At 35.5% G+C, this 139,025-nt stretch overlaps 1 protein-coding gene across 7 annotated transcripts; it reads left to right on the forward strand.

Annotated features, from left to right (window-relative positions):
• Positions 1–17,894: 17,894 nt before the first annotated feature.
• Positions 17,895–98,253, forward strand: LOC129238831 (insulin-like growth factor 2 mRNA-binding protein 1). Of its 7 annotated transcripts, none has more exons than XM_054874026.1 (7): positions 17,896–18,518; positions 27,127–27,567; positions 89,150–89,323; positions 93,303–93,677; positions 95,719–96,427; positions 96,495–96,650; positions 97,811–98,253. In XM_054874026.1, the coding sequence occupies exons 2-7, from the start codon at positions 27,455–27,457 to the stop codon at positions 98,084–98,086; spliced, it is 1,803 nt and encodes a 600-aa protein (XP_054730001.1). In that variant the 5' UTR covers positions 17,896–18,518; positions 27,127–27,454; the 3' UTR covers positions 98,087–98,253. The 7 variants fall into 7 exon arrangements, with proteins under 7 accessions (XP_054730005.1, XP_054730001.1, XP_054730000.1 ...); XM_054874025.1 differs by having other exon boundaries at positions 17,896–18,512; XM_054874029.1 differs by lacking the exons at positions 17,896–18,518; positions 27,127–27,567 and adding exons at positions 87,768–88,092; positions 88,159–88,327.
• Positions 98,254–139,025: the final 40,772 nt, after the last annotated feature.

Here is a 139,025-nt window from a genome sequence, read left to right on the forward strand (position 1 = left end):
TGTACTAGGCCTGCTAGAAAGGATAGCAAACTGTCGTAGGTATACTGGCAGGCCACAATTTGTTAGCGGCACACGCATAGAAGATGGGAATTGCAAAACAATGATAGCTGCAGATTTTGCAATGAACTTGAACACCTTCTATGTTCTTGCCCTGCATTTGTAGAACCCGAATGAATGTTTAGAAGCTCCACAATATGAGAAGTTAGAATGTCTCTCGGGGCGAGAGCTTCAGAGCTTACTTAAATTCGCAAAAGACGCTGGCTTATTACAAGAAACCTACTACAAGGAAACGTAAAGGTCTAGCTCCATCTGCTCACACTAAGGCCCAATAGGTCTATGTGATGGCTCTCAGTCAAAATTTAATTAAATATATTAATACAAAAAAAAATAAGTAAAACGAAGAAAAATAAAACAAAATATATTAATATATTGTAAGATATTATAAAACAATATTTAAATATACTAAAAATCAACTAAAATTAATAAAAGTATAATAAAAATTTTTTAAATAAAATGCCATACGATGAAACAAAGTTGAATAAAATGAGTTAAGTAAAGTGGAGAAATAAGAGCAAAATATCATTGAATTATTTGTATAAAATTAAAAGCCCCTAGAGTGGAATCCGCAAGGCTCTCGCCGAAGAGGACGGCCGAAAGGAATATGGAGATGAAGCCTGTATGACGAATTCACGACATCTCACTTGGCCGCAGATAAAGTAGAAAGAGATTTGTATAATCGACCACAATGGAATTTATTTGTATCGGGATTTGCACCCCCAGTTGGCGTGATAGCAAATAATAATAAATGATAATAAAACAACAAAATTAAATAAAAAAAGGTCAAGTAAAATACAAAAACGAGATATAAAATTTAAAAAAAAAAAATTGTAAAATAAAATAAAATATGAACAAATAAAATAAAATTTAAAATTAAATTAAATATAAAAAAATTAAAAGTAAAATAAGACAGAATAATATGTAAGTAAAAGAAATCAAAATAAAATTACATTGAATAATATCAAATGAAATAAATTAGAATAAAACAAAATAAAATTAAATTAAATTTTATTATCTTAAATTAAATTAGTAAATTGGTAATTGGTAAAAATTGAAAAAACAAAAAAAAATAGGGAAATAAAATAAGACAAACAAAAATAAAAATAAACTAAATAAAGGAAATAAAAAAAATTAAATTAAATTAAATCAAACTAAATATAATGGAAAATTGTTTATATTTTATTAAAATAGTAAAATAGGGAAAACGAAAAAAGATAATAAAAATAAACTAAAATAGCGGTCGCCACTCGGCAGGCAATGGCAAACCTCCGAGTGTATCTCTGCCATGAAAAAGCTCCTCATAAAAATATTTGCCCTTCGGAGTCGGCTTGAAACTGTAGGTCCCTCCATTTGTGGAACAACATCAAAACGCACACCACAAATAGGAGGAGGAGCTTGTCCAAACACCCAAAACGGGTGTACGCGCCAATTATATATATACATATATATAAATAAAAGAGAAAAAATAAAATTAAATTACTAATTAATTTTCTAATTCACTAATTAAATTACTAATTAAATTAAATTACAAACTAAATAGTGGTAGCGGCAGGCTCATCACCTACCCTGCCAGAAATCAAAAATATATTAACGAAATCAACGCAAGACTGAGTCTTGTCGAGGCCCTATGCTTCCGAGTGAACAAGGAAAAAAAATCAAACTAAATACAATGAAAAATAGTTTATATTTTATTAAATTAGTAAAATAGGAAAAAACGGAAAAAGGTAATAAAAATACGATAAAACAAGAATAAAATAGGTAAAGAATAATAAATGAAATAAAATAAAATAAAGTAAAATAAACTAATGAGCTATCAACTCATTGCAATACCTGTAATTTCGTATAGTTTTGGCATCGTAAAATGGTCAACAACTGAACTGAATAACTTGGAATGCATGATGCGGACAATAATGACTAAACATAAATGCCTTCATCCTTAAAAGCTCTGTGTTGAGATTTGCATTGCCTAGGAAAGAAGGAGGTGGAGGTGCAATAGACGTTGGAGCACTGCTCGACAAGCTGATCCAGAAACTTAGAAATTACTTCTATGGAAAAGCCGGAAACTCTGCCCTTCACCATGCCGTCAGGGCAGCTGTTGACAAATTTACACCTCTCAGAATGATGCATGAGTTTAATAGCAGGAACACTACAACAAAAATGAACAAAGTTGAACAATGGTCACGAATGTCCATACATGGCGTATATTACAACGAATTGAAAAGCCCGCGACGCGAAACTGTCGCACTTATGGATAATCAATAAAGGAATTTTCGCGGAAAAAGAAGAGCTATATTTGCTATGCAAGATGGAATAGTACCCACGCGAAATTATGTAAAGTAAGTCATCAGAGAGCCCAATACTCCGGAACACATATATCGTGGATGTGGCCACGGCGAAACTAGTTGGGTGTACTTTATTAAATTAGTAACTCTTTCTACCTTAAACGGCACAACGATGTTGCAAAAATTATGCACCTACGACTTGCTCAAATGTACGATTTTCACCGTGAGAAGACACCCTATCACAGATATGTTCCAGAACCAGTGCATGAAGATAAAGACATGCTTCTCTATTATGACAGAGCAATCCTTACGAATACCACAAGAACTCATAATAGACCTGACATATTTGTGGTAAATAAAAATGACAACACTGCGTTTGTCATAGACATTGGCGTCCCATTGAACAAAAATATTCATAAAACGTACACAGAGAAAATCAGCAAATACTCCGATTTGGGGATTGACATCAAGCGGCAGTGGAAACTCAGAAAGGTCTTTATATTGCCACTGATCATATCGGCCCACGGTCTCGTTCACGCAAATCTGACGGAAAACCTTAAGAAGCTCAAATTGGAGAAGCACCTGATCTATGACCTTCAAAAAGCGGCTCTGCTGAATTCTTGTCACATCATAACAAATTTCCTTCAATAAATTTGTAATACATATTTATTGTTACAATATTCACACCTGTAGCTATTAGTTCTAGTAGTTAGAGCACGATTGTTCAAAACTTATTAAAACAGTGTAAATATCTGACTTGCAGCTAAGCTGCCATCAAGTTGTGTAAGTGCCTACCAAAGAATGGGATGGTTGAAAAAAAAATTAAATCAAAAGAAAATAAAATAAATACATCTGATTAGAGGCCAGCTTGATGAAACCGACGAAAACTACGCAGTAGATCAAAATATTATTACAACTTGCATGACTGCGAATCGTGAAAATTTTATCCGGGATGTGTAATCTCCGGCAATAGCCGAGATGAATTAAACTCTAATAAAATAAAATAAAATAAAATTAAATTAAATTAAATTAAATTAAACAAAACAAAACAAAATATAACCATATTAAATCAAATATATAAGAAAATTAAATAAAATCCTATTATGTATCATAAAAATATACAGAAATCTATAATTTTTTATTAAATTCGTAAAAAAGGAAAAATAGAAAATAGAATAAAATAAATTTAAATAAAAGCAAAATTTAACAAATTAAATATAAATTTATTTTATTATACGAGTATATGTATTAAATTAAATTAGTAAGGTGGAAACAAAGAGAATGAAATAAAACAAAAATAAGAAAATATAATAAAAATATATAAGAAACTAGAAATAAAAATAAATTAAAAAATAGAATTAAAACAACTACAAATAATTAAAAAAATAGTAGAAAATGATAACTCGATAATTTGGTGCGGTAGAACAAGGCATATATTTCATACCAGTAATGCAGTTTTAACCTTAATTCCTCAAAATATTTACCACATTTCACCGTAACGGGCTTTTTGAGATTCTTAGTAAATGCAGTTTCACCACTTATTTCGACTATATACTATTATTATACATGAAAACCATTGGACATTCATAAAAAAATTTCAGGCATCTTACTGAATATACGACAGGGCTGTGACATCTAACCTAGTATACTTAATATGCTTGACCTTCGTCCTATGTATGTACTTGTATGCGATTGTTTTCGAAAAATTTTAACCTTTACACCATATTTCGGCGTCACAGAGAATGTATTCCAGTGTTTCTTCATCTAACCTGCAGAAGTTATGCACACTAACATATTTGTATCTCGATTTACATGGTTTCCTGAAATATTAGCAGATCCATAAGTGTTCACTGGGCATAAAACCTAATATATCCTCTTTTTTAATACATTATAAAATTTTTCTACTTACTAATGACCTCTTTGCTCTTGACATTACATCCAGTGCCTGTTAAACTTTTTCTGTATGTACGCTGTTACTAATGGCATTCATTGTACGTTCTTTGTTAAGGCTAATTAGAAGTCTGTGTCGTTAAATACCAATAGGACGCCACATTTTGTTGGGTGTTCCGCCTTTTAGTTACCATCTGCAAGCCATTTAAATAGGATTATGTCCAAATTAAAATTTCGCGTACATCTGTGAGTATGCAAAGCTCGTAGGCCTCACTAACTATTCGACATAAAGAACTAGCATAGCTTCACGTGCCCTAACCTTAGCTCTTCGCTTCTAAACTCTTCCTTGATGATATACTGTCCCAAGGCAAGGAAGGGTTCGGGCCGTTATTGCCCGTATATATATGTATATACAAGTCGTTCTGGTAACTTAGAATCGACTATCAGAGCATCGACTGCCACTTGGTATCGATTGGCGCCTATTTTTTTTTTGTTTTTAATTTTAGCCTGGCTACATTTGTATTCAGGAACTCCAAATTGGGTTTATAAAATGGATTTCTTGTCTCCCAACCGCAAATAAGTATCTCAAATTTTTCTCAAATATTGAATTTTGAAGCTATCAGCTCATGCATTTGCACATTTGTAAGTACTGTCATCGGGGCCGTCATATTTCCTATTTTTAAATTAACATAATGCATTATATTAAGCATCCTTCCACGTACGTAAGACTGCCTTTTCTATTAACATAAGGATATGAGTTACACATACATACATCAGCAAAGTTTTACCAACACAGTACAGTGTTAGAAAAAAGTAATAAAAACTGCGAAGAAAAACTACTTCACAAACAGCAAATTGATCCTTTATGCAGAAAAAAAATTAAGAAATTCGGAAGATACAAATAATAAAAAAACGAAGAAAAAATGCCTAAAAATTGTACAACGAAGTGCCAAGCGACAGGAAGCGGCACAAATACAACAGCAAAAACAACAAAGGCAATACAAGCATTCTCATACACAAGCCGGTATATGTAAAAAGGAATGTGTATATGTATGTATGTGTATAACTAACTGCACATGAAAACCTTCCAAGAAGGATACAAAACCAATGTTCCAAGCAGCGGCAAAGTGAAGGAGCGAGGGCAACTCAGCACACAATGCTAAGCAAAATTCAAGTCCAAGGCGAAGGCGAAGGCAAAGCCGAAGACGCCGACGACGACATGGTAAGCACCGAAAAACCGAAGTCGAAGACATGCGCAGGCGAAGGCCAAGGGTTTGAAAAATTTCGGCAAACACACAGAACGCGCTCCGTGCCGCATCGCATCGCATCGCATCAAAGCGCCCCCGTCCCCCTCCTCATTGTGCGATAGTGGTTGCTTAGCTGCTCGCTCCGCTGTTGTTTGCGCTCACACAAGGCATACTCGTATGTACGTACGCATGTGTATACACTTCCTTTACAACTATTACTTGCTTTGTTGTTGCTATAATTATATTCGCAGCTCCTTTGTTTCATTTCCTCTCAGCACTGGCCGACAGCATTTTTGGCAACGCCAGCGTCGACGTCATCGTCAACGAACACATACACTCAAAGAATTTTGCCATACACTAGTTTCCAGAAGATTGCGTGTGTGTGTGTGTGTATACATATGATAAATATTAATCGCTCTCTTGCACACATACAAGCTCAAAACAAACGTGTGCAATAAGCTTTTCACTCAAAATTGCAAAAAATGCGCTCAATGTGTTCATGATTTTGCTCAAGTCCTTTCACTCCTTTCAACCCTTCAACCTTTTATACTTAAGTAGCTCGTCATCGTTTATACGCCTTTTTCTCCTTAGTGGCCTCCTCTATGCATTCCTAGATTCATAGATAGTTATTTTGTCTTAAAATATGTAAATTTTGGCAGGCAATATCCTTTAGATGCTATCTACCGTTAGGCATTTGTCATAAGTTGCTCGTTCAGCAGGGATGTATTTCATATGTAGGTATGCACCACTTAAGGGTGGTTCTCAACTGATCAACACTTGAGTTTGAACGCTTAAAAGCTTATTAGCAGACAATTGAATGATTTCGGTAAAAAGATAAGTATCGAAATGAGGTTTTTTTTTGGTATGAATACAGGATTGCAGCGATCGTTGATTGATCGTCGAATGTGTGTTTGAATTGAGATCATCAAGTTAAGGATCTAAGCTTGCACGTAGTTTTGGGAAGGAAAATTTTCATTTATTCGAAATTCACACTTACATCTACCGATCTCTTGCATTCACCAAATCATTCGTCAAGCGAACACCCAATTCTAAAGCGTGAATTGAACTCACAACTCCAAATATATCAGATCTAATGAGCTTAGGATTGAAAAAAATCGAATTACATATACAAAAATTAATTAATAAACAGCCGTCAGAAGGCATTGACTTATTTCATCATCCAGCTGTGCATTGATGTCAATTTAGAAATTTTAACAGAACAACCGCCAACCAGCACCACGAAACTCAGATCAGAGCTTTCAACAGAACCAGCTAGAATACCAAAACACCACTGGCCCGAGCTTCGACAGGGCTTGAAGCCTACAAGACACCTGAGTCACCTATACTCGAAGAGCAGAAAAACGAAAGAAGGGTTTGCAACTAAAATTTACTGCACAGAACTGGGGCTCAGTTAGTATTTCAAGTTGCTAGCTCATTGAGGTATCTGATATGGCAGTATTGCTCAAGAACTTCTGTATACTATGTGGAAGCCGAAGGCTGGCGGAAACATATTTATATTCTGTTTCTGGACATAAAGGCACGCAAGTTAGCTAAAAGTTCGATAACTTAGCTTCAGAAGACCCTTAGTAGAAATAACATAAACCGATTGGGTAGAATCGACCTAAGATTTCCTAGGATACAGGTTACCTCATCGATGATAATCCACTGTGTTCGCTTCAGCGCTGAATGGATTTAATTACTGAAGCATAATGCCGATTATGCTCGGAGGATGATGCGAATGTACATATTTAGATTATTAAGGTACCTATAGATCCCATGAATGTTAGAAATGTAGCTATCAAGAACCTCTTAGCGTGCATTATGGAGTCTGAAGGTGCCCTGGGGCGTGATATTGGCATTTAAAAGAACTTTTATGGCGTAGTGACGCTCCATTGTCATGTGAGCCATTTACTTTTCTATTTTTCGACCCATCGATAGACAGATAGATCGTCAGGCAAGGCGTGGAAGCACATCTGTGGGATATCTGAAATCCTGTATCCTTAATGAAAGTAATCTAGGCTTCCGCACTGTAGCACTGTTATTGGCCTCACATCGCTTATTGGCAGTGCATTACTCTAAATTTGGACTCATAATTAGCAAAATGTGCGGAAAATTCTGATCTCGAGATAGAACCATGGTGCAGGCTATACGAGTATGTATGAATCTAACATTAGACAGATTACAATTTTCAGCATCATCATCATCATAAATTCCTAGAGTTCCAATGTAGAGCATAGCGCTACTAGATTACGACTTTGGCTGCTGAAAAAAGAAAAATCCCATGGCTGGTAGTCGGCCAACGACAAAGCACAAAAGCGACGAACTGCACTCCAGCAAGGAGAAGAGAGAAAAGAAGTCACCAATAATGAGACACGCATTCTGCGTGTTTCAGCTCCACTCAAGCTCAAGTGACGTGTGACTTAGAGGAACTCAAGTGACGCCAAAATAAACATGAATCCGCAGCCAAAGGAAGTGAGTTTGCCACATTCTACGTACAACAGACTGCAGTGGCGCAAAAAAGCTCATGTAACAGAATCCATTAACTATGAGTTGATCGCAATTTTCACGAAGAAATTTTTAAACACTGATGCAGGTTATATTAGGTTGAAATGAAGACGCTTACTTGGAAGTATTATACCTCATTGTGCTCACTCTCGGTAAGTAGGAGACGCATTCCTCAACTGTGCAGTAAGTCAAGGCGATGTCTTGTCAAATCAATTATTAAGCCAAAAGTTCCAGTGTCTCGGTCAGTCGGTTAGTTTAGTTGAGAAACGTTCAGATCGCTTCGCCTGCAGTCCTGGATGTTGAAATGAAAAGTGATTGATCATTTATAGCCCTTCTTGGAAAATTCTGTAAAGGGAAACTCTGATTCCGGTTAAAGGTTAATTTTTAAAATTCGCAGCATTTAGATCGCGGAGCTCTTCCTCACTTTATTAAGCATTATAGGAAACCCCGAAAATAGAGGAATAAATCTCATAACATTTCGGTGGAGCTTCAAGTTATCTTATTTCTTGAGACACTGCCGATTTGGACATTTGGTAAGCTACAATTTATTTTCCTAGGCCTTCAGATCTCAGATCGTCTTGAAGTCATTGGGGTTGAATAAAAGTTAAGACTCTCACGATTTTTCTAATAGCGAACGCCTCTCGGCAAGTAGTCTTAAATCATCGAGTGAACTTCTGCCAAGAAACGGCTTTTCATGAAAAGAAACAAGCATTTCTTCTTCTTCTTGATTGGCGCGATAAGCCCTTACACGATTTTTGAGTTCAACACAGTTCGCCAGCCGTTTCTTTCTTATGCTAATCGGCGCCGGTTGGAAACACCAAGTGAAACCAAGTCCTTCGAACACAGAGGAGGCCTTCCTCTTTCTCTGCTACCACCAACCGGTACTGTATCGAATACTTTCCGAGCCGAAGTATTTGTATCCATTTAGGAGACATGACCCAGCCAACGAAGCTGACCAACTAGCATTTATAGGTGGCTTAATTCGGTATGTCAACACATTTGTGGAAGGAGCTCGGAGCTATTCGACTTGAGGAGGTATTCATTTTCTTTATATAAACCCAAAAATCATTTTTTTGTGCTTTCCCCCACCAAGGACTTTTCGGCGTATTCATCCATATTGGAAAATGAGATCATGAGGCACGTTTACTAAGCGAAAGCTTTCAAAAAAAGTTTAACAAAGTTTCTGTTTTTTTTTTTGGTTTTAAAAAAAAAAGTGGGAGAGCAAAAATTTGCTAAACTCATACCCAATAAGGCAATGAAAACTTATTGATGATTAGCTGAGTCAATGCCAAAAGGCAAATGGCTGGCAAATTAATGCGCCACAATGCATACGCGTGCACAAACACACACACACACATACTTGCACATTAAATAGCGCTTGTAGGTGATACGAGGAGCGCCACTACACTCGTATTGGCACAATGCGGCAAGTTAGTGAAAAGATGACAGCGCTACAGTGGCACAAAAACATATTATAAACAAGAACAAAATAAACAAAAATTAAAACAACAATTAAGGCAATAAATAGATAAAGAATTCTAATTTGAAGGGAGAGAGTAGGAGTAGGAGGAGGAGGCCATATTAATGAGTTGTCAAAACTTGCGGGCGTTCAAACCGCGAAATTGCTCAGCAAAAACAAAAACGTGCACGGAGCTTAGGGAGAGGCGCGCGACCGTAAGCAAATGAGTGCCAGCTGTGATGAGTGTTTGAAAAGCAAAGCCTTCGCAAAGTAAACGCCAAGAGAGCGCTCATACGCCATTACATGTGTATTAGTGCTTGTGTGTTTGGAGCGCAGCGCTGTTGGGGCGTTTGGAGTGTGTGAGTGCGAGAGTGAGAGGCAACAAAAACCGTAACAAAAACAACAAACAATAATAGACAAAGCGAATATGTTTAGTTGGGGCATATGAAACGGAAACGGATATGGCGTCAATGTGTGCAACTATTGAGATGCATTTTTTGACTTTTTTGTGTACTTTCAATGAAGGTGAAAGTAAAATGTACTTTTAGCTTTATTTTATTTTTATTGACTGCGCAAAGCTTTGACGTGCTAGGGCATGCATGGTATGTAAGGTGAAGAACCGCTATTGCTGTACTCATACGCGTACATGCACACACACATAAGCGCCAATTCGTATACATGCATATGTATGTATAAGCACATGCAGGCATACAAATTCACACGTGTATGTACACAAATTGGCAAAGTGTGCATCTAAACAAAATTAGCCGCAAAGTTTTCTCAATTTTTTTTCTTCGCTTCGTCGCTCCCTATAAAAACTTTTTGTTGAGAATTTGATTTATCCGTGGCACATGTGCGCGTGTAGTTGTGTGTTCGTGCTCAATACGCCATCTACACACATTATGTGTATTGAAGCGTAAAAGCATTTTCTTACATCTTTCTTTGCTATTTATTTTAGTATGGAAGCAAGCAAGCAAAAAAAGCCGGTTATAACTATAGATATGTAGTATATGTATATGCTTAGCGGATATGAGCCGATTTGGACAGCGCTATTATAATATTTTGATTATTTCAACAAAGACGGGCTCCATACGGCCACTGCGAGACTATTTGTCAGCTAATAAAAGCCAAAAATGTAATATTAGCGCACTAAATAAAATTAGGCAGAAGAGTTACAGGTGGTTTTTTTCTACCTAACCTCCTTGGGGCTTAAAATTGTCATAATCAATTAAGCAATCGGGTGGCTGTTTAACAGTAGGACTACTTTAAGGACTCAAGCTATTACGCTGATAGCCGAAAGGTAATTACAATCTTAGTTTCGCGCTAGAAAATATTCACAAATTCCTCAGCCGTGGCCTAGTGGGTTAGTGCGTGACTAATATTCAGTTGATCCTGGACTCGAAACCTACTGTGGGCATGCGGTGAAGTGAAAATTTTCTCAAGTTTTTTTCAATGATAAACTTAACATACTTATAGTTAATCTCATGCAAATAGTACCAAACAGTTTTTTACCAATATTCAATTCATGAGCAATGGAATAAGTGCTCATAAGTGCTTCCAACTGACGATATCCATGATTTAAAAAAAAAAAGTACACAATCGCTGGAGCCACTATTTTGTTAGTGTATTCGGTATTATATTGGGTTCATAAAGAGCATAACGTTTTGATCGCTTGACACTGACTGTAACTAGCTAGACTTGGCACCTCCTCGTAAGGAGGAGATCAAATTTCTTGGGCGCGCACGTATCATTTCTCTGATCTGGGTTTCAGGGCATAGGAGCATAGAGGGAAATGAAATTGCTGATAAGCTTGCCAAGAAGAGGACTGAATTGGCCTCAGATACCTTTTACGCGATCATCGGCATCCCCCTGACAGTTGTTAAAGGGGAATTGCACAAATGATTTTTCAGGAAAGCGCAGAAAAGATGGAGCTCCATTTCTTCATGTGCTATTTCGAAAACCCTTTGGCCCCAGTACAATATACGGAGAACTGAGAAAGTCCTGGAGACAACACGCCACTCAATTTCCAAACGCGTAGCCTTTGGACGAACGGCACACACGCGGAAAAGCTAGGGTTGCCATTTAACCCACATTGCAGAGACTGTGGGACCTTTCGGAGAAGGAGACTGTAAATGTCGGGGTTTCGCAGCTAGACGATTAAGATCACTGGGTATTCCTTTCTCCGACAGCATGGGGCAGTGCGCCAACCTAAATCCCACCAATCTTCTCCATTATATCAACAGCTCTGGCTGGTTGAAGATATCTTCCTGTTGGAGTAATAATGGTATGAAAACAGCGGTTTAGTGCTCCTTGGGGAATGCGAGAGTGGTACTTTAACAATTTCACCTACCTACCTACACATCCGATTTAGGAGAGGTAAGGATAAATTCTCCACACTATATTACAATGGGATATGGTCCAGAGTGTGTCTCATAGTGGACAACCGCTTCAGCCTAACCTAACTTTGGTCACATTACTCTTCAATAATGTATCGAATACCGCTTATTTTACCTTTATTTTGGAAAACTACAACACAACCGATTTCGCGACCAAACACCAAGCTGCCAAAAACATATTTTTAAGTGTACTTTTACCGGATATGCTTAATGCGATGTAGCTCACTAAAGGCATCTAGCGGAAAGCATTCAGAACGTTCTACTTCTCATTAAATGACAAACCACCAAGTTTATATCATCATCATATCATGGAAAGCCTGGTCTGATGAGTGTCCTGCATAATTCTAATGCAGGATCTAGGCAAGGCTTGCTGTAGCCTTAAAGAGCTTAATAATCAAGTGAATTGGGGTCAGTTCAGCAATCCAGTAATCTCGGATTTCTAGCGCTGGTAAATTAAACGCGTATTCTTGAGATTGTGCTGCTTTAGACTACTTTTTAGAAGGTTACGTAAACACATCGATCTAAGCCAGCTACGTTTGATGAAACTATTCGGTGGATTAGTGACGATATAAGGCCGGTTTTGCTAGAAATCTGGGCCGAAGTTGTGAAAAGTTCACATAAAATCAATTTGAGAATCTTTAATTACGAGAAGTGTATACCAAGTAACGAGATTGCCACTGTAAAACATTTGAAACCTTGATTTCATACATAATATTATCACCTACAATCCACACCTCACCTTTATACCGAGCAAATCTTCTATTATTATTCCGTCTTACTACTTCGACTCCTTCAAAACACGTGCCACTTTCGCTTTCACAGCTCGAACGGACTCAGACCTTGTTGCTTAGAAACCCCGCGGCAGACACTGCGGAATGAGTCGGCGCATGGTCTCGATGGAGAATCCATTACCTCAGAAGGCAGAATGAGCCGCTAAAAAATTGTCAGTCGGGACAAGCAAGATTTCTAATGCAAACGAAGGGTGTGGCTTTACTGATTTATTTGCAGAAGCAACTTTCGGCAAAATGAGAAGAATTAGCTGACGGTCACTGGCATTTGGCGCATGCGTACTTCTTCTACAACAGCGTCAGTCTCGTTATTTAATAAGCAGGTTCTCGTAGACTTGTCTGCCTCAATTAGGTGCCTCGCTGCTTCTTGAGAGTTTCCTACACTTGATGGTTTAAGGAAAGTAAAAAGAAGCCAACCGTTGTTGTAGCTGGGAGAGTTTTTCTATAACTGCTTTTCGGGTGGATGGCATGCGAAGTGCAGGAAACAGCAATTGAAATTTCTTCGCTGCTGTTATTCTGCGTCAACGGGCTGGTGGCGTTCTTCCATTAAAGAGTACACCCCCAAGCAATGATCTTTCCTCTTTAGTAAGTGGTACTGGAACTCGTTCTTTGTGTGGCAATTTTTTACTTTGTACATAAATGCGGGCAGCATCTTGGAAGTTGCATAAATGATTAGGTGACGCTTTTATACGACTGAGAGCGTTTAATATGTTAGGCTCAAAAATATAAAGGAAGATCGACGGCATATCTCGTGTAAAGAAGAAATAATTTGCTACTTTCCGGGTTTTACATACAATTTTTTATGTTGTCTTTGATAAAAGGTTTAATGAAAGCCGCGACATTTCGGAGGTTGTTAGCTTTCTGAACTGAGCTTTCGATCCCACAGCAACAGTGTTATTTTCCGCTTAGGTAAAAAGGAATACCCGGTTCGTTCCGGTAACGTAGAACCGACTGTTCAAAGCCTCCTACCGGCTGGCTGGGTTCTCGCGTCCGAATGGGTACAAATACTCCAGCTCTTAGAAGAAGGACTTGGCTTCACTTGGAGCGTTCAACTGACGAAAGAAAGGACTGGAGCGCTTTGCTTAATCAGTTATCGCGCCAAACAAGAAGAAGACAATAGTTAGAATCACTTGTCAATTTTCAAGATGTACTCGTATGCTTCCCACTGAGAAGCACATCTGACATAGCTTTCAAACACTTTTGTTACACCACAGAGAGCGGAGTTTATTCCCGGCAGGCTTTCCGTTCGCGTGAAAGTGAAGTGAAAAAGTGTTTAAGAACTATGTAGTAATCCCAATAATTGTATGCAACTATTTTTAGTAATAAAACAAAACATATGAATTACAATACAAGCGCAAGCTCTAAGAATACATACGCCCAACTATTTTGTGTATTTTTACTATGTGCCTAGGCCACTATTGCTTGACCCATGCGACTATATTTTATGGGCATAACCTAATACACCATGAACTGTTCATGTAAGTTCACACTTTGCTCTAAGCAAAGCATTGTTTGAGCGGAAAATTTGCAAAACCACATCAAACTCACAAAACACAAATAGCACTCGAAAATTTTTGGCAACTTTTTGCTTTATTTTTGGTTTTTCTGAGTTTTCGCCTCTTAGTAGCAGCTGCTCAGTGCGCTCAACAATTTTGTGGTGCTTGATGGTGTGTGTGTGTGTGTGTGTGTGTGGCGCATCTGTTTGAGCGCCAACCAGTGAGCAACTATCGCGGACGTGGCTGCAGTTTGTTGGAATTTCTGCTACTGCTGCTGCCACCACCACTACTACTGCCTCACATATACCAAAAGTACCAACATGCATAGAAAACTTTGCTAAATAAAGTGAAAATGAAATATTTTGGACCTATACACACATACACACACACATACACGCACAGATATGTATGCATGCCAACGTTCATACAGACGCTTGAGTGCTTACGCATACCACTTATTACATTTAAGCTTTATGTGTTGTTGCTGCTGTTGTTGGCATATTTTCGGCAATAATTTTTTGGAAACTCTCGCTCTCGTCGATCTCGCCGCCACTGGCCAACTGACAACTAAGCGCCGACCATCCAGTCAGTGTCTGAAAACGTTCCTAACCGTAAGCAACGGAGAAGACGACGAGCCGGAGTGCGCAAGTCAGTGCAAGTACAAGACCGAGACCGAGACCAATACCAAGATCTAGGCCAAGTCCATAACTGACCGCCAGAAGACAAACGAACAGACAGTCAGTCAATCAGTCTTAGAGGTAGTAAACAGTCGATCCAAATGACCGAGAAGACAGTGACAGCTCATCTAGCTAAGACAAGCAAAAAAATTTGTCGTAAAATTTTTTATTTTTTTTTAATGTTTTTTTTTTTTTGTTTTTTTGTTTGTTTCTTAAACATACATACATATGTACCTCACTACCCACCGCCGCTGTTGAGGCACGAGTGTGTGCTTTTTTTACCGAACGCCATCGACGACAACGGCGAGCGTGTTGCCGCGCGATTCGCTATTTATAATTCGTTTGTTGTTAAAAAAAAAACCAAAAAACAAAAACAAAGACTTTCGAAAAATTGTTAAAAAATTGCTAAAGAAAAAATGCAAACACAAAAATTAAAGCAACAAAAAATTATTGCTGGAGTGGAAAATAATTTAATAAAAGACAAGTGCAAAGTGCCCCCAAAAAGTGGTTTTAGCTTTTATGGTTACTTTTTGAACACACTTTTAGCGTAACTAACACACTGTAATATTCATGAAACAAAGAAAGAACTAAGAAACTAAAAATACATATCAGTGTTTTATTTTGCATTCGACAAAGTTAATTAATTAAAAGAAAATAAATATAATTTAAATAATTATTATTATTAAGTTAGTCAGCAAGTGGGTTGCAAATGCAAAATAGAATTAAATAAAAAATCAAATATTTAACTAAACCAGATGATGCCTAATGTTATCAAAAAGCTTCATAGCAAATAAAAAATATAACCTAAAAATTAATACAAAAAATAAAAAAAACGAATAAAGGCTGAATAAAAAAATATTAGAACGAAATACGAAAATAAAAAATAAAATTCGATGTTTATTTTTTTAATATTTCAATTTATAAAAATATAAAAAATATTAGAATGAAATACGAAAATAAAAAAATAAAATTCGATGTTTATTTTTTTTTTAAATATTTCATTTTTTAAACTGAAACTTGAATGGTAATGAATCAAAATGTCAACATGAAAGTTAATTAAAATACGTAACTAAAAATCGTAAAAAAAAAATAAAAAATTAATGAAAATGTTACTAAATATTAAAAAAGTAGTTCAAAAACTTAAAAAAAAATTTTTAACCAGTTATATACAAAAACAACTAAATGAATAAGATGCATGAATGAATAAAACAAAAAGAAATTAGTAAGTAAAAAAAGCAGTGAATCAGTAACAAAAAAACTTTAAAATTAATTATTAAAATTAAATTAAAAAATGAAAAACTTAAAAAATAAGAGGGACGAATTAATGAACCAATACAAAAAATTAATAAGTAAAACTAATTGAAAAATAAAGTAAATCATCAACAATAAAATGGAAGTAGAAAATTAAAAATAAGATGAATGAAAGCATAAAAAAATTTATTAAGTAAAACTATCTAACAAATTATCAACAATAAAATCAAATTAAAAAATGAAAAATAAGATAAATGAATAAATAAAAAAATTTAGTGAGTAAGCAAATTGAAATATAAAGTAAATTATCAGGCATGAAATGCAATTAGAAATTAAAAACAAGATGAATGCATAAATAAAAAAACTAGTACGTAAAACTAACTGAAAAATTAAGAAAATTATCAACAAAAAAAATTTAAATGAAAAATAAGATGATTGAATAAATTGAAAAATTCAGTAAGTAAACAAATTGAAAAATAAGGTAAATTATTAAATTATTATTTGTTATTCAATTAAAATCTAAAAAGAAGAAAAACGAAGGAATAAACAACTTAGTAAGTAAAAAAATTTCAAAAATTAAGAAAATTATCAACAATAAAATGACTTTAAAAACTATCGTTAAAAAATAAAAATGAACGCATTAAAACTTAAAACAAGAAAACCAAAAATAAATATTTGACTATTTAGAAAAAGAAGAAAATCGCTGATTTGAGCACTCATAAAGCAACACAATTTAATTTTATGATTCTTTTCCAAGTTCACAATTAATTTAAGAAAATTTAACATCAAAGAAATAATAAAAATAGCTAACTGAGTGAAATACCCGAAATTCCATAAATTTAAACCTTTTAATTAACCATTTAAAATATAATTTTACTATTAATTTACTTATTTTTTAACTTGAAGAATTTATTATCTAAATTAGTTATTTAATATTAAAAACCTAAACTTTGCTTAAACGCAAAAGTATTTAGCGCTAGTTAAAAAAATTAAATTATCCTCAAAATTCGCATTTGAATTAACCAAAATTTCGTTCGCTTTGAGACGGAAAAAACTTCTAACAAAACCTTATTGCGCAAGCAATTTTATTTAAAATACTAAAAAATGGCTAAGAAGCTACATACAGTATTTTAAAATTTATGAATAAAATTTTGTTTAAATGTTGAAAAAAATAATAAAATATATTCAAATTGCAAAAAACTTGACTGCTTCAACAATTTTACTTAAAATCAAAAATTATATTTTAAAATTTATCAGCAAAATTTAAATGTTAAAAACTAATAATAAAAAACTAGAATATTCAACTACAACTTAAAATTTACTACTTCATTAAAAACAAAAAAAAAAAACATAAATTACATTAATTGAAAACGAAAAATAAAATTTCAGTACTACATTATAAACAAAAAATAAAATAAATTATTATTTATTATGAAAATGAAAAATTCTGCCTCAGATGTTCAACAACCAATTAAAATCTGACTACTTCACTAAAAACAAAAAAATAAATTAAATTAATATTTGTTATGAACACGAAAACTTCTCCCTGAGAATGCGCACCACCCTAAAACACTAACCGGCCAAACCAATTCAACCATTTGCCCAGCTTGCCCAGCTCACTAAGAAAAGACAAACGAAAAAATTGACGAAAAGACCAACTCAGCCGGCTGACATCATTTGCCAAAAATCAGACACGTAACAACTAAAACAAAAAATCAAAAACAGTCCACGAAAAAATCAAAAACATTTTTTATTCAAGTTTTCTTCTTTTTTTGTATAATTTTTTTGCTTTATTTTGTCTTTACATAGCCGCTTTTTTATCATCATTTTTCCCCTTGAAATTTTTTTTTGGTCTTTGGACAAAGTCAAATTCAAGCAAACGTAAATGTCAAATGTTCCAAAACGACGCAAAAATTCCAACAAAAAGTTTCCAATAATTTTTCAATTTCGCTAAAACTCAAAACACAAAACAAACAAAAAAAAATATTACAAATCCATAAATTCAAGTGACATTTTTTGTGCGCAAAAATTCTAACAAATCGTAGCAAGAAATTTACATAAAATTTTGGACAATTTTTTGCTTAAAACAAATTGTGTGAGATTGAAACAAAAATTGGTTTGCAAAAGTGCCGAAAGTGAAAAAGTTCGCAGTAAAATTTCGCAGTTTAGTTTTTTTTTATTCTGGTTCGCAAAGTGCCTACGACGGAAAGTTTCCAACTGCAGTGCAAAAAGCAAGCAAAAAGCAGCGACAACAGCAGCAACAGCAACAACAACGATTGCCACGCATAGCAAAAGTAAACGCAAAGCAAAAGCAACAGCAACAACAACTACAGCAGGCGGCAGCAAAAGCAGTAGTAGCAGTAGCCGAGCAAGAAAGCAAAAGCAAACGCAGCCTGAGACCTGAGAGCAAGCAAAAGCAAAATCAGCAAAAGCAGCAACAGCAGCAGCAGCACGGAAACGACCTGTACGTGTGTGTATCTACAACTGCCAAAAATTTGTTTGGCTTTATTGCGGTGTGCGTGTGCTTGCATTCACGAGCGCGCGCTCGTGCGTGTGTGTATGACAGCAAAGACATTTTTCTTTGCTTCACTATACACAAATTTTTTTCTTAGATTTAATTTCTTTGCCCTCCAAATTGCTTTGCATTCACTCTGTCTGTGCCAATATGCTTAGCGCCCTCCTAATCCACTCCACTACACTTCACGTGAATACGAATACTCGTGCATACGTACGGAAACACATATACGGGCTTGCAAATGCATGCTAGTGGTGTTAGTTCATCAGCCTGTCCGTCTGCCCGCCGGTCCGCCTGTTTGTCGTTCTATCCGACGATCCGTTCATTCGTCTGTTGATTTGCCCTGTTCACGACACCGCTCTAATATCTCTCGCGCTTGTTCGCTCACTCTCTCTCTCTCTCTCTCGCTTGTCACTTTTTATGTGCTTTCATGCGCTTTTACTAATGTAGAGGTGCATTTTTTGGCAACGTACATTTGCCCCTCACGAGGGTATGTGTGTTTTATGTTAGACATTTGGGTATTTAAGTGTGTTGGTTTATTCTTTGCCATGCTCAATTTACATTCCCCCCCAACATATGTTTAACTTGCTTGCCGATCTTTCCGTTATCAGCTCTACTGCATACCTTCATTCTCTGTTACATTTGTATTTCTGTTTTGTCTCATCATTTTTTAGCAATTTGTGACAATTTTTTATGGCAAAAATACCTGAGTCTATCTGCAGTGCAAACAAATTTAGAAAACGAGCATTGGTGAACGTTTGATGAAAATTATGGAGCACCTAAGGTTAGCGAACATTCGTTGAAGCTTGAAAACCGGAATCAGTCGTAGCTGCTTGGGTTGTATGTAGTTCATATCGAACAACCAGCCCTGTTGAGAATTACAGAAGGCGATCCTAAGCAGGTGCTCTACTTAGACATCTGAGACTTCCAGAAGCTCAAGCGAAATTTGTCTAAGTTCTATTGCTGGAGCAGATATTTCAAAATGTTTACATGCAAACTCTCTTTAGTGTCCGCCTGGGCTGTAAGTTAAGCTAAAACAACGCCTAAAACCCATATTATAGAGCTTTATAGAAATGGCCGACGAATTAGCCAAGCGGTCACCATACAGGGTCCAGAGCGAATAATCGGAATCAGTTCTGTAGAAACCATGAATTAAGTCAGCAATTTTGTATACAATTTACATAAAGAGCGCTGGAACAGTGTAGATCGCTGCAGAACTGCAAAGAGTTTTGTGACAAGCCCGCACAGAAAACTGTCGAACTTTCTTATAAAACTTGAATGAAAAGACGTTCGATTGATGGTTAATATTATTACATGACACAACCCATGGAATCAGCATATGACAGCCATTGGAATCATTGAAGACTCAATTTGCTTGTCTTGCTTAGAGGTGCCCGATAGCACTGAGCATTTTCTCTGTCAGTGTCCTGTCTTTGCTCCAGCAAGGCTACGAATTTTGAGTTCCGATGCCATGAGAACGAGTAATATTCATTCTCTCAAATTGGAGGATGTTTTCAGATTTGCCAAAGAATCTGGAAAACTCTCACAAGACTAACTATCTCTATTCCTGTCACTTTTCTTACCTATCACTTTCTCTGATACTCTTCTCCTTCCCTCCTTGACTATCTACCCTCTTTCCAGAGCTCTAAATATAATGTTTTAGAAGTTACGAATCTCTCGCTGCTTCTTGGCTCGCCTTTCAAATTTCAATTTCATGGAGCTTTAACTTTATATGGAGCAACTGGTAAGCGCACGCTAAGTCCATGCGCCAAATTTTCCATAACCTTATTGAGAATTTTCGATGGCGCTAATGGCGATTGAAATCGTAAGAGAATATTCCGATTATTTCTAGGAAACTTAAACCTCTAACGACTTATATCGTGTGTTAGATGCGAACTTAAAACTAAACCAAAGAATCTTTTTCCTCCAAAATGTATAAAAGATTAGTGTTGCTCTATTTACTACTTTTTCTGTTGCCTATTTAATCCCAAAATCTGCAAAAACTGCATACATAAGTCAGGCAAAAATGCAACACTAGAATAGATTAGATTAGATTCTTTATGAGGTTTGCTCTTCGACCGAATGGTCATCCGTCAGCAGTTCATAAGTTGATCAGGAGAGTTGGATAGGATATAAAATAATATTCCACTTTAGAATATCGAATGTAATTTCGTATTCTAAAACCACACTTCTTCCAGCTTCGCTGCCAAGTTTGTATCGCTTCCAAATTCTATCTACAGTTGTGTTATATTTTTATCTTTCCGAGTGAGTTGCAATCTCCGGCAACTATAAAATTGAATTGGTCGTTACATATTTCAGAAATTTCCCTGTGTCAAGTATAGAAAATCATTTCATAGTCTATGGGGAATGTTCCACATATCGGACGACTTGAATATTCCAGTTTCATCCTCTTCTGAGTTTCGCTTGCAAAATTCGGTTCGTTTAAATCTTCCTCGAGTGCGTTACAATCAGCGGCAGCTCTTGATCTGAGTTGTCTTCCAATCGATCGATAATCTTCACATTTCGCTGAATATTACAACCACCCTTTCTTTTGCTTCCGTCAGGAGATATAGCATATTTCACTTCCAAGCTTCCCTTCTACGTCTACTCAACAGTTTCTGTTTGATTTGATTTTTTAATACGAGACTATTTTTTCACCATACAGCTCGTCATCTCTGATTTATAAATACTCCAATTATTTTTCTGCCGAACATTCAAGGCGGCACTTCTCCAAATATCATCATTGACGAATTCTACAGCTCAAGTTTCCTTTTTTCTAAAATTTTCGATATGGTATTCTAAGAAATAGACTCTTAAATATTTCTAGACATCACCGTCTACTTTTTATGATGTTTTTGAACACCTTTCAGCGAAATTTTTGTTTTGCCTCATAACTTATTTAACGAATAATTCAATTCTGCGCGATCGCTACACCTGAGGGATACTTTAGAGGTTTTACATGTCAAATGATTAAAAGCAGCATGAATTCGTTTGATTTTGTCACATCAAGCGAGCGAAATAGGGATTTAATTCTAACCAAACCCTTATAATTTTCACACTCTATCTGCATATCTTTGCAACGAGAATCCACTATATGACACGCTTAATGGAATCTCCACCTTTGAAGACATGAGTAGAAGTTGAGACGAAGTGAGGATTTCGAGTGCCTGCCCGTCTACTTTGCTATACCAAAAATTATATGAATTATTTTTACATTTTACCAGTTTAATTTTAAAATAAGACCAGATGAGGTATTTTTCAAATAATAACACAGTATTCGGCTCACATTCTTCATTTGAGCAGCAGATATGCCACATTCTCAGATTGTACACCTTTTTTTGAAAGATATCTCTGACATACAGTTTTTTAATGATAATCAGCCCAAAGATTGCTTTTCTTCTGCTCAACCGCCACAAGGCATGTGCTTTTCAAAGCGCCGCGCGAAGAGTGGCGGGAGTTTGTTAAGCGTTGAAATGTCAAACTGTTGAGCTATAGATAAAAATCTTCAGAATATAGAAAAAATTCAATAAAAAGGCAGCGATTGAGAGAGTATCATTTTTTTAACATTGAAAAGCGAGTGTGATATATGAAAAGTAATGGAATGAGTGTGAAAAACCTGGCATAAGAACTGAAAGGTTTTTTTATGTTCGTAATTTTTTCGGCACAATTTTGAAAACAGTGATCTAAAGCGGCTCCGCTGGATAGGTCATGTTGTCCGAATGGATATAAGTGCACCGACTCTGAAAGTATTCGATACCGTACCAGCTGCTGGTAGCAGAGGTAGAGAAGGGCCTACTTTGCGTTGGAAATATCAGCAGGGATTGGCTTCACTTGGTCGGTCCAACTGGTTAGTACAAGAAAGAAACAACTGGCGCGCTTAGTTAAGCTTGGCCGGGATCGCTTAAGCGGTTATCGCGCCAATCGAGAAGAAGAAGTCCTAAAGTGAGTTGATGCTCATGAGTGAACATTATTCAGCTTAACTTCTGCCAGAAGAAATGGACCAGAAATTGAAGCTGTGAATGGTTTAACGATAAATAATATTCCTATAACGTCTCTAGCTTTCGACTAGCAAGAGTGGGAATATTGATGAACCTCGAATACCCCATCGAAAATCTCTTAAGACAAAAGTAGGAACTATTTGTGATCCGATTAGAGGTATCGGATTGTAAATAGAAATAAAATAACGAACACTCAAATTGATTGGGCAATCTTTATTACTTTTGTGTAGCATCATTTATCACATTTATTTTTTAAAGATAATCCCTTTCAAATGTTGGACGCAACTGCGCCATAATACGGCCATCTGAGTCGGTATCTCGTGAATAACTTTAGTAGTGTTGGCTTCCAATGCCTCACCCGAAGCTGGCTTATTCACAAAGCATTTAGACTTTACATAGCCACACAAGTAAAAGTCCAAAGGTGTGATATCACACGATCTTGTTGACCAATCCACTGGCTCGAGATGAGAGATAAATTGCTCACCGAAACGACGACGCAGTAAATCCATTGTTTCGCGAGCTGTATGGCAATTAGCGCCGTCTTTCGGGAAACAAATGTTGTGGTAACCACGAGCCTGAATTTTCGGCATCAAAAAGTCGTTTATCATGGCGTGATAGCGTCCGCCATTTACTGTTACACTGGCGCCGCCAGCCTCGTCTTTGAAAAAATATGGGCCGATAATTCCTCCAGTTTTCAATAGATGTAATGGCTGTTCTTGAATGGTTTTGGGTTGCTCTTCAGTTCAAATACGACAATTTTGTTTATTGACGTAGCCATTAAGCCTTTATGTATTTTGTTTGACAATAGTCAAGGATGATCTGTCAAAAAAAACCCTATTGGAAAGGGTACCAATTTGATCAGCATTTATATGTACTCGTTTTATATTATTTTTAGTCGCTTGGGTATTCTTTGGAGTTATCAAGTTTTGATACCCAACAGTCTAGGATTTTTATACCTACCTTTTTCCTTTTAATTTACTGTATTTTATATTCAAGGAACCCTTCCACTTATAAGGCTGACTTTATGGCTGGATAATCTTAGCGAAAGATAGTAGCCCATATCCGTAACCATGTGAGAATTAGCTGCAATGCGGCAGGACAGCGGTCAAATAGGTTCCTCCATCTTTCGCCAAAGACATTTTGCGCGATTTGCTTACACTTCTAGCTCGACTTGTCAGTCACAATTTCATAATTTTATAAACTATGAGCATCACATAAAAATCAATTCGTAATAAAAACTTTTTTAAATGCCCAGCGATTATGCTAATCACCTCATAAAATCTAAACACATTCTAGTCTCGATTGATAAGTGAATACTATTTATATTCGTGCCAAATTATCGATTGTTTATGTTTATGGCGCATGCGAGTGACTTGCTGCCACATGCGTTGTCCTGTTATGTTCGTAGGCAAGTTGTCGGATATCAGTCAGATAAATACATTTCGTACGGTATATGATGTCATTTGTGGTTAAAAAAATTTACTCTGACCAACTCAAGAAAAACTTATTTCCGATTACTTTGAAAAATATTTCAACAACCTACAATTTGTATGTATGGCATTCGCATCTGTCTTGTGCATATTTTTCTTGTTAAAAAATTTGACTTTTTGAATATTAATATACAAGTAGTAGCGCATTTTGTGGTGAGTTTTTTCACTTCTATTTGCTCCTAATTAGCATTTTTTCGATTGCATTAATTCATTCATTTTTAAATTCCAATCGTTTGCTTTGATCTTCACGCTTGTTATAAAATAACCGTTAGGAGTTGATAAAATTTGTTTGCGTCAACGCAAAGGTTGAAAGTTTCCAAGCTAAAGTGACCGCTTAGGCATAGAATAATGTAGAAATCCAATATAGCAAAATTTTCTCTGAAAAACTAGTTATGATTGAAATTTATAAGAAAACCTTGAATAAACAGAGTTGCCACGTTTACACAAAATAATTCGCTTTAATTCTATGTGGTAATAAATGTGCTGAAAAGGAGTATTATCTGAAAATTTTGTATATTGCGTTGAGTTCTTTTAGCCCATGCACTCGGAAAAGTTAGTATCGGAAAAGCTGTTAGTTTTATGAAATCGTTCTCGGATAAGCGGTTAACTGACAAGGATAAACATTTAAATGCATTCATATACCCAAAAAAAGTGCTAATATGCATACCTTATCATTTCATAGGCTAGCAAGTCGAATGGATAAAACAGTTTGTGCTGGATAATACATTTTTACGCAAACACAGTGTAGTATTAACAAACAAATAACTTCATTGTAATTAATTGCCTTTTATTTAATTCGGATAACGCAAATGAGCTTCCGAAAAGGTAAAAGGGCTAGTACGTGATGCGTAAGTAATTTTAGCGCTGTTACTTGCTTTTCATGAAATACGGATAACACAAATATAGATGAGAAGAAGTTTTAAATCTAAAAAGAAGTTTACAATGTGAGGAAGTTATTATATTGCAGTTACCTGCTTGTATGATGTTGGGATAACGCAAATGGGGTTCTAAAAACTTTAAAAGGGGTTCCAAAAACTTTTAAAGTCAGTAAAAGAGCTAGCTCTTGATGCGTTAGTCATTTTAACGCTGCTACTTGCTTTTCATGAAATACGGATAACGCAAATATAGATGAAAAGGAGTAACAAATCTAAATAGAAGTCGAATGTCTTGTAGATAAGTAATTACATTGCAGTTGCATGCCTTTATCAAGTACGGATAAGGCAAATATAGATGGAAAGGAGTTAAAAATCCAGAAACAAGGCTAGCATCTTGTGAATAAGTCATCATATTGTAATTACTCGCCTCTTTGAAATTTGGATAAAGCAAATTTGAGTAATAAACATTTTGCAAGTGAGAAAATAGTTAGTTTTTGTACATAATTAGCTTTATCACAGTTCCTTTTTCTTCTAACAACTTCGGATAGTGCCAAAAATCACGCTAATACTTGATGATTACCTCTATTTGCTTCAAATTATAAGCTTTGTTTTCCTGCCGGATAACACATCTGAAAAATATTATTTTCATTTTTACCACGTTTTTAATTGGTCAAAATATCGCGTGCCCGGATAAGTAGTACAAGACTAGACAAAGTGCTTGCGTGCACCTAATACAGTTACGGATGAATACAATGGAGAAAAACTTTTTGTAATTGATTAAAATAGTAAATATAAAGAGATTTAGAACATTAACTTATCTTCTTCTAAAACGGATAAAATAATTCAAAGTCGGATAAATGTTTATGATGCCTCGATGATTCGCGCGGAGAGTATTTACGGCTGTAAGCCAGATAAACCGTTTTAAATCAGTTTCGGTTAGGATGACTTTAGAAGTTGGCGCAGTGAATTATAATGTAATTTATGATCCAGATGAAAGAGCACGATAATTTCCTCGACAACTATTTACCACTGTAAGTCGGATAAACTGTTTTAATTCACGTGCGGCTAGTACAACTTTGCAAGTTCAGATAGTGAATTGTAATGTAATTAATCATCCGGATAAAAGAATTTGAAGTCGGATAAATGTTTATGATGCCTATATTAATGGTATCGAGAATTCGCTCGATAATGATATAAGTGGCATAAACTGTTTTAATTCAGGTGCGGCTAGTACAACTTTGTGAATTCGGATAGTGAATTGTAATGTAATTAGTCATCCAATTTTGCTTTTGAATAATTTTTTTATTTAGTAAAAATGGGTGAGGATAATCTCTATATTGAAACTTTTTTTGAGTAGATATTACTTTTTATGGATAGATATTTTTATATATGCGCGGCTGAATTAGTTCAACATAATTTTTTCGAAAATGTTAGGTATTCGGATAATTTTTGTTTAATGTCGGATAACAAACTTTTACTACAATTGAACTGTTTTATGGCTATTAGCCCTTAGAAGATTTTATTGAGTACTCGGATAAAGTATATAATCTTCTGATAAGACAGTATGTTGTCGGTTACGGTGGTGTATAGCCGGATAAGACATTTTCGTACTGGAGAGTGTATTACAAAGCATAAAATCACTTAATACAATCAGAATTAACCTCTTGTTGCCTCAATGGCCAGTGAGCATTCCCATGCTTATATTTTTTTAATCACATTCTCTTACACATACGCACACAATGCTATAGAAAATTAGGATGAACGAATTCCAAAGATTTTACAAATTTAATTATTATCTTTGTTTAGCTGTCAACCTGTTTTGATCGATAATTAATTAACGCGACAAAAAAAAGACGACACAAAGAAACTTGAATTAGCCAGCTTTCATTGTCAACGCATCGAACGAACGAACGCTGCCAGACTTCATGGCTATCAACGTGAACGTCCCACGTCGCAGCACGTCGTTAACCCCTTCACAACCAGCTACTTGTCCATACATGTCCATCTTTTGTTACTGACGCGCTTCTGCGCAATTCTTCTTTACCTTCTCTTATGGTTTTATTGAAAGAAAAAATTTAAAAAATTAAGGATAAATACAAAATGAATTTGTATTCAAGATTTTTATGTAGCTACTCGCTTTTTTATAAATTATTTTATTCCACATTTTTGTTAATTTTTTCTTTTCTTTTTTTCGTTGTAGGTTTTTGGCAAATTATTGACATTTAACATTGAATTTGAACAAAACAATTGGATACAAAACAACAAAAATTAAACCAAACAAAATTAAAACCACAAATTGGCAGTTCAAAATTAAACAAAATTTGTAAAGCTATTTTTATACATTGCATTGAAAACTTTTTGCAAAAATCTACCGCAACTTACTTAAGAAATTTTTGCATTTGTAAAACTAAAACAAAAAACTACAAGAACAAAAAACATTCCAAACATTTTCCGAAACGCACAAGAAATTTAAATTTTTTTAATATTTTTAAATTCAAAAGTAAAAAAGCAACGCAAAAATAAATAAAATGGCATCGGAATTGGATCAGTTTGCCGACTTGGAATTATCTAAGGAAGATCGTGAACAAATATTTGATCCGCCTTTGGATCGACAGCCGTTGGAAGGTGCTGGCACCTCAAGGTATTTAAAACTTTTTTGAAATAGTAAATAAAAACAAAACAAAAACTTTCATCAAAAATTGTAATTTGAAATATGTTGTTGTTACTAACCTGCGAAAAATCTGCATAACTTAAAAGTAGTTGCCACTAACCGAAATTAGTTGTTTTTTAATGCAATAATTTTGTATGAAATACAAAGTTTTGCAAGTTTTGAAAATTCTTTAAATTTTAATTATATATTAATATTCTTGCAAGTGCTTTTAGAAATATGCTTGTTCTCAAATATAAGTATCTTGCGCTTCACTGAGTATTGTAGGTTCGTGCCTCAATTGAAGTGAGAAATTTAAAAGACCGAATAATTTTTTTCTAAAATTTTCAGAAATGGATAAAAGCGAAGACAAATGAATCTTGAAATATTTTTTTTTTTCTAAAATTTTCAGAAATAGAAAAAAGTGGTGACAAATAAATTCTCGAAGATTTTTTTCTAAAATTTTCAGAAATGGAAAAAAGTGGGGACACATAAATCTTCAAATATTTTTTTCTAAAATTTTCACAAATGGAAAAAGTGGGGACAAATAAATTCTCGAATATTTTTTTCTAAAATTTTCGGAAATGGTTGGAAAGTGGGACAAATAAATCTTCAAATTTTTTTTTCTAAAATTTTCGGAAATGGGTAAAAGTGGGGACAAATAAATCTTGAAATATTTTTTTTCTATAATTTTCAGAAAAGGGTAAAAGTGAAATATTTTTTTCTAAATCTGCAAATATTTTTTTCTAAAATTTTCGGAAATGATTGAACACAAGGACAAATAAATATTGAAATATTTTTTTCTAAAATTTTCAGAAATAGGTAAAAACGGGGACAAATAAATCTTCGAATATTTTTTTCTAAAATTTTCGGAAATGAGTAAAAGCGGGAACACATAAATCTTCAAATCGCTCTATTGATTTTTTTTTTGAATTTTCAGAAATAGTTAATTGCATCAAATTTATGATTAAATAACTGGAATTCACCTTCTCAACAAATATTTAATTTAAACAAAAAAAAACAATTATCAAATTTTAAAACTTTTAAGCAATTAATATTTCGTCTACCAAGCAATCCCCCTTGATCGGAAGTTGTATTTACTAGGCAGCAACGTGAAATAACCACTGACGTTGACACACAAAAATGCAACACTACGCATTGGAGTATGTGTTGTTTTTTTTGGTTATGATTACCGAACTGAGATTCATAAACGGATGTGGTACGACAAAGAAAAAAAAATATTTGTATTTATTTTTTATTTTTTTGGTGGCTTAGATATGAGGGTTGTCAAAGGATATAATGGCAGTAAAGCACCAAAAATTTAAATATGAAAAAATGCTGTGAAGCAAGCAAGCGCGATAGGCCAATGTCTGCTAAATACCAGCTAATTTTTGCCACAAATAAATTAGGCATATCAAATACACGGAGGCAGGCCCACACATGCTTGCATGCACGCACATGCACAGGGTGATCCGGTGTAACCTTTTAATTAATTAAAATGGTATGAACGAAACGCAATTTTTGGACAACAAATAATAAGCTGGCAGTGGTATGACAGTCAAAATTTTATGCCATATAATGTGCCTCATGCCTCAATATGATACCTGTATTTGAACGACCCTGTATAGTATGAAATTTCTATGCATGCCGCTTAAAAATAGTTCTAGAATGCATAGACGCAAAATAATAGATGATCATGGGTCGGGGGAACAAAAAATGCGTCACCAAAAACAAAAAACAAACGAATAAAAAATCACCCTTCATCATAGAAAAAGGCATAACGGCATATGAAGCGTACACAGTGATGGAAATAGAAGTACAGTTAGAATAATTCGTACGCATGCTCCTTTTTTTTATTTGCATGAAATAAATTGCGCTGACAAATGTCGGATAACAACTAGAACATAGAAACTACCACTTCTCTTATTTAAATAGCCAAAACTGCTAAGATCACTTTTAATTAAGATTTAATATGTACGGATAATGCATTATATGCTTTCAGGCATGTCAATGCATTGAGATTAGCGCTATTTTTAAAGCTGAAAAGTGTTTTAGGCCGCCGGATAAATTAACCGCAGCTATAACATGTGTGCAAAAAACCTAAAAAATAGTATTTCGTTATTTTCGGAATTATCCATAGATGCGGATAAAATTTCACGTGGTCGGATAAAAAAGTTTAGATGCAGAAACTTACAGAGAAACATCATTTTTCACACAAACCAATTTTAAGTGCGTGGATAAAATGTTATCAGGCGGATAAATGGTTTCGATGCAAAAAACAATTCTATGATAACTTACAGCGCACGTGAATAAGTATCTAATTATTATAATTAACAAGCCATATAATTGATTTTGCTACAAAAAAGTAACTAAAAGGAAATTTTCCGCTGCGGATAAAATTTTAGTAACTAAATTATGCGACACCATTTCACTTCGAATACGACTCTTCACGTGTTCTAATACCGATTATACCACAAATATGGCAACTTGTATGCTAACACTACGTGCAAATTTATTCACATTTTAAATGCTTATAAAGCAAATATAAAATAAAATGGGAGTTGCTAAAAAAAATTACCAGAAAAGTATACAATTACATTTGCCTAAAGAAATACTCATATGCGCATTCGTTTTGTCCCCAAGCAGGGCCAGCACTACCTTCCAAAGCAGTCTTATCAAATGCTGACTGCTTAGAGCATCACTCGGAAAGGGTTGCGGAAGGATATTGTAATTCTGTTGGCATTCCATCAAACTGAAAAATTATGTGAAAAAATTGTATTTTTTTCTGCCACAACCACAAATGCGCGCATAATATCTAAGAAAGGGCAGGAGGAATTGCCAAAATGATTAAGGATTGAAGAAAATGTGACTGCCAAAAAAAACACCACACTTTGTCTATCTTTCCCTAGCCAGCTTGGTCTTGATTAGAAAACGCTGCACAATATTTGCTTGCGTGCATTTTTTTCGTTTTCGTTTTTTTTTTTTGAATTGTTTAATTTTCTGTATGAAATTGTTTGCCAAAAGCCAAGCAACAGCGAAGGGAAGTACATTTCTAAGACGTGCACCGCACACACGCACACACACATATATATGTATATATACATATGTAGGTATGTATGTATTTGCAGCTCTTCAATTTTTTATTTCTTTATTTTTTGACATTCTGTATGTGCATAAGTGTGCGCTTATGCGTGTTTGCCTGTGAACTAGTTTCCCATGTTATCCCTTCGCGCTGCTGTCACAAGCAAAATTTTTTTAATGCATTCACACATGCATGCATATATTATATATGTGTGTGTGCACCTTTTGAATGCCCAAAATTGTCGACTAATTTTGCTGGTGATATTTTTGCATTGTTGTTGCTACTTTTTCACTTGGCGCGCCAAACAAATGATCACATACACAAATAAATTATCACACACACACATATCACCACTGAGTCTCTCTGCTCATTTCAGCCCTTTCTATTCCCGCACACTCCATCCACCGCCTCCGCCACCATGATTTTCAGCAAATTTTTTATTCTTCATTCATTGCAGCATTTCCCTTACCCATACAGACACACTTTTGCACACAAACATTTTGTTTATTGCACAGCAATCGCCAGCATCATCTGCATTGCCATGACCATCATCTTCGAAATCTCCTTCCTGTGGCGCTTCCTGTCGTCCCACCGCACGCCTCTTCTACCTACCCTACGCCTCTGCTTCAAGCACTTCACTTCGCTTAGGCGCTCGCTTAGCTGCCTGATGATGTGTCTTTGCGTGAAAGACTTCTCAGCATAAATATTTATCCGCTTCCCTTCTTAGTTGTGCGTATATGGATATGTACGAGTATTTGCATGCTGGTTCACCGGCAATTTGTCTCTCATAGTTTGGCCAACATTAGCCATGCCAGTGGTTGTGATATCTCTTAACCCTTCGCGGCGCTACTCCTCTCTAAACACACATCACACTTCTAAATTCACTTAGAAGCGCATTCCAGCGCGTTTGCTGGCTTGTCCACGCCAAAGGCAAAACATCTACATGCAGTATTTATTTTTCACTGCTGCTGGCTTTGTGCTGTTATTCGTGTTTTTCGCTGTTTTTTGTTTTTTGCACGTGTGTTTGCGCTTGCGTAACCAGCTACGTTCAGCGCGCAGCTCATCAACTTATCCTCAGCAAAGTCCTCCTCAACCCTCAAGCGCTTCGACTGCTAAGGCCAATATAAAACAGGCTGACTGCTTCCCCTCAAATAGTTGTCTTCTTCCGCCTGCTTTTTTCGTGTTGTTTTTTTGGTACGTCTTCCTTGTTGCTGCTGTTATTTGCTCCTTTGACACTAGCCATGTTGTGCGTTTATTTTGTGCAAATGAGTTACAGTTGCGCTTCAAATGCCACATATATGGCGTGTATGTATGTATGCGCTATATGAAAATATACACTTTATATATTATATATGCGCGTATGTGCATGCCCAAATTGTTGCCATTCTGTTGTTACTTTGTATACTTTTTTACCGAAAAACCTAAACTAAAAGTTTGTTCGCATCCTTAGATCAGTATATGTTTTTTTGTATATTTTTTTGTTTGCTGCTTATTTGTTGTTTGTTGCTTAGAGGAGCCGCCTTGTTAGCAAGGGTTATTATGCCACCAAATTTTCTTTCATTCAATTTTTTTCATCATAATTTTTTTTTTTTCTTTTTTCATTTTATCTGCCAATTTTTTGGGGGAATATTTTATTTGCCTACACTCCGCTGCAAGAAGGGGATCTTGCTGAGCATAATTTGATTCCCATCGATTATGTAATGTTAAAAAATTAGCTGTATGTGTTGCACTTTTGATTGACAGTCAAATTAGTTGAAGCGCAAACACCCAAAAAGGAAAAAGTACAGCAAAAAAAAATAAAATCTACACCAAAACTAAAAAAAACACAGAACTTCCTTTCGCCGCCACTCACTTCACTTTGGCGAAAAAAAACTCACTCTTTTTCACAGCTCATCTCCACGCTGATGAGGTGCTAATAACGTTTCGCATTCATGCAACAGTTAAATGCGCACATACTTGTTGTTTTTGTAATAACTACTGGCGCCTGCATATTTCACAATTTTTTTCACGCACCTCTTATTTGCGTATAATTTGTTGTAGTTGAAACATTTTTGCCAGATCCATGCAAAAGTCAGCGCTCGGGTGCATTTGTCATTTTTTCCGCTTGAGAGTCAGTAGCCATGGCATTCGTTAATTGGTCCGGATTGCAATTATTCGATGCAATAAAATTCCCATTAAATCCAAGCACGCCAAAACGCTAGGTGTATCTGAAGTGGTTAATGGCTGGGCGCTATTTCTGTAAAGATGCAAGAAAATAGAATTCTTTAGAGCTCCAAGAAAATAAAATTCTGCAGCGTATTCGAAAAATATTGACTAAACTCACGACTGCACTTGTTGAACACTTTAGGGTCTCAACAAATATATTTTAGGCATATTTTTACTACTTTCGCCTTGCGTTTAGGCGGGTAGGCCATTGCAGCGGCGGAAAAAAAAATCTAGCATATGGAATTTGGAAATTTTTGCAACTGAACTTTTCCAGTGTATTTTCTACATATCGAAAGCAATACAAATTATTTTCATATATTTATATAAATTTTTCCCCTCAAAGTTATATAAAATAAAATGGCGGCTGCACAGCTTCTCTTCGATGAAGCGTTTCTGGTTCTTTAAGGACGCTTAGCTACACCAACCTTAGCTACTATATCCGATTTACTCGTACATTAAACAAAATCGAAATTTCGATTATACAAGGTGGCGCAAAATTAATCATCCAATTTGTATTTATTTTTTTTGCATAAATAAAAAATAAATGATATTATAATTATTTATACTTAAAGAAAAATTTATAATTAATAATATTGTTAATAAATAAATTAATAATAAATAGTACTAAATGAAAGAAATAAATTATTTTGAGTGCTAAAATTTTTTATTTTGATCTATTCACGCTCTCTTGCTTGTCTGTTTGATTACTGCAGCTATCCAGTTCACAATGTTAAATATGATTGACGTACGCCGCCATTTGGAAAAATTATAAATCTTCCGGTAGGGTGACTAATTTTGCGCCACCTTGTACATGTGAGTTCACTGCAAAGCATCGCGTTAAGAAGCTCTTTCTCCTAAGAGCTCTTGCATTACAAGAGTCCCATGACACGCACAGGTCTATAAATTTAAGATTTTCTGACCCATCTAAAAAAATGTAAATTTTTCAAAAAAAAAAAACAATTTTTTTTTCAAATTCAATAATTTTCTTGCATGTAAAATACAATTGAGTATCTAACTGGAACTTCAAATTAATCAGTCTATATTTGCTCAAATTATGAGTGATGCCGAGTGCTCGAGTTATGCAGTTTTTAGCAATTGGGCTTCGGGCTGTCATTCACAAAAAGAAAAAGCAGCTCATAAAAACCACATTTGCCCTACGGAAGCGGCATAAAATTGTAGGATCCTCCATTTGTCGAAAGCACAAAGACACGCACATCAATAATAAGAAAAGCAGCTCGGCAAAGACCCAGCGAAGGGTGTAAGTGCTAATTACTCCATTTTTAAGATATTAGGGCCTAGTTTAACAAAAACAACAAAAAACACGACTACTCACAATTTCTGAACTTCCTACAGTAGTCTAAACTCTTAAACGAAGTTTACCCAATTCAAAAATTTGCGACACTTCATTTTCTCTTTACCGCAAACTGACGCCACTTTAAAACTTCGAATGAAACAAAATTTTTATCCAACGAGCATTTCCTTCGTTTACTGGTTTCTGCTACTACTAGCAAGCAAAGTATCTAATGGCGTCAAAGCTAAAACTTTGGGCACATTCCGGCAACTAAGCATGGCAATTCCAGGTAAGCAGAGTTTTCAGTGGACTTTGTTAACGAAGAAATGTAGCTCATAATTCCATCGTCTGCGCTATTTTGCTGCAGCTTGAGTGCGTTCAGTGACTACATCAAGGCGCCCGAATGCATACAAACGCTGCGGTGCTGAATGTATTGTGGGACCATCGTCGTCATCACCGTTAGCATCATCATCACAGTCTTTGGCAGACCACCATAGCTCCCGCAGCTACATTCCTCCATTTGACGCGATTGTTAGTCACGTCTTTCCAATCGTGATACCACACATAACAAGTTGCTTCCTACGGTTATTCGAACGAATGTGCGCGATCCATGGCTATTGCCATATACAGAGTTCTACAACGCAGATCTTCTAAAAATTCTGGCGTTCTGGCGCTCCAAAGAACGAGGAATTTCTGCAGTAATTTCACTACGTTCCTGCAACTTCCACAAAAAACTTTGTAGGCGATTGTCATTGTCGAGTTATGCAACTCACATCTTCTAAAAAATCTGGCACACGAATTTCCGTTTCCTTCTCCAAAGCGCGAGTAGTTTCTTAAGATTTATTTCTAGCTGCAACATCCACAAGAATCTTCGCTTCAGCTTTTCTGAGTGTTTCCTCTCCGTGATGTGCCCTCTTAGCATACTCGAAGCTATTTCTTATACTCCTCTGTTCAGCTTGAAAAGCCACTGCAACGTTCCGTGTGCCATTTTGACAACTTAAGCTTGAATTGATTTGCAGATGTCTCAGTTTATCTATTTTGTAGCCGCTGTATTAAGAAAAATGTTTCTTCTATTGAGTTTGTAGGTGGCGAGCGCCATATCGAACCTCTTCCAGATCGACGAATATGTAACGGAAGTGCCCTCTCTGGCAAGCTCGTCCACCACCAGGCAGTCTGGTTTGCTACTGTGCCTCAAGTAACTGCTCAGCCAAGCCCTCAAACGAGCTATGGCTGTTCGCTAAAGCTTTGGACTTGCCTGTGAAGTAGTTAAGCGCTCTTCAATGCTGCTTGGCTGTCCCGAAACTGTGGATATGTTGGAATTTGTGACTGCATTTGAAAGTGATCTTAATAAGGACTCAAAACCTTCCATCCTTTTAAAATATATAGGTTTTCTGATATTTTCAGTATTGATATTTTCTGTACTCTAAAGCTAGTGCAACTTAATCCAATTTTTTTATATACATATATATTTCTTTTTTTTTTTTGGTTGTTTCAATCACTACAATCTGCTTCTTAGTGCGACCAATGATTGAAACAGCACACAATTAGCATTGTTATCAATAATAAAATACGCGATTAGCTAAGCTCCATGGAGCTGTGAAACTAACTGCAGCGCAGCATTACTGCGCAAATGCTCACTAATGCTTGAAAAGAGCCGCAACCAGGGCCTAAAATATGCAAAAACGTCAATGGAATTGTGTTGGTCACAAATAAAACCAAATCAAAAGCAAAAATAAAAGCAAAAAAAATAACAAAGCAATTTATTTTTGGCTAAGATTGAAATGCAAAAGCTTTTGAGCCGGCACAAAACGCTAAACACGTCAAGAGCGAGCGTCTATGCGGTTAGCAGTTGACGCTGCTCAAAAGCAGCAAACGACGAAACGAGTTTGTGTCTGGAGCAAAAAATAAAACATTCCACGAAATGCTAACAAAGCGAGCGTTAATTGAAGCAAGTTGCCAGCAACAACAACTAAACCTCTTCATCGTAAATGACGTTGTAAGCGCCTAAGCGATTTTGGCTGAGCTCAAAAATTTCTTTTACGCGCAAACTCATTCAAGGTTTGACTATTGCATAACGAGACGGGCGCTGTAAAATTTAATAATTTATTTTTGATTTCATGCAGACATATTTACTGGTCAGCACCATTCTCTAGCCACACAATGGACCGAGAGAATCTGGTATTGTTCAAAACAGTGCGTAAGTCCCGGTTCCTTAAGGAAACCAGTCAATTTCTCTTTGACAACTTCCACTTCCAAAAAGGCTTGAGCTTTTCCTTTTAACACAGATTGCAACTAAGGAAACAGTTACCAGTCCCAAGATCCCTCGAATAAACGAATATGCTGTATTTCGCTTCTTAGCAGCTGAATTCCTGCTTTGGCAATCAGTGTGGAAGAAGCCAGCGCATAGTTTTGATGAAGAACTCATTGCTTCTCCGACCATAATTCGGCTAGTTTTTTTCGTTATAAGCTCACGGAGCTCAACAAAAATGTGAAGCTGGTGGATGTTAACAAATGTTTTCAGGGCTTCAGCAATTTTTGTGTAGCTGCCAAAACGCGTAAGACCCTCGCTTCGGCTTCGTCGTCCCTCCATTTGTGAAACAACCTCAAGACGCCCTCACAAATAGGAGACGGAGCTCGGCCCAACACCTAACAGGCGCATACAAATTTTGTATTTAAGACGCTCGCTTTTATACATATATAAAATTTGCGCTTATATCCTTTGTTGGCTCTTTGGCCGAGCTACTACTCCAACTTCTTGTGTGTGTGCCTTACTGCTATTCCGTTAATGAAGGGACTTACAGTTTCACGCCGTCTTCGATGAGCAAATGATTTTTTCTGTGAGGCGCTTCTGCGTGGTAGAAATACATTCAGAAGTTTGCCATTGCTTGCCCAGGGGCGAGCGCTATTAGAAAAATGCGTTTTAGATAATTTTAGGGTTTTCGTGCCCACGACGAGCCTTCAAATTGGGCACAACTGAATGTTAGTCACGCGCCAACCCATTCGGCTATGACAACCGCAAACGCTAAAGCAAGAGTTTGTCTTGATCGCAAGCGAGTTACAGCTTCGTTGGCTGGGAACTTCAAAGCATCTTTTTTTCATTTCCAACATGGCGTCTGGCAAGGAGGTTCAAGACTTGCGTGCTATAGCAGTACGAGTTGAGGCTGCAATACACGTTCTTGCCACAATAAAAGATGCTACGAACTGAGAAAATGGCTGCCTAATAAAAAAAATGATATGCCTGTGAAAGTAAGTGGCATCATGCTTACCGCGAAGTAAGCGACTCACAGCATGCTTTCTACTTCTGGCGGTCTTCACGAGCAACATCTCGCTTATATCATCAACTAGGCGAGCATTCCAAGACCACCGGTTGTGCAGACGCGAGCGATTGCACATTCGAAAGATGAGGCCGCACGCTGGCGTGCTGACGATCGCTGGCGTTTGGCATATGCGTGCTTCTGCACTTCTTCTAAAACAGCGCTAATTTCTATAAAAGACGCTAATGCGCAAAAGTTTAGACATCTACGCGCGAAAGTGGGGCTCTCAAAAACTTCACTGGCCATCTCATGCGTTGTTGTTATCGTCCCAGCTTTTGTGCCATACATTAAGCGAGTCGTGATGAGGCACTTTTTGCTCTTGAGGAGGTATTTTCATCCCAGTTGCCTGCTAAGTGCCTAGTTGCCAGGACTCGTTGCCAAACGTGATTCTCTGTTCAGCAATTCAAGGCAGTCTTTGGTACCAGCGCTTACACAGTTTCTCAACTATCAACACTTAGATGTTTTGTGATTACTATTGGCAATCAGTAGAATTGCGCGAAACCGGTGATCAGTGATTTCCACTGCAGACCAAGCATGCAATGCTTTTGGCGCCTTTTTCTGATTTTCGAACTACTGCAGGTAGCGCTGGCTCAACTACTCACTACGGTGTACCATAAAATGTTTTGCGCAGGAAGCGCTGCCGTAAACACCCACTCATACGTGCCAGACAACACTTGGCATTTTAAAATTTGCGCTTGCCAATCGTTGTTTGGTACTATTTAGTTTCAGTTAGAAAGGTGCTTAGATAAATTCGTAAATTTCTTGAATTGTACACGTTATGAATTTGTATGAGCATACGGACTGTACGTGACCTTTCTCGCTTTACTAGAAATACGGCATATTTCCTATGACTTTTTTGCGAGCTTGCTCTCCCACTCCCTCTCTCTCTTCATCTCTCTCTAGATTTCCATAGCGCGCGCACGTCGAGTAAACCTTTTTGCTTGGTACGCTGTTTTCATTCATTCATCGCGCATAATCTTGTCTGCACCATGACGCTGCGTCCTGTGTTGTTCAGACCATAAACCTAATAACAACAAATATGTGTCGTTTTTTCTGTGCAGCATATACGATTATAGATGTGTTGTGTGTGTTTTTTTCGCATTTCACTTAACTCAACTTCAAATCGCATTTCATTCTACTCTCTGACTCACGCTTACCGTCCAATTCACGGATTTCTCTGCATATCCGTTGCTCCTGCTTTTTGACTACAAGCGCTACATCTGCTACCTTCACTTAGCAACACCAGTTTTGCACCACTTCAAACAACACTGCCTTGTAAAAGCAGTGGCGCTACGGCTAGTGGGGTATTCGAGAGAAAGCGGTTGTATAATCACGCTTGTAATCACGTGCAGCCTTGATTGCGAATTTGTAGTTTTCTACTGCGTGCTTTGTTAGAGGAACAACCCGGTTTGCGGCTGCTTAGATTTACTTAAATACTCTTGGTTCAGCAGCACTTTTTCCACGAACTATTAATTAATTACTCCTTACATGCTATTAGGGATTTTAGCTGTACTACTTAAAAACCAGACCTAGCCAGCTCGTTGTCGTTAAACGAGCGGATCACAAACTGAATGAATTCAATCAAGAAACATTAAACATGTACTAGAAACTCATAGCACAAATTCACTTGCTATTACTGTTATTATTTTGAGAGGTTTTAGCGCTGCGGTCTGAAAGATTTATTGCGCACCTTTCATGGATTCTAAGCATATCTCTAAGTCCAACTTCCTCTATAAATTTTAGTATTTATCACATTTTATTGAGTTTTATTTCCTCCTCCGGCAAAATATGTTTACCCATCAGTTCTAAGTTTCGTAGGTTACTCTTGCTCCCTACAGAGCCTGCAATTCTATTCGAATATATTTCCAGGTAGTAAAATAATAATCTGCAATACGCTTTTAGAATTTCTTTGAGGATACTAAAATTATTATTATACTTTTTGACCCTGGCTTTCTTTTCGAGCATTTGACAGTGAACCATGCCCTCCCAGTCCCAACAAACACATATCATGATCGCCTTTGGATGAAGATCCGGACTGACTCTCAACTTTGGCGTACCGCTGATGTATAGCACCATTTATCATCTCCCGTGATGATTCGGACCAAAAAGCGCTTTTTATGACCGCGTGTTGCTCGTTGGCGGGCGAGATGCTGAGAAGCAATTTGAAGGCGACTCTCTTTGTTTTTCTCGTTGAGTTCGTGAAACCCATTAAATGAAGTTGATTGAGAATCGTTTTATGATCGCAGTTAATTTTTTTCGCCAATTCCCTACTGGTTTGGCGGTCGTTCTACTTCAAAAGTTATTTGAGACGTTCTTCATCGAATGCAGAAGGTCTTCCGCTGTGGGATGTGGCATTGACGTCAGCTTTTTGGTATCGATGAAAAGCAAATAAGAGCAGGTGTCGAAAATGTTGATTTTTGCCTCCTAAGTATTTCATTTCTAAGCCTCAAAACTAGTAAAAAATAAATAACTCAAAAATACAATCAAAATAGTTTTGTAGAGCAGGAGGAGCTCTATCGAATGAGCCATTTGCATGCCCGATTACAGCGATCTGATTTGCTTGATGCCATTTTGAAAATGAAGTCTTAAGGCACTAAATTGCCAACACAAGAAAATGGAACAAAATCAAAAAAAAAAATTTGACAGATGTTAAAACACATTTTATTTTATTTATTCATTAATGTCTAACAAAATTCAAAGCAGTAATTTAAAATTAAACTCAAAACCAAAATACAAGTATTTTAGAATATTTAAGATTTAAAAGTGTAGTACAATTATACATATTATCAACATAAGAAACCATTAAATTGCTAAATAATCATTGAATTTGAACAAAATTAATAATTATGTAACCAAAATAACAAATATTTACGAAAGTAATTTTTGCTTGCATTTGAAACACCTGTTGTTTGTGTTGTCAGAGAACATAATGCATCAATTTACGTTCTCTGGTAGGTGTACATAGTTGTGGGGTAACTCAGGTGTGCGAAAATCGATAATTAACGGCTATGTTGTATTTGATGCATAAGAAGCTGCGCAGATTGAGGACATAGCTGGCGGATTATTGGTAATTTAGTACTGTTTTAGGTTAGTAATATTATGATGCATACTTATTTTCGATGCCACGAAACTGGGTTGTGTCCAATGTACAAAGTTTTTTTTTATTTCTTCATTTACATAAGCCACTACCCAGATTTACGTACACAGGGTTACATAACAAAAACTTAAAAATTAAAACTAAATAGATAATTTATCTCACAAATAATAAGACTCAATAAGTGACATAAACAGAGACCTTGACTTCGCAAAATCAAGATAAAGATTTCTAGGAAGCCGATTAAGCGCTTCAAGTCCTTTTCTAAGACGAGCGAAATTAGAGTAATTAGAACTGAGAATTTCAAAATACAAAGGATTATAGGAGCGAAATGCTATATTAGGAACACTGAAACTTCTTTGGCCGAGTAGATCTGAACAGACGTACCGGTATATTATATCGTTTGAACAAGGCGTCGAGTCGCAAGTGATAAAATATTGGTAAGCAACTGTAGAATGGCAAGTGACGATCAAAGTGTAAAGGTTAAAGAGCAAAACGTACAAACTTGCGTTGGACTCTTTCAATTCCAAGAAAGTGCGGGAAATACATTGGATTCCAACCGAAGGAGGCGTTTTCCAACTTCGAACGGACTAAAGCATTATATACAATTTTTCTAGTGTATGAGTCTTTAAAATCACTGGCAAAGCGTCGCAAAAAAGCTTAGTTGGCATATGCCTGCGGATTAATAGAGTCTCATATGGATAATGAACGTAAAGGACGCATCAAAAACAACACCAAGATCATGAATTTCATTGACTGTGACAAGAGTTACATTTGAAACCGAAAAAATTGAGGAAAGAGGGTGGATGGACTTGGAAAGTTAATAATTACCAACAACACTCAAGTAGCCAATTGGTTTTCTTTTCAAATATGTTTAGAATTTCAGTTTAATTGCAATTTTCCTAAAAGCAAAATCATAGTTTCCCACTTCACGCTCGTTACCTGCGCACGTTATACGAGCATATGACATATGTATGCTCGCTCCTTCTCCTAATATATCATTACCACGCCGCTGTACACGAAATGCCACAACACATATCCTCGCTACCTGAATAGCAAAATTCGGCAGCATTCGCTAACACGCCTTCATTATACTTAAAATAAATGTGTGTATGTTTGTGTGCATGTACGTATATTTATTTGTGTAAATGTATGTATTTATGTTATCCCCGCATACGCGTCTCCGCTTTCATTATTTGTGCGAGGAGGTATAGTAAATATGTTGCTATTCATGTTTGTATGTGTGTATGTATGTATGTACGCATTCACGTGGCCTTTTGTTTCTTCGTAGCTTCTATTGCCGAAAAAAACCCAAATAAAAGTACATACAGGCAGTATTACAAAGCGAAAGGTACAAAAATTTAACCTTGAATTATTTCCACTGCACTCACCGCGACGGCTAACAGCATCCATCCCAAATGCGAATGTAGTTATTTAGGTATTGCACATACATACTTACACACATATACATACATATGTATAAATATAATTTATATACAGCTAAGTACAGAGATTTGTGTAGTTGTAGGCAGCGCAATCCTTTGCCGCCAAACATTTCATTCGTACGTTGTTTTCGTTACGAATTTGAGCGCCGCCACCGTCGCACATTTGACTGCTGTTTGGACACCTTTGCTGCAACGTTGGCTCTTTGTTGTTGCTGTTGTGATTGAATTTTACTTTTAGGATACTCTTGTGCTGAATTTTAACATTTGCCGTGCATCTACCATACAAATACCCTGTAGCAAATAAATTAGGGTAGACTCGTAAAGCGTTGGTCCCCAAACCCATATGTACTAGGCTGTTCAATGAGTTTTGCGGTTCTATAAGAAAAATACAATTTTATGCTTTGAAATACACTTCATTATTCAGTATAGTCTCCCTGAACATCAATACACTTGTGTCAACGCGATTCCAATTTACGCATTCCATCGCTGAAGTGAGCCTCTGGAAGGACGACAAAATATGCTTCCACTGCTATTATGAACTCAACATTTGATGAAAAACGCTTCCATGCAAGCATTTTTTTAGGTCTAGAAACAGTTGGACCTTTCCCTAGGGGCCAAAACTGGTGCACACGATGGTTGTTCCAACAATCCGAACTGTAATTCATGGATTTTAGCCATTGTGAAAATGCTCTTGTGATACGGCGAAAAATATTTTTTCTTTTGAGAACTGGTTCTTTTTTCACGAATTTCTTTGCTTCAGCTGATCTAAAAGGTTACAATATTAAAAGGAATTTATAGTTTTACTAGTTACCAAGTAATCCACGAACAAATTTCCTTTCGCATCTCAAACAACTGACGCTAACACCTTCTTGGCCGATTTCTAGACACGAACTCATTTCGGAGTCGCAGAACCAGGTTCACACCACTCTTTAGTCTCTTGTTTTGATTCAGAATGCTGATAGGCCCAGGTCTCATCCTTAGCGACGAATCAACGCACAAAATCCACTTTATCCTCTCGAAAACGCTCCAGTTGTTGTTGAGCAAGTCGCATGCAAATGTGGCTTTATTCCATTGTTAGCGAATGCGGCCATCTTTGTGCACACAGCTTGCTGAAACTCAATACTTTACTCAAAATATTGCTTACGTTGCGCAATGAGAAGCCGAGGGAGCTTCTACTGAAGCTCTTTCAGTCACTCGACGATTTTCCAATACCTTTGCATCGCGCTTCAAAGATAACTGAAATACAAAAGTCTAACGACGCCCGATCACAACCCACGCTGGCTTACTGGAAATGCCAAGACTGCTATTTTGAGCTCAGTGCGTAAAATATCGACGCGCCCCATTCTCATTCATCATTAGGATTACAGTCTTCTGCAGACCATTCCATTCCATCTGCAACCACAGCTCTCCACTTCGAGCTACGTCTTGCCAGTTTGTGATTCACAATTTCCGCAGATCCACTATACCTCATCAAGTCAGCGTTTACTTGGCCTCCCCTGTACTCTCTATCCAATCGGTAGTCCATGGGTCGCTATACGGGCAGCTCTTTTTTTGGGCATTCTGTTACCATGCATTTCTTTGACTTTTGATCAAACGTATTGCATTTTCATGTTGTATCATTGCATTGAGCTTGTCATTATATCTGATTCGGTATACTTATTCTGTCAACCAGTCGCAAGGGACCACATATTTTTTGTAGTGCCTTTCCTTCAAATCTCAGTATTTGGGCGGTGTCTGCTGCCTTAGGTATCCATCCCGCGCTGGCGTATGTTAGTGTGGGCCTCACTAGCGCTTCATATACTTTCATCTTCATCCGCCGCCATTCTGCTAATACCAAACATTTTGCAACCTCAACAGAGACATTTTCAACGCACAAAATAGTTAGTAGTTCTCTGTTAGAGGAATGGCGCCTTCCCATGCTAGATGCTACCGCCCCAAAACGGGCATCAAAGTGAATAGCTTCGCCAAGCAACTGGAAGCACTCAGTGACCTTAGTGGACAGCTTGCACATCAACAATTTTTGTTTGTCTCAGACGCAGCTTTCTACGGCATCTCTTCGGTGGAGGAGACTTTTAAGACGTTAAGTAGAACAACTAGTTACTTGATAGGTCTCTCCTTTTCGATAGTCAATAGTTCTCTCCGCTCGAATTGAGCTGCCTAAAATTACATTTGTTTGTAAAATAGTGAGTCATAGATAAGTGAAATGGTTAAAGTGCCAATCTGGCACTCTTCAAGTAGCACTGAAGCGCCGTTTTGATACCATTATGAGACCTCCAACAGGCAGATATCTGCAACCAGCCAGAGCTGTTGATATAATGGAGAAGATTGATGGGATTTAGATTGGGGCACTGCCCCAGGCTGTCCTAGATAGGAGCACCCAGTGACATCAATCGTCTAGCTGCCTAACCCGGACATTTACAGAGAAAGTGTTCAACCAGTTTTATGAGGTTTATCCATATTCTCTAGCGGCGTATCTTCCTCGACAAATTTGCGGTTGCTTTCGGATGCAAATTTTTCGTCAAATTAATCGAGCAGAGAAGTGGCGAATAGAAAAGGTCTAATATATGGGAATCAGCTGCTACTCCGCTTTCTACTGCAATAAACTACCGGTTCTGTGTTCCCATGACAATCGGTTCTATGTTACCCGAACGACCCGGATTTATATCCGATGGACTCTCACTACATGCATGTATGGGGATTTTTTATGCTGCTACAACTACAACAACAGCAACGGGTTCTGCCTGCAGGCTGATGAGCGGTCCCATCGTATGTTTTTGTAAACGTCTTGCCTTGGACAGGCTGAGTGTACTAAAATATTTCAACACTTGCAGAGTCGAATACCAACATTCTAGAGTTCAACTATATTTCTGGTAATAACCTCCACACCAGCTGGGTCACATCACAATACCAATTGTTACTGCATAAGACAACGCCTTGAAAAAAGTAAGCAGAGTGACAAGTTAGAGCGCAAATCAGCTGTGTTCCCTAAGACCACAGTTCAGCGGTCTAATTCTCTACCAGCTCGATTCACTGCAGGGGTCGATACATTTTCGCATGTATGTATGTATGCATTTGTGTTCGTGCTAATATTATTTTTGCACTACAAATTTTCGCAAATTCTCATATTCGTTCATTTTTACGGCGCTTGGCATGCACTGATTGCTGTCGCACCGCCGCACCGCCGCAGCAGTGCTGCTTTGACGCTCTTTGCGTGCATTTGTTTGTTGTTTGTTAGTTCATTAGAAATTTCCAAGAATTCCTTATGTCCTAAATACATATACACACATACCTACATACTTGCACACAACGATCTAAATAAGTACATAACGTATTAAGTACGCGCGTGTGTGTGTGTAGGTAAACTGGTCGTGCGCATTATCCAGTCCAGCTGCTCGTTTGTTGGCCGCTCCAAACGGGACTTGATTGCATTAAGTTACTGTACTGAGTTCAGTCGGCCGGCCTGCTGCTGAATCTAGCGAGTGTACTCAAGCATGTGTGTGTGTGTGTGTGTAGATAAGCATGTATGTATGTGTGCGCATTTGCGCGATTTAGACCTTGAACAGGATTTGCTCGTTTTCTTTGTGTGTGGGATCGCATTTTTGAAGATTGTATCATAACGTGATGCTAGAAATCTGTTAGAATGTACGCTTACGCTGAGCCGACTAACCCCGCCCGCCACTCTTACAAATGCATGTGCTTTACCACGTTTCCAGCCTGATTTTAAAGTGTCCATTGACATTTGTATGCATCACCCAAGCGCAATGCTGAGAGATCACTTTTATGTCACTTAAACTCTTCAAACCAACTTCGGCGCGCATTTACTGCAGTCAAGCACAGCTCCAGCTGGCGGACTGCAATGCCAATGGAGTCGATCGCCAACAACCGACAGCCGGCAATGGCTTACCAAAGCACAAGCAAACCCTGCTGATGGACCAGCCGCCAGTTTGTATGCAATCGAATTACGGCTGAAGATGCGTTGGTAGTATGAGGCGAAGTGTGCGTACAAATTTCGTAAAAGCGGCGGGAGCTGCCAGCCGGTAGTAAAACGGTAACAGGCCAGTAGCTAAAATTGTTAAAGAAAATACGAAATAAGCTAAAAGAAAATAATATACAAACTCGTAAACAAAAATGAAAAGGAAATGCGAATGCGAATGCGAATGCGCATACAAATACAATTACGAATTGGTAGGTATGAAGAAGGCGGGGGGGAGTCGGGCATGTGTACGCGATCGGTGCGTTGGTAACCAAATGTAGTAGCCCGAGAAATAAAAGCACAACGTCCATGGCCAAATGGCAATAGCAAAAGCAACAGCAACCGAAATCGAAATCGAGTCCAAGACCGAGACCGAGAAACAGTAACAACACCGCCAACAACAACAACACGCACGGCAGCACAACATTTTAGTTCGCTTTCTGCGTATTTGCTTTCTTTACTTTTCCCATTTTTTTTTTTTTTTTTGTTGTTTTGCGGAGAAGTTCAATGGCCTCGATATAGTGGCGATTTGGCTGTTTTGATAGCATTCGCAGCGTCATCAGTGTCCGCATTGTCGGTTGCCGGTTGGCGTTTGTCGGTTGCTCGCTACACACATACACTTGTTTACATAAATAGCCACTCAGCCAATTCGTTCACATTTCGGCCAACTGCGTACGCCATTGCGCTGACCTGACCGCTTACGTTTACACAATGCCGAGCAATGAGGGCAAAAAACAAAAATTAAAATAAAAGCCGCCTGCCGCTCGACTATTTTTCACGTGTATCGCAAACCACAACAGACGTTGAATTTCCAACGTTATGTGGTGTGACTCGAAAATTGCTAACAACTAACCTAAGCTACAAATATGTATTTTGATGGCAGATGATCCACGCACCTTTACACCACACATATTTCTAACCACCAACAAAGCCTAAATATGACGCCTAACCGGTAGCCACTAACCTTCAAAAGAGGTCGCAATCAGTCGATCTGGCTTGGCTGTGGTCTCAGTTGCTACCGCACAACACAAACTGCACTTTTGTAGGTCGCCTATAATTCCATCCATTTAGATCCACATTGATGCGCTATCGTCCATTATTGCAACGCGGTCTCCTGCTGTTGCGAATTGCGCTTTTATCAGCGAAATACTTTCTCCCTCTTCCTGCTGTTGCTGTTAGCGCAGCGCTTATACACACGCGGGCCCTGTGGAGGCGTGTGCAGTCCTACTTTCTTTGCGTCGGCCAAAGCGCAGCCCTTTCTTCGATCAACGCAAAGGGTTGTTGCAACTGTCAGACCCAGTCGGCCGGCCAGCCAGCGCATGCAGTGCGCGACTCAAGTCAGTCGGAAAGTTCATTTGTGTTTTCCCATTGCTTTCTTTCCGCGCATCTGTCGTTGTTGCATTTCTTTCCCTCCATTTATTGTTTCATTCATTCAAGTTTTTTTTTTTTTTTGGCTTTTAGTTTGCGATTACAGCTTTCTTTCCGTTGCCGAATGAGATTAAGCGCTGGTGCTAACTTTTTAAGGATAATTTTTTGTATGCCTGCGCTGACTGTACTACTGCACTTCGAGAGCGCAGACTGGGCAAGACAAGAATATCTAGTCAGCGCATTCCGAGGTCTTTTGTTTGTTTTCGGGACAGACTAGCAACTACAGCAATCAGACAACATTCAGTCCATGTACTGCACTCGGGTTCCCTTTTTAATTTTCTAATTTTCTTTAAATCTACCCGATCTCCGAAGAAATCTGAGTAGATCTTGTTGTGTCAAGGAACCACAAGGTGGTCGCTTCTTAACACATCAGTGCCAAAGAACTCAAGCCGGATCGAGCGCGAAGCCCGGCAGACACACAGAAAGTGGTCCGCCATTACAGAAAGTGGCTCCTCTCCACATCCTGGGCAGAGTGCCTACCTTTTCCATGTGATGGTGCGCCATCAGTTCAACCAGCTGCCTACCTTCTGTCTCTTCTGCTTAATGACAAGAGGATCTGCCACAGTCGGTCTTACATTACAGAAAACATCAGTTTTATCCATGTGTAGCCTCTCTCAGGCCGTCAGGCGCACTTGTGGGTTAAAGTAACCCGTTTGCTAACCGTGGCTTTGATGGCTACATAATTCCGTGGTCGTAATCGGAGTTAAGAATTACTCTATGGGAACACTAAGTGGCATTTAGAAGGTGAAGATGGGCAGATGTTAAGCGACAATAGGATTTAGTGCGCTTTCGAGTGGAATTGGAATTGAAGAAGAATTACGAAAATAGTGACAAAAATAATAAAGATATGGTTTTATGGGGCACTGAAGTATGGAGCTCGAGGCTTAGCAAAATAATCGAGAAGAAAAATAAGACTTCGATACATTAAACATTCTTTTCATCTCTTTGTGTTGAACTGCCAACCTGCTTACTGAGCAAGCAACTCCCTCAAGTTGGTATAGTTTGAGGACAATTGCTCGGGTTAGACGCGGCCCATGATGAGAAGGGACCTGAGCAGGTCCCTAAACTGTTGAAGGAGGGCAAAAGAAAGATTAACGCGAGCGGGAAGATGAAGACTAAGGCAAGAAGAAGCCTAAGCTTAAGTACTGAATCGAGATGGTCCTAAGGCTTGTGATTAGAACTGGAATGGAGAGTAGGATGGCATGAGAATGAGGAAAAGAATACAAATGAAAATGAAAGGATGACATGAGAATGAGGAAGAGAATGCAAAGGAAAGTGAGAGGACAAAGAAAATGCTCACTACCGCGATGAAGACGAACTCGTGAAAAAGCAGAAGAGAGTGAAAGTAAAAAAAGAAGAAACTAAAAATGGAGAAAATTGGAAAAATGAAGAAACTAAAACGCATCAATTGATTGCTCTAGAAGCGCAATGACCAGCTTCGAGAGCCGTTCAGAGGCGGCACAAAAACTGTACGTTCTTCTAGGGGTGTTCTAAGTTGGAGTGTTTATTGAGGAAAACCCCTGAACAGCCACAAACAACACAATTGCAGAGTGAAGCGAGCGAGTCGGCGAGCGAATAACGCGGAGCTTACGAAGGCGATCCCTCACAGAGCACTTGACTATTACCTTCATGGCACTCGGAGTCACGCAAAACGATTTGTCCGCAATTGAGGGGATGTCAATGGAAGAGGCGAAATCTCGCTAACACTTCTTGCGTGAACGCAATGCGCTTTAGACCACTGCTTCACGCCACTGCACAGTCTCGTCACTCACTTCACTTCCCTACCAACACTGACCAAACTCGCCCACAACCAGAGATGGGTGGCAATCTTTGTGCTTTTCATGTGCATCACAGGGCGACGGCTGATGGATTAGTGAGTTCTTTACAGGCAACACCTCCCACAGCCTAACCCGAACGAGAATTAGCTCACAAAATAAGCAATTAATGTCAGGGTACGGAAAAATACAGATTATCTCTCAATTAAGCTACCTATTACAGTTGCTTATCTGGCCTAAACGTGCTTCCAACACTAGTCGCGCTATTGAACACTGCTCCCCCCTGCTCCTCCTATGCGCGCACTCAGCCATCGCGACTCGTAGTAAGCATCTCGCAGATAAGTACGATTGACAACATACTGAAATAAGGCAGCAGCTGAATGTGCGAGTGTGCGTGTGTGCGTGTACGTGTGCGTGTAATGTTGAGGGGACCGCCACCGTAGGCGCCACCATATTGACACAGTGGGTGGGCGGGTTAATCGTCAAATGCTGCTGATAAAACTGCAGCTCTATGCCGCTGACGTAACGCAAGCGTGAAAAGCGGAGCGGACACGTCATAAAAGTCAAGTGGGCAAAAAAGAAATGATGAAATAGAATTCACAAATTAGTTGATTTGCCGTACGTAGGTGTACGAAGAAGTTGCTGGCGAACGGTAGATGTATGCATGTATGTATGTATGTATATGTAGATAAGAAATATAAATTTTTGATTACAAAACCAAACCAAATATAAAAGAAAAGTGAGCAAATACAATTAAATCAACATTAAATAGCTTCTAATTTTCAACGCCTACCTAAAAGGCAACTGCGGAAGTTCTGTGTATGTATGTATATATGTAGTTGTAATACCGAAATTTCATCAATTACTGCCCAAAATTTGTTACAACACATTTCACAAAAGTACTCAACAAACAATAATAACAACAACAAGCACACGCTATTACTAAATGTACGTACATAGAATGTGATGTATGCGAAAAAATTTAAGCTTCAGCAGAATTTGTCATACAAACAAAAAAAATTTTAAATTAAGCAAAAAAAAAAAAAATACGAAATACGAAAAAAAATTAAAAGCTCCTCTATGGCACTCTTTTAGTTAATCTGCTTGACAGCCACTCGTATGCAGCCCAAAATACCGGCCGGCTATCTAGCTAGCAAGTCAGCCAGCCAGCCAGCTGGAAAGCTGTGTGTGAGTGAGTATTCGCAAAAGCAAAAATTGGCATTAAAAAAATTTACACAAAAAATAATGTGCAAGCAAATATGCCGTACACGTACATTTCCTCTCTTTGCAAAGAGATCTCGCCGCTACCCAGCAGGGGAAATACTGCAGGCGATCGAATAAGCTGAATAGCTGAATAGAAACTTAGGGGAAACCACTATGAGTGCTCGAACCATTTTAAGGGGAAATATGTAGCGCTGAATAAAGAGTTAGATGCTCATTTCACAAATCGTGCAATACTCTTGTGCTTAAATCAATTTATCAAGCTCTTTGACTACTACTACAAACTTCTCACACTTTAATGCAAATAGCAACAACAAGCTGCAGCAAATAATATGCCAAGTGACAAAAGATAACGAAAATTCAAAGCAACTACATACATATATACATACGTATGTAACCAGTCGGTATAATAGGTACTCATGTGGCGTAGGTGCCCTAGAGTCGTTATTGTGGTGTGTTAGAGAGAGCGCTGCTTGCATGGTGTATGTGTGTGGTGAGCAAGTGCAACAGCGACGTTTGGCGATGGCAGCGGCAGCGCCAGCGGTCGGCCTCGTAAGCAACTGTATTTACGACAGTGACGTTGACAGCGCATTGGCCGATTTGCGAATTTTTATCATCGCCGCCGTCGCGTTGTCTTTGGCGGATTGGTTACTGTGGGCTGGGGAGGAGAACGCACTGTGGTGTAGATTTGTTGGCGAAAGAAGTAAAAATAATAATATAATATAAGGACAAAAATTAAATGTAAAAACATTTTTTGAAAAATTTATTGTAACTGAAAATCGCTATTATTATTAAATAAAAGCATAGCTGCACAAACAACAGATAAATGTAAAAAAAAAGTTTTTGAAAGTTTTATTGTAACTGACAACCGCTATTATTATTACACAAAGGCATAGCTTCACAAAAAAATCTGCTCACAAATACCACGTGCCCTTCGGAAGCGGCATGAAACTGTGCCATTTGTAGAACATTGGACCGGCAGCTCAAGACACGAAGCAGAGGATGTACATTTATATAATAGTTTCAGAAAAAAATAATTTTTGTTTTTGTGTTTGCCAAATAAATTTAAAGGCTCTACAATCGGACACAGCGACCCAATTAGCATCCGTTCCCTCGATAGTTTGACCGGAGCGACCCGGATTTATGTATATCCAGCCAAGGACACTAACTTCAACAGCATTCCCCGTGTATGTATGAGGAATGCTTATGCTGCTACAACCCAATTAGTATCCATTAGTTGAGAGTTTTTATGAAATATATCTACGAAAAATGCCCACAATTTCAGACCATTTTTTTGTTTTGTTTTACTTTGATATTTAAAATTAAAATTTTTTTTTATAAAAGCGTATTTCTATTACTGCGCTCTTAATTCTGTAAATAATCTGTAAAATCTTTAAATGAGATTCAGTATTTAAAGGAGGATTTAAGGAAGTATAGTAGTATGGACTTAAAGCCACACAACTTAACATTTTAGCAATAATACAAGACACCAGCCGATAAATTGTTTTGCGGAAAGTATTAAAATTTGATGCATTGAAAGTTTATAACTGTCAGAGCAGGAATCATTCGTAAATTCCGAAACTTAAAGTAAGCAAGTCTCTTGCAATTAGAGAAGCAGCACCTGCTGGTTTTGATAAGTCACCTTTTTATTTGACGATGAAACCTTTGAGGAAGATGAGTGCATTCCCATGGCAGCTGGTTCTACCTTACCCGAATGACTAGCCCTGTCTAGTGAACCGTCATGAGCGCACTATAAAGCATAGCAAGAAAATGAAAGAGCTATCTGTGATAGAATATCAGATTTGCGAGAACTTGAAAATAATGTAAAATATAATATAATAAATAATAGATAGATACCAAGTAGAAGAAATTTCTCGCTACTTGGTTGAATTCCATACTTTTAAGGTACTTAAGCTATGAGAAATCTTAACGTTGAACTTATAGTTCATCTGGATTAGAAGCGTCGATGGGAACGTACTCGATTTCGCTAAGAAAATAATCAACATTTTTGTGTGCGATGTTAAGCTACACATTTCTAAAATGTGCAAGCACTTTTATATGCAAGTGCCAAAATGCACATTGACGATGAAGGCTTAGAAATAAGAAGTCATGAGTTATGAAATTGCCTGGGTATTTTTTTTTTCGAATTAAATGTTGTGAAGCACCTTAGAGCAAATTATTAGAAAACAAAAATTATAGTCAATACTAAACTATAACTTTTTATTGTTATTATTATTTTTTCCCCTTGTTCACTCCACTCGGGAGCATAGGCCCTCGGCAAGACTCAGTCTTGCGTTAGTTTCATTAATCTATTTTGCTTTCTGACAGGGTAGGAAATTAGCCTGCCGATGAGTTATGCCAAATAAAACGCATTGCGCTTTTTTCTAGGCAAAGTTATTCGCAAAATTTCAAATCGTTCTATGAAACAGTGATCAGTTCGCCTCAATTGAAAAGTGTGATTTTGCAAGGAATACTTTTAAAGCTTTACAAACACTTGACAGCGCCAAAACCGAGTATTGAACTTTTAAAATATTGGCTAGAATATAGGTTTCTCACACCCTAAAGCGACGCTTAAGCCAAACAAATTTCGATTTTTCTAAAAGCCCGCAGTGTAAGCACGCCTTTAAGCATTGCAGTAGGGTAACAAATGTATGAAAATATATATTTTTTAGTTGCACCGGTGCATCCATTTGTACATATGTGCATATACAAAAACAAAATATTCAATATTCCTCTAAACTTTGGTTACAAAATCTGCGGCGTCAACCTTTTAACTGCTCATTGCGCTCTGAGAAATACCACACTTTCGTAATTACTTCATTAAAAAGCAACAAAATCAAGAATTGTGTTAGAGTATACGTCACACAAATAGAACACTTGTTTCCCAGACCAATGACCTATTTTTTCTGTTATGCTTCTCACTGTTTCTGCTGTTGTTTTTAAACACTTCCCTTATACGCGCCGCTACACTGTGCCAACAACATCGCCAAGACGCTAATAACGCGAAGCCGACTGTGGGCTAACGACTCGTCGCTAACTATGGTGGTCTATCGTGGCGTTTATTTGCCGAGTGTCCGAGCAGAGCGCATGCATTAACAACTGCAAATTTGTTATTGTAATTTGTATAGAGGGCGCCGAAGGCACCAACCATAACGTCGCCGTTGCTGCTGCTACTGCCGCCGCCATTGCCGTCATCTCCACCGGCAATGTGTAAAATGCTCGTACATATATTGACGAATAGACTTGTACTTCTATACACTGTTGTTGTGGTTGTTGTTGTTGCTGCTCATACTTGTCAATGCCGCTAGCGAGCGTTATTTCTTTTGGCCTGCATGGTAAATGTGGATGTGTTAGGGTGTGCTATGTATATATGTATGCTTGTTTGTTTGTGTGCAGGTAGGCGCCGTCAACACCAACACCGCCACCGTCACCGTCACCATCACCGTCACAGAGCGAGCGTACTTTTGCCGGACAAGCGAGCGGATTTCAGTTTAGTTTAGTACGTCACATTTTGCGGTTGGTTGTCGCGGAAGCACGCAAACTTCTCAATTCGTATCAAAAAGTGCCTACATAACAACAAATATATTAGTGTTGAAAAGAAAAAGAAAAAAAAAACACAAAACAAAACGAAAGACCAAAAAGCAGGAGCAAAAAATATTGAGTATAGTCAGGGAAAAGAAAAATACCAACAACAACTACGCGTTAAATTAACACAGCAAAAACAGCTATACTATTAATACAAATATAAAAAGCATAAGAATCGAAAAAAAGTAAAAAAAAATAAATTTTAAGTAAAGCGCGAGCGTAAAAGTGCGAATTTTGCAAAACATACATACATACACTTCAACTCGCACCGCGCGCTGCAATCGGAATAGTAAATTGGGATGTGGTGTTTTTTTCTGGCAAAAAAATCCATTTGAAGAGATAATTTAAGAGCTTGCAACTGTGTAACAAATATTGCATAAAAGGTGTGTTAGAATGCGATTTTTATGGCCTAAATTTTTATTAATTCCATTTTTTTATAATATAATTTTTTTATTGTTATTTTTTTTTTATTGTTATTTTTTTAAATTAAAATAATGCATTTATTACGTGTTAAGAAATTTTTTTTTTTTTTTTTTTGTTTTGCAAATTTAATTTTTGTGTGTATGCCGCCGCTAGCGCAAATTAGCAAAGCAGAGCACGGACAAACAACGAAAGACACAATAGATAAAAGATAGTAAAATAAAAATGTTCATGCATGCTTACATACATTGACATGTGTGTATGTATGTATGCAAATACAATATTGCACATTCTACGCTAAAAACGAATAAAAAGTAGCAAGAGGAAGTGGAAGTGGTAGAAGCAAAGTGAGCAGCTAAGCCAGCAGCGATGGTCAGCGTCAAAGCAGCTCTAGCGGCAGCAGCAGTGATGGCAAAATTAAAAAAGGAAAATTGTGGTAGTTGGTTTTTTGCTGTTGGTTTTTTTCAAAAAGCAAACGGCAGCAACAAGATTAGCAATAAAAATTTACATATATTTTAAGCCGAAAAAAAATTTATTAATGAAGAATTTAGACAAGCGAGTAATGCACGCTAAATTTACTTACGTAACATAAACGTAAAAAAATGTTGTTTAAAAAACATATTAAAATAATAAATATAAAAATCAAGCCCCGAATAGGCATGCAAATGAGATAAATATTAAAAGAAAGTAACAGTAACTAAATTAACTGCAGAGAATGTGTGAACGGAGGGCCGTGTAGTGTTAAAAAAAATGAAAATAATTCGCAAATATGAAATTGAAACAAAACCAAGTTAATATTTTTTTATTAAATATAAATTAAAAAAAAAATTGCAAAGGCACACAAAAACTTAAATAATTAAAATACATGCATATAATTGGCGGCGCATACGTCCTATGTTAATTGCTTGGTCGATCTTTTGCTCCAATTTGTAGTGTGCGATTTGATCTGATACAACCGCAAATGGTTTTTATGCGAAGTTGCATGGCAGAAATGTTGTTTTTGTTGTTGTTGTAGCAGCAGCAAAAACATTTCCCATACATGTACGAGGAGTGCTGCTGGAGTGACAGTCCTTGGCCGGATACATAGTAAATCTGGGTCGTTCCGGCAACGTAGAATCGACTGTCGGGGGGAACGATGGCACAAATATCCTCTCCCGCGGCTTGCAGTCGCTTGTGATTGAAAATGCTAGTGAAAATTAATGCACAAAAAAAAAGCACTGTTGCACAGTGTTTTGTTATACAATATTCTTCAAAATTCATGCTACTAATTAAATTTCTTTTAATTTCAATGTTTTGAAAACACGGTCAGCCATTGTTCAGACGGCAACGAAGTTACATGAGTGATGCTTGCGTTGATTTTTTCGCATATCAGCAACACAATCTCAGTTTTTGCTTTTTCGTAAACAAACCGCTTTCATGACCCCAGTTACGTCAGCAAATCTGCTGTTTCCGTCAAAATCGCTGAGAGCCGGCTAAGAGTCTGATGGATAACTACTTCCGACAAAGAATCCGCCGTTATATTTGTTATACAAAATTAATATATAAACACAGCAAATCACGATAACTGGAATTTGGTGCTAAGTAAAGAAAACTAGACGATTCGCATAAACGAAATCTGCCAAAAATATTAAAATACACACACACGCACACACACACACACAATAGAGCTACCATGGAGGCAGCAGAATTCGCGTAAAATAATTAAATACAATTAAAAATAACTTTTCGGCAAAACAACTGCTTTGCCGTCGCAGCCGTAACAGCATTTCTCGTTCCGCTAAATTCAAAAGCAGCGCCCACGACGACGACGACAACGTCAGTAGTACTGCTGCAGCTGCTCGCGTCAACGCGCATACGATTAGCGCCGTCAATTGCAATTGCAAAAGCAAAGCAAAGGCTGGCTGTATAATGTAGCGAAAATACCAGCACCCTTGGTACCGTTAGTGTGCATAAGCTCTTATGCATGCGCTTTTAACTGGATGTGCATGTGTGTGTGTGTAGGTGTCGTTGCGAACGAATGGCCTTTTCCCGACTAGCACATTTGTTCGGTAGGTCGTTCGCGCTCGCTAAATTCACCAACACAAGTTATCGTGTGCGGAAACTTTTGCTTCGTTGATGCCGCAGCAGCAGCTGTCGTATATCATTGGCGCTCTCTGTCGACGTTCTTATGAGCGGCATAAGCGCGATGTAAATTTGCAAGTCTGCATGTTACTGTTTCTTGTTTTTGTTGTTGTAGATTACAATCGACTTTAAAGCACATAAATACCTGTGCGGCATCCTTATAGAAAAAACTGCTTATTTTGGCAAAGCGCATTCATATAAATAAATATTCATTTATACATCTGTATGTATTTGTTTTAAGTCTACATATGACGTCGGTTATCGTCGGCAGCTATCATGTACGCTACCATACGCCTGTCGGGCAATTGTTGTTTTTTGTATGCTTCACGTCGTTTGCTTACTGCGAGCGCTGTATGCGCAGCCCAACGTCATTGTCGACGCCGGCTTGAAGTTAACATTAACTGCGGCATCACACAGCTGCGAAACACCTATCGCCGTCCACCGCTGCTTGCATACTTCCGCCACCGCTTTGCTCCAGCACTGTCCGCTACTGTCGCAACGATGCTACCATTTCAGTTTCTAGTGAAATGAAAAAACAAAAACAAAAGAAATTTATTTTGTGCAATTTTTTTTTTGCGAAAATTGCTTATGTGTAATACTAATCAACTGAGATTTGTGTACGTGTGTTGTGTGTGCATAATAACCGCAAAATCAAAACAAGCATAAAGCGTATAGGGCAACAAGTAGAATCTGTATAAAATGTTGCTGTTTTTTATTTTTATACTGCCATTTATTTTCTTTGTTGATCAGCCGCTAGGAGCGTGTGTAGAGTTGCGCGTATCGTTCTTTTTTTGTTTTTTTTTTGTTGATTCCCCTTTTTTTGGCTGTGTTTGCTCAGTTGCTTATGCTGCTCGCAACGATGAGTTCATTGATTTTTTTAAGTATTATTAAAATTAATCAAGACTGCACTGCTTTCGTGTACAGCCATTCTTATCACAGGATTCCCCAGCGCCTACATCAACGCCATAATCAACGCGCTCAACAATTGTTGATAGCGCAGTAAACGTTTCATTCGTAAAATTTCCACGTATTGTGCATTAAGCAATTGCATTTTCCAAGAATCGCTAACCTATAATTCTGCAACAAACTTGCAAATAACATTAAATTCATACAGACATATATATTTATGCCTACAGCTGCATATACATAGAGAGCTAAAGTGCTAAGCATGACTACACACGCACTCACACATATACATGCATATATTTTTCCTGCCATGGCACGCAAAATGAATGCTACCACTCACCACTCCTCATTTGCCACCAGCAAACGTCTGGCTGCCTACACATTCGCTGAAGTGACGCTCGTGCGTCGGCGCTACCCCCTTTGTCCAGAATGTAGTGCCACCGCGCCGCCGCCGCCATCGTTTATGCGATATATTCAACAGTTAGCAGCATAAAATTCAATAGAATAGTAAATGCATGCATTCTATTTACTTGCGTGGCCATTAAGTCGCCTATACAAAAACGACACCGCCACCACCACCGTTACCGTTACCGTCGACACCACCTCCACCATTGCAACCACTGCCGTAAATTGTATATCTACTATCTGTCTGTTTACCTGTCTAGCCGCACCTACTACACTCTGTGTCTACCAAAGTAACCATCGATAATCCACCACCTAACAGCTGACCTACTTTTCGCTAATATTGCCATGTCGTCGTGTTAATGGTGTTGGTTATAGTGGCAGTGCTGCCACTCGTATTTGCATTATTCGCGCTACTTTTGCAATACTAAAGGCGCGAATTGATGAAAAGTTGGCATACAAAGTCGAAAAAAAAACAGGAAGTACTAGTAGCAGAATCGGCAGAATCGAGATGACCAACACAACATAGAAAATAAAATAGCACCAGTGAAATAAGCTTTACTAATCAACTGATAAGGGACTTCTAATCTTAAAATGCCACTTAACTCTTTTCGTTTTCTCAACTGCCTGACAAAAAATAAGCTTTAAAGGGCGCATACAAAATTATCGGTACGAGAATTTAACAAACTTTGAAGAGAACAACAAAATTTATCGACAAGATAAAGTAAATTTTACTTTGGCGGTTAGTTGTGAATGCAATTTTCGCAAAAATATAGCTAAAAAAAGAATCACTTTTTGTTTCCATTTTGTTGCTTTATTCGAATAACAGTATTAGGCTGGATATTAAAAACCATTTGTGCGCGTAGTACACACACTGAAAACCCACATCTTCGTTTTTGTTGTTGTTGTAACAGCTTACTAACCCCTCTCTGTGCTATGTAGTCACCGGTCGTCTTGGTCTAACTCTAACGGTAAACCCAGAAAGCGTGCCGTTTCGACCGTTTGGGTCCAGAACGAGGTCCAAAGGCTGTCGCCCCAGTGAACTAGCCTTGTGTAGTGCACCGCTACTAGCCCACATCTTCACCTTCTTATGTGGCTCTGCAACCGTTTATTGGGCTAGAGGTCCCCCCAAAGCTGCCTAATGGAATGATATTCGTCGTCTCATCGTCCCATACGTATGATATGGCTAAGCCAACGTTGCTTTTATATATGTATGACATACTTAGGTATAGTCACTACAAAAATCATACAATTGATAATTTCAACTCATTTTGCACCCGGAAGGGGTCGAATACTCCTGGCGGCTTCTCATCTTTATTTGAGTTCGCATTTCTACGCCATATAAGGATAAACATGTTTTAGAACGTGAATAACTAATCTTTCTAATATAAATACCAAAATCGATACTTAAAATTGTATGTAAGAAAATGGGCATTACAAGTTATAGAAGGGTATACGCTTGGCCACCAAAGAAAATTTCAAAATTTGACTAACTCATCTCCAAACTCTAGAATAAATTGTAGTCTGAAATCCAACGAAAAAGTCTAGAAAATCTAAAGAAAAGTATTTGAATGATGAACAGAAAGGAGAGAAAGCTGTTAAATTTGTTACTGACGAAAAGTAGCCATTCAACTGGGGGTTCAACTAGAAACAACAGAAAGCTGTTACATTTGTTACTGACGAAAAGTAGACACTTGGCAGCCACTTAACTGGGCGCTCAACTGGAAACAACAGAAAACTGTTAAATTTGTTACTGACGAAAAGTAGACACTTGGTAGCCACTCAACTGGGCGCTCAACTAGAATCAACAGAAATTTATTCATAATTAGTTGTTAATAAAGCAATGCGTGGATTTACTCAATGCACAATTTTCAATTTCTGTAATATGTAATTAGAGTGTAATTCCAACGAAAAGCAGAGAACCAAGTCTTGTTTAAGGACGGCTGACTCTTAACTTACAAGTACAACAAATCAGCCTTCAACTTAAGTTTGCTAACTTTTACGAATCGTATGCTTAATTTAGCAGGATAAGAAAGAACTTTTTGTGTGTGTGTGGCCGAGCTCCTCATCCTATTTGGGGTGCGCGTCTTGATGTTGTTGCACAAATGGAGAGACCTACAGTTTTAAACCGACTCGGAAGGTCAGATATTTTTTATGAGGAGCTTTTTCATGGCGAAAATACACTCGGAGGTTTGTCATTGAAAACTTTTTCCGTAATTTGGTGTTTTATACACGGAGACTTCAACCTCCCGAATGGTAGTCGCGAAGCAACCCATTCGCCTACGGCCGGCGCGTAAGAGAGAGAATTTTCGCAGATTCCCATTTCTTCCGAGTTCGTTGAAAATTTGTTTAGCGTTGTACGTTAACTCGTGAGTTTAATAAGTTGAGATCTGCTAATTGAGTGCTCCAACTAAGAAAGGAGCATCTGGAAAATTCCGCCTAAGCCCAATTATATAGTATATTTTTTTATTTAACAGGCATTGGAACCGCCATAATCAAGTTCAGAAAAGCACATTCCCATACTAAATTAAAAGGCTCCAAGTAAGTCCGATGCGTTCCTTTAAGGGGCTAGAAGATTCTAAAACACGTGACGTTGAAATATTTCACAATGCTGCCTCGAATATGCATAGCTAACTGCCGAATTAAGAGTATTTTTTTTTTAAGATTTATGCATCCCTTCGAAAATGACTCCAGAAATGCAAAGTATACCCCAACACATCATTGAATGTACACTTGTCATCACTGACGCCAGATTGTTTAGGTATAAATCATCAGCAAATAAATCGGAGTAAGCCAACATAATTTGATAAGACTACGCATAATAAAATGCATTGAATTTTAAAGTGACAGAATGGTAAAGTGATAAAGTAGCATGACAGAAACGAATAATTATATGTGCATGTATGTGTGACTGTGCAGATACTTGCTGCATATATTGAAAAGTCTTATCAAGTGCTAGATAACTCGATAACCACAAATATATACACAACATACATGCACAGAAGTGACGTTTGTTAGGAATTCATATAAATGGAAAGCTCTTTAGGAATAGAAAAAAGCACATTATTTGAAGGCTGTGCTTATTTTATATTATATGTCAATTAATTGGGTTGGTAACTTATGCGAGATGTTTTAAGCTGCATTTTCCATTCTTACGCAATGAAATTCTTACAAAAATGTTTAAATTCGAATAAGAGCTTTATATAACTGTACAACTTGCACACTTTAACTACGTTTAGAGCTCCGTGTCTCACTTGTTCAATTGTACGAAACTGAATTCAAGCAAATTGAATTTCCAATTCTTTCGCAAATATATGTACTTCGCGGCACGAATGTTAGAACGCAAGGGGAAATTTCAACACCGGCAGCACACGAATAAATTGCTCAAGTGTGACGTCACACACGCACCGATTCACATCCATTGAGAGCGGATTAGCGGTACCAGATCAGCGCCTCTTTGTATGCTTTACATCGTGGCTTCTGCGATCTCTCTGCCTGCGTTAAAAGCAAGTGTTTCACGTGTTCAATTGTACGAAACTAAATGAGAATTTGTAAACCACATAAAATTTTTAGAACAAAATTGAGTCTGTATGTGCTAAAAGGAAGTGTTTTACATGTACAATTGTACGAAAAATATTTGGTGAAATTTTTTCAAGGCTGTTGTAAATTCTTGCAGGCTTCTCCTTCAATTTGGATATGCTGTCCTTCGAATTGTGGGTTCACAAAGCTGTTTCATAGTACGGCACTTCCCTGCCACTTGTTAAAGTTGAGTTGTATAACTTATTTCTCAGGAAAGCACAGACCAGATAGCGCTCCATTTCTACGTTTGCTATTTCGAAATCCCTTTCGTTCCAGTAAAATAGACGCAGGGATCTGAAAGTCCTAGGAACTCCACGCCATTCAATTTCCAAACTCGTAGCTGTGTTTACCGGGCATTGGAGGATCGGCACATACGCAAAAAAGCCAGTTTTGCCATTTAATCCCCATTGCAGAAGTTGTGGGGACCTTTCAGAGAAGCAGACTGTGGAGCTTTTTCTCTGCAAATGTACGAGTTTGGATCGTTTAAGCTGATAACCCAGTGAGGAGCTCCCTTCTTCGACAGCCTGGGGCAGTGCTCCAACCTAAATCCCAACAATCTTCTCCATTAGGCATCTGCCTGTTGGAGGTCTCAACTGTTGGATATCAAAAAGGACGTTTAGTGCTACTTAAGGAGTGCCAGACTGGTACTTCAACCATTTCACCTACCTACCTTCATAGTAGAGAAATACTTGAGGACTTGTCGTTACTTCCTGGACCTATTTTAGCACCTACTACCGGTAACTGTTACGCTAGTACTGCTATTTTATGTACCAGATAGTTCATGAAACTTTACAGAATATTTTTCCCCGCTCTTGACATTGAAAAATGTTTATTTATAGGAAGTCGGCTGTCGTGGGCGAATGGGCTGGTGCGTGACTACCATTCGGGAGGTTTGAATCGTGCATGAAAGAAAAAGTTTTTTCTAATAGCGGTCGCCCCTCGGCAGGCAATGACAAACCTCCGAGTGTAGTGCTGCCGTGAAAAAGCCCCTCATAAGACCCATTTTCCGTTCGGGATCGGCTTAAAACTGTAGGTCTCTTTATAAGAGGAGGAGCTCGGCAACAGAAGTTTACACGCCAATTATTTATTTTTATTTGAAATGGAAAGCAATGATTTGCCAACTAAAATAATCTAAACTGCATATGCTATTATATTTTAGTATGTTTCCTCTAAGATGCTTCTCAAACGGTTCTGCTTTATGAAGTGTTTCACTTGTTCAGCTGTATGCATTAAAGTAACACTTATTACTTCCTGAGTTCTTTCTTTACTTATAATTTTTTTTACTGATTTCTTGCGAAATTGAAATTAGTGCAAATTTTTGACGAATATTTTAGCGAATCTTAAAGTACACTTTTATAAAATTTCATATTTTTAAGTCTATTAATGATTTTACTAAATATTATTACCCGTTTTTTTTAACACATTGATAGGTGTTCCATAAGTTCAGTTGCTTTAGTGAGCAAACGAATTTTCCAAGTATTTAAAAAGTCTTGTCATTCTTCACTTCTGTACTTCTACTAAAGCCTCTTATGACTCATACAGTAAATGCGGCGCGCCTAAAATAAAAATCCCCTTTTCACACGACTTTAACAACATTGTTTTGCGCTCCACTACACCAGCGCTCCGTGGAGGCCGCCAATTGTTGTTGTCGCACACAGTTCATGTGCTTCTGTCGCGCTTCAAATGGCAAAAATTCTAACACTTTTCAATTACTATCATCAGTTGCAATAATGAAGTAGTAAAGGTTGATGAAAAAATTCATTGCTTGAACTGTATGAGCGCGCCGCTCAACTTTTGTGAAGACATCGCCGACGTCAACGACACACGACCACCCGTCTGCTAGGCAGCAAACTTTTGTCGCTGTATCTGTGACACGACCATCTTCTCAAATTCTTTCATTCGCATTGATTTGTAGAAAACGAAATACTCACATCGCACAAACACAGCCTGCATAGTAGACTACCTGCAAGTTGCTCTTTTGAGAGCGTGCACTCACTCTCTTAATTGGATTTATTTTTCTGTTATTTGTTTTTGCTTTTTTGTTATTTGTTTTAAATGTGTGCTTATTATTATATTTTGTGCTCTCCAAGCGTTCGTTCTAAACACATTGCTGCATACATGGCACCATTGAGCCGCATTGCTGATTCTGTTCTGGTTCGAGCTTTTGATGTTACTCATACGCCCTTACGACCACCGGGTGGTGTGCGTTGCGTTGCAACGTCATTGTGCTTACTCCCTATGAGATTCTCTTTCTCATTCAATATTAGCTCACATAAATTATTTTACTTTATATGTACTTGTTATTGTCGGCGATCGCATACAGTAGCGTGCAATAGTATAGTGTCACCGGCGCTTAGTAAATCACGATTTTAGCAAATTTTCTAATCAAATTTCAAATCTCTTAGCAGAGAGTATGTGTGTGTATGTGTATGCGCAGTGTATGGCTTTGTCTACTAATTACCAGCTGTCAGCTGCATTTGGTGGTAGACAGAAAGAAATCAAATAAATAAACTAAGAAATCAATTTGTCGTCAACCTTCTTTGTTGAACAACGAAGTACACATTAACGATCTATTACTCATTTTCGCACACATATGCACATACTCGTATATATGTGTTCATTTGTTGCAACTTTTCGCTTTGTGTGTTTGTTTGCTGGTTTCTGTGTTTGATGAAACGCATGCAAAAGAGGGAAAAGCTATGCAGAAACGAAATTCTCGGAAATCGCGTTGAAGTCATTGGCTAAGTACATAAATAGAGTGAGATGAGTTGTGCAAAATGGAGACAAAAAATAAAAAAAAAATGCGCCTATAAAGTGGCATTTCTTCGGCTGAAGTGGCATACACATTTCAAAAGCAGTTTTACTTATTTTAGTTAGTTATGGCTAATGAAGAGAAAAAATTTATTCTTAAAAAAATAAAGTTAAAAAATATATATTGTTATTAAAAAAAATATTATGCGCGGTGTAACATTAAAAATGCATTTGGTTGAGCAAAATTCAAATTAATCTTTTTAATTATAGGAAGAATTAACTAAGACTGAATATAAATTTTTTTATTAAAAAGAGAAATAAGAATATATGTATGTGTATACATAATATGCATATATATATATATATATATATATAAATTAATACATGGGTTACTTTCAATACTTAACACGTTCCCGCCGGCGCTGTTATTCATGGTCTTCGCCCATAGACGGAAGCGATTGCAGGTCATAAAACGAAATTTTTTCATAAGGGTAGTCGTTTATGGCATCTCATCTCATAGGTACCGTTTAATAAAGTACCATTGGTGGTACACGCCGCCTCATGACGCAATCTTGTGCGGGCCACCGCTTGTACACGCCGCCTCATAAAGCAATCTTGTGCGAGCCACCGGTGGTACGCGCCGGCGTGAACGTGTTAAATTATAAATATTTTAATTATATAGTTTTAATTAAATAAATTTTTTATTTATAATTTTTAAATTAATTACATTTTTTAAGTTAATTAAACTTTTGCATTAACATCCAGAATTAGAATTAATTAAAATGTTTTTGCTGTTTCACTTTTTTATTTTTCAACATAACCTAAAATAAGTTTACTTATTTTTAACTATAGGAAAATACTTCTAAATAAAATCGAGCTTATGAAAATGAATTCATTGAAAAAAATGCTATTTTTTTAAATTTGTTCGTTTTTGTTGCTTTTCCTCTTGTATTTTTAAACATAACCTAAAATAAGTTTATTTACTTGTAACTTTAGGAAATTACTTCTTCGGGGTTATGAAAATGAATTTATTCATAAAAAAATTAATGTAACTAATTTTTTAAATGAATTCATTTAAAAGATATATATATTTTTTTTTCAATTATAAAATTATGACTAATTATTATACTCTTTTTTTGATTTTTTTATCTGTAGCTAAGGTAGTAAGGTTGGTTATTTTTTAATATATTATTCTTATATTTGGTTTTTTTGGTATTATTACTTTTTTAGCTTAATTTTTTACTACACATCCAAATAAGTTTTCTTTAACAGTTTTAGTTAATTTGTGCAATGTGTTTTTTTTTTTACTTTATTTGTTTTTTATTTTATTTTTTCTTTTTTCAATTACTTTTTTTAATTAATTTTTTTTTCAACTTAAACTGGAATTTAGAAAACATTTTATTTTATTTATTTTTTTATATAATTTTATAATTTTTTTATATAACTTTTTTAAAATTTTTAATCAAAGCTAAAATTAAATAGATTAATACTTAAAACTGAATACCTGTTTATTCATATATTTTTTTTCACTAAATAAATCAAAAAATTTAGGCCAATGAAAATTAATTCATGTAAAGTGAAAAAAATTAAATTAACAACGAAACTGAACAAAATCTTTTTACAGGAAATGCTCCAGTCTCTGAGTAAAGAACTTGGAAGCAAATACAAACACAATTAAACAATTCTCAAACAAATTTATAAGCAAATTATAAAATTTAATCAGATAATTGCTTGCAAGAAAAATACAACAACAAAGTTAATATTCCTTAAAAGCTAAGTGTCCTTCGTAAAAGTTCTTGCTATAAAATTAGTTAAAAGATATTTAAAATAAAATAAAAAACTAAACAAATCAGTGCTTTGAATTCATTAAAAAAACGTGTAACGTCAAGTGCTGCCACATTGTGAAACAAAAAAAGCAAAACCTTAAAAACTGCTAAGAGTCAGCAAAAATATTACTTTAGCAGCAAACAGAACAAAAAAGTATACAAAATGTCCAACCATCATCAGCGGTGAGTTACCAAAATACAAAAAAGAGCAGCAATGAACATTCCCATTTGTTCTACAAAGTAGTTTTAGTTAAATAATCAAATAAGTTAACCTCAAATTGCACCATACCATCGACACCACATAAACATATAAACACGGAAAAAATAAATACTCTAATGTTTGCTCTGGTGGTGTTCCACCTGTTCAGTTGTAAGAAATGAATTTCAAAGTGGCTGGTTGTTTATGTGTTGCCATACCATTCTTCCGATTTCGCTGAAATTGGGTCAACTTATTATTTGCACTTCAGCATACCGAAATTCCGTGAGGTGGCGCTGTGATCAAATTATCGACAATTTCGCTTTTTATGAAGCAAAAGGATTCATTCTTGCAACATGGAAAGGTATGAATCATACCAAAAAATAAGAAGTATAGATTAGGAGCCGAGAGATGGCGTCGTTGTCGGATAGTTGATAACTTCTAAATTTATGCATGAGGAAGTTTCATATTTTCGACATGGAGTGATCTGATGTCAAAAAATAAAACAAAAAGCTTGGAGCCGAGAGATGGCGCCATTGTCGCTTGTCACTTATTGTCTCGTATAAAAGATACAGAATGGTTTAAAACGGAGCCCATAGTGTAAGGATAAGTTCCAGGGGTATCACAATGGGTCTACGACAGATCTAAGTATGTCATTACGCCAACCACTCTACCTACCTATTGTTCCATACTGAACCAGGAATACGGCGCCTACAAGAAATTTATCACTTTGGTTATAATTGTAACTTACAAATTACTTCTTTAGTCACTGCTCACGAACTTTGGATTTCTCCGAATATACCCAAAAATCTGTTGTCCCATTTAGTATTTCCACGCAAAGCTGTATACTCTTGTTTGAGAGTCTAAACAGCTTCATGTTCTTCATTCAGCGAGTGTTTCTGCGATAGCCTGTAGATATCCAGCTTAAACCTTCCACTGTGATTAACTACTCTAGTCTTCCGCTCGAGTTATGGAAGCAGAAGAATCAGCCATCCATTTATGCTTGAACTCCTAATTTCCTAAGTCTGCTCTCCGACCTTTATCTCGCGCTCTTCATCACTTTCTCATTTCCCGAAACACATCTCGTATACATTGACACTGTTGTGCTGTCGTAGGAGGTGTGGGATTCTCGATATTCCCGCTTTTATTACTGCCGCTACTCTAGAAGTATGGAAGCGTCTCTGGCTTAATCTTTTGGCTTTTAGAACTAATTTGATCTTGGACTTGCATCCACATTTTCAAAAGAGGTTTTGCTCAAAATTCGTTGGCAGGGGGAATTCGGGTCAGAACACTATACGACACATTAAAATTCGAGCCGCCCAAAGTCTGTATGATATTGAAATTCGATCCTATTAGTGGATACCGGATTCTGTTGTTGTAGCAGTAACTTTGCCCTGTCAGTGTAATGTAATCGCCGTCGTCTTCGTATAGCTCATCTAACGGTAGGCCCAAGAAACTTGCTGTTTCGACAGGTTAGGTCCAGAGGGAGAGGGGTGTTAGATGAGTGGGTTTGATGGGGCATGTGAAAAGGTGGTTAGTGTCGTGCGGGGTGCCTTCACATACCGGATTCTCATTTAGAATTATTGAGTAGAGCTTGTGTGCTCTTGGAGCACCAGTCATAACAGTAAATAAGACGAGATCGATACGCTCGAAGCCTGTATGATATGACGATTCTATGCTTAGAACTTGAACTCTCATTTTCACCAGAAGTATAAGCCTTTTGGGCCAAGGTTTGTTAGCTCTTGGAGTTAAGTTAAGATTAGTAAATGAAATAAAAGAGATCGAGATGCTCGGAAACTACGCTTAGGGTATTGAGTTATTGAGCATTGATTTGGTACACAGGACAGATTGCCTCTTGGCGTTAAGAGTCAAAATACTACTGGCTTTGACCAATTTTGCTCGTTTACCAGACCAAATTGGCCAACCGTGGATCAGCGGTTCCCCCACAAGGGCCAGAGCCAATAATCGGAATCAGTTCCGCAGGAATCATGAATTGGGCCAGCGATTTTGTATACAATTTACATAAAGAGCGCTGGAACAGTCTAGATCGCTGCAGAACTGCAAAAAGTTTTGTGACAAGCCCCCACAGAAAACTGTCGAACTTTCTTCTAAAACTTGAAAGAAAAGACGTTCGATTGATGGTTAATATTATTACATGACACAACCCATGGAATCAGCATATGACAGCCATTGGAATCATTGAAAACCCAATTTGCTTGTCTTGCTTAGAGGTGCCCTATAGCACTGAGCATTTTCTCTATCAGTATCCTGTCTTTGCTCCAGCAATTCTACGAATTTTGAGTTCCGATGTCATGAGAACGAGTAATATTCATTTTCTCAAATTGGAGGATATTTTCAGATTTGCCAAAGAATCTGGAAAATTCTCACAGGACGAACTATCTCTATCTCTGTCTCTATTCTTTCCTATCTCTTTCTCTGGTACTCTTCTCCTTCCCTCCTTGACTATCTACCCTCTTTCCAGAGCTCTAAATACAATGGGCTTTTTAGCCTGATTGTTTTAGGAGCCACTAAATCTCCTGGTGCTTCTTGGCTCGGCATTTTCAAATTTCAATTTCAGACCCAAGCAAAATTGGTGTTTTGACTTGATATTCATAGATCTCAGACTATCCCTTTCATTTATGGTGCTGCTCAGATCTTGTTGGTTTTTAGAGTTCAAGCGCATCTTTCCTTTTTTTACAATTTTGAAGCTTCCAAGCCTAAGTAGAGTCTAACTTCACTCTTCTTTATACGTTTGTTGTTCGGTTTTTTCAATTGTGTTTCCTTTTTTATATCTCTTTAATGCTGAATTGTGAACATTTATTAAATAAAAATTGTCAAAGCTATTCGACAATGCTGTAGCTACCCTTTCTGGTGAAGACGGTGATGATGACGCCAACAGATACATACCTCGTTACACATAGTCAGCGAAAAAATTAGAAAATTTATAAGTGAAAAATGAACAGCTCTAGCGGGGAAGCAGATCACATGAAAAAACCAACGGTTCATCTGACGCCTGAGCAGTTGAAGGAGTGCAAAAAATATAACGTAAATGAAAGAGTGCATATGAGTATGTATGCATGTAGATATACAGTTATCTTGCACTCTGTAATCGTACGCTAACCACGGCCGTGCACTGTTAACGAGCGGGTAAATGCGCGCGGGCTGAAAAGTATAATCATACTTGGATCAATTGTATTGTGGCTGCATGTGTAAATGCCAGAGTGCCAAGCTGCCATGAGATTTCCCACGAAAATTCATCACAGCAAAGTGCAGATGCAACCAAAGTGGCTTGAAATAGTTATGAACGAAAAATTTTATGAGTTCAGCCTACGGAAATATGAGAGAATATAAACAAGTGGTGATGACAGTTGATTGTGAAGAGTCAATGTTATCGAAAGTCGATGCATGTCAGTTGTGCTGCGTTCAATGTATGTGACTTATAAGGCGCTGTTCATATCATAAAATTTGCTAGCGGTAATCATTTCAATCTTTACGTATTATTATAAAAAACACAATAAAAAAATCTGCTTTACATTTTAATGTTTTTTTGTTGGGATGTTTTTAACAAATTTGCTTAAATTTTCACTTTTGTATAGATAACTACCCCAGTTTTGAAGCTATTCCGTAGAAGTTTTGCAAAAGATTTTTTTTTTCGTAAATAACTACCGCAGTTTTAAAGCTATTCTGTAGAAATTTAACAAAAGACTTTTTTTGAATTTAACCCTTAATTTTTTCTGAAAATCATCAAGATCGGATCACTTCAGCTTATGACATAAGGGCTTTTCCATTTTTAAATACCGTTATCTCGCACACTGGAGCCAATTTGACAAAATGGAGGGCGCCATTGAATTTAGAAGGCTCCAAATACCCCATTCGCATCATTCGACCGAATAAACCGCGGACAAAAACTATCTTCCTCTCTCTTCCCACCCTTTCACACCAAAAACGAAATAATGCGCAATAATTTTTTTTTTTTTGTTGTTAAAGCTTGGGGGAAAATAAATAATTTGAGTAATCCTGTAACATTCCTTTCCATTAGAGCAAACAGTAAAAGTCTTGCGGACGCATGATAGTTATTTTGAGTAGGTCGCGCATTTCGAGCTGTGGTGCAAAATGGTTACGTCCGATCGATTATCAAAAGTTGTTGGCCAAGAAAATATTAAAAAAAAAAATGACTAAGAAAAAGACGGAGCTACGGAGCATTTATTGTTGTTGTTGTAGCATAAACATTCCCCATACATATACGGGGAATGCTCCTGAAGTGGCAGTCTTTGGCCGGCTATAAATCCGGGTCGATCCGGTTACGTAGAACCGACTGTCGTGGGAACGATGGAGCATTTATCTTCACATAAGATTACAAAATGAATGATAGAGCAGGTACAAGTGGGAACCGAATGGGTCTATGTGCGATTATCAGATTCAGTGAGCGGATTTTAGTTGGAATTCTGGATCACTTGGAAATCTTTGAAACTACATAGCGCCAGCTTCAGAGCGACCTGGAATTAGTAGTGTCACCTTTTCGTTAAATATAGGCTCTTGACCAGGTAATAGTGAGATCTAGCTTGTAAAGCAGTACGGAGGGTATCTCACTAATTTAGTTCGCCAGCACAGAAGTATCTTGATTTGCATGCCGATGAATCGTAACATTTATGGTAATGAAAAAGTTATAGAGATGCTATCGAACGGCTCACAAACGAATTGTTCAATATACCCATATAAATAGACGAATACCCAATACCCAATAGAAGCAGATAAGGTAAATTAAACACCTCAATCGGGCTCGCGGGATTCCAATACAAGTAAGGTGAGCGTCCGAAATGCTATTGTACGCTATGGCAGCGCGTTAATAAACACTTTAGCCGCCCTTAAGGTTAGATTAAGTAAAATCTAAAGTTGGTAAATACGTAAATGAGGTAAATTAAACGGTGTTAGCTCACACTTTGCAATTTGCACACTTCTTCGCTGTTAGAAGCCTTTCACTTTCCCCTAAAATCTCAACGGCCAACTTGTCCACACTTTGACGGAGAAGGTTATGTAGGAGTTTGGCATTGGCATACCATTATCGGCTATAAATAAACTGAAAATTCTATAGGGTACCTTCTAGAGTTTGCCCTCCTTATCACCGCCGCAATCGTAACGGAAAGTTCCACAGAGTACAGCCGTCCGACAGCACTTGCGAGTATAAGACAAAAAAATTACACTAACCACCTCTTAACCTCAATTCATCTTCTTTGGTCCGACTGCGTCGAAACAGCATATTTCCTGAGCTTAGGTTCATATTATGTCGATGACGGTTTTTGTAGTGCCGCAGATGCCTCTAAAAGTCTATACGGTCCTTTGAGTCCACAAGAGATGTTTTCACCATACAAAAATACTTTGGTGCACCGATATTAAATACCTAGATTTTTTCATAAAAACTATCATATTTACCGTTATTCTTGTTTCGAAAGCTTTATTTGAATGCAGAAACAAATTAAACGAAAAATATTAAAATAATAAACGAAAAAATTGTATTTCATCTGCGCTCTTGGTAAATTTGCTCACTGCCGAATGCCGTGAGTAGTAGTATCGGACTTGATTAAGTTTTCTGTTATTTGTGTGTTGTAATTTTGTTGTGATTTCTTTATTTCTTATTGCAATTTCACTTGTTTGGGTTTTTTACACGTACTACAGCACCAAATGTAGCGACTTACGAATAATGCGTTTTTTTGTTGTTGTTGCTCGATGCATTCGTTTGTAAGTAAGCGCGCATTTCAAACTTCTCTAAAAACAGAACAGCTAAACGCAGAGGAAGAAGAAGCAGCTGAAATACGCGATGGTAGGGCCGTCGCCGCAAACGTACCAACAAACTGCAGCCATGCAAGCTTACACCACACAAATGCATATAAATGCGTGTATATGTGTGTTAAAAACGAAGTAGCCGACCCGAATGCCAGCGCATTGCCCTGACATGCGCTGTCGTGCACATTGTTGTTGGTGTTGCACCGTTTTTTGCTTTAGTTACTTTTGTTACTGTTGCTTTTGTCTGCGTTGTTGCCGTTTTTTGCTGCGCCTGCCAGTAGTGCTTGCGTTGTTTTTGTGTAAATTTTTATGAATGAAAATTTAGTTGGGAGCAACAACATACGAACGACCGACTACGCAGCAATACAGCCAACAATAGCAACAGTATGCGTACTACTATCTTTAGCGGTTACGTCAACTGCAGCGATGGCGGCTGCGACTGTCGCTGTTACTTCGGGAGTCACGCAAAGCAGCAACAGCCTGCCGCCGACTGATGGTGGCTGGTGTTGTACTTGTTGTTGTCAATGCACTTGTTTGTTTCGTACTGTGTTGTTTGTGCTCTTTCCTAGACTATCGCATGCTGGTTTATACCACTACTAACTTTCCCGCTCCATTTCGCTTGCCCAGCTTCACTAGCTTTCCTTTCTCTTTCCCGCTCTCGCTCTTGCTATGAGCATCACGTTCTTTATTTACTCGGTCCGGCATTTGCCTTTCTCTTCAATCTCTACTTAATTCTCATACCTTTGGGAGCTGCTGTCAGTCAGGTCGGCAGACAGCCACTTTCTTGCGTGTATCTCCTTCTCCTATGGGCAATTTTCATGGCACTTCTCCTACCCCCTGTCTTTCGACCAGGCAACCCAACATATCATACATGGGTATGTATATACTATACATATTTATGTATGTATAGACGCGCATACACACAAGTACATAATATGTGTGTATTTGGTTCGCCACACTGCCTGTGGGCGCCGACTAAGCCAGCCACCCAGTTAGCATTGTCTGCATTCCATCACAGCAGCAACTTATAATTAATTGTGACCATAGAGTGTACGAGTGCTTACAAACGCATACCTACATAAATATACATACATATACTTATATATATATATATATATTGTATAATGAAATGTATGTGAGCGCGTTGGTTTCGGTTTTATTGCAATTTTTGCCGTTAAAAATGCATTCCACGAGTAAAACAGCTGCACAGTCGACGCCGACTTCGGAGCTGCCGTCAACGATGACTTCGTTTCTCTTGTGAATGCCGTTACAATCATTTTCACACTTCAATGCAGTGCTGGTAGGTGGGTGTGCTTGTGCGCTAGGCTTGTGTTTCATCGTAGACTGAGAAGGAAGCAGAGTAAAATGCTAAGTTTTTTCTACACTTTCTTATGCGCCTCTTTTATCTAAACTTTTTATAATTTTCATTTGTATACAATGCGGGGAAGTCAGAGAATAGAGCGCGGGCATATGTGTAAATATAAGTATAAAAAAACATTAAATAAGACGAGGAATAGCAAAAATAAAAGTAAAAATTTATAATGGAATTTACAAGAACAGTGAGTGTCACTGAAAATCGTACAGACATGGTTTTCCGATAGAATTTTTTTTGTTAATCTATCATAAAAATGTAGTTCATGGCATGATAAAAATATAATAAATTATAGTTAACAACTTTTTCCTATAATAAAAAGTTACTTTCAAAATCAAATGCTCCTTACTTTAAGTATATTGGACATAACGGTTTTAATTGCAGCCTTCAGAGAAGAAATGGTGTTATGAGGATGATTTTGCTTTCACGCTCAACTACGCCCCATACGTAGTAATCCAGGAGATTAAGTTAGGCGGCCATAGGTTCGGTGTTATGTGGTGATGGAAATTTTATGTGAAGGTGCAGAGTCTTGATGAAAGATGTATGGGCTGTCACCACACACACTATCAACCCGGAGTGTCACTACTGTCTCGAGAACCTTGATATATGCAGCAGAATTCACTCGAAATCTTTGAGTAAAAAAAGGGTGGGTGCATGACATTACCTCTGTTGCTCACAACACCTAAACCTTAACAGTGGCTGGAACCTTTGTCTGCATGAGAACAGCAATCTCTGTAGAAATGGAACATAGCCAACCGTCAACATTTTTGTGCGTCATAGCATCTCAGGCGCTTCGGGGTGTTTAATTTTGTTTAGCAGACATTTTGGTGGGATAACTCGCTGTTCTCCTGTTTGCTCCGACATAAACTGTCTTCAGCGCATCACGTAGGATTTATACCGGAGATATTCATGGGCAACTCGACGGATAAGACCCTCAGAAACATTAAGCTCCCTCGTAAGTGCCCTGCCCTCAATGAATTTGAAGAGTTCTCGTTCTTGAATAAATTCTGCAGATCGGACAGTGTCAGAACGTTCCTCGTGTTTTTTTGCGTTTTGCGGAGTGATTACCATATGAAGCCCCGATAACTGTATGTCTCTTAAAGTTAAGTTGTAGTCATCCATTTCTTATCTAAAAAAGTGAAAACTACCGCATGAATCCTGTGCATATACAAGATGGCGCAAAACTAATCAGCCTATCGGAGGATTTAAATTTTTTGCAAATGGTGTAGGTCAATCATATTTGTCACTTGTGAACTTATAAACCGCTGCAGTATACAAACAGACAAGCAATGGAGCGTTGAAAATGAACATTTGAATCCTCAAAATTATTATTATTTTTTGCATTCAATAATAAAATTATTCAAATACAAAATTGGATGCTTAAGTTTTTGTATAAATTTACTCTGTGCCCCATTTGTTCTCCCACGAAAAAATTCCCGCGCATACTTGCAAAAAACAAGGACTTCCTACTAAAATACTTAAGTAAAATATAAATGGATTTGTACACAAATAAAGAAATAAGGCTTGAAAATTCACAAAATATCAATGAATTGCCAATAAAGAAATGTAAGACTTAAATATATGAAATATTGCCAGTGACTTAAACAATTGGTTTAACATTTGAAATAATAACAAAATAAAACAAAAAATGTAAAGCGCCTAAAAGTCGTCAATTGTTTCCATTTATCTAAAACAAAGCGATTATCTGTCGGTTGGAGTGAGATGAGTCGGGAATTGTGAGTCTGTAGCAAGCAAAATGCATAACTACCAAACTGATGGCCTTCTGGTGAATTTAGAACAATAATTAGCTCGCGTTCCCACCTTTTTCTCCCATATGCAAATAATGTATGTATTTTACGTGGTGACGCAGTGTCAATTATTTGCCGCAACTTTTTCGATAGCATAGAACTAGTGCCAAATTGGACAGTTGAGGTCTAGTCGCTTTGGGTACCTTTTTTATGATTTTGAAGCAATACCAAATTTTGCACATAATATACAAATGTACATATGTATGTATGTATATGAGAAACAAAACTGTAAATCCGTAATACTTAGTCGTAAAGTTAAATCATTAATGTGCCATACGGCGGAGGCCGGTAGTGCCATTTTGAACGATAAAGTGTTATTATCATAAAATAGTGAGTGACCCTGTTATGATTTAAAGATTTTTTTTAGTTTTACTTAAAGTTTTTACTTAAGTAATCATTTAAGTAAATGTACTTAAGTTAAAAATTAAAAAAGTAAGTAAAAACTTAAATAAAAAAAGTAAGTAAAAACTAAAAAAAGTAAGATTTTTAAAGATATTTTTGTTTTATGTTTTTACTTAAGCAAACTACTTAACAAAAAAACAGTAAGCAAAAACTTAAAAGAAAAGAAAACTCAGAAATCTCAAAGAACACATTTTATAAATATTTCATGAAATTTGTTCCACCACTCACAGTCTCGCTAGTCTAAAATGTGTTTTTATTTCATATAATTTCAATCCAATTGACTAAAATTATTCTTTTATATTTCTCTATTGCCAGTTAATTGAGATTTTGCGCACTTTTTTTTATTTATTTTTGTTCGTAAATGCGAGCCGACATACATACATATGTATGTGTGTATGTGTGTATTCACCTTCATACGTATGCATATTTGCGCATATCTGGTTCGTCAGTTCTTTGTATGTAAACTGCAACTATCCCTATTTGTTATTGCTGTTCCGGTTGTTGTGGCTACTGCTGCTGTTGTTTTTGTTTTAGTTGCATTTTAACACCACCACCGTAACTGCCCCTTATTAATCAACGGTAGGCGTGTATTGCACCAGCAAGCAGACAACAAATAAACAAACAGACAGACAATAAAAGGCAAAGTGTGCAGCTCAACGCATTCACCGACATCGCTACCACCATCTTGCATGCCGCTATCTACTACACCACAGCACAGGCTATGTATGTCTGTATGTACACTCACTTGGCTGCGGTGGGCTTTTATTATTTGTTATTTGCTTTTTGCGCTCTCACCAATTTGCATGCAACGTAAAAGTGCATGTACATATGCGCGTGTGTGTGTTTGTGTGTGCGCATGCACTTTGTACTTTCATGTATTGGGCTTGTTTTTGTTTTGCTCTTTTTTTGTTTTTGTTTTCTTTGTTTTGTAGAAAGCAATGTGTTGTTTTTGCCGTTGGCCGGCGCGCGAACCAACAACATTTTGCGTCTTTTGTGAATGAGTCGCGCGCAAAAACAAAACAATTGGTGACGCCAACAAGCCCCAGTCTCTGTTGTCTCTTTGCACACGCTACATGTGAATAGTGTGTATGTATGTATGTATGAATCTCATTCGTTGCTCGGTGCTCGGTGCTCGTACATTATTTTGTATTTGTGCCTTTTGACTTCCACCTTCCCACCTCAGCAGACGCGTTGTGACCCGCCCACTGTAGACGCAAATGCACTCTCGGTTGCATTCGGCACCACCGCCATGCTCATATGGGTGCGTGTATGCAGCCGATTTTCAAGTGTTTCGTTGTCGACACAACAACAAATACTTACATATATAGGGTGAAAATTGTAAACAATCACATTTGCTTTAATTACCTATTGGTGATTTTCTGGAATTGCGTTGCATTTTTGTTGGGATATTTGTTGGTTATGCGTACATGCATGCATACATTTGCACTGTTGTTGAAAAATGCCTTAAAAATATCGATGTATTGTAATCAGTTCTGGGTAACAAAAACTATTCGTCACCCTTTGTTAATAATCAATTATTTGCTGAGTGTTATTAGAATGTGATTGATCATATATACGAGGTGTGACAATTAAGTAACGAGACTGACGCTGTAAAACATTTTATTTGCCTTTACATGTCTAAGTTCTATCTATTTCCAAAGTATTGTGTAAACTTTGTTTAAAACAGTATTTGAACTCTTCTTCTGTCAGTTCCTCCAACATTGCCACTTTCTCCTACACAACTTCCACGGACTCAAATCATATTCCTTTGAGTGCAGATTTCATATCAGATAATCGATAAAAGTTGTATGGTCTAACACTGCAATGCTGTACTTGGCTAGAAACAAATACCTCTTGTCAGACATCGGAAATGTGAAGCTGAAACGTAAGGTACGGTGCACTAGACCGGGCTAATTTACTGAGGCGGCAGCTCTTGCTCGGGAAAAACACGAGTCATTCCGGTAACGAGGAACCGGCTGTCTTGGGAATGAATATGAGGCTGCGTTGTCTTGGTGGAAAGCACATAATTTGTTCTTCCATCACCTTTTTTCTTTAATCTTTCGCTTAGTTCAAGTAAACTATGAAGACTGTATTGTAGAGTAATGTTAAGATGTTCTCCCCGAGAGGCGGTCCAACGTTACCGAACCGATGTATTCCGGTAAAGGGATATTACTTCATGTCGATGCATGGGGAACATTTTCTGATTTTACAACTACAACAACTAATAATAGAACTTTGAGGTACCCATAGAGTGACCAAATCGTAGCAGATTACCAATGTTTGCGATATTGTCAAACGTTTTTGATGTAAAATTGCGTCGTGGTTAATCTTCTCGGTCATCTGTAAAAAACTTAATTATAATATATAGTATATAATTTTTTTTCTAAAACTCCTATTGGACTGCTTGGTCATCATCCTCCTTTTTGCCTTCTTCTTTTTCACCCATTTTCGGATTTTGTTTTGCTTCGAAGAAATCCCGGTATCCTTTCAACCGGACCATATCTCAAGATTTCACGATTGCCCCGAACTCTCCATTCAATACATAAATTATTTGACCAGCCGTCTGACATGTGGCACCATCTTGTAGCAACATCATTGATGTCTTGTACATAGATTCTGGCCAAATGTAGTCTTCTAACTTAGAGTCTTCTAATAAAGAGCTGCATGGGATGTAACCCAAATATGATAGATTACCAGCTTTGATAGGCCAAGTCGCTTGGGAGAATCAGCCGATTTCTTCACGATCATTTCACACATACTCACGCCCTCGTTCAATCAGACGTTGTTCAGACGGCGACGAGTGTCATTGTTTGATTTTTTTCGTATATCACTAAACAAACTAAATTTTGCTAAACACTTCCCAAGTGTCAAATTCGCTCAGAGCGGGATAACGGTCTGCTCAATAGCACATCTCTAAACATCTTTTCACCATGTATCCAACCATTTATTCGAGCCACAACAACAGATTCACAACACACCGTCACTTTTTGTGGATCTTATCGCATCTTTCAAGTTACATGCACGCTTGTTCTTGTATGTAAGGTGTATTTTGCTTATTTACAAAGGATATTCACAACTCTTTTTTTTTAATCAAATCAGGTCTTTCCTCAAACTTTTGCAAAGCCCAAGAGGAGAAGTTCAGTGCTTTAAATACTCAAGAGGCTTTACTTTATGAGTCAATTTGATTTTGTAATGTTTTAAGTACAGACTAACACTCAAAAACCGTCGGAGTGACAGTCCTTGGCCGGATATAAATCCGCTCCCGATTACGTAGAATTCCGACTGTCGTGGGAATTCAAAAATCGTCACAAAGCGCGCTGGGAGCTTCGCAATTCCTGAATGGCGTGGAGTCGGCTGATTTGTTCACTTTTTGAACTGGAGCGTACGGATGCGGTATCTCACAGGCGTAGGAATATTCCGAAGTTGATATATTGAATTTAATGACTCTATAATGCCCCGGTTGTTTGATGGGATCTTCATTATGGCCGAAAATGGGAATAAACGCTCCTAAAGCTGCAATTCCTGACTTATTTTATTATTATATTATTTCCTGATATATTCCAAAAGGTTACTTGTTCGTGAACTTCACCATGACGAAAAATGTATTGGTTCGTTTGTATTTATTTGAATGCAAATGCCGATAGCCTTTGCGGCTGGTGCTGACTGTAAAAAATAAAACTTCAATTTTCTAGTCATTTTTTTTTTTGTATTAATTATAAATTTTTACATATGTATATCAATTTTATTATTATTAATAATAATTATGACTATTGATTTTTATATATATAAACTTTTTTATTATTCCATTATTATTAATAATAATAAATTTTATTATATCATATTGGAAACCCCTATATAAAAGTTTACTCGTTCGCAAATCAATTACAATTTGCAGTTATAGCTGAGACATTTGTTTTATTATTTTTATTATAAACTCATGAGATCATTTCCTGCAAAGCATAAATATGCACGTCACTCAAACGACAAGCTTTTAACGGTTTTCAATATATCATTGCAGTTTGGCGCGCGAAAATGATGAAAGCAAAAATTAAGCAATTCTTGGAATTCTCGAATGACAGGAAAAAATTTCTAAATGCATGCAAATAAATACATCCCCATGCACATACTTAACTATTGTACATTCATGCTTGCTACCTTCTGCAGTTTTGTATTTGTATTTTTTTTGTTTTTGTTTTTTGTTTTTTATAAATCATTCAATGACTCCTGAAGGTGCCTGCGCCACATCGTTGACTCATCAACGCCGCCTACTCGAAAAAGTGCATACATACACATTCATACACATGCATGTATGTATGCACAAATGCAACTGTGCGCTTTTATTAATCTGATATGCAAAAGCAAAAACAAGTACGCAAAAATATTTTTTATGCACGCCTTGCCAAAAGCATACTTCTCAAATTTAAGCTTCGCATCTTCGGTCGAGGACAGTCGTAGCTAGTTTGTGTGCTTACCTTGCTGCTGCGGTATCGTTTGAGTTAATTTCTTAATAAACGCTGGCTCAGGTCAAATAAATTCCCATTCTCATTAACATGAAAACGGCTGAAATGGCAAAAATACTAAATTAAGCAAAAACAAAACAAAATCAAAAACCAAAAAGCAAAATACAAAAACAGATTGCAAACTGAGAAGCAAAAAACGCAGTTAGTGGAAGCGGAGGCGAAAGCGAAGGCATCCGCAAAATATTGGCCGACAATACCAAGAAGTGCAAATATTTTCGCATCATTTTCTTTTTCTTTCACCTTTTGTGTTGTTTTTCGGCGCATACAGTATTTGTTGTATGCATAAATGTAGCTATTGTTGTTGTTATTAAATTTATGCTGATGCAATACATGCTTGTGAATGTATATACATTTGTATGTATGTATGTATGTATGTGTGCGCATATGTGTAGAGGAAGAAAGCCGACACGAAAATGCAAATACTGCAACAGTAACCGAAAAATAACTCATTTTTTCGATAAACAATTCCTGGAAGAGCGGCGCGAGCAACAGCGAAAAAATGCGGTGGAGCAGCCAGCCATTGGCGGCCGAAATGCAAGTAAAGCCGGCATGTGGCATAGCAGTCTACGCAGGCGTTGTCTTGTTTCCATTATTATTGTTATGCTGTGTATGCGTATGTAGGTATGCAAGTACAGTTGCATATGTGTGTGTGTGTGTACCGCTTTTTGTTGTTATTTAGCAGAACTTAGAGTGCAATAATAACAATAAACGCGTTGTGCTGTTGCTGCTGCAAAAATACCCGCAGTCGGCGGCAGGTTCAACACACTCGCTGCTGCGACACGGCCACGGTGACTGACGATGTTGGCGACGACGATGCGTTTTCGTACCACAAATGCGGTCAACAACACAAACTAAAAAAATTAAAAATAAAATGCACAAAACAGATACAAGTCGCCAATAGCACAAACCTATACAAAGCAGCCAGTGTAATTGTGTGCTGGGCAAGGAGTTGTTGTGAGGGGTAGTACGAAGGAGGAGAACGGTTGAGAAGTCATTGTGTAGCAATACTGGCGTTGGAGAACTGTGAAGTAGGCCAGCGGAATTGCGGTAGAATGAAAATTATTGTGTGTTGCCAGTGTTACCAGACTTTTTGTGAATTTAATTCAGAGGCAAATTTGATAGATTACTTATTTATTTTTATACACAATTTTTTTTTTGAAAAAGTTTTAATTAAACTATTGTACTTTTGGTACTGGGAAAAATTGCAATTTAGTACAAAACACATAATATGAAAAATTTAGTACTAAAAATGTAGTACTAAAATCAAAAAACTCAGTACTAAAAGCTTAGTAAAAAAGTGTGTATACTAATTTTTCTAATTTCTATATTCTAACTAATTTTTCTTTTTTGCCAGAAATTTATGGTTTTAAGTACTAAACCCAGAAATTTCTGGGTTTAAAGTACTAAAAATTTAATATAAATTTTTTCATATTAAAAAAATAAATACTAAAACTGCAGTAAAAAGACTTGACCAATAATTAATTTAATAAAATTACTTAGTACCAAAATTATATGGTAGCAAAAAAGTTTTTGATTTTAAATATTTTTTTTCATTTTGGTACTAAAGTTTTTTCGCCAGAAATTCGTTACTTTATGTACATACAATTAAAGTAAAAAAAACGTTTGGCACTGAAAAAAATTGCATAAAAAAATGTATACTAATATATATATATATATATTTGCCAACGTACTAGTGATTTATAAATGCCACACGCTCAGGTCATTTGCGCTTAATTATGAACTGCCTTAACCCTTTGTGGTAATATGTCTACTCTTAGCCACCACAGAAAAAAACCATGCTAAGTTTATGCCTTCTGCGTCAGCAGAAAGGTTCTCAAAAATATAATCCCGCTAACTTTTTGGGAATTGTAGGTAGGTTTTATCAGCTTCCTGCATACTCAGAATTGCTCACAAAAAATGGCATTTCATTTGATTTTTCATAAAATGGAATTACTTTACGCAGATTTTTATAAAATCATAAGAGAAACCACACTCGCTTTTTTCATTTCGGAAAACGCCTGGCGCTCTAGCTTTTCAAATCCAAATCTCACCCACATTTGACATAACTCTGGCAACACTGGCAAATAAGCTTACTCTATTCTACTGAGAGCGCATGACAAGTAAACATGTAAACCCGAGCGCAGTCATTTTCGTACACAAACCAAACAACAGCACCAACAACAACAACCACAGCAACCGCACATTACAAGTGCAGCAAACCCAACAAGCCCCGATGTAGGAAGAACGTCGTGCATTCCGGTCCAAGTGGGTCGTGCAGTGCTTTGTAAAGCCAGCAACAATACGGATATGCGATCAAATAGAAAAGGAAAAAAAAAATCAACAACAACAACAATGATGTGTGCATGTAACTGTATGCGATCAGCCAGAGAATACAATAACAAGTTGAGAAATGTTGATTGCTTCCCATGACTTGTGGCTGGCCGCCGGTTTGGCGGTTGTACAGCAAGAGGAGCGACGGCGGCAGAACATTGCATAGTGTTGCATCGTGTCAGGCTGTGGCAGCCAATAGCGCATTCCTGTGGCATTTTTTCAGAATATGTTTGTTGTTCCCGAAGCTACTTTTGTGGCGTTATGGCGAAATGTAACTGGATGCGCGTCGCGCGCAAGCACACACACACTTAAAAACCTTTTTGCTGTAGCTGTTGTTTTGCTGAAAAAACAAAGCATACACACACACACATATATATATATATATATATACAGGCACAGCCGCTCAGGAATGCTGACCGGTTGCTTGGCTAACTGACTAACCGGACGCTGCATTGCTGGCCAAGAAGAGAGGACGGACTTGCTGGCTGGCTGACTGAGTGGCTTGCAGATTGACTGGTACTGGCCGCATGCCAATGCCAAAGCAACAACAACAGCAACATACGCGCATCGATACAGCGACAGCATTCCCAGACTAGACAACAACAAGTACAAATGTGTGCACACAAACAAGCAAAACCGAATAGAAGAGAAGAGAACGTAAAGCGGAGTAAGCATAAAAGCAACCAAAACAACAACATTTAGACCAACAGACGCAACAGCTAGTTGCAACATTTAGTGCGCTTGGCAGCGATGTGAATGGACTCTGTTGACGGTCATAGTTGCGACGTTGGCAGTGGAATGCAGCGGCAACGGCAACAAAAACAAAAAAACAAAAAGAGGAAAAAAACAAACAAAAAATAAGCAATAAAAACAAAACACAACACAATAACAACTTCAACAACAATAAAAGTCATAATGCAGTGGAAAAAAATAACAAAAAATCATAAAATACTAAATTGAACTTTTAAAGCTTTTCCATAGAATTTTGTGCGCAGACGCACAGGAAGCAAAAACAATAAATGCAAAAAGGCAAACTAGTGCGCCAATTCGACAACGAGCGGACACAGCAGCGCACATCGGCAATTAATGCTGCATTGTCGGTCGCGCGCCTTAATCTGCAAATGCACGCATACACACCCAAGCATACATGCATACATACATACATGCATGCATGTAGATATTAATGCGTTTGCCTGTCTGCTTGTGTCTGCTCACTTTGCAACATTCTTAATTAAAAAAGCGTCAAATAAAGTAAGGGGATATGCGCGTGCATGCAAAAACAAATGCAACAAAACGCACACAAAAATAATAATATTAAAGGAAATGAGTTCCAAGAAATGCGCGGCTATTTTTCACTGTTCGACTTTAATTTATATGCGGTGTTTTTGAAAGATTAAATTTTTTAATGGCAAGGATAATTATTGTTTTGGCTTTAATTCTCAAAATAACAATTCAATTTTGGCTAAGCAAATTCTAAAAAAATATTTCGTTTATTTTAATTTAACTATTTGCTTTTGCTGCGGCGGATGTGTAAGCCTTCCAACTAAAAGTGTGGAATGGTTTGGGAATTTTATTAAAAAGTATATTTCAAAAAAAGATAAAAAACAGAAAATGCGTTCTTTAAAATGTTTTATGCTTACATTTTTGGTTTATTTTACCGTTTGTTCTATAAGCCTGCGGAATTCATGGATTTTCGGTAGCGAAAATATTTTATTATTCATTATATTATTTTTTGTAGCTGTGTATTTTCTTTTTATTATTTATTATATTTGTGTAATTTTATTTTGTATTCTAATTTATTTACCTGAATTTTTTATTAATTTATTTATTATTAATTTATTAATTTTAATTTTATTTTACTTTCCCCATTTTTTATTTCATGTCATTTCTTAATTATTTTACTTTATTGATTTTTTATTTTTTCCTTCGATTTTTTTTTGCTACATATATTATATTACATATAGTATATTATTTCCTTTTTCTATTTTTCATACTATTTTATTTTTCTTACATATTTATTGTTTTTTTTTTTTAATACATAAAATTTCATTTTCTATAATATTGGGTTGGGAACTAAGTAATTGTGGATTTCACTCATAGATGGCTTCAGTTGAATTTTTAGGTTTGCAGACGTAGTACAAATGTAAAACACGTTTTGTTATTTGATAGTTGGCAATTCAGTTGTCAATCAGTAAAAAACGTTTTATGATCGGTTGCGTAGTTTTCGTTTGGCGTTCGTTGAAAAATGGAAAATCAAAAGGAACATTTTCGTCATATTGAAAAACGCTCTCGTCGTCCAGTCAAAGTTGATGACGCCCTACTCGAAGCAATGACGATCCGAGTCACAGTACAACACTTGAGATTGCAAAGAAACTTCATGCATTGAAAATCACTTAAAACAACTTGCCTATGTTCAAAAACTCGATACATGGGCTCCTCACGAACTGAAAGAAACGCATTTAACGCAAAGCATTAACAGCTGCGATTTGCTAAAGAAACGAGATGAAAATGATCCATTTTTAAAACGACTGACAACCGGCTATGAAAAAGCGGAAAATATCGTGGAGCAGGCCAGGTGAACCAACTCAAACAACATCAAAAGCTGATATTCATCAAAAGAAGGTTTTGTTATCAGTTTGGTGGAATTACCAAAGAGTTGTCTACTTTGAACTCTTACCACCCAACCGAACGATCAATTCTGATGTCTAAATTGAACAAACGAAATTAAACAATGCAGTTGAAGAAAAGCGGCCCGAATTGACAATTCGAAAAAGTATTGCATTCCATCATGACAATACAACGCCACACACATCTTTGGTCACTCAAAAAAAAAAACTTGCACCATCTGAATACTTTTTGTTTCGATCTTTACAAAACTCGTTGAATGGTAAGCATTTCAATAATGATGATGATGTCAAACCGTTCCTGATTCAGTTTTTTGCCTATAAAATCCAGAAGTTTTGTGAACTGGGATTATGATGCTGCCTGAAAAATGGCAAAAGGTCATTGATCAAAATCGGCAATTCATTACAGAATAAAGTTATTTAGTTTCATGAAAAAATTGTCTTTGATTTTCTAAAAAAAATCCGCAATTACTTAGTTGCCAGCCCAATAGTTTATTGTTTTTATTTATTTTTTGCTCTTCATGTCATATCATGTTTTAGCATTTATTTTGTTGTATAATTTTTATTTTTTATATAATTTTTCTTTTATCTTATTTTGTTTCATTTTATGTTCCTTCTTTCTATTTTTAGTTACTTAATTTTTTCTATTCCTCTTTTCTATGATTTTTATTTTTTTTATATCTCAATATATTTTATTATCGGTGTTTCATTTTCTACAACAGTTTATTGTTTTTATTTATTTTTTGCTCTCATCATGTTTTGGCATTTTTTTATTTTATTGTACAACTTTTATTTTTTATATTTTATAAAAATTTTCCTTTATTTTATTTTGTTTCATTTTATTTTCCTTCTTTCTATTCTATAGAAATTTTTTTTCTATTTCTCTTTTCTATTTTTAATGCTATTTATTTTTTATTTTGATTAATTTATTATTTTAATTTATTTTTATTACTTACAATATATTTCGTTGTCTATAATATTTTATTATTCTCTTTAGTCTTACTTTTATTTTTTGTTTTGTTTTCTCTGTCATATCATATTTTGGCATTTTGTTTTATATTACTTTATTTTTTTATTTATTTACTAAGCTTTTTCTTATTATCTCATTCTATTTAAATGGATGTAATTTTCTATAATATTTTAAATTTTTTATTTTCAGTTTTATTTTGTTTTTTCTTTATGTCATAATATTTTGGCATTTTGATTAAAGTTTATTCTTTTATCTCAATCTATGTCATTCCCTGTTATTTTTTTAATACATACATATATTCATTTTTTAATTTTATTTTCAATAATATTTTTTATTTTTAATTTAATTTTATTTTTTTTTTCTATGTCATATCATATTGTAGCGTTTTATTCAATTTTATTTTTTTATATTTTATTTTTAATTTTTTCTATTATTTCCGTTTTTTGCTAATTTTCAATATAATTTGTTGTATTTTATTTTCTATTATATTTTATTTCCTGTAATATTTTATTATTTTATTTTCGTTTTCTTTATTTATTTTTTATTTAACTTTTTTTTATTTCAAGTGGTTTTTTATTTTTTCTATTTTTTGGTTTGTTTTTTTTTTTTTTGATATTTTTTAAATATATTTTAATTTTTTTTTCTATTCTATTTTATTTTCTACAATATTTTATTATTTTTAGTTTAATTTTCTTTATTTAATATTTTTTCTATCATATTACATATCCTGTTTTTGTTTTTTTTTCTATTTTCTATCATATTATATTTCACGTTGTTTGTTTAGTTTCCCATTTTTTTTTTATTTTTCCTATTTTATTTTTATTTTTCTATAAATTATTTTTATTATATCATAATTTATTTTGTTGTAATATATTTTAATTTCTGTCATATTTTTCGTTATTTTTATTTCATTTTTCCTAATTTTTGTATTTGAGTTTTTTTATCTTTTTTATTCTGTTTTCTTTACCTTTTTACTCTAGTTTTCTTTATTTTTATTTTTGTTTTTCTATGTCCAATCATGTTGTGGCATTTTATTTTGTTTTTATCTATTTTTTTCTTGTTCTCTTTTATTTTATGTTGTCTTTTTATTTTTTGTATTTTTTTGCTATTTTATTTTTATTATAATTATAATAGCTTAATTTATTTATATTTTATTTCCTATAACATTTTATTATTTTTATCTTCGTTTAGTTTTTATTTTTTCTTTATGTTTTTTCTTTGTCATTTCTATTTTATATTATTTTATTTATTTATATTATTTTATTTTATTTTATTTTATTTTATTTTTTTGTTTTTATATAATTATTTCCTATAACATTTTATTATTTTTATATTCGTTCATTTTTTATTTTTTCTATGTCATTTGTATTTTATTTTATTTTATTTTTTATTATTTAATTTTATTTAATTATCTTTTTACCTTATTTTATTTTATGCTATTTTCTGTTACTTATTTCTATTGTTTTTTATTTTTATTATTTAATTAATTAATTTTAATTGTTTTTATTATCTTATTCTATTTCATTTCCTACTATTTGGTTTTATTTTGTTTTTTAATTCCATATTTGTGTACGTTTTCAAAACTCCGCCTCTCCTCCGCCAACATTTTCCATCAACTGTAGGAATCTCTCACTGCCTGCCATTCTAACTTGTATATGGCCATATCCATCCCATCCCATATCCGCACTTTTCAAGTCGCACTCCCCACTCGAAACATCGTTCAGTGATTTGTACCGCATTTTCTGTTAAATTTTTACGTATGAGTCGGATTTTTTATTGTTTTCAAAATAGAAATTAATTTCACTTTCAGTCATCAATTCCAAAAATTTCCTGTAGATTTTATATTATGCTGTGGATTTCGCAATAGTTTAGTTTTCTCGTTTCGCTTTTGTCACACATTTCGTTTTAGTTTTCCGTAATTTTGAAAAATCAACCACATATTTTTGGCCGTTCAAAATTCGTGCAGTAAAAAGGAAGAAAATCTCCAAAACGCTCAAATTGTTCCTTGTAAAGTGCAGCCGTTTTTTGTTTTTGGTTTGTTCGTATCGTGCGTGTGCGTGAGTATGCGTGAGGAGAAATTTAAGGCGTGCGATTGCTGTAAGAAGGAAAATTGTTTGTTGATTTTGTAATTGTGCGAAATTCAAAACATTTCTTCGCAATAAGTCATTTAAATAGACAGACGGAAATAATTTGGTAATTTGGTGAGCGAAAAGCAAGCGCGGAAATTGACCGAAAACGTCTTGAAATAGGCAAGATAATCCAGGTCATCAAGAAATAGTTGGAAAATTTGGTTAAAGTTAAATAGCGAGAACCTGCATATGATCATGCTGAGGTATGTATGTTCGGACCGCGTGCAAGAGTTTCTTCATGCGTATTTATGCTATTTGTGTATTTGTGCGTAGTTCTACGTAAACTGCGGCGCATTTTATCTTACCAAAATCTTAGTTCATAATTTTATATTGCTAGTAGATGTATATTTGTGCATTATCTAGTGATTTCAATGCTTTTCCGCCCCAAAGTATGCTTTAGAAATTTGCTTATTAATTAACGATCGCGCACATAAATTTAATATTCGCGCTACTGCATCTATAGGATAGTTAAAAACAAGTTTTAACACCTGCGTGTGGCCTACTTTTGGGCGTTGCACATCGGTTTGCTATACTTAAGATATTCGCTTTTTTAGCTAGTGTAGTTTTAATTTTGTATACATACGTATGTACGTAGATGCATGCATATTTGGGGTTTATGCAAAAAGCTTGTTAACGTTTGCATTATCTACTTTTAGGCGCATTATTTAAACTAAGCACCTCTTTTCAAGTACGCGCAATTATTTAGTTAGTTGACGTAAATTGTTTGCTTACTCTCACACAATCACACTTTTTAGCTCGCTCTGTCTGCCTCTTACTTACGCACTTTCTGTTTCACCTTTCCCCCGCTTATTACTCAGCCCCCTTCTAACTTTCACTTCCTTTCGCATTTCACATATGCATACATTAGTACATACAAAAAGTACGCTTTGTTTTTCGCCTATTTGTCTCACACCCCACCACCCACACGCTTACTTCACTTATGCGTTGTTGTTATTGTTGTTTTTTTTTTTTTTGTGTGTGTGTTTGTCGTTCTACTTCTACTTTTATCTCTTCTTTGTTCACAGCATATCGACAGCGAAAATACTTATTAGCGGCATACCGCTGCAAACACGTTTCGAAGACATCGAACCTTTACTGAAGCCATACGGCATCGTCAAACAGTGTGAGGCTGTGTCCAGTAAGGACCCCAATACCCAAACTGTACATATAACATTCGAAAATCCCGATCAGGCTCAAAGGTATTACATTATGCAATTTTTCTTTTCTTTCGCACTTCTATTTTGTATTTATTTTGATTTGTTATTTAAGGTTTTTAATTTTTTGCTTGAATTTCTTTTTTTAGTTTTATTTTTTTTTATATAAATCTTTTATGTTTTCTTTTTGTACTTAAAATAAGTTTTTCTTTTACCTTTTAAAGTGTAATACGAGTGTTGAAACGGAGCTTTGAATGTTGCAGTTCAGCTTAAAACCACGGTGCTCAGTGAATTCGAAGTTTATTTGCATTTGCTTGTTAACAAGCAACTTTGTTGCTATCATCTACAGTGACACTTGTTTATTTGTATAAACGCGCTCTTAATTTCAGTTTTACTCCTTCTCTCTCTTTTCTCAATGCATTGCTCACAACAACTTCTAACTCATATTGTTTGTCAAACTAACGGAAATTTAGCTTGCATGTAAAAACCTAGTTTCATTCTTGTTATACTTACATCGCTGCATTTTAAATAGCCTCTATATAAATAAGAACAGATGCATATAAACGCAGCAACCTAATTTTTAGTATATTTACAAAACTTTTAATAATTAATTGGTTATCCAGTTTTACTAATAAATTCAAAAATACATTTTGCCATTGATTGCACAAAATGTTGCATCAAAGAACGGTCCAAACTTTCCCAAGCTTCCTTAATGGTCAATTTGAGCTCTAGTACAGCCTTTTTTATATACAGGTGCCCTTACGCTCTTTGGTTCATAAATTTTGCGCGACAAAGGTTCTCCACCGGATCCAAATCGGGACTGTCTGCTGGTCACTTCATGCCCGGTGTATTGTGCTCTATCTCGATTTGAATAGCCCTCCTTATAGTACAGGTTTATTGGATTCTTTTCAAAATCATTATGATATTTTGCCTTTAAAATTGATAAGAATTTAAAAGTCATTTTATTAAAATAATTTTGCACTTTAATTGTTAAAAAAACTTACCAATTATCAATTTAATGCCAACAAAAATTATCTTTCTATTCATTTCAATGTTTACGGCTTCCTTATTCGGGTGCGTTTAAACGAATATGTATGTTCTTATATTTAGTAGGACATTGAAAATGCAACGCTTTAAGTATAAGAACAACAACAGAACTTGAATTTTGCATGCAATCTAAATTTCCGTAAGTTTGACAAACAATTTCAGTTAGAAATTGTTGTGAGCAATGCATTGAGAAAAGAGAGAGAGAGAGAGAGAGAGAGAGAGAGAGTAAAACTAAAGAAAAAAGAGTGCTTTTATACGAATGTGGGTCACTGAATGTTTTAATTAACCTAAATTGTAAATTCTAAATCTTAATTTTTGTTTACGAAGGTTCGCCATTTTGGCCTCAAAGGAAGTTGCGACAAAATTACCCACCAAATTTCATTTCAATCTACTTAAGGCGGATTAACCGTTGCTTGCGAACAACTTCTTATTTGCTGTCAATAATTTGTGGTCAGCGAGAATACTGAGCCACCCTTCAGTTCAGCATTTTTTATTTTCATCTGAAGTCAGCAGGCATTGAAACTATTGCCAACATATGAAATTTTGATTTTGATTCCTGTAAACTTCTACCAAACACAAAGAAAAAAGGATAAAGAAAAATAAAAATCAATTTGATTGCATTGAATAGTGTTTAGCACATTTAAATATGATATAATAGATTTCTAAGTATGGCCATTCGTAACAAAATTGTGAGAGTAACTTCGACTGCCACGTCGTCGGGTACACGACAACAGAATTCTGCCCGCGCATTTCACACGTATAGGGTTTTTCAGAGCGCTTCAACTTTTGAACTTTTTTGAATAAAACACAAACGGTTTGACTTTTTTGACTCTTTTTTTTTTTATTATCGAGTTTGAACATATACATTTAAGTATGAAATTCGATTTCTTTTGCATGACCACCGCGTGCACGTTTTACGAAGTCCAATCGTTGAACCCAATTTTCGACCACTCTTTTGCATAAATCGGCCGAAATTCCAGCAATTTCGCGTTCAATATTGGCTCTGAGCTCACAAATCGTCGCCGGCTTGTTACTGTAGACCAATGACTTCACATAACCCCAAAACGGGACGGCTTGTTAAATGGACCGTAAAATGGCCGTAATGCTCTTAAAGTAGCAGCAACAGAACGATTATTTTCATAAAAAATGTGCACGATTTGCAATCGTTGCTCAAGTGTGTAGCGTTCCATGATGAAATGTATACTAATGAAGTTTACAAATGACAAGCGAAAAATAAAAAATATTGCGTCGTTCGCCCTCCCTATCGGAAAAAGTTGAAGCGCACCTATTGAATAACCCTATACATATTCACCGACTCGCCCAATCAGTCGTTATTCAGATGGCAACGAAGTAATATCAGTTTTGACTGTGTTGATTTTTTCTTATATCGCCAATACAATCTGAGTTTTTCGTGGAAAAACCATTGTCACATTGCCGCATAAGTCAGGAAATCAATTGATTTCTACAAAATCACTGAGAGCCGATTAGTAGTCCGATGTTGGCCTTCTGCATATTGTGTAGCACATTTTTGTTGCGCTCTCAGTGAGACAGAGTGGACAAAGTAGGTAAAAGTTACCAACAAAAGTTGTCAAAGTGAATTCGGCTTTAATCTTGGATTCTTTAATTTGCTTAGTTTGCTCCAATATACTCTCTCTCTCTTTCTCTATTTCACTGTCTCTCTAATGGGCACTAGAAAAATATTTAGCGGTCAAATATGTAGATTGGCAGATTGTCTGGTTTTCTTTAAATATTGTTTTGGGTGGATATTTGCTAAAATTGGCAGCACTTCGAAAGTTTTAAATGAAAAACCAATGATAGCTGATGGTGAAAAAGTTTTTTTGATCCTTTGTTATTTAATATTTTTCGTGCAAAATTAATCATCCAATTTTGTTTTTGAATAACTTTTCTACTAAATAAATAAAAATAGTTCAGTAATGGAAATCTTTATTTTTTACCTTCAGCTGGCTAATGGCACAAGTGTCAAATATAAGTGACGTACGAGACACCATTTGCAAAAGTTTTAAATTTTCCGATGAACAGTAGGAGTCGAACCTAAAACCCAGAAGAGTGCAATTCTTTTCGAAAGACTAGTCTGCGCAGCCGTTGTAATTTGGCATGTTGAAGCGCGTAGAGCTTCTGATTTCTTTTCTTTGATACTTGCGCAGTAACCTCAATTGATTCGGAAAGGCAAATTAGGACGTTTAGCTTCTACATATATTGTATTTTGAGAAATTTCTCGTCATCGTCCTTTATTAGGTTGTTGTTGTAGTAACAGCATAAACATTCCCTATAAATGTCTGATGAATGCTGCTGGAATGACAGCCATTGGCCGGATATAAATGCGAATGGTTCCAGTAACGTAGAACCGATTGCCGTGGCCGACACGTACCATTTACCGCTGGATATAATCGTGAAAGATCGCTTGGGTCGTGAGCGGATGCTCTGCTTTTCAAATACCTAACGTCCCGATGTACCTGCCCATTTTTTGGCTTGCCTCGCTTGTGGCACATCTATTGGTTTTTGTGGTACTTTTGTTTTTTATTTCCTAATCCAATCTGATCGATTTTATTGCCTTGCCTGATATACTTATATTACATATCAGGAATTAAATCTACAGAGTTCGGAAATCGATGAGCAACATCCATTTCATGACCTGTAAAAAGTTCTAAAAAAGCATTTTTTGTTTTTTGAAGAAAAACTATCTGGATGAGTAAATAATTAAATTGTGTATTGAAATAGCTCCGGGAATGAGAAAAATAAATGTTAGAGGCAAATAATTAAAGCTCGAACATATAACGGAAATTATATCCAAAATCTAAAAACGCCAACAAAAATAAGGATGCATAAAATAACTTACTTTAATCTGTTCTGGGAACACTTTCTCTTAACCTTAATCCGAGAAAAGTAAATGTTTAGTTCTTCATTTTTGCATTGCACCAACTGATATTCATTTCCCTTCCCTCTTTTCCACTTGCAGAGCTGCTGGCGGATTAAACGGCGTCGAATTCGAGGGCAATAAATTACACGTCGAGCCATTGGATAAGAATCCACGACGTACTAATCGCAATCAACGTAACCCATATCCCGGTATGCCAGGACCCGGACGTCAAGCCGATTTCCCGCTACGCATTCTCGTGCAAAGCGAAATGGTCGGAGCGATTATTGGCCGTCAAGGCAGTACAATACGTTCGATCACACAACAGAGTCGCGCTCGTGTCGATGTACATCGGAAGGAGAATGTCGGCTCACTAGAGAAGGCGATCACCATTTATGGTAACCCAGAGAATTGCACGAATGCGTGCAAGAGAATTTTGGAGGTGATGCAGCAGGAGGCCATCTCTACAAACAAGGGGTAAGTGAAAAATGAGAATACACACACTTATTTGAATACATACATGTAAATATACATATATGATCAGCTAAATGCTATTGCTTTTGGATAGAGCCATGCCAAACACTTGAGAGTACAAAAGCAAATCTTTTTTAAGATGATCAACACGAAATTTAGTGCGCAGATATTAACTCGGAATATGCCAAAAAAAATTTTCTTTTTTTGGAAACGCGTTTTGAAACTCAAGATATTTCAAAAAAATTTGGATATCGAATATGTTCTACATGTAAAACAAAATGTTTATCCGATATATGCGAGAACATTTGGAGAAAATGCTCAACAAAGTCAGCGAAAAAATGATTAAAATTCAACAAAAAGTTTGGAGCCTCTTCAACCTTTTACTTTATTATGCTAAAATTTAATGGACTATAAAACTGCGAATCCATTTTCTTTTTTTTATAATAAAAAAAATTAAAAATATAAACAAATTTCAATTTTGATGAAAAATTTTCTAATTATATTGCATAGATCTTGCACAAAATTTGAAGTTTTGATTTATAAGATATGCGTTGCAGAATGTTCTTTTATAAATAATTAATGAAGTACAAAAATACAAGAAAAATTGTCAAAACTGTTAAATAAGATTAAGAAATTTACATTTTTTTTTTTAATTTGAGACATAAAAAATGGAAATTTTGAATTTTTGATTAAAACAAATACTTTTTTATTTTAATTTTTATTATTTTTTTTTTTTAAAAGCTCACATTAAAATATTTTAAAAAATTTGCTTTTAACTATTTTTAGAAGCACAAAAGAGAGAAATAAAAACAATGATTTTTTTTTAAGTTTTAAAAACTCACATTAAAAAATCTTTAAAAATGTATAATTTTCAAATATTTAAAAGTTCAAAAGATTTGAGGAAATAAAAAGTTATTTGTTTTTAATTTCAAAAAATTCACATTAAAAACTCCCTCAAAAGAGTAAGGAAATAAAAACTGATTTTTTTTTTTTTTAATTTTTAAAACCTCACTTAATGTGAGAGAAACCTGAAAAATTTAGCATTTTAAAATTTTTGAAGGTTCAAAAGATGTAAGGAATTAAAGCAATTAAATTTTTTTAAATGTTTAAAAACTCACATTACAAAATCTGGAAAATTTAACATTTTAATTTAAGGAAATATAAAATTCATTTTTGTTTAAGGAAATACAAAAGTCATTTTGCTTTTTAAGAAATTTAAAAATTCAAGTGTTTTCTTAGCTTTAGAAATTTGAAAAAGTTCATTATGTTTTAGCTTTAGAAATTTCTAAAATTATTATTTTTTTTTTTTAATTTTAAAAATTACCTAATATTAAAAAATTATTATAAAAATTACAAAATCTTAAAATTCTGAAAAATTGAACATTTTTATTTAAGGAAATGCGAAATTCATTTTTTTTTATTTTAAGAAATTTAAAAATTCAAGTATTTTTTAGCTTCAGAAATTTGAAAAAGTTAATTATTTTTTAACTTTAGAAATTAAATTTTTTTTTTTTCATATATAATATAATAGATTAAGGGATAAAACAATAAGTAATTTTTAAGATTTTTAAATTTTAAAATTATCTAATATAAAAAAAAATTATAAAAATTACAAAATTAAAAAATTTATGAATTGTAAAATGTTTAAAAAGTTTTGAAATATTTTTTTTTTTATTATTTTTTTTTAATTTTATTTAGGTTCAACTCAGCCACTCGTAAATTTTTATATATTATATGTATTTTTTTATTATTTTTTATATATTCACATTTTTTTTATCTTCAAAAAATATAATATATAACGATGGATGACCATTAGTGTTTTTTTTTTTCAAGTATCTTTAAATGTTAATGCGCTCTCTTAAAATTCCGTACTAAAACTTCGCTCATTAGTCCGATTTTTTAATAACCTCTTTAGTCTGGCTACTTTACTCTCATTGGCTTGAGCTACCTCTATATAACCAATGGCATGCGTTCTCTGCGCTCTTATGCTTTATTCTTACATTTACATTTTATTTACTCATTTACTTTCTCCAAATTTCCACAGTGACATTTGTTTAAAAATTCTCGCCCATAATAATCTAATTGGACGTATTATTGGTAAGAACGGCAACACAATTAAGCGCATCATGCAGGAGACAGACACTAAGATCACCGTCAGCTCAATTAACGACATCAGCAGCTTCAATTTGGAGCGCATCATTACGGTTAAGGGCCAAATTGAAAACATGTCACGCGCCGAAGCGCAGATAAGTTCAAAACTACGCCAAAGTTACGAGAACGATTTGCAGGCCATGGCGCCGCAAAGTTTAATGTTCCCCGGGCTCCATCCGATGGCCATGATGTCGACACCCGGCAACGGCATGGTCTTCAATCCTAGCATGCCATATCAGTCGTGCCCGGGCTTTCCCATGTCAAAGACACCGGCGACTGTGGTGCCACCTGTATTCCCCAACGACATGCAGGAGACTACATACCTCTATATACCGAATAATGCAGTGGGCGCGATTATCGGCACCAAGGGCTCACACATACGCAGCATAATGCGCTTTTCGAATGCCTCTTTGAAAATAGCTCCTATTGACAACGATAAGCCGGCCGAGCAACAGACCGAACGTAAGGTGACGATCATCGGTACGCCGGAGGGACAATGGAAGGCGCAGTATATGATTTTTGAAAAGATGCGAGAAGAAGGTTTCATGTGTGGCACCGAAGATGTACGCCTAACAGTCGAAATTATGGTGGCCAGTTCGCAGGTAAGCCGAAAATATCCATGCGGACCGAAAATCAATCAGACTAATAAATATGAAATCAATTTAACAGGTGGGCCGAATAATCGGCAAGGGTGGTCAAAATGTGCGCGACTTGCAGCGCGTCACCGGCAGTGTTATAAAGCTGCCAGAGCATGGGGTGGCGCCAGCATCAGGCGGCGATGAGGAGACGCCCGTGCATATTATTGGCCAGTTCTACAGCGTACAGGTACTTTTGAAAAGAATTAAATTATTAGAAATGTTTGTTGTTTTTATTTTTATACCCACGCGCGCAAGAGTTTTATAATTTTGTTCACATAACGATTGTGTGTAACAACAAAAAAAAGGTCGAGATAGGTAAAGGCTTATATGCCGATCCGTCCGTAGGTACGACATTTCACGTTAGTTCAGTGAAGCTTTGTGCCTAAGCGAGGATAGTTTGGAAAGTTCATGCAAAGTCAGACCAATGGCAGTACTGGCGCGTACCGTGGTTATGTTTAGTGAGTAGCATCTCTTGGCAGAACACAAACCAAGTTTCAACCGGATCTATTTATTTCTTCATGCTTTAATGAGTTTGAATCAGGGAAATTGAATGACGAGAACACACCAGCGCACGCCTCAGCAGCTGTGGTCGCGAAATTAAAGGAAATGGGATTCCAACTCATTGGGCATCCGCCTATTCTCTAGAAGTGGCACCCCCGGGTCCATCGGACTACTATTTGTTCACCAATTCGAAGAAATGGCTGGTGGCAAAAAGATTGTATTCAAACGTGGAGGTGATTGCAGCAACGAATGGCTATTTTTCCTAGGCTTGGATAAATTCTATTATTCAGAAAGGATCAACAAACTAAAATAATATTGGACGAAGTGTCTAAGCCTAAAATGAGATTAAGCCGAAAAATAAAAAAAAATATTTACCCCAAACAATTAAGTAGCTCTTATTTTTGCACGAACTTTTCAAACGATCCTCGCATTACGTCTTGCCTAAGGCAGACTGGTATTGAAAATTGGTGATTTCGGTCAATAACCACGCCCACGATAATTTTCAAAAAAAGAACAGAGCGTGAAATCTCTGTTATAAAAATTCAGCAAAATGACACCTCAAATCCGACAATTTAGTGTTATTGAGATTGCACAAAACCACGCCCACTTTTTAATATCTTGATACAAAATTTGCGGACAAGCAAAAAGGGACAAACCGCTGATGTTAGAAGCTATAACTCTAGTATTGTCTGTGGTTTTGTTTGATGCCAAAAATTAACAGCCAGCCTAAATTAAATTCTACTAAAATGTGCGTGAATCTAAAGTTCGGTTATCAGTTATCCTCACTTGTGTTTTTCCCGCCTTTCTAATATTTTTAAAATTTATTTTCATGTCGTTTGCACGCAGTCGGCACAGCGTCGCATACGCGCCATGATGATGTCGACGAATCCACCGCCGGTGACTAAAAAGCAAAAAGCCGCCAAAGAACAGTCCGCCGCCGCCGCCGCTGCAGCAGCTGCTGCCGCCGCTGGCAGTGGGACTCAGCAACTGCAACAGCAGCAGCAGGTAACACAGCAGCAACAACAACTGCAACAGCCACAGCAGCCGCCACAGCAACAACAACAGCAACAGTCGCCGCCACAACAACAACAACAGCAACAACCATCTGCGTCAAGCCAGTAAGCAAAAACAAAAAAAAATAAAACAAAAAATGCGCGTTGATTATTTTGTTGAAGCATTTTTTATTATAACATATTTTTTATTTTTATTTTTTTTTATAAATTAAATGCAGAGAAATGTGTATGATGATGTATTTAGGTTTTCTAATATACTATAAACATAATTATTAATATTTCTTTTTTAAACAATAATGATTGATCATCGATGTGGGCGTTAACGAGGATGATTATGTTGAAAATGATGACAAAAATTATAATGATGATGTTTAAGAGCTGATTTTTGTCAACAAAATAATAAAAGAAAAATAATTTTATCGAGAAGCAGAAAAGCATGCAAATAAGAAAACAAGCCTAATTTACAGAAACAATACTTACATATACATATATATTTGTATGTGTACATATGTATATGTAACAATAGAAATTCGACAAAGAAGTCCGCTAAACAACAAAAATTATGAATGAACGTTAAAATCCAAAAACAAAAAACAAAACACCGTAACCAACTACCACAAAACTAAACTGAGAAAAAAACACACATTTGTTCGCTTCAAAAAAATTAGAAAAAATGTGAAACAATAGGTGCGAATTTAACAACAACAAAAAAATAATTAAAAAAATTAATAATGCAAAAAAATAAAAATTAGATTTATGCATATTTTACACTCACACACACAAACACACCTACATACATATTTGCCAAGATGTCAGATAAAAAAATACTATGATACAACAAAAAAGTTTGCACAAAAATTTGAAGTTGCAACAAGCCAACGCACTAATGCCACAGAGTGCAAAAACAAGCAGCTTTCCTAATAACTAGAAGTGAAAAATAAGAAAAACGAAAAATAGAAGGATAAAAAAATTTAAATTAAACGAATCAAAATTCAAACGCAAAAGTACAGTGTGTCAGTTAAGAATGTATATGCACTTGTATGTTAATATACAGTAAAATAGTTATGTATATATTTTATGCAGTAGATGCTGCAGCAGATCAACCCACCAACTGTTAAGAACGAAAACAACAACAACAAGAACAACAACAACAAAACAACGCAACGTCAACGCTGTATACGGTAATTGGCAAAAATTAATAAAAATGCGAAATGGAAAAAACAAAAAAAAAACAAAAACAAAATCAACTTGCGCACCAATTGAGGGCCCAGCAGAACCCAGCAGAAGCGGTCAAGCAAAAACACCAAAACTGCGTTTAAGGTTGGACCGCACATTTCTTGTACGAATTTTAAATGAAAATTTTACTCCCTCCTTTGACGGTTAGCAGAAATTAAAAAAAGAAAAAGTTAAGAAATTGATGAAATCTGGCAGCCCACAAAAAATAGCAATGCGCTACGAAAGCATCGCTCACATATTTGAAATAATTTTCTTACAATAGCAGCCTAAATGTCTATGTTTTCTTGAATTCTTGAAAATAAATTAAAAAAAAATTAATATTAATTCGAATGGATAAACTAGGAAATTCAATCAAATAAAAAATAAATAATATAACCAAAAAAATAATAAAAAGCACGCTTACCATTAAAGCAATGAAGGCGACTTTAAAACTTGCGGGAAATATGAAAAAACATTTGCTTTTTTTCCTTGTTCACTCCACTCAGGAGCATAGGGCTTCGACAAGACTCAGTCTTGCTTCGGTTTCGTTAATCTATTTGATTTCTGACAGGGTAGGTGATTAGCCTATGAAAAAATATTCACGTATTTTTTGTTTAGATCGATTTTATTGCGTTCCATATTAAAAAAGCGATATCATCAAAAAATGTATTCACTTTTAATTGTCGACTTTCCCTAAAAAACCAAGGCGAATTCATTAAAGGTTCTAGCACTAGGCCAACAACAACATTTTGTAGATTAGAATGTCACGTCAAAGTAGAACACAAAGAAGTGATTTATTTATATAAAAAAATTGCGCACTTTCGCATTACTTTATTATATTTATTTATAAAAGCCTTTTGAAAAAAAACCCATTGCAAATTACAAATTTGAATGAAAATTATGCGTTCCGTAATTTAATTTTGTGCTGACCTCCGAATGTGCACGGCGAAAGGCAAAATAAAAACAAAAAATCAAGTCAGCTGCTCTACGTGGCCGCCCTTAATAGATTCGCCTTCTAAAAAATCGTGCTGACAAAAACAAAAACAAATACTATTTTTTTGGAAATATTTTCGTAAATAAAACTTTGCCCAAGTAGCAAACTTATTTTTAGAGTCACAATTACTTTAATGGTAATTTGTCAACAACTGATTTCCCGTCTATGTAAACTCGACCTAAACTAAAACATTAATAAACTTTATTTTGAACACACAAAACCGCTTTTTCGGACGAATCAAACGTAATTAGCGAATTACAAAGAAAATACTGATCTAAAATGACAAATTAAAACAAAAAAATGTGGTTTCAAACTAACTCAAAATATGTGTAAATTACAACAAGAATGCAGTTTTACAAAAATTTTGCATATTTTCATGAAAAACAAAAAAATTGACAAGAAACGCGCGCATAAAATTAAAAAATAAGCACTTACTAAAAAATATAAATAAAAAAATTAAATATGAGTAAAAATTATTAAATAAATATAAAAGACCATAAATAAAAAAAATTCAAAACTCAAGTAAACTAATTTTTGCCCAAAAAGTATACAGCGGACGTTTGCAACTTAAATTAAAATGAAGCAAAAAAACAAACCTTCAATCCATGCAATGCAGCAAGAAAATCTTTATAATTTTCGAAGAACCAATAAATAAGTAAAACAAAAATGAATCAAAAAAAACGAAGCGTTGGCTGAAGGCGCGAAAAAAGTTCAATTCACTGCACACTTGACAGCTATACAATATTTGGCAGCAAGTTTTGAGTAAAAGAAATTGAAAACTACAACCCTGTTGAAAGTCATATTTGCAATAGCGCGGCGATCGATTCAAAAATATCAAAATTTTCGCGCACTTTAAGCAGAAAAATTACTTTTCTTACGCTTGTGGAAAGTAAAAAAACGTAAGGGTTACTACCAATGAAGCAAATAAAATCGAGTTCAAATATATTTTGCTATATCTTTAGCGGTCAACCTGTTGGCAATCATATGACACAGACAACCAACTGTTTGACCAACAAGTCGGCGTGTGTATAGGGCCTTTTATGGAAATCTGTCATAAGGTTTACACTGGATAAGCACACGTTTGCTTAGGTATGAAATTTTAAGTTTTCTTGAAGATTTGAGGATTTTTTTAATTTGAATTTCTTTTCAATTTAATGTTTCTTAACTTTTAATTATTTTTTCCTTAAAATTTCTTTTTAATTTAATGTTTTTTTAATTTGAAGTTTTTTAACTTGAAGTTTTCTTTACTTTGAAATGTTCTTTTTTACTTTAAAATTTTTTTTTACTTAAAATTTTTTTTTTTTGTCTTACTTTGAAATTTTGTTTTAATTTGATTTTTTCATTTAATTTGAAGTTTTTTTTATCTTGAAGTTTTTTTAATTTATTTTATTTTCTTTATCTTGAAGTTTTTTTAATTTATTTTATTTTTATTTTTTTTTTTTTGTTATGTATTCTATTCTATTTTTATATTTTACTTTCTGCTTTAAGAATTTTTTTTTGTTTAATCTTTTAATTCTTTTTTTTTAACTTTTTGCAATTAGTTGGTTTTAAAAAATATAATTTTTGCAATTAGTTGGTTTTAAAAAATACAATTTTTTGAAATTAGTTGGTTTTAAAAAATACAATTTTTCGAAATTAGTTGGTTTTAAAAAGTACAATTTTTTGAAATTAGTTGGTTTTAAAAAATACGATTTTTTTTTAATTTTCTCCAATTAGTTGGTTTAAAAAAAAAACAATTTTTTTGCAATTAGTTGTTTCTGAAAACACAATTTTTTTATTTTTTTTCAATTTAGTTGGTTCTAAAAATACAATTTTTTTGAAATTAATTCGTTTTAAAAAATACATTTTTTTTTGCATTAGTTGGTTTTAAAAATACAAGAATTTTTATTTGTTTATTCTTTTAATGTTTTTTTTTAGATTTGTTGCAATTAGTTGGTTTTAAAAATACAACTTTTTTTAATGTTTGTACAATTAGTTGCTTTTAAAAAATACAATGTTTTAAAAAATACAATTTTTTTTTTCATTTTTTTTACAATTAGTTAGTTTAAACAAAATGTTATCTTTGCTTTTTTTTCTTTTATTTTTTTAATTTTTATTTTTTTTTATTTTTTGTCGCATTTTATTTAAACTCGATTTTATTTGATTTATTGTCTAGGCACACAAGTTTTCGAAGTCTTCAAAACAGAATGTTTCCCTCAATCAATCAAGCATAATTTTGACAAAATCGCAAAAAAACCAGAGAGCAAATGTGTTCCTACAACAAAAATTAAAAACAAAAAAAAAATCAAAAAAAAAAGAACACAAAACAAACTTGAAACAGAGTAGCCAAAGAACGGCAATTATTTTTAGTGGTACTCTAACGCTACCGTAGCTACTACCACTCCAAAAGTAACCACTCTAATAACTACTTCAACAACTCGTTCCATTACAAGTTTCTATTTAATTTTTTTGCGTCTAGTGAGAAATGTTAATTGCGTTTGCCTTGAAACGGTGCTGAAATGTTTTAATTGATAAAGTATAAGAAAAAAACAACAACAAAAAATCACAGGAAATGAAATTAAGAATAAACGTAATGTAAAGATTTTCTTTTAATATAAGTAATACACAATTCAAACTGAAACTATTTTAAAAAATACACTTTTTCGTAACTTTTAATGCAAACGACAGTTACACAAATTCAATGCGCTAATTGCTTACCATAGACTTAGCAGAAATAATCAAACCCGATTAAGTTGAGTTTACGTTTACACACACATACATATATGCATACATAAAAGAATGAATAAATCCATTTAATGACGGTGTAAACAATGAATTAGCGCTGCTTAAGATTTATATTAATTTTGTTAATTGTTAAATATTTGCTCAGCATTGCCTTATGCATTTTTTTCCTACATAAATTAGTTTCAGAATTATAGAATATACGAAATAACTGTCATATATAAAGTAACTGTAAAACAAAGTACATATGTATATTGCCGTTAGAAGTGGAAGCAATTAGTTGTTAAAAAAGAAAGAAGAAAATAGTTAAACCAAACTTAAAACACTTACACTTAGTAAATTTAGTAATGAGCAGCAAACAATCAAACAAACAAGCAAGCAAACTAATCAATCAACAATCAAGCAACAACTTGCATGTCAACAAGCCAATAGTTTAAAAAACTAAAAACAAAAAACAACAAAAACCTTTATAAAAGTATATGCATTATTAGTATGGAAGAGCAGACAAATTTGACTGATTTTACTAAAATCAAAATCAGCCTATTTACAGCTATTTCTACTAAACAAAAACAAAACCAAATCAGCCACTGCAATAGCAACTTGACAATAGCCCGAAAATTGAGAAGCAACAAACAATAACTGTAATAGTCCTTTAACTACCTAAATAGCCAAGCTGAACTTATTTGTTGTTTCCCCTCCCCCACCCTCTAAATAAATATATTTATAACAATACAATATACATGCATACATACTTATATGCATAGAAAGATTGTTAAGAAAATATACCAATAATAGTTTTCTCTAAAAACTCATTTACATGCAACTAAATAGCCGCAATTTTATACATTTATTAGCCACACATAGAAGTCCATAGCATATTGATTATTGATTAAACGAAATACGAGTATTGCAAATTTTACAACTAATAAATAAACCTATGCAAGCGCATGCACACATACATACATATATACTACTGTAGCATACTTAGTGTTACAGAAATGCGTGCATGCACACATACATACATATACAAATTAATATACATAAAATATTTTGCCCTACGCCAACTACCAACTTTTTAACAAAACGTAGTTTCTGTTGTAATCGTTTTCCGTTTTCTGTTTTTTTTTTTCAATAACATTTTCATATACTTATTAATAAGTGCATAAATCATATTAAATATTTAGTAACTGTTACTCAGTGTAGCCAATGCATTAACTACTTTTTAAGTCCAACTAGTTTCCTATTTTTCCTATTAAAAATTAAAAAAGATTTGTAACTTAAATGATTAATTTTTCGAAGCAAACAAAAACCGTGCACCGTCAACGTGCAGTAAAAAGCGCTGGAAAATTAATTTTATAACAAAAAATTCTAATTTGGCGCGAAATGGCTGCGAAACCATGCAGTAATCTATGTCGAACTTTATAAAAAAATACCGCTTTTGGCGAAAAATTGCTAAGAAACGTTGAAAATTTTCGAAGAAAAAACAAATTATGCAGCATGTAATGTTTGCCAAATAAAGTAAAAAATAAAAAAAATACCACTTACTACGTAAAACTCTTTAATTTTTAAAATTTAAATTTAAAAATTAGATTTGTCATGCAATTTTTCACCACAAAACTGTAACTGTTGATAACATTTTGGCATTAAAAACAAACACTTTTACACACACAGACTTAGACCAACACACATTTCTTTTTGCACAAATAAAATTTCAATTTTTTTCAATTCAGCATTGAGCGTAGAATTTGCGGCGACGTTAGCGGCAGGAGGCAGGAGAGTATAGAAAATATCAGCACGAAACAGTTATCGCCAATCGATTTTCCACAAATTTGCTTGTGCGAAATAAATAACGAGCGCTTGGTACTGCCAGAAATATCGAAAAAATAGTAAAATATCATGCAAAATATCAAGAAATATCGCTGCAATTTATTTAAAAACTTATTTCCAATAAAGTAACACTAGAAAAAAGCTGATGAAATTAATTTCCGATCATTTAATTGATTTGTTTGTTTAATTTATCGTGGCAATATTTGTAAAGTGTACAACTTCTTTCCAACACAATTTTTCTGTGCATTAGCGTGCGTAAAAATATTGATAAAATTTATACGAAAAATTTATCGTCAGATAATTTATTCTAAATATCGAATTTCTACATTTGTGAATTGTTGCTTTACTTTTTAATTATATTGATTTCCAAATATATATTTTTTTGATGACTTAACTGGCCTCCTTCCTGCGTGTGCCGCAAATTTCTCAAATCAATCAGCAAACATTTCGGCAGAACGCACAAAGAAAATCTCAAAATTATACGAAGAACTCTCTGATACAGTGAAAGACAGATGTCGCAAAATTCTCACAGCAAAAAAAAAAATAAAAAATAAAAAATAAAAAAATAACGGGACCAAATTTAAAAGTTGTTCTACGCGGTAAAACTGAAATATTTTGTGGATATTTTTGTTTTTATTAAGCACAGTAAGTGTATAAAAATTCATTTAAGTAAAAAGCTGCATGAAGTACGAACAAAAATGTCGTTGCAAAAATGTTGTTGTAAAAGCAAGAAAAGATGTTAATGTTGAATAAAGAAAAAGGATGATTGAATGAATGTAATTGAATACCTCAATATAAGTGCATTATCTTCTTATTAAAAAAAAAATAAATAAAATAAAATAAAAATAAATTAAACATAAACATGAAGTAAAATGGAGAAATCAATAATAAATCGTAATAAAAATAACATTGTTAAATTCTCAAATTTACTAAGAAAATAATTGCAAAAAATAATATAACAAAAAATTCCCAATAATACACAAAATACTAAAATAAAAAAACAGTAACAAATAACCACCATAAAAAGTAATTGGAGAAATGTAACAACTTATGTAATTACTTATACATGCATACATATACATACACAAAAAACTAAACGTATATAAAATTAGTTTTTAAATAAGTAAAAGAAAAAAAAAAACAAAAACAAATAAATTAGAACATATAAAAAAAGTCATACAAATACAAACAAAAACAACCAACAATCACAACTACCACAAAAAACCCTGAAATACACTGCAAATTCAAAATGTACTTGGAAATTATCGATAAAATACAGTCTGCGCAAAAACAAAAAAAAACGCACTCGACTGTCACTTAACAGAAACGCAACCACGGATATACTCTAATATTTAAGTAAATCATAACCGCAAAAAAAAACACCTCTGCATAAAAAATTATTTGATTAAAAAGAATTTAGAAAAACTAAAAAAATGCGCGCGCATATCGAACAAATTTACGCATGAAAATTATTACAAAATTTCATATGCAAATAGACAACAGTGCAGACAACAACTAGCGCAAGACATGTCAAATAGCGGCATAAAAGCCTGCAGTGATTTAGTAAAAAAACAAAATAAAAATCTAAACACAAAAACAATACACAGAACCAAAGCAGAAAATGGAAGGTTGCGAAAGAGAATAAAATAATTGGCATAGAGCAGTTTGAAAAAATTTAATTCTCAAATAAAAGCATAGTAGAAAAAGTGAAAATGCATTTCTGCAACTTAAGAGTGAACAAGCAAAAGAAATAGAAAATGTGAGTAAAACAAATCAGTGGCAGTAGCAGAGGAAGATACACGCAATGACTGCGAGAGAGAGAGAGAGAGAGCGCGCGTGAAATAAAGGAAAAGTCTAAAGAGCGCGTATTTCACATCGTTGTAGTCTGTAGCATCGTGCTCTCCCATGCAGTCAATATTTTGCGCGCTCTTTGTCACCTCTCACACACAGTCAACACGTCATTTGAAACTCTCCTCCATTTCGTTAAGGACCTCTGATGGCGAAATTAGGTGAAAACTATTGAGCTAAAGTTAATTCACAATTTAAGCACAATTTTTCTATTTCTCATTGTTCCTCCACTAACAACTGTTCTATTTCGGATCATTCCACTGCCGTGGATACTCAAAATAACCCATTTACCCACTTTTGAATCCACTTAAATTTCATACTAAAACTAAAATCGAATATACCAAAAAAAAGGAAATATTCTAATACTAAAGATTTTTAAAGTTTGAAGAAAGTTGAGAGGAAAATTTTTTATGTGTGAAGAAAAAACTCCTGTTTCCACTAATACCGTATTGTTTTGTGTGGATAGAGCGATTTCAAGCATTAGCGTATGAATGCAGTTGGTAAACGCCTCCTAATAGTAGACACAAAATACGCGTATGTAGTAAAACACCAAAAAGAATCTACAACAAAAAAGTGTTGCATAATGAATTCGCCAATTTTGAAGAAATTCGAATTGAATAATGTGTGTATATAATATTTTGTAGGTATACCATTTATATATTTTTTTAAAAAATATATATTTATAAAATTAACGATAAATATAAAATATTTTGTTGAAATTGCTTTTTCTCGCTCATTAAACTAAGAAAACCAAAAAAAAACATAATGACCAACGAATGAGCTGAGAAATTTGATTAAATTGACACTCAATTGAATATTAGCGGATGAAGTCTGGGTAATATTTATAGGTAGGATATATTTTCCTTAATATATTATATATATTAAGAAAATAGAAATAAGAGAGAGCGCAAGTAAGAGTAAGAGTAAGAGTAGAAAGAGATGGAGAAGGAAAGTAGGCAAAGAAGTGGGCAGACTTTGAACAAAACAACCAGAACTAACAACTGAAAAAACAAAACTGCATTAAAACGAATTAAGCTGCATAAACAACATCAATAGCAAATACTATTACTCTATGCGCGCATCCATAGCACGCTTGCATTTATCGATTAATCGATTGTGCGTACAGGCGATGCGCGCCCATATAATCACCCAACAGTGACCGCAAGAATGCCAAAAAGGTGCATAGCCGAAAAATCAAACGCTCCGTCAATCCAAAAAGAATGTCCGATACAACTTTTGTTGCGTTAGAGTTAAAATTAAGGCAAATTTACGAATATTTGCGTTTCGAAGAAGATAAATGCGAAAGAGATTTCAAAGAAATCGGAAATATTTTACAAAGAAACGTTATGGATATTACCAAAAAACAAAAAAACAAAGTAAGCTCATGTGAATGCGTAAAGCGCACTAATAAATTAAGCAAGATTTATTTATTTAGAGGCTATATTTATATCGTTTTTCTGCAAAAACAAAAAAAGAAAAAATTCACAATTTAGGTACACTTCAACCACTTAAAATATCTAAAAAAGTATACAAATTATTATGTACTTTAAAAAGTTTTTTCTTTATATTATAAATATAAAATCAATTACTTTCGGCTAGACGAAAAAAATTCTAAACGATTTTGTATTCGAAAATTCGCTTTTTCATGTTCAAAACATAAAGTCGCAAGCGCTAAGAGAAGAAGCGATGGAAAGCACAATAAGTGATTACAAAAATATTTTTTTTTTATACTTTTTGTAAAAATACGCTCCGACTACTCGACGAAGCAGAAGCAAGCGAAATATGCGCGATATTTCCGTTTTCGAAAGAATTTTTAGCACAAAGCTATTTTTTTTTCAAGACAAAACTAAAAAAAAGTTCCTTTCAAAAGACGAAATCAGTTGACGGAGAGAGATTCAAATAATGTTATGAGTTAGTAATAAAAAGTTATTGCTTGCGAGTGTGTCAAAACGAGAGAGGAAGTGAGTAATAGCGTATAAGTGGTGGCAAATGTGTTGTTGTTAGCTGTGCCAAGTACTGATAATATATAAGTGTGATAAAATATGTTGAAGGATCTTTTAAACAATTTTTTACACTCCAAATTTTATGTATTTTCTGCGCAATGTCCCAAAATTCAAAAATTTCAAATTATCTCTAATGGAAAACAAACAAAAATCTTAAACGCTACTAATTTAGACCTAAACATAATAAATTCTATTTAATACACTTAAAGTAACATTTTTAATACAACAACACTTTTATGCAACAGCGTGAATTATTTCAACATAAATGCCATTCAAATAGACATGCACATGCCACATACAAAGCGAAAAAAAATTATGCAATTGTGGAAAAAAACTAGCACACGCCCATCAACACTGAAGCCGATTGAGTCGTAGTAAGCGCTACTTCATATTTCAAACGAGCTGCTTTACCAACATTGGTTTCGAGAGTAGCTTTGCAAAGCATAGAGTAAAGGCGCAGTCATTTTTATTTATTTATGAACACTTGCTTTTTCGCGCGCGCATTTCTAAATTCTGACACGAACAATTTAAGAATATTCAAACAATAGTTGCAAATTATGCTGCTTTTATCAGCGGTGAGAAGAGTTAACCGAACTAACGCAAAGAAAGTATAAAGACAGAGGTAGCTGTTGGGTTCGGCTCTTTGCGCTACCAAAACGAAGCTAAGACATTCAACACACGATAACTAATTAGCTCTAGACGCTATTTAGTGCCAATTGGTTTTTTGGCTGTTGAAATTTCAGAGCTGAAGATTGGCGCGCTCTTGTCTTTATATGGTGCACGAGTACTCTTTGACGAACCACAACCGAGCCAATAGCTGACGAGGAAATTTTTTCCCCTTCTCCAATAATGTCCAATTCCTACACACAACTGTATTACTCATGCAACTATCTTTGGTGTTTTTTGTTTGTTTTTGTTTTCAAATATTTCGCTATTTTCCAACAAAAACAAATTCAAAAATAATAATTTTTCATTTGCCTCCGTTATGCATAGCGTATGTGAATAGAAAGCAGAATTTAATGAATTTTCAATTATAAAAACGTACAAAAACGAGTACAAAATATAATTATTTAAAAGAAAAAAAATTTAAATTTAAAATTGTTTCTAAAATAAAATAAAAGTAATAGTTTGTAGTAATGTATACACTTTTAGTATATTTGATTGAAGTAAAACGATATAAAATATAAGGTGAATAAATTCTAAAAACAGGAAACACGTATCAATATAGCAGGAACAAATGCAAAGCAGGGCCAGACTTAAAAAAGAAAGAAATAAAGAAAGAAAAAGGAATATACTAATGAAAAGTATCACAAATAGATTGAACCAGCCGAGAAATAGCTTATAATGAAATTCAGGAAATTGTGGATATACGAGAAGAAACATTACGAAATACATAGAACCGCACGGAATGTATGAACAAGTGTGAATCTTATAGAAAATAGAACAGCACACAATATTCGAAACAGTTTAGCCAGCACAAATAACATTTAAAGGCAAGAAGGTGCAGTTTCCCGCCCATTCCGCAAACAAAATTTGATACAAGGAAATCATCATCATTGCGGCCAAAATTTCATGAATGGTAATGGCCGTGTTCGAAGCCCCAAGCATAAAACAACAAAAGATAGAAAAATGTTTTTCTAATAACGGCAAGGCAACGCCAAACCTCCGAGTGTCTTTCAGCCATGAAAAAGCTACCCCTACAAACTCCATTTGCCGTTCGGAGGCGGCATGAAACTGAAAGTCTCTACATTTTTGGTTAAATATCAAGACGCTCAACACAAATGGGGTGAGTAGCTCAACCGAAACGCCCAACAAAAAAGGTGAAAAAAAATTCAAACCAAAAAATATGTACAGTTGCAAAGCTCACCTTTTTTATTTTACTACGTCAGAAAATCAATCAAGAAACGGGTCTTTCACGAAACTCGAGTAAGAAATTTCACCACATAAAAAACAAATTGATTTTATTTACACATCGGGATTGAAACCTTGGAAGAGCTAAAATAATATAAAATAGGAGAAATATATTGTACATATATATCCCCTGTAAATAATAATAATATTTGGCATACAAATCAGGAAGTAGAAATCAAGGAAATCATGAAGCAGCAATGCTATAATAGACCATACAAAACTGATTACTATACAAACACATTGTTTTTTTTTTTTTTTTAATTTTTGTTCTTTTGCGGGAAATGCACTTTCTCTGTCCTCGTTGTGCTCTAGCCAGGATATGTCAGGTGCTTACGAAAAAAATTTGAAAAAATTCTAACGGTAATCAATAAGAAAGAAGACACTTGCTATGAAGAAAACCCATAAATTACAAATCTGTCATACAAAGAATGATATTTTAAATATTTAATGTAAAAATTTTACAAAAAGTCGAAAATGTTCAAACCAGAAACAGCAAAATAACTGTACCGAAATTGTCAAAACCAGAAACAGCAAAGTAACTGTACCGAAATTGTCAAAACCAGAAACAGCAAAGTAACTGTACCGAAAATGTCAAAACCAGAAACAGCAAAGTAACTGTACCGAAATTGTCAAAACCAGAAATGTCAGTATAACAAATGTAAATACAACCAGACTTAAACGGCAAATTCGCAGAACTCAGTGCTGCATTCAGTTCATGAAATTTGCGATATTGCAGCAAAAATGCCATTAATCTATCAGGACACAAAAATGAGTCAGTAAAAAAAAACCAATTAAGCTAAAAGAAAATGCAAAAACACAGTTAATACGCTGCTAAAACAGAGCAAAGAATTAACACAGGAAGAAAATTTTACAATTCCTAAAATAAAATAATTAAGGCGTTAAAACTACTAAACGATGAATATTTCCAAATTTAGTTGTGGATATATCACTTATTTGAAATGAAAGTAAATACTTGTTTTATACACTGCCCAAAATCAGGTAATTTTTTTTCAAATTTAAAAGTACGTACATAAATAATTCAACCATTAATAGGGAAAAGCAAGTGAAAAATAAAACAAAACACAAATGGAAAATTCGAAAGAAAATAAAGCAAAATTGTTTTAAAATTGAAAAAAAAGAAAAACATTAAGAATCCGCTACTAGCAGAACTAACGGTATAAACCAGAAAATGTCAATAAAAACCATAGGCATTAAAACAGCGCTGAGGAAATAGCAGCAGAAATTAAAAACTAAAAATATTCATACATATAATAAATACGAAAATTAAATGGAAACTAAAAATAAAAATTAAAATTTTAAATGTTTAGCGAATAAGTAATAAATCATTCATAAAATACTATAATTACAAACAAAAACTACAAAACCAAAACACCGATGTTGAGAAAACAAGAATTTGAAAGAAAAAAGAAAAAAACCAGCAGCCAGAAACAATAAAAGTAATTGACAAAAAAACAAAACAAAAATCCTAAAAATATAATAATACGAAACAAGAAAAATCTACTTGGAATAAAAATCAGGAAACCGCAGAAAATCATGAAACATCAATGCTATAATATACAATACATTTATACAAAATGCATTACAAAAAAAATATACATATAAAGGCAACATACATACATACATATATTTACAGTTTGTAATAAAAATTGAAAACAAAACATAAAATTAGGCATGAAAAGCAGAAGAAATAGCAGCAAGTAAAATTGCCAATGAAAAATAGCGAAAACCAGCACGCGAAATAAGTATGTACGAGTATGAGTCAAAGCAGTAGCACACAAAATGGCGTAAAATGGTAAAAAGAAAAACAAAAACACAAAAACACAAAAATCAAAGCATGCATTGAAAAAATAAATAATAATAGAATCCAAATAAAAATTAGCAAAGCACGCAAAATACAATTTAGACGAAGAAAATATGCTTGAAAAATTGAAAATAAAACGGTGCAAACGCAGTAACCCCCGCAGTAGCAAAGTACCATGCAACACCAAAACAAGAACAAACAAAAAGTAGCAAATGCCGCGTTTAAGAAAAACAAAACAAAAAATTAAGACAAAATACAAAAAATTGCGTGCACTTTGCCGCTTGCATAAGACGCTAAAGGGCAAGACCGAGAAGTTGTAGCATCCCAGCTTTTTGCGGTAAAGCGTCGAACACAAAGCAAAATCGCTACGGTGGCCATGGCTTGACAAAGTGACTGCGCGATTGGCAAACGCAATGTGTACTCAAAAAACACGTTAACAATAAATAAAATAATAAACAATAAATAACAAAGAATATAGCAACAACAACAATATTCTACAGCATGTAAAATATTTGCTGATCACCACCAAAATATTTAAATAATATACATAACTCTAAAATTTTAATTGATGTACGAGTATTTTTGTCAATTTTAATGTGTGTGTAAAATATCTACTACTACTAACCAGAAGCAGCCGCATATTTTCATACATACCACACATAGCTACAAAATCAAAAGCGTCTATGTATATTCTTACAGCAGTAGTTTCCTCTATTGACTTTGTTTTAATAGAATTTTGTTGTTTTTTTTTTTTTTGTTTTGTATCAATGGAATAGCCATGCAATGCACGAAAATCTTTGTAAAATGTTGTGTCGTTAATTGCCTGGAGACTGAACTACATTTTATTTAATTAACGCACACAATATTTTGCACTGATATTCGTGCACCCAACCACACAAACAAATACACATATACACACAGTTAGTACATATATATAATAATATTATACACACACACATATATTACTACATATTTAAATGTATGAATAAAATAATTTTACATAAATTGGTATGTATAAATGCAAACAAAAAGCAAAAACAAAAAAACAAAAGAGAAAGCAAAAAAGTAATAATAATAATAATAAAACAATATACACACATATGTACATCTAGAGATAAAAACTTATACATACATATATACATATGTTTATATATGTTTATAAAAAATTCTCCTATATTTTGTATGTTTTTAATAATTTACTATTATTATGTAATTAAAAAAATAGGAGTAATATAAAAATAAAATGGAAATAAGCTATTTGTTCTGTAATGAAAACCCGTAAATTGCCACCCTTCTACAACCCACATATATGCATACATACATAAAAACGAAGTTGGCTACATAAATATTTTAATGCAAAAAAAATAATAATATTTTAAATTCATACTTTAGTTGTAACATTTCAAAACAACTACAATATAAGCAGCGCAATTATTAACTTTTTTAAAACCAAATAATACTAAGAATGTGCTAGAATGTGAAAGAGCAAAACGTAAAGCGTCATAAATGAAATACAAGTGAAATGAACGGCAATTTTTGATTAGCATAAACCATTAAACCAGCAAATGAGAAGAGCTAAAAAGCTACTGGCTGGCTATCGTTGCGCCATTTGGCTTCATTTCAATTTAACGCAAAATGCATTTCCTGCCAAATTGTATGGTCCAAAAAATTACTTAATGAAAATCAGGCTTGAGTTGTTGGGCTGTTTAGCTAAGAACAGAGAACGTAGTTACATAAATACATACAAGTTCTCTGCGACGATAGCCAATTATTTGCATGCTCAAATCAAATAACGCGCCGGCAAGCGCACCATGAAGAGAGAGGAGAGCGCGCGCATGTATACTCGCATGTGTGTCAAAAAGAGCTGTTGCGTTTATTTCACAAACATTTTAATGATTCGCTGCTATATTAAATATGATTTCCAGTAATTTTTTAAATAACTAAAATAATTCAACTAGCATTATTAAACAAGCAAAAAACACAAGAAAAAGCAGAAATTTGCGTTAATTAACGTTTTTTGTAATTCGCACGTTTACTTGTTTAATGTTTAATCTAAATATACAAATGTTTGCTTTTTAATTGAACCTTTTTTTATTTTTATTTTTTTAATCATAAAAACGTATTTTGCATTTACAAGTGACGTTCAAAAACAATAAGCGCGGTTAAAAAGCATTAAAAATCTACGTAAATATATTATGAATAAATTTAATGCAAACCCTTTATGTATATTCAAAACATTTAACAACAAAAAACGTACGAAATAGAGCAAAACAAATAGATATATTTAAACATAAACATATGTAACTATATATTATCGAACATTGAAACTATGAAATAATAGTAATAATAAAATAGTAAAAGAAGTGTGGGTGGAAGTGGAGCTGAGAAAATCAAAACTCGTTAATGCTGCAGAGAACGTTAATGTATAGAGAAGTCTCACGAGCTACGAACATTCTCTGCACTATGTACTCGTTGTGTTCGCTGCTACTTCGTATACGTTTGTGTGCGCGCTCGTGTTTGCAGATGTGTTAGCAGCACTCATATACGAATTGTGCTACTTGTATGACAACGACCACTTGGCATGCGTGCCTTGGTAAAGTTTGGATTTTACGCAACTCCACTGCCGCGTTGTGACGGGCCGTAGCGCCGGCAAACGGTTTCTCTGTGTGATAGTAGTTTATAATTAAAGCCGTTGGTGGGCGTGCGTGTGCGTACAACGCGTTGCATTAATTTTAATTAAAAGTAAAAATGTATCAAGTTTATATAAATATTGTTTTTTTTTTTAATAATAAACAATGAAAATTATTTACGCCGCTATACTTTATTTACTTACTATTATGAAAAATACTACCAATCGTTTTTTTTTTTAATTTACGTATGCAAAACACACCTACATAGGTATGTATAAAATAAAATATTTGGTTTTTCTATTTGTATTTTATAAACAATACTTGCGCGTTTTCTTCATAAAAAAATTTGCTTTAGATATACAATTTGTTTTTATTTTAATTTCACATTTCTTAAATTGTTTTTATTTTTACTTGCAAATCCTCTAAAATGCATAAAAATAAATTAAATGCATAAATATTTAATATTGCTAATATGTTTTGTGCTAAAAATAATTAGTTATTGAGAGTTGGAAAGAAAGGTAATTAATTAAGCCGCGTACAATTTAATTAAAAAGTAAAGTAGTTGTAAATTGTATTAAATCCAGAAGTAAAGGGGAAGTAAAAGTATATAATTATGCAAAAAAATATTATATTATGATTATTATTATTTTTTTATTTTTTAATGATGATTATAATATATAAAAGAAGAAACGAAGAAAATTAAACTTACACTATTATAGTTATGCTATTTAAAAGCAAACAAAAAAATACAAAAAAATCGTAAAACACAAAAAACTACAGAATTCAATGATTTGTTTTTGTGTAAAATCTTATATATTTTTTGTGGCTAAAAAAATATAAGAAAAAAAACGAAAAAAAAAATTATGTCTTTTTATTTTATACAGTTAATTTGGTTAATTGAATTGAACTTTTTTTGCAAAGGCAAGTATTGTTTATTTGCAGTCAAGCATATTTATTTTAAGCGCAACTAGACGCGTTCAAATCGGCTTCAAATATCGTTTGGTGAAAAAAGAAATCCATTATTTTCTCCTTAGATGGCTGTAGCTATCGATAACTCGTAAAGTAGCGATCAAACAATTTGAAGTTCATGTCACGGTGAAATTTTTTTTTGTTTTTTTCCATTCAGTTGTACGTTACAGGGTGTTAACAATGGAAGACCACAAAGAGAAAATTCGGCATATTTTACAGCTTTTCTGTGATAAAGGCGAAAATGCAAGCCGCGCTGCTGAAATTGTGAATGGCGTTTATGGTGCCGTTACTGTAAAAGCTAATTACGTGCAATTTTGATTTCGTCGGTACCGTTCATGCATATTTGATGTTAAAGAAAATGTCAATAAAATCACAGAAACAAATATGTATGTTAGTATTCGTAGCATTGCCCAGAAGCTAGAGATCAGCCATGAAACAGTTTTAAACCATTTGCGCAAAAAATTAAAAAAAAAATTTCTTTTCTCCCAACCTAATCTTTTTTTTTATCTCTGCTAATGTACAGCAATGCTTTCAAATATTCAGCAATGCTCTTCAATATTATTTATTTTGTATCAATATGAAGCATGACGTCAGCCGTTTGTCAAAATCGCGAAAACTAAAATAACGGATTTCGAAAGACGCCTCCTTCGGTATTCTGTACACCGCATTTTGCCTTATTTCAATCGACTTTATTTTCGTTATTCACATGGCGAATTTCTCATATTTCTACAGGTTTGATAATTTGCAATTAAAGCTGTTTTCGATTCACAACTCCGCTGCCCGCCAAGCAAAAAACTTATATGTGAAAGTAACAACGGTTTAGCGGTGTTCAAGCAACTTTAGGAGCCTTCGACTCACTATTTCTCTACTCGCTATCTCTGGGCTCCGCTCGCTTGACTCAGCAACAAAAAAGTTATCGATCAACATTCGCCACTAGCGCGTATAAAAACTAAAATAACTCATAAAACTTGTATAACTCACAATTTTAAATGCTGCCAACTCTCTTTCAAGAGAGAGTTTCATTAGACCGCGTTCATACAGGCAGAATTTTGTTGCTTCATAATTGCGTATTCTCTTTTGGTGTTGCCGTCGTGTTCACACAACTTGTAATGGCTAGTCTCTAGTCTAGTAGATGGTAGATTTGTTGGGGATTGGACAAGTCCAAGCACTCGATCAGAAAGGTCATTGCGCTACACCCGGATAGATTACAGTGGAAGGAATAGAGAGACAGGTTAGATGCAGTGTGGATGGAATGACTAAAAAATGTGGTTTGAGGCCATTCTTCCGCAAATCTTTTGGATTTATTAATGAACTTTAAGCGATCCGGAAGAGGGAGACTATGAAATTTATCCATACTCAGCCAACAGCCAACAGCCTAATCATGATTCCAGAAAACGCCGGACAGTTACAGAGAAAATGCTCTACAGTGCTGTTTTCCCGGCAGGATAGGCATATTGGTTCGTCAATGATTCCCGTGGCAGTCATATGCTGACCACAGGCGTTGTGCTTATGGTTACGCACACAAGTACTCTCAAGTCCTTCCTACTAAGCTTTAGCAGAAAGGTCGCTAGTTTCCTGTTTGGTTCTATCACAAAGCGCTTGTCTACTCTGCAGCAGCCAAACTCAGACCCACGTCCTCATGAAGTCGTCAATCCATAATTAAATCGGTGCAGAATTGACACCTAGAAAGCCCGTTTATCAGTCACCTCGTTCCCTGTAATACCACAATGTCCAGACACCCAAATAAGACGAATTTGATGTCTTACATTCACCGGCTAATTTCGAAGAGCGGTGGGGGTTAAAAAGGGCTCTTAGTGTGCAGCTTGACTGTCACTACCCAATATTTTTACCACCACCACCTTTTCTCATTTAGCCAGTATGCTATGGATGGAGCAGACTTCCGTCAAGCATACCGTGACCATCTGTCCTGAAGCGTTGAAGTACTTAGTGTCTTCGACTACGTACCATCCGGCCCCGCTAACAGCACTGGTTTTGAGCCCGTCGATGTAAAAAGTGTGCAATTAATAGGACCTCTACCTGGGATCAAAACATTATACTTCCTACCGAAGCTAACGTAAGGCACCTGATTGCCCGCTGGCATCGACAACAGTGTACACCGTTCCGACAACTGGTGGAATATCTGATAGTGGCCAGTATTTTCTTCGTTTCCGAAATGTGTTTAAATAAAACTCACGCCGATTTGATCCTGTCTAGCTTAAGGTTATATTTATGTATTGTTTTGATGATTGAATTTTTAAGGCAAGTATTGTTTTTTTTATTATTTGATTGATTGAATTTTTTTCCAGGGCAGCTAAAGCTCTGAAAGCGCTTCACTTTTGTTTTATCAATTCGTCTCATTATTTGTGTCTATAGTCTTTTTTAACTTTCATTACATCCATATGATTGATATCATGTACAAATTTGCAGCGTCGGGCAAGGTGTCCTGGTGGTCTAGAGCTCGAAAATTTAGGGCAAAATTTTTCAGCAATTTTTTTTACAATAAAAAAAAAATGAAAACCGATATTTAAATTTTTTAGGTTTTTTATTTAACTTCCTTTACATACAAAAATGAAAAAAAAAAATGTTAATTTTAATAATTTTAAAAATGGCTCTGAAGTTAACCTTCCCGAAAAATTTGACCTAGACGGTGTTGTCCATTTTGGCTCTCCTATTTATAAATGGCACAAAAACCAAAGAAATTATTAATCAGTATGACTTCTTAAGATACTATACTTTCGAAATATCGAAAAAATAAAAAGTAGAGTTTTTGATATTTTTAGGCCACCGAGCAAGCATTGATGCATACAGCCGTTGAAGAATACTTAAGAACTCGAAGATGCCCAATTCAGAAGAGTGATCGAATTGTCTTCTAAAGACTTGTTTACCGTTTCAAAATCACCGGAAAATTCTTTTCCGTATAAGGTAGCATTACATTTTGCCTTCAATACGATGAATTAGCCCATCACCGTTCCACGAAAAGCAGCCTAACACCATTATTGAACCTCCCCGTACTTTATGATTGGTGAGACGAACTTGGGACCGAATACTGCGCGTTTTAACCGCCGCACGTACTTCCTACCATCTGAAACAACTCTATTTATTTTCGTCTCATCGCGGTAAAGGATATAACGCCACTGATTTTGAGTCCAGGGCGTTATCGTTGCGATGTTGTTACCAAAGGCTACTTCCGTGCCAGTCGACCATGAACTTCTACCATTCGAAGCGCGAATGTTCTTCTCGTTATTGGATTTTCCAAGTGAACGAAAATTTCTCGCTGGATGTCAGTAGCACTCTTCCTGGGATCCTGTTTTGACATACTCACGATCATCCCATTAATCTGGCTAGTAGTCTTTCGCACTTTCTTTTTTCTGGTAACTATTTTGTGCTGCTTTATATGTAGAAAAATATTTCAAATGATTAAAAAACACCATTTTTGAAACGTTTAATTGTACTGAAATATCACTATGATTGCTTTTCGCAGAGCTGGGGCGCAGTTTTTCCCTTTCGACATTATTGAATCGTTTCAACTAAAGTGAAGTGTTGTAGGAATGCTCCAGATGCTTTATTTTTTACTGAACTACCAGTTACAACAGAAAACAATTCACAAATTTTTGGACGAAACCCGAATCGTTCTTAAGTATATTTTTCACAAAAATATCAGTGATTTTACTACTATGCTTTTTTAGAATAAAATGGTTTTATTTCAAAACTTTTAGCGTAACATTAATCACATGGGCTATATACATCTATTCGTAGTTAAAACATTTCAATTAAACGTATACATAAACTTAAAATTTAATTCAGGTAAAGATATATAAAAAATTGCTTCCACATAAAAATAGGAGTGATTTGTATAATACTTAGTTTCTCTAAACTTTTAACACTAAATGGTCTTAAAACTCTTCAAAAGTATTTAAAGACATTAATACTTCGTGCTATATCCTCGATTTCTTAACACTGCTTCGCACCTTCGTGGCATTGAGTCGATGAGATCCTGACAACGCTTAATTGGGATTCCTTCCCATGCCTCTTTTACCACCTTCCATAAATCTTTCGAATTGGTGGGTTTTTGTTGATCAATACATTTTTTAATATCGACCCATAGATTTTCTATTGGGTTGAGGTCGGGAGACTGAGCAGGCCAGCGCATAAGCTCAATCCCATTGACTCTGAACCATTCTTTCGCAGACTTACTCGTGTGCTTGGGATCATTATCCTGTTGAAATATCCATTTTAGTGGCATATTCCATGTGGCATATGGTAGCATAACTTCTTCTAATATCCTCACATAAACCTTTTGACCCATAATACCTTCGACTAAATATATTGGACCTACAGCGCCATACGAAAAGCTACCCATGACCTTAGCGCCACCATGCTTCACTGTTTTTGTTGTGAATCGAGGATTATATTCCATATTGGGTGGGCGTCGAACATACTTTCTGGAGCCTGAACTGCCAAACAACTCGATTTTACTTTCATCTGACCACAAAATATTTCGCCATTTACTAGCCGGCCAAGATTTATGCTCCTGCGCAAACTCTATACGGGCTTGCACATGCTTCTTTTTTAGAAGGGGCACTTTCCGGGGACTTCTTGCGTATAAATTATGATTGACCAAATGTCTGCGTACAGTTTCAGCACTAACTGGTAAATCAAGATCGTCGCGTATTTTCCTTGCGGAAACAAATGGGTTACCTTTCCAGGTGCGTATGATGTTGCGATCGTCCTTAGAGGAAAGTTTTTGTTTTCGCCCGCGTTTTTCAGCTTTTGTTTTATAATACAAGGTGTTTGCTATAATTTGTGCAGAACATCCAAGTATATTTTGAATTTCCTTGTACGTTTTTCCGCTGTTCTTGAGACTTTTGATTAAAGCTCGCTTCTCTCCCGTACAATGCTTTGCTCTACCCACTAAGACAAAATAAATCAACCCAAATATTAACAATAATTCTTACTAGTAACCTTCTTACTTTTCGATTTTTGTAAATATGTTTGCCAGTTTATCGATATTTTAAGAAACAAAGTTCGCACTCCTATTATTTTGTGTAGCGCAATAACAACGTTCTACAACAAAATGTATTACAGTTTTAAAATAGAGAAAGCAATAATAAATTTCGATTCACATTTCAATACTAGTGACCCGTTAGGTGTACCGTTATGAATCGGCGTCACTTGCGTTAGCGATAAAAAAAATTGTGCACTCACTTATATTTTTCATATCAGCACTCCTATTTTTTTGTGGACAGCTGTACAGTACTGTACCTTAAAATAGAGACGCACATTCGTAATAAATTTCAATAATCAACTGAACTTAATTGGTCACAGGAGCCGTTAATATTCTAAAATAACCGTTAATTTTTTTATATTTTTAACCGTTACATACATACAACTTTCCTGAACAAATGTATTTTTCATTTGCTAACAGAATAAATGGAGTTCTTACTAGGGGCGGTAAATTATTTTTATTGCCTCCATCGAGTTTGAAAGAAAAAACAAAAACCACTATTAATAGCTCCGAAACCTTCGATGGCAAAGTGTTAATTTTCGTAAATGTGTACTGTTCACAAGAAAGCTAGTACAAAAACATTATTAAGTCTGTAAGAAATTTATTGAACCCAATGCTTTTGTTTTGTCCTTCTCTGTAAATATGCCATATTTTGAGGTTAGCTACTTCTACACCCATTTTGTTGATTTGTGTAAGCGCTAAAGTTTTTATTTTCATTTTCCATTGGATTGGTTTACTGGAAGAAATTAAAAATCGATTGGTGAGAGGAATTCGCGATATTAACACTCAGAATGCAAGCACTGTTAAAACTCTCTACAGCAGCTTATATATGTAGCTTAGCAGTAATTGACAGCTGCTAAATAACATCAATTGCGTGCATACACACATATTTGTGTAGGTGCATCGGGTAAAATGTGCCAAGCGCGCTTTAACAGTTGTTGTAGCGCCACACTGAAGCTGTGTGTTAAAGAGAAAAGAACCTCGCTCACCGTTCATGTACAAAAACAAAATTCGTTGAAGCTTTAAATTGCGAGCCGAATAACCTACAAAGTTTATACGAACAGGTGCACTGAGCCTTAGAACAACCAAATTTTACACAAGAGCTACCAGCATACCAGCGGTCAGGCGCATAATTGTTTTACCGTTGTGCACATTTTTCACTCACTCAATAATTTAAAAGTACAATTCATTTCTTTTGTTACATTATTTCCTTTAGAAGTTCGTTTGGCACTCGTACCACTTCCAACAAGCACTGCACACAATTTGCATTACAGTGATGATGTACTCGTAAATATAAACGTTCGATAAATGTTAACGACTTACATTATTAATATAGTGGAACGCAACCGCTTTTAGCAAATTAATAAAAACAAATACAATAATAATAATAAATGGCAAGTAAAATGGAAGCAACTACTATAAAAACAATAAAAGCTATGCTATATAAACAATACTATAAAAACAATAAAAATAAAGCCAACTTTTGTATACACATACATACATACACCTATGTATGTTGCCATGTTGTTTAGAAAGACAAGCATTTTATGAAGTAATAAAATTGCAATAAAAACATAAAAGAATTGCAGGTTTACAAACATAATTGTGGAAGATAATATACTGAAAAACCACAAACAAATGAAACAAAAAAAAACTTAACAGAAACTAAACACAAAATCTCTGAAAAATATAATTAATAATGTAACTGTTTGTAACGTCACAACATCAAATTTAGACTAACAAAAACAGTAATTGAGAATGAAATAATTTAACTACCTCAAGGTCGTCGTATGTATTAAAAACCAAAATAAAGTAATGAAAAAGTAACAAAAATAGTGAACAATGTATAACTATTTACGAAAATATACGAATATAAAAATTTAAGAAATACATAAAAAAATAGAACCCAACAAGAAAAATGTCTTTGAGCTGCATTTATAGTGTTATTTACATAAAAATATATACACAAAGGAAAAAACAAACTACATTTATATGTGCATACATATGTACATATAATAGATTATAAAATAAGTATTTGAAAACTAAACATTTATGTCAAAAACAGCGTACTAACACATACTTTTGTGCATCTAAGATTTCTATACGAAAAAAAAATTAACAAAATTGCATACGTTTTTTCCGTTGCGCTAAGTAAAACAAACGGTTAAGTTGCTATTAAAACCAAAAAATGTCTATATTCATTGATAATTTGTATTCCTATTAGCATTTATGTATGTAGTTAAAATGCCAAGCAGATTTGGAAGAGTAAGTATGAAGTGGCGTACTAAAAACTCCATCCACATTTCACAGCGCTCCGATTAAATGAACTGTCACCAAACAAATAAGTAGGTAAGCAAGCAGCTGGAACTATGAAATGCAGAAATGTAGAAATTTGAACCGATAAAATAATATGCGTAACCATCTTCAGCAGCAAAAAGCACTAAAGTAAAATAGAAACAAAAAACCATGAAATTTCTACGTCCAGATACACTCGTGCGCAAACCCAACGCCAATAATTGCAAAAAGTTGCCGACACAAATATTATACTATGTACTATACGCCTAAAAGTAATCAAAATAGAAATAAACACTAATTGCAGTAATAAAATTTGAATTTGCATAGAAAAATGGAAAAATTGAAAAATGCAAAATTAAACGCAATTATACCGCTTAGAAACACCGAAACACATAAATGGCACTACAGATGCGCGCAACAAAACCATATATTGAAAATAATCAATGTAATAAGAAATGTAATGAATGTAGTTAAATTCATAAAAATTTACAAATTGAAAAAGAAAAAACACAGCCGAAATTAGAAAAAGCAAAAACCACAAATACAATTCAAACTGTACATTCAAAGATGGAAATAACAAACATTTGCAGGTGGCAACGAAGCAACTAATAAATCAGCCTACCATAAAAATGTGTTAAAAGACAACAAAAAAAAAATGTAAAACAAAACAATAAAATATTGCAAAAAAGTACTTACATTCTTACGTAGTTTCTTGAAAGCCAAACTGTACCGAACCGTTAACAAACCAATAATTACAAAAACAATAACTAACAAGCTAAATACTTACTATAGCTGTAGAATGCCTATGTACGAGTATATCATATGTCTCCAGTGAAAACCAAACAACAAGATTACAACAAAAATAAAAGTGGTAAAGCCAGTAAGAAAAATAACGTTACTATTTGTATTAACACATAATCACATACATACAAACATTCAAAACGTACATAAACATAGCATTAAACATTATTATCATTATTAGGCCCATTGTATCCCAAAAAAGGCGCAACAGCAAAATGAATGGTGTAATTATTAACAATTGTCAAAAGCAAACAAAAAAGTCCTAATCGTAATTAGATTTTGTGTAATTTGTATATGTCTGGAACAAACTAAATTAACCACAATATGGAAATGTAATAACACTTACTACAACAAAGCAAGAAAAAATAATTTGAATGTTTACAAATGAACGGTAAAAAAAAAAAAAACAAAACATGTATGGAACTTGTATTGTATTTGCAAAAATTTATTTAATAAAATACCTATGTACGAAAAATATAAACAATGTTTGTTTTTATTTCGCTTCATTCAATTTTATTTAGCTGTTTTGTTTGCATAAATTTTTTACCAAATAAAAATACAAAAACAATTATTTCAAATGATTAAAATCTTTATTTCAACCTCGAGGCGCTTTATTACTTGTATACTGCCACCAAGGCGAATTTATTAAAGGTGGTGGCACTAGACCAACAACAATGTTCTGTACGTTTGATTGTCAAAGCAAAGTATTGGGAAAGTAGAAAACAAATATTGAATTCGCCATGTTACATTCTGAGCTGACAGTCACACGGTCACGGCGAAAGAAAATAAAAAAAAGTTTATTTGCCCTTTATCATTAAAATTTATTTTCTACTTTTTAGTTCGATTAGCAATAAAAGCGTGTTTTTTAGTTTTTTTTAACTATTTTTTATTTTTAGTATATGTAGGTGTTTAGGAGTAATATACTATTACACAACCGCACACTAAATACTAACCTCAATGGTAGTGTGGAAACTAAAAATTCCCAATTTTTGTTTAACAAAATACTCAATTCATGGTTCTACCGGTGTGGCAATATTGGCAAATGTTATAAAAAATGCACATTTTTCAGCGCTCTCACGAGAAAAAGAGTTTCCCATCTAGTCATCTATGTTGTGTGTTCCGAGTCGATCAGATTTTTAGTACCCAGTGAAAATTAAGCTCAAAGATTCCGTTACATTCATTCATACATACAACCCGTGCTAATAAAAGTGTGTTAAAAAAAGAAAATATTAATCCTAGCAATCCTAATAAGGATAATGGAAAATTTTTATCAAATTATTGCATTGTCATCGGTCCTTGATAGGTGTGCAAAATTTCAAGTCGATCAGATTCTTAGAAGCCAGTGAAAATTAAGCTCAAAGATTCCGTTACATACATACATACAACCCGACCTAATAAAAATGTGTTAAAAAAATCAACTCAGCCGATTTGAAAACACTACCCTCAATAGATTTGCCTTGGCAGCTGCCTTATAGGCCCGTCACCCGTCCGAATTTGACTGACAGCAAATTATATTCAGCCCTATCATAGAATCCGTCGTAGACTGTTTTTCGTATAAACTAAGAAATTGTAATCATACAATTCGAATGGCTTCGAACATACATTCGAAATTCGTAGAGTATCAGTGAATACACTCGTACGTCAAATCTTACAGTTTCGTATAATTTTTCTACGACAACGTTAGACTAACGGACAAAACTGAGGTATTAATTATTTAAAAAATTAAATTAATGAATAATTAAAAGGAAATAAAAAAAAAAATACCAGTCTAACGGTTAGACGCGATAGAAGTGAAACCTTCCGTAAAACAAACTGAGAGAGAATGAGACGAAAGCAGCATTAGGAGCGGGATAATTATAGGTTCATTATAATATTGCTATAAAGTTCATATTTTATTTTCTTCATTTTATTATTATTTATCCTCAATGTTTTCAATTTCAACAAATGATACGAGTGGCTTATGATAGCTAAAATATGATACAAAAGCATTTCGTAATGTTTTTCGGCGTGCACGAAATTCACGTACACGTTCTGTTGAAGTCTTTGCGGTTTTTTTAGTTTTAGTTTTATTTTCTTTTTGTTTTTTTCTGTCGATATTCACGACACTTTTCTGCATTATTTTTCGGCATAATTGCGGTAAATATTTAAAAATAAAAATATTTACGAATATAAAAATACGGACGCAATACAGCACACGCGGTTGCTATTATGAGCGTCGTAACGCGTATAATACACAGACGTACTAACATACACGCAAACATTCGTAGGACGCTTGGTTTGAATTTTTTATACATATGTATGTATGCTATACTATGGCCTAGCCTATGTACGTGCATACATATTTGTGTTCTGAACTTCCAGCAAAACAATACTTAGTAATATACACATATGCATCTACATACAACCGCACACACAGGCACCTCACTTTATTCCTGTAAATGCGTATGTCGTCCAAAGCTAAAATTCTATGCCTAACGACTACAAGAACAAAATGCATTAATAGGCGCAGGTGTAGCGGCCATCATCCTAGTTGCCATAGCGCTGAACAGTCGCGGCGGCGCCGAACAGTTTCAACTATTGTACTGTGCAATATATGTTTCTAAATGCTCGACAACCGCAGCTGCCTGTTCAAGGTTACCGTACATTAGGCCGGGTCGATTTGTGGGAAGGCAAAAAAATCGCCCATTGCTCTGTGAAAATCATATTCTAGGGATCAGAATAAGAATGAATGTGAATTATAGAAAAGAAACTAAAAAGTTCGACCCATATTGGGGGACATCAGAATTCGTTTTAGATGTATGATTCCTTCGGCAAAGTTTCTTATTTTGATCCCTAGAATACAATTTTCATAGAGCAATGAGCGATTTTTAAATCGACCCGCCCTACTGTACATGCAATGCTGTGCCTATGAATGCGCGCTGGATTTCTTGAGAAATTTTACCGTATGTTTTGCTGTGGCGAGGCACATATGTACATACACACAACATATATACATATATCCGCATATATACATACATATATAAATTCACAAATTTAAATTTGCTTATGCCATCCTTCTGTGTGCCTGGTAATGAAGCATTTTCTATACATACATATATATACGTATATCTTTTTTCTTCTTCTTTTTGGTGTCGCTTTTTCGTTTCATCGAGTCTCAAATCACTCCCAACGATTCTAAAGAAGTTTTCACTTCAATAAAAAAGCCGTAAAATGTAAGTCCTATATTAACTAAACTATAAATAAAAAGAAATTTTTGAAGTATATGCACTTTTATGTGATTTCCGCAGGTGTAGAGTAACAGCACGGCATCAGTATGCCGCTTTGTTGGAGCTAATAAAAGAGAAATCAATCATGGCATTGATACTGTAGTTGCCCTTCCGGTTGTAGTAGAGGAACTTTTCTTTAGTTGGAGAAATAATTTTTATATGCTTCCCATCCACACACAAAATGATGCCAGGAAATCTGTATTTTTGATGGAATTCTATCTTTGCCGTTTTTCATTGGCACTCATGTCGCGATTTACCCACTGAGGATACAATATAGTGAAATGTCGACTGCCCCATCGGAATGTCAAAATCTTCGCCAGCTCCGTGCTGATAGCCTCTCTCCGCAAAAAACCGTAAAACAGAGGATAGTCGGAGAACTGGAGTTATGGGTGACGACCTTGCTGAGCTTGCGCTGTCTTCAATGAAACTTAAAACGTATGTAAATGCAGATTTATTTAACCGGTAATTTTTGATAAACTCATTTAAGCCGAATTTCAGTTAAATTTTTCTTTCACAAAACGTCAAGCACTTACAATGGTTCGTCCATATCGAGAGCGGTGCTGGCATCTCTCAATATTGTTTGCTCAATTTTGAGACTCTGTTTACTGCTCTATTCCTCCATTAACACAACCGCACATGTCAATGAATGCATATTAATATGAAAATTCAGCTCATTTGACAAAAAACTTAAAGATAATTTGCCAAATTGTCTTGTTTACATTGAAGTGAGTTGTTGTCGAAATATTAAAATTTGACATTTGAGTTTAGCACTACTTTTTTCGTGTTCACATGGAACCCACGATTACAATTTTTTCGTATTCGTAGGTTTTCTACGACGGATTCTATGATAGGGCGGATTATGTGTATTCAAGGCAAATTGAGTATTGAAGGTGGCGCCATTAAGATGGTTATATACAGTTAGAAGGCCGAAAAAAACGAATTTGAATTTTCCAGAATTTTTTCTGAGAAAACTTTTAAGTTTATTAATGTAAAAATTGTACACATATTATGTTATCTTTTAACTGTATTTTAAGAATTAGTATTAGTAAAAATATTTATTTGGAAAGGAGCTGCAGCTGGTCTCAAGGAGCGCCTCTAAAAAAAAATGCGTTTTGCGGTGGCCACTATATCTCTGAACTGGATTCTCTGAAATTAAAAAACCAAACAGATTTCGTTAAAGTAATGTTAAATGTAGTAATTATTCGAAAGAATAAGCAAAATACATTTTTTTGACAAAATGGCGGTTTCCCAAAAAACAAAACGATTTTTGTCCAAAATTTCGGCCATAAATTGTTTATAAAAAAAAAAATCTATTTATTAGTGAAAAAAAAACTTCGATTAATTACTAAAAAATATATTTAAGAAACTTGTTTTAAGATTTGAGACTAATCGGTTTAGCCGTTTTCGGGTAATGTTGGTCACCGACTTTGAAAATACAGGTACCATTTTGAGAAAAAACGCGTTTAAAGTTTGGAAAGCACTCTGAAACGGCTTTTCAAATTTGCGTGTTACTATGAAAATATTTACCGGAACGATATTAATCTGTGTGTATTTTTAAATATATGTACTTAAGAAAAAAATATAAAAAAAAATCGATTTTTTGAAAATTCTAACTGTATATAATCCCTTAAAAAAACAGTTACTTTACTCTAACGTCAGCTCCCTTCGCAAACCAAACAAAAGTAGAAGAAACTACATGTTTGTGAAAATTCAATGAATGGCTGGGTAATATTGTGATTTGTGAGAATAAAATTAAACAAACGGATGCAACGAAGTGCCGCGTATTAAATTGTTAAAGCACAAATGAATATAAGCCTCCAAATGCAGTTTTTTGCGTTTCCTACAATTCTAGTATTAGTATTGCTGCTACATCAACACAACTACCATAAATTCTTTTAAAAGCCTCTTTTGCTTCAATAAGCATTAATTTTGTAATTTATTCCACAACCAACAAAAACTTGCTTATATAACATACAACGAAATATGATATTTGCTTTCGCGACAAGAACATCTGTTGCTTTTTTGTTTATACTTTTATTGTGGCACCACAGTACGTTTCAGTCAAATGCTTTGCCGCAACGAACCCATTGTGACAGCCCTATAATTCACAAGTGGTAAATACGATTGATGTACGACGCCATTTGCAAAAATTATACATCTTCAGATTTGCAAATATCGCAAAAATTAATTCAGGAATTTTTCTTGATGAAACTTTCGCGATAGCGAATGGCGGAATTTTAAACGTTTGCTTACATTATTTTTGCCAATAAACAACTCTTCCTTTTCTATTATCTTTACTTTTATATGGCGGGAAATTTCTTTCGTACAAACCTTGTTCTTGTAACCGTAAATACAATGCAAAAAATGTCGAGCCAAAGAATGGTTACATACACGTTCCCACGACAGTCGATTCTACGTAACCTCCGTTCGTAGGGGAATTTTTATGCTGCTACAAGTACGAGAGAATGGTTACATACGTACAACTTAAAAAAACATGCAGCGCTAGCATCAGAGGCTATCAGCTGACCGCTGAATGAATGATTTGTGTTAAATTCTTCTCAATAGGTCGCAATCTTTGAGAAAGTGATATATGGTTTTTATGTTTTCCTCAGTTGGCCTGGAAAGGAGGGAAATAGGATCCGTATTAGAGTAACATTCTCTTTTTCTCGAAGCATTGGGCAAAATTCTAATAGGTGGAGGACAGTTGCTGTGTCGTTGCAAAATGGACAGTTATTGGTTCTTATGCTACCAAGGAGGTGAGCTGTGTAGCTATTGTGTGTCCTATCCGGAGACGTATGTATGGAGTGAGAAAGTGAGCTGGAATTGTTGAAGGATATACTGGTTTGATCCTTGCTGAGTTCACTATTGTATAATGATGATTATAAGAAATCCAATCGATGAAGAGTTTCGAGTGCCTCTTTTCATTGATGAGACGATATACATATAATAATATATATCAGATTTTGTAAAGAAGTTGAGTGTTAATGTGGGCGCGTTAGATGCATCTTTTGCTAATTCATCTGCGTAAAAATATCCTGTTATACCAGTAGGGCTAGGAACCCACATTAGCTTAATTTTCTTTTGATATAAAATAATATATTCTCTAATTGAATTAGTGGCAGTAGTTTGGTTATAGCAATTTTTTATAGCTTGAAAACATGATAAGCTAAGGGTTTTTCAATCGGCGCGGGTCGATTTTGGCGCCCTGTGGCAGCCATTTTGTTTTGGTGACATCTGTCAAATCTTTTGTTTATTATTCAGTTGTTTATGCCAAATCATCATGGCAAGTTACACGATTGAACATCACGTTCAAATGATAAAACTTTATTATCAAAATGAGTGTTCATTAACGCAAACGTTGCGCGCATTGCGCCCATTTTTCGGTAGACGTGGTGGCCCTTCAAAGTCGACTCTTCAACGTTTGGTGGCCAAATTTGAGACGACCGGGTCAGTAAACAATCAGCCAACACCCGTACGTTCAAGGAACGCAAGATCAGCCGAGAACATTGCCGCGGTCCGTGAAAGTGTACAGCAGAACCCGAGGCAGTCTATTCCTCGCCGTGCACAAGAACCTGGCCTTTCGCAGACTTCAACTTAGCGAATTTTGCATCGGGACTTGGGCCTACACCCGTACAAAATCCAACTGACCCAGGAGCTCAAAGTTGATGACCATAGACAACGCCGTTTGTTCGCTGACTGGGCTTCGAATCGTTTGGAAGAGAACCCCAGTTTTGGGCGAAAAATCATCTTTAGTGACGAGGCGCATTTTTGGATGAATGGCTGTGTTAACAAACAAAATTGCCGTATATGGGACGACACCAATCCACACGAGGTTCACCAGGTGATAATGCATCCTCAAAAAGTTACCGTTTGGTGTGGATTTTGGGCCGGTGGCGTCATTGGTCCGTACTTTTTTGAACCATATGGACCTAGACGACTTGTGATTCCAGCAGGACGGCGCTACGTGCCACACAGCAAACGCCACGATTGACATTCTGCACATCTACCCGCCCTTATTGAAAAACCCTTTATTATGTTTTAATTCGCTCGCGACTACTCGACATTCAGCGATATAAATCGCATTAGGAGTGATGTTCTTACGTAGGCGGACTAGATTGTCTATAAAACATTCTTTTGGAATCAACCATGGTGGATGACAAAGTTTACGTAATTTAGGTAGTTTTAATGACAAGTTATTTGTTTTAGCGAAAATCGCGCAAATGTATATAGCTGATTCAATTTTTGGCAATCGGATCCGTGGTGATGATGAAAACAAAACTTTTCGTAGCATGTTGTTGGAACCAAGAATAATTCTAGGGTAGAGTTTCATAGTACTGCCTTCCATGTTATCCCTTAGTGAGGGAAGACCAGATTCAGCTAATAAATTTTGTATAGGCGATGTTGGAAATGCACGAAGCGATCTTCTTATAGCTGAATGATATGGGGCAGCAAGCATTTTGAGATGGTTATTTGAGTGATGTTCATAAATTTCAATAGCGTAGTTTATTACGGAAAGTATTAAAGCGTTGACGACATGAATTAATAGAGCTGGGCCAATGAGCGAGCGCTTACATGATAGGTACTTAACAATTTTGGGTTTTTAATAATTCTATCTATACTAATATTATAAAGAGGAAAACTTTGTTTGTAATGAATAGGCTCAAAAACTACTGGACCGATTTTAAAAATTCTTTCACCATTCGAAAGCTACATCATCCACGAGTAACATGGATTACATTTTATTTTGGAAATAGGGCTCGAGATATAGGTCAAAACGTGGACCCGGGTAACCTTCGGATGTGTATGTGCAATATGGGTATCAAATGGAAGCTGTTGGTGAATGCTTTAGTCCAGAGTATTTTTCATGTCGCTCCGTGACTAGGGTCTCGAGATAGAGACCAAAACGTGGACCCTAGAATGTGTTTGTACAATATGGGTATCAAATGGAAGCTGTTGGTGAATGCTTTAGTTCAGAGTATTTCCATCCGCTCCGTGACTAGGGTCTCGAGATAGAGACCAAAACGTGGACCCTAGAATGTGTTTGCACAATATGGATATCAAATTGAAGCTGTTAGTGAATGCTTTAGTACAGAGTATTTTTCATGCCGCTCCGTGACTAGGGTCTTGAGATATAGGTCAAAACGTGGACCAGGGTAACCTTTGGTTGTGTATGTACAATATGGGTATCAAATGAAAGTGCTTTAATACGAGGTAATTTTCATACCTATTGATGACTAGGGTCTCGAAATATATGCCAAAACGTGGACCCGCCGTGTCTTTGAACCGAATTAAACCAAACTTACACACATTGTTAAGTAAGTATTGAAAATGGAATTCGTAAGGTTTGGTTGAAATTCGGAGCACTGGCAACGGGTACAGCGTTCTTTTGAACCAGCCATAATGTCGCTTACTTTTTTAACGCTTGGGGCGGAACTGAACTGTCAAATTGACAGTGTGAGTTACAATGTACAATGTGTGTCTTTCTGATTTGGATGCCATAAGGAAAAAACGTAGGTGCAACATGTAAAAATTGTTGTTGTGCATTTTTTTCGAGTGGATTTTGGAACAGTGAATAATTTCTTACGAAATTTGAGAATTTAATGTGAAATCCGAATGAAATTATGTGTTCGTGCTCCAATGCTTAATAAAACATATAAATTGAAACGAAAAATTCATGGATGATCAGGAAAAATGACGATTGTTTCTTAGTTATTCATATGCGTTGATTTGAAATTTAAAAACAATCTTCTTTTTTCCTGATTTTCAATTTATATTTTATATTTACTCAAAAACAAATAGAAAAACAAAAAATATTGTTTATGCCAAAGCGCTTGAATAAAGAATAAAGAAATAAATAATATGAAAACCATATCTTTTCTGTTCTAAACCATATCTATTCTATTTTAGTATGCCCAGCGAAGGGGGCCAGGTTTGCTAGTTTCTTATATACTGACAGTGATCTTTAAATACATACTTACTATCTACAACTAATCCAAGAAACTTAAGTGTAGGAGAACATGTAATATTGACATTATTAAATGAAATGGTTGGAAAATTACAATTTTGTTTTCTACAAATGTGGAATGATTTAGATTTAGAGTACGATATTGAAGCGCCTGACGAGAGGGACCAATATGATAGTTGGGAAAGGGAGTCTACAAAGGAAGATGATATGGAATTCAGGCCGGAAGATTTGAAAAGCTGGTGACATATATTAGGAAAATTTGATAGAATAGAACTAATTTCGTCGAATGCTATGGTGAACAAAATAACTGATAACAGAGATCCCTGAGGAGTTCCGTTATCTAAAGGAAGTGTGGAAGAAGATGTACCAGAAACAAGAACTTTGATTTTACGTTTATAAAGGAAAGATTTTACGAAAATAAAAATATGGGGTCCTACCTTCCATTAAATTAGTTGTCTTAGAACTATTGTACGTTTATGCCAACACGATCAAAAGCCTTTTCAAAATCAAGCGAGAGAAGGGAAACGTGGTTTTTGTTAGATAGAGCATCACAAATGAAGTGGTCAAGGTACAAAAGAGCATCAATTGTGCTTTGGCCTTTTTTAAAAGTAACCTGATTAGAGTGAATAAGCTTATTAAATTGGAGGAACCAGGAAAGCCTTGTAGCAACAATTTTTTCTAAGAGTTTACCTAGGCAAGGAAGAAGAGAAATAGGACCATAGCTGGTAACTTCGCAGGGAGATTTGCCCGGTTTTAAAATTGGAATGATGGCGCTGGTTTTCCAGACTTGAGGGATGATGGAGGTTTGAAAAATATTGTTGTAATGTTTAAGGAGTCTATTGATGATGGGATACGAAATTTTATCTAAACCAGGAGTTTTACCTTTCACAGAAGACAGGGCAAGATGGAGTTCAATTGAAGACAAATCAGAGTCGGCTGAATGGGATAAGGGAGGGGGTAAGTAACTATGGGAGAGAATAGATTTCTTGTTAGAAGAGTATACAGGTGAGAAATTAGAGTCAGAGGAGATGTTAAAAAAATAAGTGGCGAACTCTAAGGCTATATCCTGAGGATATAGTAGAGTGCCTTGAGAGGAGTTGAGGGAGGAGATAGGAGAGGAAGTCAGGTTACCAGATAGTCTTTTTATGTTTCTCCAAATCATTTTGGGATCAGAAGAGGAATTTATGCTGGAGGTGAGAGTCTGAAAAGATTTAATTTTTGCCAACTTAGCTTTTCTTCTAAAAATTGCATTCTTCAAACTTAGGCGAGTCAGCTGAAGAGGTTTTGAAGAATATTCTAGGTTTAGTAAAAGTTGAATTATGGTGGGAAATGTTAGCTTTGAGAGGAAAATGATCGCTTCCATGAAGATCATCAATACGATGCCAATCAACTTTGGAGGAGAGTGAAGTAGAACAGAATGTAAGGTCAATATGAGTAAAAGTGGAATGAGTGGAAAAATGGGTAGGGGAACCATCGTTAAGTACAAAACAGTCGGAGCTAAGTAGAGCGTCTTCAATTGCGCGGCCTTTGGTATTAATTGAGGGAGAACCCCAAAGAGGACACCAGGCATTGAAATCACCAGCAAGTAAGAAAGGAGAAGAGGAAGGGGGGAGAAGGTTCAGGAAATCGGCTGAAGTAAATGTTTGCTGAGGCGGGGAATATGCACAAATTAGAATCATTTTAAAGGGGGAGGAAATTTCAAGAGAAATGGACGAGATGTTAGAATGAGGTGTAGGGAGAATGTTATGAGAGATGTTTCTTCCAATCAGGATTGCGATACCTTGCTTGCTTGATGTGTTAGACGGAAGGTTATAGAAGTGACCAATGTAGGGTTTTGGAGTATAAGCTATTAAATTGTTTGCTATACCTATGTGTTTCATTTAATAATATAACAGAGGGGTTGTATTCTTTAATTAATATTTCTAGTTCAAAGTAGTTATTTATGTAACCGTTAATGTTCCATTGAAGGACAGTTAACATCATGAAGAGAAAAGGAAAAGAAAAATAGTGTAAGGATTTATGTTTCCATGAGCGAGGGGATGTGTGAGGAGGGAACGGTAGATGGAGAAGGCGCAGAGGCGGGAGGCAAATTAATGGCAGGAGATGAAGATAGGGAGAGAGGAGAGAAGAGAGGGGAAGGAGAGTTATTTAAGGAAGATACTGAGGAAGATGGAATATTATAGCAGTCTGTAGAGATTGTATGGATGTTGGTATTAGATAAGGTGTTATGGCTTGAAGTTTTAACTATAATTTTGAGGTTGGAGTCATTTGAGGTTAGCTTGTTTAGGGTTTTTGGTGAAATTTGTATTTAAAGAATCGATGTTGCTGGTAGCAGTTACATTGGCGTAAGAAAATGGTGAAGGAGTAGTTGGAGTTTGAGACTTATATAGACTGATGGCTTCCCTCATGGAGCATTTATGAATAGTTTTAATTTTGAGTAATTCTTTAGATTGGACAAATTTTGGACAGTCATTAGAAGAAGAAGGATGTTCACCACCGCAATTAGCACATTTCACTCTAGTACAATCAGAGGGGGAGGAATGGTTAGAGGGAAGATTGCAGATCACGCAAGATGGGTTGTTGTTGCAGAGCTTGGTCGTGTGACCTAACAACTGGCAATTTCTGCAGCGCATGGGATTAGGATAATAAGGACGGATATCTAGTGTTCGCCAGCAGTGGCGGCGACGTCGGCCACCGCCGACGGTCTCACACCTGAGGGTGCCTCGCAGAAAAACGAGTTACCTATTTATTTTCGTTTCGCCAATCATCCTGGCTTCGCCCTAATGAGCATTCTCACACACACTGCCCGACGCGATATCTGCATTGGGTGAAAATGTTTGTAAGTAATACACACACATTACAATATGATTTATCATTTATTTATTTATTGAATTCATGGGTGTAGGTAAACCTATGAATGCAATAAATAAATCAGTTATACGTGCAAAAGATCCTAATTTAGCATATATACGAACATAACGTGTGTGTGTGCTTTTCATTATGAGCGTCCGATACCAATATCGTATTATCGGGTAGTGTGAAAACGCTCGATTTCGCGACCGGCGCACGAGACTCTGGACGGGGAGTCCCCGTGTTGTTTAGTTTATTTATCTATATTTCATTTGTCTGTGAGAGTAATCTTCTTCATACGGCAACTTGCAGACTCGCAAGCGCAAAGTTTCTTTTTATTGTATTGTAAAGTCATCACACCGACGTTCTAGTGCACAGTTCTATGGGATAAAAGTTTAACGTTATTTGTTATTAATTTCATACCTAATGTTAAGGTAAGTCAACATCAACTTTTTAACGACTTTAACGATAGTATATTACAACCCAAGGCCAGAAAGTTGGATTTCCTGGCAGGTGTGAGATGATGGCCGAGACGAAGCCGAGATTGAGAATAATATTTAACCCAATTGATTCTGTTTTCGTCAAATAAAAAAGAGGTTGTCTGTAAAGTGGGTTTACTGACGATAGTTTAACGTGATAGGTAGGTAGGTAGGTAGGGTGGTTGTCGCAAGACACACTTAGACCTTCAGCAGGTCCATTGTGATACCACTGGAGCTTATCCTTACTCTACGTGTTCCTTTTCAAACCATTCGGTTGCTTTAATAAACGAGCAGAGCTTCGTTAGTTTTAGATGGGCTATGTCCGCTACATCGGTTAGAAATGCTGTATCGAGAGTGCGCAGCCTTCTCATAGCTAGGCTTTCACACTCACATAAAAGGTGTCTGACTGTTTCCTCTTCTTCTGTATTAAGACAGCTTCTACAGAAATCGAAGTAAGGGAGTCCTAACCTTCTAGCGTGGCTGCCTATTAAGCAATGACCAGTTAAAACACCTATCATTTTTCTTATAGATTCTCTGTTGAATCGTAGCAAGATCTTCGATCGACCGCTGTTCCAGTTCGGCCATGTCTGTCTGCTTAGTTCGCATGTTGTGAGGTTTTGCCAGATTGTATTTACCTTTTTGATGGTTTCCCTGTCTATAAGTAATTTACAAGTGGCTATAGGCATGGGTGTCAGCGCCTTATCCGGTTCGAGACCGAGCGTTGTACCGATTCTTGCGAGTTCATCCGCCTTACAATTTCCTGCAATGTTTCTGTGGCCTGGTACCCAGATAAGGTGCACCTTGTAGCACTTAGATACGTCATCTAGTAGTTTAAAACATTCTAGAACTGTTTTTGACGAGTGTGTTTTTGATTCCAGCGCATTTATTGCTGCTTGACTGTCCGAGTAAATGAAGACTTCATTTGCGGATAATACTCTCGTTTTTATCTCTTTAAGTCCCTCTTTTATGGCAGTGACTTCCGCCTGAAATACACTGCAATGATCAGGCAAGCGAAATGATTGGCATACTCCGAGTTTGTCGGAGTAGACCCCTCCGCCTACTTGGTTGTCTAGTTTTGAGCCATCTGTGTAGATGTTTAAGTCATTTATCTTGACAATGAGCCCGTTATCCCATTCCTCTTTGGAAGGAAATACTGTGACAAAGGATTTATCGAAATTGATGTCCTTGGTCTTACAGAAATCCGTTGTGCTGGGAATGCAGGGGAATTGTTCTAAAATTGAGGAGTGCCCTCTTTGGTACGTTCTGAGTAGGCCGATTTCTCTTAGTCTGAGAGTTGCTTTGGCAGCTGTTTGCTTACCGTACTGCTCTATTGGTAGAATGTTAAGAATAATATTTAGTGCATCTGTGGGTGTGGTTCTGAGGGCCCCGCAGATGCAAAGACTGGCCATTCTTTGTACGTGTGCCATAGTTCTTTTGACGTACAATTTATCTAAAGCTGGCCACCATACTAATATGCCGTATGTTAGGATTGGTCTGACAATTGCCGTGTAAAGCCAGTATACGATAGATGGGGAGAGACCCCAACTTAGTCCTATTAGCTGTTTACAAGAGTATAGTGCTATTGTCGCCCTTTTTACTCTATCTTCGACATTTGCCTTCCATGTTAGCTTTCGGTCTAGTATTAGACCTAGGTAGCGGGCCTCATCACTGAATGACAGTGCCGTTCCACCTAGAGTCGGAGGAATTATATTTGGAATTTTGTGTTTCCTGGTAAATAGGATGAGTTCAGTTTTATTGGGGTTGACGCTTAGCCCGTTTGCTTTTGACCAGTTTTCAACCATGTTTAGTAAATCCTGCATGACTTCTATGAGTGTATTGGGGAATTTCCCCCTTACTACCAATGCAACATCGTCCGCATAGGCTACAACGTGTTGTCCTCTCTCCTCTAGGCTCTTTAGCAATGAGTTTAGTGCCAGCACCCATAGGAGAGGGGACAGCACACCGCCTTGAGGTGTTCCTCTGCTAACTTTTTTCTTGATCTCTGAGTCCCCTAGGGTTGCGATCACCAATCTGCTCAAGAGCATGTTTTTGATGAACTCAACCAGAGCGCCAGAGATCCCGAAGTCCGTCAGTGCCTTTATTATGGTATCCGGTAGGATGTTGTTAAATGCGCCCTCGATATCTAGAAAAGCTACCAGTGTGAATTCTTTATTATACATTGACTTCTCGATTTCTGTAACAAGTGAGTTAAGTGCTGTTTCGGTTGATTTCCCTTTACAGTACGCATGTTGTGAGATGCTGAGCTTATAAGGGCTGATGTTAGCCCTAATATGCTCTTCTAAAATTCTTTCTAATGTTTTTAGCAGAAAGGAGGATAGGCTTATTGGCCTGAAATCCTTAGGTGTCGTGTGTGAACTTTTTCCCGCTTTAGGGATAAAGACCACTTTTACCTCTTTCCATGTTGATGGGACACTTTTCAGTTTCAG

The sequence above is a fragment of the Anastrepha obliqua genome, chromosome 2 (assembly GCF_027943255.1).
Source record: "Anastrepha obliqua isolate idAnaObli1 chromosome 2, idAnaObli1_1.0, whole genome shotgun sequence".
Lineage (NCBI taxonomy): Eukaryota > Metazoa > Arthropoda > Insecta > Diptera > Tephritidae > Anastrepha > Anastrepha obliqua.

Excerpts from the sequence above, each read along its gene's own strand:
- LOC129238831 (XM_054874026.1), top strand. The coding sequence starts at position 27,455 with ATGGCATCGGAATTGGATCAGTTTGCCGACTTGGAATTATCTAAGGAA. Across the intron at positions 27,568-89,149 it reads GAAGGTGCTGGCACCTCAAG|CATATCGACAGCGAAAATAC; the intron begins GTATTTAAAACT and ends CTTTGTTCACAG. Across the intron at positions 96,428-96,494 it reads TTATGGTGGCCAGTTCGCAG|GTGGGCCGAATAATCGGCAA; the intron begins GTAAGCCGAAAA and ends TCAATTTAACAG.